The sequence below is a fragment of the Biomphalaria glabrata genome, chromosome 6, assembly GCF_947242115.1.
Source record: "Biomphalaria glabrata chromosome 6, xgBioGlab47.1, whole genome shotgun sequence".
NCBI lineage: Eukaryota > Metazoa > Mollusca > Gastropoda > Planorbidae > Biomphalaria > Biomphalaria glabrata.
Genome location: NC_074716.1, coordinates 4,337,905 through 4,482,083, shown reverse-complemented (window position 1 = coordinate 4,482,083; position 144,179 = coordinate 4,337,905). Strand labels below are relative to the sequence as shown.

Sequence of the window (144,179 nt, the reverse complement as noted above, 5' to 3'; positions counted from 1 at the left end):
AGCCCCTGTATTTTGCGTAATATTTACTGTACAAAAACACTAATTTGGGGGCCTGTGAGGATTTTCAAATTCTCCCCCTCCCTAGCTACGCCTCTGTAATCAAATCTGTATAGTGTACACCAAGTAGGTCATTGTATAGCTAAAACAAAAGTTAGTATTTTAGTTCTATTGTAAATACTTTTGGTAGATATTAGCTCTGGCCTTAATGATGTTTAGATGATTATATGTGGTCCAGCTTTCAAAACACTTAAGTATTCTATCAATGCTCAATTAATTAAACTGTGCATGCTTGTGAACTTGTAGTGGCAGGAAAGAAGCTTGTTTGAAATGTGAGGCCAAAATTGTAACTAGTATTAGATCCATTCAGGCATGTCATGTTTATTTGCCAGAGTTTGTTTTTTTTTTTTTTTTGAAAAGGTTTCAAAGTCATTGCTATTTAAAACAGCATTCCATTTATTGATTGAACTGAATGCTAGGAAACAGTTTAACACAAAGTAGACATTTACTTTTGTGGTTTTTTGATTCATTATGTGTGTGTTGGTTCCTACAAGGAAGTCAGTACTTCTCCCACAAACCCCAAGTCTTTGTTCCAGTATGTCTTACTTACACATTGTAGGTTGCCAGGACTGTGTTAGGCTTATTTGTGTATTTCAATATATTGTTCTGGATGAGTGAGTTCCTGGCAGAATACAAACTATTGATTACTTGAGCTAGATAATCCATTTATCTATTGTTTTTTTTATTCAGGGAAATGTTTGTTAGGAACAAAAATTGGCGTGGGAAGAGGTTAAGGGAGAGGGGTTAATATGACTATTATATACTATACATTAAGATGTTACATTTACGCATAATAAAAGGTTATTATTGAAGCATCCCTTAGTGGATTGCTGGCACGAAAGATTTGAACTAGACTTGCTAAATACACCTATTTGACAAATTATATGCATGTTGCTTTGTCTTAGTACTTGTTGCATTCTTTGCTAAGTTTATCAATGGTGTGGGGGTCTTTTATATTCTGGGTCCATTTGTAGCAGTCCAGTGAAAAGTAAACGCTTTTTATTATGAATGGTGCTCTACATTTGTGTGTTCTGGTCATATCAGGGTATGAAATAATTTCATGTGCACTGATGTTCTAACCTAAACCCAGACACATCATTTGCCTGTTCTATGGCTGTTTGCAGTTTTGATATGGAAAACTTTACAAGCTATGCATGATGCGATTTTGTTCAAGGCTTGTTTTGTTTTTTTAATCCATATTATGATTTGGTTATGTAATCTTGCTTAGAGCCTACATGTAATTAAATTGAAATACAGGTATCCTTGGCTTGGTCAAATTTGTTCTGTGATTTATATAGATGAAACACACTTCTCTATTTAGTCCTACATTTATATGTTTCACATGCTAACATCAGTGTAAGAGATAACTGTTTTAGGTAAAATATCCTCTTGGGAGGAGGGGGGGGGTGTGACACAGTTTTGTTATTACAGCAGGTCTACTTCTATTGGTCAAATGTTATACATGTTTCGAATGTACCTTCATTGTTGAAGATAATCTACTTCCTAGTCCAAACTTCCCGCAAGACGACGGGGGATGGCAGCAAGTAGGGGCCATCTAGACCAGGGGTCGGCAACCTTCTGAGTCGGAAGAGCCAAAATATACAATTTACAAAATTTCAAATTTTTAAAGAGCCACAAAAGTTGTTTCTCGCCTGCCAAATATAAATAGTACTCACACTATTTATTCTTCACTAACAAACGATGGAGCAAACAAATGCAATGTGAGAGATGGCTTTGCAAAGGTTTTAGAAAGTTTGGATAAATTTGGCTCATAGCATGTTTCTAGTTTGAAACACGACTTTAAATTTTCATTTATTAGTTGGCTTCATACTTTTCATTATATTCCTGCAAGAGAACCCTTGCTCGCACGAATATGTCAATCCAACGATAGTCAGCATTCCAAATGCCAACTTCTTCACCACACTTTATTGAAATCTGGAAGATTGTTCCATGCGTAGAATCAACTCGCAGCATTTCTTCTAAATCTGTCCATTTTTGTTGCGTTACAAACACACATTTCTGTACCTCCAACACTTCCAACTTGCTTTTTAACTCTGTAAATTTTCTACCCCACAAAGCTTTACTTTTTAAATCGAGCAATTGCATTTGATCCAGCATCAATTTTATATACATTTATGTAGATTTCGTGACTATGTGTGTTGAGATGGTGGACCAGGAATGCTAGAATGGTTTCGCTGGTTTGGAACTGCTCAAAGTTGTCAAGAAATTCATCATGGATTTTTTCTTATAACTGTGCTAAAGTAATTCGTGTCAGAAGTTTCACTGATTTTATAACGATACTGCTTTAGACATTGAAAATGAAGTAACTTACCGCTCTGAATATCTTCTGTAAAAAGAATTAATTTTTCTTCAAAACAAACCAATTCTTCTACCAAAACATAGGCTATGTTTCCCTTTCCTTGCAGTTTTAGATTCAGCTTATTTAACTTTTCTGTTTTATCCACCATAAAGTAAACTTTTTGCAACTATTTGTCGTTCTCTAATTCGGCACAAAGCAAAACGTTTCAACCTTTGGAAAGCGTTGCACTTTATTGTGAAGTAGGAGGTCTGAATACCGAGTCTCCATTTCCTTTAAGAGGACTTTAAACTGACGATGGTAGAATGCTTTTGACAAGATGCTGCTAACAATCTTGATTACCAAATTTATGACCCTAACTATTTTAGATTGAATTGTTTTGGACACAATGCGCTACTTTGTGTACTATGTAGTGAAATGTAAGAATCCCAAGGTTTAGTTTGCTTCGAAGAATCGTTGTTGTCCCTTTATTTTTCCTGTCATATTTCTGGCTCCATCAGTTGCTTTTGAAATGATTTTATTTAAATCGATCTTATTGTCTTCAATGTATTCTTGTACGGCATTCCCTTTAGCTTCCCCTTTAGTTTGTCATGAGAGCGGTAGGAATCCTAGAAGTTCTTCCTTTGGAACTTAGGAAGACATATTCCTGACAAAAGGGCAACATGTACCCTGTGTATATGTCGCATGACTCATCTACAGCAAGTGATAAGACAGAAGAAAGCTGAATATCATCCACTTGCAAATATGTTACATTTGAAGACATTTTAGCTATTCTATCTTGCACTGTTTTAGCGAATAGTGGCAAATCTTTCTTTTTTCAAGATTTATGGTGTGTTTTTGAAATCACGGAACATTTCTTCAGATGCACATAGGAAGCAGTCTTGATATACTCACCTGTAAATGGGTTGCCTTTTTGTCAATTTCTAGTGGTACCGCAAAGTCTACCAGATTAGCGTTACTCACAGATTGATTCTAACTTAGAGAATGTAATCGCTTCTAATTCATTTACTTAAAACACCACACTATACGTCACAGCCAAAGCGAGTGGTGAAAATGCCCATTTGTCTTACGTCGAAAGAGAATTAAAACCTACATAAAAACATCCGACGACTGAGTCATTCCAGAGCTTCCGACGGACTGACGACAGTGACGACGCGTGTCACGGGGAAGGGGTGTGATGAAAAGCGAGTACAAGTGGCTGAGAAATAGAATCGATGCGTAATGTTAGTTAAACATTTCAGAACTATTTAAAAAAATGTTTCGATAAAATAATTAATATATGCGTATGGAACTAAAGAGCCGCAGCTTCACAACCAAAGAGCCGCATGTGGCTCGCGAGCCGCAGGTTGCCGACCCCGGATCTAGACGATCGAACGACCAGGCGGTCTAAACCTCTGTGGCTTTGTTATAGATTTTCTTACAATTTTTTTTTTTTTTTTAACTGCTGCCTAGTCGTGTGGTATTCATTTTGGACTGTGGTCCCCATGGTTCGAACCTTGCCAGCTGCTATCCCAGGCCGTCCGTTGGAACTAGGATGTAATCATCTTTGGTTCAAAAGCAACATTCAAGACATGGACAAATAAGACGAAAAATATTTTTTAAGGACTTGGGTGAATTCAATAAGAAATGGTATTTAGGTAAGTATAGAGGAGAACGAGCCCATGTAACACCTTTTTTTTAATGTCAGGCCAACGTTGGAGGTTACGGTATCTTTTATTTCAAATACATTCTAATTTTTTTTAAAAGTGGGCTTGCCCAGTGTTTACATTTCACATTGTCCACAATGACAGCGCGAGGCGTGGTGAAGTGTTGACAAACTCTTGTGTTTAGCTCCTCTCTGTACAACTTGGACACGCGCTCATGTTAGGGAGACTGTGTTTGTCAAATCGTTTAGTGTATTGATTTGGTGAGGTGTCTCTGTTGCAGTATCTCCCCGTTTAGTTACTTGTCTTATCACTTTATTCAGGGGCGGACTGGATGTCAAAATCGTTCCGGGCATTTCTTGACCATCCGGCACATAATATATCATAAAATGGGCATCCAATTCTCTACCTTCTAAAAATCATTATGTTAAGTTTGATAAAGTAGCCCCTTTCGGACCTTGCGATCTAGGGTAATGTAAAGGTCATCTGTTTCTGCACAGGCCTTCTGTTTCTGCAAATGTCATCAATTTTTGTTTACGAGGGTGTCATATGGCTAGCACAACGACCAACCACCTTTACTTATCCCCAACTAATGTCAGGTAGGCTACCCGTTAGAGCTGGGTGGATTCCAAAATTAAAAATATCAGTCCTCAGAGTCCTCACCAGGATTTGAACACAGGACCCCTCCGTTTGTAAGCCAAGCTTTTCCACTCAGCCATCCCGCCTCTTGTCTATGGGTGTAGGCTCAGCGTTAGTTCGGAAAAAGTGTTCGATTAAATTAGTATTACACTGTAGAGTCTGTAAAAGATTTTTTATAACACGACGCTCAAAGGGTTACTTTCATTAGAGAATAGTCTAAAACCTTTAACAATTCAATACGTGCCTTAGTGGCGTCCATTTCGGTGCCCCTACCGGCCCACCGGGCATTTGCCCGAATGCCCATATAGCCAGTCCGCCCCTGGCTTTATTATTGGCTGAGTGTCAAAGTCTGCTGCTACACCGTACGATCGTTCTATCATTCACGCCAATGTTTTGTTACTCTCTCATTATAGGCCTACTGCCATGACTTTGAGATGGCTGGTTACGTCGTATGTGCGTTAGACTGAGACCAGTTGTCATAGAAGGCCTAAACACTGACTTGCGACGTCGCACTATGTGTGCAGTGGAGACCAATAGCTCATTGCCACGTCGCGTAGACCTGTGGCGTGACAACCAGAGCAACACTGCCCACAGATTGCGACGACGCGGGGCAGTGTTGAGGCCTTCTGTGACGAATGGCCTCGGTTAGACTGTCGTCACAATGGTACCGGTGCTTGACGTCATCCTGTGGAGTCCTGCTGGAGGTTTGGGACAGGACCTTATTATTTATTTCTGGAGGGACGTCTTGCAGTTGCCAGCCAAGACCAAACTTACGACAGTGCAAGTCTCTACAGCCGCGGGTCATATCCAGTTAGTTTACTTATATTATGAAGTGCATTTAGATAAAAACTTGAATTGGACTGTAGTATTTCACATGGCTACACATTCCCAACTGGGACCTACATATTTTGCCACATCCAGCACAGACATAACCGTTGTCCGCAAGTGGTCGATTTAGGTTCTTCTTTTGCCGTCTACGTCTGTCCTCGGCAGTGGATTTTCTCGTAATATTCTAAGTATTATTATTGGTCAACTCAACCCTGTTCCTGATATATGGCTATTAATACTAAGGCCCCTGACAGCTACGAGTGGAGAACCTTGGTTACGCTTTATCTCACAGCACTTCCCGCGCTGCAAGTAAAAGATGAACTCTCCGTTGTATCTAGATAATTTTTTATCTCAGGTTAAAAAAATAATTTTAGAGCCGTGCCAAAAGAGAGAAAAATGAAGTGTTTAAATAGGGCCTACAATCGATATGATGTCCTACATGTATTGGCGTGTGATTTCTGAAAGGTGACCGCATTTAACAAATTGTGGCTAAAAAAAACCTTTAGCATTATTAGGCTACTTGGCTAAGTGCCCAAGACGTTATCAAAACGAATGTGTTCACTTCAAGTGATGTTGGTTTAGGTTGTCTTTTCCTTTGAAGGTCACTTCTAGATATATCAATTATATAATATACCTAGTTATATGAGCAGACAGCCTACATCTCCATAGCGAGTATTGCATCACACTACCGGACTCGTTTATTGACAATATCTTCATCTAGATGGGGCGCGATGGCCGAGTGGTTAAGCGATTGGCTTCTGAACCTGGGGTCCTGGACTCGAATCTTGGTGAAGACTGGGATTTTGAATTTTTAGGGAGCCCCTGAGTCTACCCAAGTCTATTGGATTTAATTGGGGAAAGTAAAGGCGGTTAGTCATTGTGCTGGCCACATGACACCGTGCTTGTTAACCGTTGGCCAAATAAATAGATGACCTTAACATCAGCTACCCTATAGATCGCAAGGTCTGAAAGGGAAATTAACTTTACTGCTCGTGAGAGACACATTTTCATGACGTCATGTTAATCATTTCTCGGTGATAGAAGAGGCGCGACGACTTTACCATAAAATAAGAATGCCGGATATGCATGTGCAGTGACGCATACTCCACTGGCACAGATTATTGAATGGCTGTGTTCGAGTTTGTCAAGGTTGAAACACATGCCAAGTTACAATGGTTCATGCAGCTATTAATATAGGCCTACACATCTGTCATGTTGGTCAGAAGTAAACTAGATGTAGAGATATAAATGCTAGGTGTGAATATGGCGCCAGACAGCTAGTCCAACATTAACTGTTAAAGACGTAATAATCTCTAAATTTCCAACTTGAATAAAACATGAACAAATTACTTTTAAACGAACATGAACATACATTTTATTGACACATACACATTTTGATTCCAATGACGATGTTTGGAGGGAAAAAAAAAGTAAAGTTCCTCTTTCAGACTTTGCGATCTAAAGTAAAGATGATGTAAAGGTCATCTGGCCCACGGTTAACGAGCATGTCATGTGGCCAGCACAACGACCAACCGCATCTACTTTTCCCCAACTAATGTCAGGTAGGCTACCCATCAGAGTTGGGTGGACTCAGAGGCGCCCATTAGAGTTGGGTGGACTCAGAGGCGCCCATTAGAGTTGGGTGGGGGTGGACTCAGAGGCGTATAAAGATCAGGAAATAAAAAAAACAACAACAGTCTTTACTTGGATCCAAACCACTCAACCGCCGCTCCTGTATGTAGAAACACAAGTGAACTATGATCTTAACAATTTAAACAGAATACAAGTCACTTTACCATTTCTGTCACTGGTTTGCTGCTTTTCCTTTTCATCTCAACTTTCACATTTCTATTTATAACATCAACCACGACGGACTTCCTCGTGGAAACATCAGAATCTATTAGCCCAGGGGTGGGCAAACTTTTTCACAGATCTGTACGAAGTGGCAACGAGCTATTGTTCTAAACTGCGCAGGATGTAATGTTTTTTTTTTAAGTAACGTCTGTAATATATAAAATAAGATAAACTGCCCACAGGTTGTAACGTTTGCAGGCCAGTTTTGAGGCCTTCTATAAGGAATGCATGGTCTGGCTCCTCCCCCGCCGTCCTGCAGGAGATTTTGACTATAGGCCTAAAACAAATGACCACAATGGGAAAATAATAGTTTCGTGTTTTTTTTTGTAAATCTTATTCTTTTTTTTTTTTGGCTGCTTGGTCGTGTGGTATGCGCTCTGGACTGTCATCTCGGTGGTTCCGAGTTTGAGCCCTGTCAGCTGTCATCCTCCGCTGTCCTGAAAGAGAATGAAACTCATAAACATATAATTTTCTTTTATGTTATGTTATCTTATCTTATAAAACACAGGCGTTACTTCAAAAAAGAAGATGATTACGCCCAATGCGTGTTTCTAGGTCAATCTAGTCATGCATGTTAACCAATGACTTAAATTCTGCCGAGTCATTGGTTTTCGTGGCTGACTCAGACAACCCTTTCCATTCTCCAATAGCAACAGGGAAGTAGGAGCATTTGTATAATTTTGTACTAGCATATAGAACGAGGACTGTACCTTTATCTTTGTGTCTTTCAGAGTATTTTATAAGGTTTTGGTTTTGTACTTAAGATTATGGTTCAGTATTTTATGTATAACTAGCCTGACATTACCCGCGGCCTGCGGGTCTAAGTTTGTGTTTACTAATCTAGTGGATTGGATTTAGATGTATATTAAACTTAGCTAATGATCCTTTCACGTTATTTCTCTTTCGCTACGAAAATAAAATTAGGTTTGCGAAAATGGGTTAACCCGAAGCCGATACATTCATATCTATTAAAAACGAAAAGAGCGATAGCTTTGTTAAATGAATGGGATTATAAAGTGAACAATTAAACGAAATAATTTTTAGTACGCGATTCATGAATGAATATAGATCTAGGCCTATCTCAACTCAGCTTCGCAGCTTTCGTAAACGAATGTAGTCTTCTTAAAAATGCTTTAGAAAACCAAATTTGATAGTTTATTTGATCAAAATATGAAATGAATGGACTATAATTAGTATGTTCATGTGTTTAAGTATAAAACTATCTGTGCGAAGAGAAGTTTTATCATCTTAGAGTTGAATTAGAGTTTTAGATCTAGGGATGGGATTATAAAGTAAACAATTAAACGAATTAATTTTAAGTACGCGATTCATTACGGTATTGTCTAATGAAAGAATGTTCGCCAGGAAATCTGTAGTCACAGATATAACGAACTAATTAATGCAAAAAATGCTTTTGAAACACAAAATTGAAGGTTAATTTTATTATATAATGAAATCAATGGATCTTCTTTTGTATTTTCATGTGTCAAAGTAAAAAACTATCTGCGCAAAGTGTATTTCTTAAAATTAGATCTAGGTCTAAATCCTTTCGATCTTTTCTCATGTCAACATTGTAGACATGGCCTAGATCCATAAAATACTAGAGTAACTTACATCTATCGAACACCTTCGTTTTAAGGTACTTATCGAACACCCCATTGTATTTTTTAAAATTCTCCTTTATTTCGATGATTATAAAGAAACTAGTCCATTCTTATTGTGCATCGTCCATTTCTTGATAGTTAAGTTATAATTAGTTTCATTTTCACCCGAGGATCATTTTTTTACTTATATTCAAAGTGCATTGGTAATATTGGTATAAAAATTTCACATTTTTTGAACTCTTGGGAAGAGTGGAGTGAGTCTCGGGTTAAGGGTATTTTTTAATGCTAATGATGCTTCAGCTCAAAAAAACTATATAATACGCTTCTAATTAGGCTGAGAAATATTTACAACTATTTATTTGAAAGTGTCCTTTGTTACCTAAACATGAAAATTGAGGTTTAAAAAGGGGGTGTTCGATAATAGCAGTTTTTATATAAGCAATCTCAGCTTCGTAAGATATCGAACGCCATTTTAATGTTAAAAATAAACATCAAAGGGATATAACCCAAAGAAGACAAAATATTTAAATTATATATTTTTTAATTGTTATTTTTTAAAATAATGTAATGCAAAGTACAGATATAAATTAATCATATGTTACAATTTGTATCAGTTATTTGTGGTTTACCGTAAATGTGCTATATTTTTTTAAGTAAATAGATTTACATCGATATATGCACTAATTGTACCCATTTTAAAAGCTTGATTTTATGACACATATATTATAGCTAGATGCTAATAGTATCAATGCCACATTGCAGGGTGGAACACAGTGGAATGTATTCAGTTTTATACATCCTTTGTCTAGAACCCTTTCTAGAATCTATTAGGTCAGACCCATCTATCAAAGGAACAAAAATCCCGGGACCCATCCCAGTAGTCAAAGTTAAGGCTTATGCCGACGACACAACATTTTTTCCCTCCTCTGAAAATGATATTAATAACATAGTTAAAAAGTTTACAATTTTTGGCCATGCCAGTGGTTCTAAAATTAATATAAATAAATCCTCAATAATGGGTGTAGGGAAGTGGACATTTAAGGAAAAATATTCTTTTAAACTTGTAAATAAAATCAAAATATGTGGTATAGAATACAATAGTAACCCTTTTTTCTTCTGTGAAGATCAGTGGAAAAATATTATTATTAAGGCATCCAATATATTTAACATGTACAAGCACACAGGTTCTACTATTTTTGGTAGAGCCATCCTTATAAACAATTTGGTCATCCCAAAGATAGTCTATTTAGCCAATATTATAGAACCCCCTACAAAATACATATTTCAATTAAATAACATAATTAGAAGTTTCATCTTCAAAAACACACTTAGAAACATCAAACATACTACAATCATTCAAAACAAAGAGGATGGGGGGATCAATTTACAAGACATCAAAACTAAAATATGTGCACTCAGATTAAAATTCATAGGTCAAGTAGTTAAGAATCCAAATGATTTCCCCCTCACAATATACTATTATGGTTTGAGATTAAGCAATTTAATTCCAATACAAAACAACACTCCACACTATTTTGGCACAAACTTACATCCTTTTTATAGATCCATCTCAAGAACTCTTTCTGGCAATGAACCTTTAATACACAATAAATACAAAGAAATATACACAACATTAAAAAAACAGTTACAAGAAAACTTAGCTATTAGGATTAAATGGGGAAAAGATTTAAATATAACAGATTTTAAAGACACTTTTACTAACCTTCATAACAAACACATTGCAACAAAAGCTAAAGAAATATCTTACAGACTTATCTTTGGGATGACTCCATTTTCAAAGAAAAAACCTGGTGTAAATTATTGTAAATTTTGTCAATCTGTTAATGGTGACAATGAAAAGCATTTATATTTAGAATGTTCTTTATTTAGTAATGTTAGAAATACTGTAAGAGATTTATTAGAGGGAAATTGTGAAACCAATGTAAATATTAATTTATCTATTCTCTTAAATAAGCTACCTAAAACTAAACACAAGATGATACATAATTTTAACTTAATAATTATATCAGAATATAGAAACTTAGTATGGAACAGTAGACTTAAAGTTGTGTATCATAATGTCATTTTTAACCCTAATGATTTGGACATAATATATAGAAATATAGTTAACTTTAAAATTGAACTCTATAAAGGCTAACCCCAAATGTATTTTTACATTGACCCATTGTATGTACATATGTTATATATTAAATTAAGGAATTTATTTATTTATTTATTTATTATTTTTCTGTTCAAGGAATCCCATATTTTCTATCAATGAATTGGTAGATACCATTTGTATCATAAATTATCAATTTATAAAGTCTGTTTAAACAATGAGGAAAATAAGGTTGAATGTATGGGTGTGTGTGTTTGTATGAGTAATAACTATTAAAAACTTGCATGTGTATGTTTTTAATACACCATTTATTTGCTTTAAAATTATAATTACTAAAAACTACCTATAAACTATTTATTAATTTCTTTTCTCAACAAGAGAGACAATTAGGACTGGAAGATGCAAAGCGGAAATTTCTTTTGGTTACACCCCTTGACCAAATTAATAAATCTTCAAGACAACCCAAACAGGACAGGATTTCATGAAAATGGACCCAATGGACTAATAAATGGTTGAAAAATAAAACAGAAACGGAAAAGAAAAACACTATTACAATAAATTATAATAATAATAAATCTAATCTTAAAATGAGTTATATGCCAAAATGAAATAATTTTTTAAGCTCTTCACACACACACTTACTTTGTGCTCTGTACTTAAATAGAAACGAATTTGCTTCATTTATGTACATTTTTGTAACTCTAGCAGACCCTAGAGAATGTCCAATGATATAGGATGGAGGTCCTCTGTCTTGGTTTCTTAAGGGAAAAATTGTTGCAAAAATAAATATAAATATAAATAAAAATGAATGCTAATAACTCATAAGTCTTTAAAAAAAAAATAAAATAATAATATAGTTTGGCAATACTCATTTTAAGGAACACCTTCAAAATTTTTGTGAAGGTTTTTTTTTTTTTTTTTTTTATTTTTCACCAATTTCTGGACATTTGCTGTCAACATTTTATGGACCGTTGCTGTCACCTTTTTCTGGACCTTTGCTGTCATCATTTTATTGGAACTCTGCTGTCATCATTTTCTGGACCCATTACTGTGACCATTTTATGTATCTTTGCTGCATCCTACTCCGCGATCATACTCAAAATCCTGGAATATGACTTTGATAAAAATGTCTTTTTTTTTTTTTTTTATTTATTTATTTTTTAATTTGTTTATTTTTTGTTTTTTATGAAATTTTCCTTGTGTTAATTATTAATTTAGAATGATGTTTTTGTGTTTTTTATTTGAAAAAAAAAAAAAAAAAAAAAAAAAAAAGCCCAATAAAGAGGCCTATAGCCCAAAAAAGAGGCAACGCCCAAAAAAGAGGCAAAGAAAAGAGGCAAAAGCCCAAGGATTCCTAGGATGTACTAAGCTAGACAACTGAAGTCAAAAGCTAAAAAGCTGAGGTTTCCTAAAAAAAAAAAAAAAAAAGAAAAAAAAAAAAAAAAAAAAAAAAAAAAAAAGTATTCAGTTGTTGTTTCTTTTTCAGATGCCCCATTCTATTAACTTCTGAATTTGCCCCATTCTATTAACTTCTGAATTATGTGTTATAAACCAATACCTAGCGCATGTGCTTGATGTGAAGAGATATTAATAAAACGAAAGGGCAAAGGGGGAGGTATAGAATGCAGATATGGTATTTTGAAATAAAAATGTCTTGGGCAGGTAAAAAAAAAAGGTCGGGGTGGGGGAGAGAAACAGTCAAGACACTGTATCCAGAGATCATCAATAATTGATCGACCATTAGAATGTGACGTCAGCCTCAAATACATAGTCAGTTGTGCTTCTCGATCTAGACGTGTGGCGCCGGGTCTATAAAATTATTTATATATATAGTTATATATATATATTAATGCGCTACAAAGACACTCCTTTGAAACATCACAAATACACAAAAATAATAACAATAACGCATTTAACCACTCTCTTATTCTGCCTACACCCCCTTACCCGCGCTTCCACTCTCCAACATTCACACTTTTTCAGTGCAAAGTAACAACGTAAATTTCAAGACTCACTCCAAACGCAGCCACCAGACTAACACACAACAAAAAAAAAATGGTCAGTGATAGCGTAACACACAGGTGTAAACCAGGCCATCAACACAGCCCCAAAACATTGTTCAAGTTGTGGTAAGAACAATGTTGAGGGGAAAGGGGGAGGAGCCATCAGTCGAGTACCTACGGTCAAGCCGCTAATTAGGTCACAAACACTAGCCATGATAGATACGTAGTATATATAGTTATGTTGTTTGTGTGTGTGTGTGACAAATACTAAGCGTGCTCTAAAATACGTTGTTTGTTTTTTTTTGGTCAACCAGGTGGTTTAGGGAGGGCGGATTTATCTACATCTATAGGTAACACAGCTTGCAAGCTACCATAGCTTTTCAACACCCCCCCCCTCCCCGCCCAGATCGAAAAATATCTAGCACTGACTTTTAGGCTGTTACATACACTGAGCGTGCTAGATCGGCGGCTAGTTACGTAGGGCCGCGTACCGTATGTTTTGTTTTTAGGTCAACCAAGTAAACTGTTGTGTCCTGCAATGACTTGGGGAGGGCGGGAATATCTATTGGCTACCAAAGCTTATTAGGCTCTCCCTCAAATAAATAATATCTGGATTTAATTTATTAATGGCCTTATGTCTCAAAATAGCTTAGACCTAAATAAGTACTACGGTAATGCGTTACTGGGCTTAGCACCGTCAGTTTCTAAGCAGAGCTGATCAGTGAAAGATTCCTTCGATGTGGACCATTTGAAAATGACTAAAAATCTGTCTTTCTTGACATGGCGTAAATAGAAAATGATATAAATAAAAAAAAATATAGATTATAACACTTTTGAAACACCATACTTTTCACAAAATTTTAGGATTATAACACTTTTAAAACACCATACTTCTCGTGTGTTCGATAAGTTCTTCATATGTTCGATAAAGCTAAAAAAGTGTTCGATAATTTAATCTTTTGAAATCATCAACCTGACCCATTTTAACATCAAATATGAGTTTAACTATGAGTAGTAATAGAATAAAACATGTCTACTTTTTAAGAAAAATGGATGAGGAGTTCACAGATACAATCAGTTTTTTTCTAGGTCTAATTTTTACGGAGATACACAAATTCAAACATAAAAAATGTCGGCGAATGAGCTTAACTTGTTCGATAAACGTAAGTTACTGGTATAGCTGTAAATGAGTCGGACAACTTTATTTTTTTTTAGGGTCTTAAGTTTGTTTTAGGGCTACGATACATACACGAAGGTCTAAGTTGGTACCCAAGAAACATTCCTTCCAAGTTTTATCAAGATTGGTCAAGCGGTTTTGATGTCTATAAGTAACATACATACACCTCACATTCTACTTTATAGTATAGATTGCTACTTTACTTTAAAGTCTTGCATTAGCCATTAGCCATTTCAACATGCCGTTTGTAATAAAATTTTTTTCGAAAGAATCGTCTGCACCATCGCTGTACAATAAATAAAGTGTTAATGGAAGGGACGCAACTTAGTGAATTTGAGTATTTACATAGTTAGATCCCCTTTTATCGCGTGATAAATTGTAATTTAAAACTGTATTTCTATTTTTTTATGTTAAAAAAAAGAGATATTTCAAAACCTTTGTTCCATTCGATTTTAAGATATAAAAGCTTGCATTGTTTTATTCATCCTTATTAACCATACAGAATAAAGTAAAATGTCTTGATCAATTATACATATAATTCAGATGTTTCTTCAATGTTCTAGATCAGTGATGCCCAACCTAATTCGACCTGCGGGCCATTTTAATTTCTGACGCTCGTGTCGCGGGCCACATGAACGAAAATGTACACATACAAAAAAAAAAAAATTACCTGAATTTGAAACTATTAGATTAGAAAAACTGTGGAGCTAGTACTTACATTAAGGAATTGGATATCTGAAGTGATTTTTTTTCACGCGTCAGAAAATGGCCCTATTTCTGTACTGATAAAAAAAGAACAACATTGTAGCTAGCTTTGACGTCGACTCATTTTCTTGTCGCTTTTTGGTAAATATTTCCAACAATCCTCCAATCTCAAGCCGTAGTCTAACAATCTTTTTATTCACGGCTCAAACCAAGAATATCTGTTTCCTAATGACGTTTAGATGTTATTCTTTTTGGAAACAGCCACACTTTTTTTTATAGATGACATAAGTTGGCTTATTCTCATGATCCACACAAAAAAAAAGAGTTAAGATCCGTTCTCTTTTTCTGGTAGATTCTCATTTCCTAAACACACTAATGTTAAAGGTCATGGTACCAATCAATTAAAGAAAAATGAAGGGCCCTAACGTAGGTAAAGATACATAAGTCAGCTTTTTTTTTTTTTCGATGGGGTTGTCTACACTTTGTGCCGACATTTCGGCGGGCTGGATGGAACCACGTCGCGGGCCGCATCTGGCCCGCGGGCCGTATTTTGGGCATCACAGTTCTAGATAATTACATCCTACACCAGTGATGCCCAGCCTTTCGCGGCCTACGGGCCATTTTAATTTATCGCCAAAATCGTTTTTAAAAAAGGAAATAAACAGTTGACCAATTTTATTAGAACCCCGCGACTCCAGTACTTATAATACTAATGAATGATAAGTTTATCGGAAACCAACTTCTTCTCATCTGGCTTCATAACTGAGACACCAACCTAGAGCAGCCTTTGTGATGGTTTGAAACTTCTTTAAACAGGTCTTTATCAGTAGGGGCTTCTAGCTTCTATGATTTCAAAATTGCTATTTGTGCAGCGAATAAATGCCAAGAGTTGTTTTAGTATCAGATATGTCGGTGGACTCGTCAGAAAATATTTCAAAGTCTGCTCCCTGTCTCTTGACATTGAAATGGACATTTTCCTCCCTGTCATTCAATCGACTTGTCACGTGACAGCTTCAACTGCATTCTTTTCTTGACTTACTGCTAGCAAGCACTTTTTGTTTTACGCATTCGCAGTCTGAAGATTCATCTTCGTTTCTTTACTGATATTATGAGCATGTCTGAAGAGCAGTCTTACAACAGATTTGTTTGTGTTATGATGTTGAGTGTTAAGTGTTTAGAAAAGAAATACAATTTCACGTTTGCATAAAACAGACATGTTGACTTTTTACCAGTATCATAATCCAACAAAGAAATAATGAGAGCCCTAAAGTAGGAAAAGATTTTTAAATTTGTTGTTGTTGTTGTGTTGTGAGGACGTGATTTTCTACACCTTGTGCCGATGTTTCGGGGGGCCGGATGGAACCACTTCGCGGGCCGGATATGGCCCGCACTTTTGGCATCACTGTCCTACACTGAACCTCTCGCAGGACGACGGGGACTGAGAGCGGGACATCAATGTTTTTCTTCTTCTTCTTCTTCGTTCTCATTTGTTATGTTGGAGTGTTCAGATGACTAGACCAGTACATGAGATGAACTGCGCAGTGGTTTCCAAATCAGGGAGCTCTCCATATAGTATTCTTTCTATTGAGGTGTTTTGGGGCCAGTGTTTATACGAGCCTCTTGGTAAAGAGAGCAGTTTTGGAGGACGTGGTCAGCATTCTCTGGTGACACTCCACATGGGCAGATTTCACTGGTTCCAATTTTGAGCTTCCGGTACATGTGTTGTCGCATTCTGCTGCGTCCGGCCCTGAGTCGAAAGATTAGACGTTGGTCTTGTCGGGATAGCTTATAGTAAGCGTCATCTTTCTTGTGATCTGGATGAGAGCTCGTCTATTTCTCATTTATTTTATTTACAATTAATTTCTTCAATTCTTCTGGATAGAGCACACATGTTGATTACCAATTATCTAATTTAACGATTTTACTCATCTCTCCATTAACTATTAAGAGGATCATATTTTTTTTTTTTTACAAATCAAACAAATGGCACAACGCCAGATATATTTAGGCACCAGGAAACTGGGCTCATGCGGGCCGAGACCATTCATTATAAAAGACCTAAACACAGACCTGTAACGTCACAACCTGTTGGCAGCTTAGACCAATAGATCGTTGCCACGTCGTACAGACCTGTGACCTGACAACGAGCTATTGGTCTAAACTGCCCACAAATTGTGACGTTGCATGCAAGTGCTCAGGCCTTCTATAACGAATGGTCTTGTGCGGGCCCCTCCACCCTTCCCCCCACTGTAACAAAAACCTTCCAATACGTAGACAAGATGTTGGAAACGTCGCTGCAGTTAAAACGCCTATAGCTGCATTGCTGAAAGCCAATAAATGTTTTAACCTTTTTTTTTTCATCCGAAGGATTATCCGAATATACATCCACGTGCATAGCAGCAGCAGTAAAAAAAAATGTGAATGCGCCCCCCCCCCCCACCCACCCATTTTCTTTTGGGTCTCCGAATTAGAGTTCTATACCCCCCCCCCCACCCTCCCAAAAAAAACAACAAAAAAACAAACATTATTGTCCTAAAAAGTGCAAGTGCTTGGAGCATGGGCGTAGCCGGGGGGGGGTTTGGGGTTCAAACCCCCCCCCCGAAATGAAATCCCCCCCTCCCCGAAGGGGGGGAGTCGGAATTTAATGACTGATTTTTTTTGCTTTGATTTTGTTTATTTTAGGTGAGTTTTTAATACTAAACCATCACTTGCCCCAGCACAACCAAAGGGGTTTTGACTTTAAAACCCCCTACTAGGGGGGTTCGAGTTTAAAAACCCCTACCAGAGGGGTTCGAGTTTATAACCCCTACCAGAGGGGTTCGAGTTTAAAAACTCCTACCAGGGGTTTTGTGTTTAAAACCCCCTACCAGGGGTTTTGAGTTTTAAACCCTCTACCTGGGGTTTTTGCAGTTAACTCCCCCTCTTCTATAAAACAAAACAAAAAAAAAAATGCAAACGAAAATCTACTAATTCCAAGAGCACAGTTAAGGAAGATTTTGATTTTAAACCCCCCTCTAAAATTTACGATAAACCCCCTCTTCAATATAAAAAAAAGCTAATTACACACTCAAAATGTTATGAGCGTAGCTAAATGGGTTTTGACTCAGATATGAGTTTAAACCCCACTTCAGCGGGGTTTGAAGGTAAAAAATACCTCTTTAATAATAAAAACAAAGCAAATTATGCATTCAAAATGTTATGAGTGTAGTCAAAGGGGTTTTGAGTTTAAACTCCCCTCCAGTGGAGTTTGAAGCTAAAAAGTACCTCTTCAATATAAATAAAAGCAAATTACTCACTCTAAAATCTACGAGCGTAGCCAAAGGGGTTTTGAGTTTAAACCCCCCGCCAGGGGGGTTTGAGGATAAAATATACATCTTCAGTGAAAATACCTTATTAGTTCGAACCTTCACCTTACATTTCTTTATTACTGCTTGTAAGGATAATTTCAGAAAACAAAAAAATTAAACTATAGCAATTTGCTGGTACTACAGTCTTATCTTACAAAAAAAAAATACAAATAAAGGATAATTACATAGCAATTTCTAGACTATATACAATGACGAAATGTGTTTGTCATGGTGACAGGAATAAAGCGAATTTTTTTTTTCGCTCTTAGTTTGCTTCAACGCTATTTCAAATGCTAATGACTTAGAGAACAGGTCAGAGAATTTTCAAAATGGCTGATCATTTTATCTCGTCGATCGATAGTCTAGTCATTCTGATGAATATAATTGAAATAGATAGTTAGAAGATTCCTTTGATTTTGTTGAAGTAAGGGCAAGGGGTCAGCTTTTAGAACACCTTACGACACTAAGGGTTAAGTATGTATCGATTTGAGATCCTTTGCTAGGAATGAAATCCTACAGTATCTGATTGAACCATTATCACGTCAAAGTTGAAGACTAGATGATAATAATATAAATAATTAGGCGAATATTTCGCTGTAGGAAGATAAAAGAAGAGTTGTACGAGGCTAAGATGACCCAACTGTGACCTACATATGTTGACACATTTCAGACACAAAAGAAGTCGTTGTAATGAAATTTTAATGAATGACAAGCCAAAATCCAAAATTATTGTCACCCAATGTCATGTCACTTAGTCCAACAACCATGCACAACGCTAGGCCTATTGACACACTTGTCTTTGAAAAATGAATTTAACGCGGTACTTCATCGGACTGTGTGCTGGGCTATTTCCTCAATAGGTCCATGTCTGTTGCTACACCCGCTTCACATGGGCTTTCCCTGGTGTGCGCCATGAACTCTTTGCCTCTTGGCGAAGTTATTTTCACATTACATTATCATTATTGAAAGCATTTCAGTCAAATATTATGTAACATGGCCACGACATGGTGTCACAAACAGGGCCGGATTAAACACAGAGTAGTCTGTGCGGCCAACCATGCCTCACTTTAAAGAGGACCTCAACAAACTAAAAAAATATACATTTTTAATATACCTTTTTTATATACATTTTAATATAATTAAAAAAAATATTGTCATAGCTCTACAATGTGCAGATACCGGCAAGATAATAAAACTCATCTAAGGGAATATCACTTCCATATATCTCTTAATATATCTCAATAGTGCAGGAATATGCTCCATTGTTATATAAAAAATTTACCAATTAACACTAATTGATTAACTAATTGGTAATTTTTTTTTTATTGATTTATTCATTGTTACCAACAATGAATAATTAAGCAAATTTTCAACTTGATCCCGGAATGGGAAGTAGGAGAAAAAGCTTGTACAAAACGTAATAATGGGAATCACTCCATATAAACAGCCACGTGTCTCAATAAGTATGATTTATTTCTATTATTCGATACCAAAAATAATAATTAATTTCATTGTTATATGTCTTGTTAGGTACAATAAATAATTGTGTAAATAACGGAAGCTCAATGTGATTAAATTTATTAGTACGATCTGTTCATCCTTTAAAAATATACCCTACTTTTAGATCTGCTTATTAATAATATCAAAACAGGTCGAAGCCTCCATAAAATCATGCGCAGGGTTTCTCCTTACTTAAATCTGGCCCTGGTCACAAAGACACATGATTTTTACTGAATTTAAATTGTAGCCTAGTTGTCTTTACAACAGAAGCGGTGCTAAGGTTGGTGTCACCGGTTCCACGACTAATCGTTCACCGACAAATCTTTCACGACAATTGGTTCACCTGACGATTCGTTCTCCTTACAAATGGTTAACCAGATGCACCTAGGTGCCTTGTTCACATAAAATTGGTTAAATGGTTAATACGACAAATATCTGACTGACGATCGGTTCATGTAGCATGCATAATCGGTTTACATTAAAGATAAATACAGTGGATTGATAACTTTTGTTTCTACATGTTTAACTTCACAAATTGCAAGGTGAATGAATGGACCTCATTCACCAATCGTAAACAAACAACATTTAGCCACGTGATTCTCTATCTCTTCGATACAAATTACGTAATACTCACAGGCTGTCACGTGACAGTTTTTCCCCGTTGTTTTATCAATATTATCACGTGGCTAAATGTTGTTTGTTTACGATTGGGGAATGAGGTCCATTGTCGTGATACGTTTGTCGTGTTGCCGTTGTCACCTGGAGCGATTATCTTATGGTGTCCCACCCACTGTCACCCCTTTCCAAAAACAATTTTCACAATAAAATATGACGTTGGTGTATTTTTTTCCCCTTTATTTAACATTATACAAATGGCCATCCACCTAATCTACATTCAGAGATAATTCATTCATAATTGTAAAATATACCATTTTACTCTTGTTCCATTAATAATGTTCATCCAAACATAATCGCTTCGGAGTAACCGTCGGCGTTCGCACGCCTGGAAACTCCCTAGCGTCGCCACTGCTTTACTATTCAAAGTTCAAAGGTTCTGAGACAGACGATTGCGCCTCCTGGGAGAAGTATGCTTTACATGTTTCCCAATTTAAAGCTTATTAACGTTTGATTATGAAAGTGAGAGATTGAATCTTAACCCTTAAAGTGCTGAGCCCGTTTTACAATGAGTGCATACAAAATGAAATTTACAATTTTGATGGTTAGAGGCTAAACTACCACACGCATCTTTAGGGTTAAGAACGTAACTTTTGGAGAGTCTCACGATACGCTAAACAATGTCAAGAACGCTAAATGCTGCCAACTAAATATGAAAAAAAAATTGAGCTATAATTTTAACAATGGCTCTATTCCTGTCAGATGGACATTATTTTGTGCAAGTAACGGAAGTGCTTAGAAAATTTCTGAAGTGTTAAAACGTGAACACACATTATACTTAAAACAAAAATACCTAGCTTATCAACACTTACGTCATTTTGTACATCGGAAACACCAAAGTGCTAGCTACTTATATTTTTTTCAGCAATGTATAAAATTCTCCTGTACAAGCTCTACCTAATTAATAATCACTTCTTGAAGTTTATACATAGATCTATGAATTTTTTTTTTATTTTGGTCTTGGGCATGACTATTTTGAATGTGTAGGTTATACATTTTTTAAAACGAAAGTAGATACTAATTTTCAAAAAGTAAATCTTGACAAACGGAACGACGAAACAAAACATAATGAACAAATATTAGTTTTTAAAGAAGGTCGTGAGTCTCGAAAGTTTAAAACTCAAGACAACATGGGAACCATAGATCTAACAATATCCCCCCCCCCGGGAAAAAAAACCCCAACTTTTTTACTATATAAAAAAATCTTATATCGTATGATTTAATCGGTCAGATCAGTCATGTATTTACAGTCGTTGCTACCCTAGACTTAATAAATCTGTGCGATTAGAAATATGTTTACCAATTGTTTTTGTTTAGCTTTTAGATTTCTCAATGCTCTATGATCCTATCACTTGTGTGGACCAGATGTGAAAGGGGGAGGGAAGAAAGGGGGGGGTATCTTAGTGAATGTTTACATGATCGTTTTTTAAATGTATAAAAAAAGATTCACTCATAGCTCAAGAGTTCTCTAGGGGACTAATTAATGTCAAGTACGATTTCTTTCCCTTGTTCAAGAAATAATTGTACACCATTTCAGCTTAATCCGAGATTGGGTGTGGGAGAAATAACGTGTACTAACTTTTACCAGACAGACAGAGTTGATATAAGCTTTGTACAAAATATCAAGATAATTTTTATGATGAATTAAATTTCATAACACTGAATGAAAAAATTACTTTTTTATTTGCTGGGAACATTTTTAAAATTAACATTTTGAGGAAAAGCTACTCAAGTAAAATATTGTAACGTCTCTCCTACTATCCAGACTCTGTTCAAACTGCACCACACGACACAACAAACTTAAAGAACCTCACAACTCGGGGCTCCAAAGTAACAGTAACAGTTTAATTTAAAAAAAACATCACAATTGGCAACAACATTAACACTGACTGTACAAGAGCCTAGCCTTGCTCCGGACTGACTTCATATACACCGTGCTGGTTCTGACTTCGACTGCTACTGGTCACATTGCGAAGTAACGTGAAGTGTCTTGACTCTAACACACTCGCTCTTCTATAGGACCACCAGGTTTATAACAATATCATTTGGATGTGAGGACACCGAAAAAACACAAAAAAATCATGGTCACATTGTAAGTCTGGTTAATGAAACATTTATAACAAAGCTTATATTCACTCACTCTGTCCGTCTGTCTGTCTGGTCAAAAGTTTGTACACGTTATTTCTCCCACACCCAAGCTGAAATTTTGCACAATTATTTCTTTTACCTGACAACACAATAATCAATAAGATAAAAATTAGCCAATTAGTTACTTAACTATTGGTAATTATTTTGTTAGGTATCTCGAACAAGGGAAAGAAATTGTACTTGACTGAAATGTTGGTATAAGCTGAATTAGTCCCCTTTATAAGTCGCCGCTCTAAATTGAGACAAATAATATATAACTATACAATCTTATTTTAGTCACAAGTACCTCACTAGCAGAGAGGTCAGAGTGCACCCAGATACTGAGATACCCCTTTCTCCCCTCCCCCCAATGGGGTCCAGACAAGTGATAGGATCATAGCAAATTGAGAAAGCTAAAAGCATGAAATAGCGCTCAACAGAAACTATTGGTAATAATCATATTAATCGCACAGACTTATTTTTGTTGGTCTAGACCTATTACAAATTTATTACATGACTGCCAGGTCGTGTGGTTTGCGCGCTGGACTGTCGTTTAGACATATCGATGGTCCCGGGTTCAAACCCTGCCCGCTCCCATCCCCCGTCGTCCTGCGGGAGTTTTGGACTAGGAAGTAAACTATCTTCAACTCTGAAGGAACATCCGAAACATGTAAAACATTTTACAAACAAACATTTTACAAACTGATCCGAACTAATTGAGGCAATAATACTTCGAACAAATGTTGTTTTTTAAAAGTATTTTTAAAAAAAGTTTTTTTCATGTTTTAGTCAATATAAAAGGAATATATTTATTTTCCTTAATTTAATCTGTGTGCAGCCATTTTGATCAGGCCTAAACAACAGAATGTACGATCGGGGCATATCACTAAGTGATCAAGTCAACTTGGCAATCTGATCGTATTATACGGCATTTACAGTACTTCATAAAATACTAGGTTAGAGTTATCCGCCCATTACCATTTTGGTAAGCCTGCATATAGTCAAGTGATGACTACGATGTATAACACTATAGCGGGTCCTACTTGTGTGATAAATAATGGCATCCTATATGTCAAGCTAGACCAATTTACCAATCTGTGTTTCCTTAACAAAATGTTCCAGCTGATGTGTGATACATATGTGATAGCCATGAGACATACTCCGGACAATGTATTCTATTACTTTCTCCCAGCATTCTCTCACTTCCGGGATAAATTCCTCCCCAAGCTCCGCCTCCCAGACTTCAAGCAGGCACTTGCTGTAGAACCGGAAGTACTCTGGGTGAAAGCCTACAATGGCGGCATGACGAGCTCCCAGTGCGATTAGGTGTGGTTGTATCATTTCCGGTCGCTCTAGATTCTCCACGAGACTTTCTAGCACGTGCATAAACTTCTGCACATGCTCTCTGAAAATTTGATGACGCTCTAAAGTTTCCGCTTGGTCAATTCTAGAAATTGTGGAGAAAAAAAACAACAATTATTTTAGATATTGTAAAAACAATTCATTCATTTGAGAAAATCAATTACGACAGTATAGTATTCTTAAAGGCTAATTATTTAATACGGTTGAAAGAATGGTTGATAATTAGGTAATATAGGCCTGTGCTTTTACGGAATACCACAAGAGATGTTTGAGTTAGTTGAGAAAGCGTTTGTAACAGAAAAATTAGTAGATAACATGCTTTAAGCATCAATAAATAAACTTTCATTATCAGTGGCGTAGCTAGTGTGGTCGAAGGGGTGGTCCGAGTGCGAAGGGGACCACAAAACGAATGTCTTAAATGTTTTTTTTTTTAAATTAAATTTTAAATCCTACGCCACTGCCATGTAATCTTGCTATTCACGTGGAGTCAAATAATATACCACATTGCTCTACTTGATGTTAGAGATGTCCTTTGCTGCACAGAAAGCACGACGTGAGGCGATATGAATTGAGATTTGTCAATTGTGCATTATCTCGCCAATAAACAACGATAGCCTAGTGTTCATTAAGAGAGTCATGATGATTATTTTTTGCAAATGTTGCTTATATACTGTACAATTTGGAATTTAGACTAGAATTAAGTACAGTGTACACTATCTCATGTCATGATGTTGAATATTAAAATGCAGTAAGGTCTGTATTATATAAGATAAGATAAGGTCAAGCCTCCCAGGCCCCCTAATCCCTAGCTACGCCACTGCCCATTTTTTAACAAGTCATTATTTCACGTCTACTAGTAGAGTAGGGGCGTGTTGGACGAGTGATAAAGCGCTTGACATCCGAACCGAGAGATCACGCGTTTGAAACCCGTTAATTACTGGGATTTTGGGTCTTATGGATTTTTAGGGCGTACCTGACATGCGTTGGGGAAAGAAAAGATGTGTGGTCGTTGTTCTATCTACATGTAACCCTTGGTAAACATGATCGCAATGTCTGAACTGGACTACTACACTAGCACCAAATGAATGAGAGGCCAAAACCGCTTGGCTACGGTTTGGCCACCTAACAAGTGGACTTGAGTCACTGGCGGATCCAGGGGGGGGGGCGGTAGGGGCGATCGCCCCCCCCACTCGGCCGACCCCCCTCCCCCGAAGGGGGGGGGCGGACGAATTTTAGTATAGAATTCACACAATTTGTATACAAATTTATTACTTATGTTAATAATATACACTAATTATTTATATTTCAACCTATTTTTTTATTATTTCGCCCCCTCCTCTAGTATGTTGACCGATTTGGTGGGGTCGGGAGGGGGCAATGGTATCAATCCCGCCCCCCCCCCCCAATACACTTTCGAGTGGGGGGGGCGGTCCAATTTATTTGTAGAAATCACAGCTTGCTAACAGAATCAATTAAATATCTATATGATTAAAACTTGTTATTGATATTTTAACCGATCTTTATATTATGTCGTTCCCTGTTTACCGTTTGGGGGTGGGGGGGGGCGAATACCTCTACTGCCCTTCCCACCTAAACCATTTGAGTGGGGGGGGCGGTCCTACTTTTATGGAGAAATCATAGTTTGTGAACAAAATTAGTTGAATTAATCTATAAATTGTATATTATGTCGCTCCCTTTCTGGTATCTTGGTCGATTCGGTGGGGTTGGGGGGAGGGCGATTGCATGTACTGCCCTTCCCACTCTAGCCCTCTGAGAGGGGGGGGGCGGTCCTATTTTTATGGAGAATCATAGTTTGTGAACAAAATTAGTTGAATATCTATATAATATAAACTACGTATTGATATGTGAACCAATTGTATATTATGTCGTAAAATACTCTAATCTCAAATTTTATCATTAGTAAATTTAAATGAAAAAAGGTTGCACGAGGTGGGAAGGGCGATATATGCAATTACATTTCCCCCATCGGACAAACCAATACTTTTTCTTTTAGTATTATAGTTTAGAAATTACAAAATGTAAAAAATCTCCCACTAATATAATTTATATATACTATAAATTAAATTCTTATATCGAGTCGCCCTACTTTTTTTTTTAATTCTTTAATGCCAAATGCAATCTTTAGCAGAAATTATTAAAGGAGCGAGGATTAATCGTTTTCATTCTACCGCCCCTCCCATTTCCAGAGTTTATGTAATTTCACATGAAGTTATCATAATTATTTTAAGAAAGACTTTGCATTGGAAAAGTTAGAATTCAAACGAAATTTTTCAGTATAAGAATCATGATTGAGATGAGTTCTAAACCGAAAATGATATATTTATAGTCGCCTTTTCCAAACCTTTACTCAATCGGATATTTTTCTAGTTAAATAAATTTGGGACTATAACTCACAACTTATACTACAATGTTATTGAATATTATTTATCGAATAATTTTTTTTCGGCGGCGATCCTCAAAGCAAAAATCTAAATATGTGGGGTATCTTATCTTTTCAAGGAACAAATCGGTTTTATTTGCAATGTATTAAGGGCCTATAAATTCATATTAGAATATCTTTCAAGTACAATATTATTCAAATGGTCCTTTTTTTTAATAGTATGAATAATGAGCTTTAGGTCAGGAGAATGCGTTTCTGCAGTGAAAAATGCCAGAAAACGCTTTTGGCGTCGGGGCTTCGCCCCGATCTCCATTGATGAATAATGAGCTGTAGATGTCAGGAAAATGCGTTTCTGCAGTGAAGAATGTAAGAAAACGCTTTTGTCCTTTCGGGCTTCGCCCCGATCTCCATTGATGAATAATGAGCTGTAGATGTCAGGAAAATGCGTTTCTGCAGTGAAGAATGTAAGAAAACGCTTTTGTCCTTTCGGGCTTCGCCCCGAACTCCATTGATGAATAATGAGCTGTAGATGTCAGGAAAATGCGTTTCTGCAGTGAAGAATGCAAGAAAACGCTTTTGTCGTCGGGGCTTCGCCCCGAACTCCATTGATGAATAATAAGCGTAGATGTCAGGAGAATGCGTTTCTGCAGTAAAGAATACAAGAAAATGCTTTTAGCGTCGGGGCTTCGCCCCGAACTTCATTGATGAATAATAAGCTATAGATGTCAGGAGAATGCGTTTCTGTAGTGAAGAATAGAAGAAAATGCTTTTGTCGTCGGGGCTTCGCCCCGAACTTCATTAATGAATGATGAGCTGTGGATGTCAGGAGAATGCGTTTCTGTAGTGAAGAATGCAAGAAAACGCTTTTGTCTTCGTGGCTTCGCCCCGAACTCCATTGATGAATAATAAGCTTTAGATGTCATGTGAATACAAGAAAATGCTTTTGTCGTCGGGGCTTCGCCCCAAACCCCACTAGGGAACCTTTTAGCGTTGCCCCACTTTTTCGCCGAAGGTTAAGAAAGGCTGCTTTTTAAAATTCTCATATATATATATATATATATATATATATATATATATATATATATATATATATATATATATATATATATATATATATATGTGTGTGTGTGTGTGTGTGTGTGTGTGTGTTCTGTACACACGTTTATGCATAGGGTTAGGGTTTACTGGGCGTTAGGGTTAGGGTTTGGAAAAAAATCGCCCCCCCACTCCAAAGTTCTGGATCCGCTAGTGACTTGAGTTCGAATCCCGTCTCGAGCAGAGTTGTGTTTGCTGAGCGCCTAAAAGCAGCGCGGAAATCTTCTCCCAGATACCCCTCTCCCCAATGGTTCTCAAATGAGATTGGTCTATTGCGCACTAAGAATGTATAATCATGAAAGGTGCTCTACATAAAAGCAATTTTAAAAAATGTGATTAAAAGAACTATGTGGTACCATAGACATAAATAAATATAGACTGGAAGTAGGAAGTTATTTTTATTTGGGGGGAGTCAATATGTTTTATGTACTATATCTATGTGAAAAAAAATGGCGGCGATTGAGCTATAAATTCTAGGACTAACATTTCAGCCAATATATACCTTTGATCTTTAGTTTTGAAAAGTGCAAAACTGCCATATCCCCAATATTTTGTCTTTGTTTTATAATCATAGACATAGGCAAATATATATAGGTTTGTGATGTGGATCTACAAACTTATCTTTTTCCAAATATTTCCGATAATAATTTGTTCTTTATCGTCCAGTCTATATATATATGTCTATGTGTGGTACTTTATGTATGGGCAGATAATCTTTTGTCTTTGCAACTAAGGTTCTTAATTTAGCTAAGTCTATATGCAAAAAAAAATAAATTTTTTCTTAAAAACACCAGTGTACTGACAAAATTATTTGATATGGAAATAGATGCAATTAATATTTTTTCCATTATAAAACAAATGAGTCGAAAGGAAAATAAAAAAGTTGGATTCTGTTTTCGTTAGTCTCTATTAGTTTACATCAGTGGTTCCCAAACTTTTTTGTCTCGTAGACCCCTTGCCATGTTTTCTGGTTTTCCGTAGACCCCCTGCTTAAGTTATATTGAATTTTTGAAAATTCAATTTCAAATTACACATTTTGTTTAAAATAATATCTAACCTGTGACACGAGGAGGAAAAGTAATTTAAAACTACATTTTAAGTTGAATCTATTTTTTTAAATAAATTTATTAACAAAATTCAAATTTCAACCCATTATTTAATAGTTAACACGTATAGCATACAATCACTATATATATAATAAACACATTGGAAACATTTGTTTTTAAAGGCTTGCAAGCTCACCATCCGTTGCTACGGAGATTATTTTTCAGATACGGATTTGTTGTTTTATGAAGAAGTTCTTCAAAATATTAAAGATTAATGTGCCTTAAGTATCAACAGTAAAAGTTTTCACAAAGAGCAGTTTTTCATGTATTTCTTGAGCCATAAAAATTTGAATAAAAAAATCATTACCAGACAAGGTTGATTCAGTCAGCTTTATAGAGAAATATGTTGATTGCAGAAATATATCGTTTGCAAAGACTTACATAAGAAGAAAGAAATATTTGACTATATTCCAACATAGCTCAAGAATTTAGTGAACTCTTCTACAAATCCATTGCCCTAACAACCGATAAGTCATGGATGGTTCTCAGAAAGCCTCCACAAACGGAGGAGCTGGAATACTCATTTAACGGCCCAATGGAGAAAAAATAATTTAAAAATTAAGTTCATTGTAACTAATGAGCTCTGTGACAACCACAGAGAAGAAATAGGAGCACTGGATCTAATAACTACCATGATAGCGAATCAGCAAAATTCACCAAACAGTTAAATTTTTTCGTGACCAATATAAAAATAGTCCTTCAAAGCTTGACAAACTCTGATGCCTCCTAAATAAAACAACTCATGATGCCTGGACTGACGTTCGGTGGTCACCTTGCCTGCTCGCATCTCCCGTCGGGAGATTTGGGTTAGGATGTTATTATCCACATAATGTAAAGGAGCATCCAAAAGATTTTGTGTAAAACATATTGTGTGACCTTATAAAGCACAACAACAGCAAGATCACTATTCTCCAATGTTGAAATAGAAGGAAATAGAAGGCTGACTGACTTGCCAAATGTGAGAAAACAAATACACACTTGAACATAGCACTCTATCAGGAAGAAATGAAGAAACTAATAGTGAATTGTAAAAACGAGAAATGGACAAGCTCTTATTCGATATACAAGGAAGATGAAACCTATTATAAACTATTCAATAGAACCACCTATAACTGTTCACATCAGAACCGTACACATTATAATGAGAAAATATATGTTCCGGAACCTTAAAATTGGGACCGTTGTAATTTGCCATTTTGGAGTCTCACCAGAGAATGCCAACCATGTCTTCAAAATTGCATTCTTCATCAAGAGTCCCAAAACAAGACACCGGCCACAGAACCCAAACATGAAATTCTTTTAACGATATAAGTTTGTGTAAGAGTTTTTTACTATTTCTTCAACGGCTGGTAAAAATCAATATCGTGTGAGGTTTTCAGTATTTTACTATAATCATCATCTTCTCAATATCAGGTCAAAAAGATATTTTGTGGGTGTATTCTGAACTTTATCTTTGAGTGTTTGAAATTTTTGCAAACTTTTATCTTTTTATCAGGGTGGCATCATCTCAAATGATCCTACAGCTTAATTGGTTTCATAGCATCATAAAAAAAGGCACATTAACACCCCCTTGTTTGACTAGGAAGTAATGAAGTTCAATTTCAAATACTTAACACTGTACATTTCTTTTGGTTAAATTTATAACTAGACAAAACTACACTATTTCAATATAGTTATCAAATATCAATATTTCATTTAATCAGCAGGATAAAAATTTTAAGAATTTCCTAAGGTACAAATCATAAATGTGTGGATGAAAAAATTCCAATTGTCAAAATTAAAGTCACGACATGCTGAATTGCGATTCTTTATCGTAGACCCCCCGAGCACATCTCATAGACCCCCAATTCCCATTTTAACTTTCGTAGACCCCTTAGAAGTCTTCGTAGACCCCTGGGGGTCTATATAGACCACTTTGGGAATCAATGGTTTACATCTTTTCACAAAGCTTATATCAACTCTGTCGTCTGTATGGTACAAAATTGGATACCTTATTTCTCCCACTTCCCACTCTAGCGTAAAGTTAAAACTTTGCACAATTATTCATTGCTCCTAACAAAACATCAGTAAAAAAAAATCAACCAATTAGTAATGAAATTGTGGCAATTGTAACGGATGCATGTGTAAGTCGGATGTAGCTGAGGTATTTCTAAAGATGATTATTTAGACTAAGTGCGTGCGCACCTTGTTGAGTGTATTACGGCTGCGAGTTCGGGACATGAACATCACGTTACAAGATTGAACAGGTACTAAACAGGAACACAGACTCAATGATCAAGTTGACTCAAGGTGAACTTTAAACAAACGTTTATTACAGAATGGGCCACAGTCTAGTCTGTCACTATAGAACGATGTTATCCCCTCAAGAGTCTAGCAGTAACTGATTTCTAAATGCCAATCTTAACCTCTAACCCCAAAGTCTTTGTCGTCATTCTAAAATATCCGTTCACTGTCAGTACATTCAAGTGCGCCACCCAACTAACTAAACTAGCTATCTAACACAATTAATATACATTTTGTTTGATATCGTCGAAAAAGGAAATAAATGTTACATTATTGAGAAACATGACTGTAAATTTGGAGTGCTTTCTCGTGAATAAGCTTTGCGTTTTAGAAAGTATTTTTATATTATATGATAATAAGCTTTTTAAAGCTTACATAATACTTTGAGAATTAGCAGTGGAAATAGAACAGTTAACAACGTACCCAAAAGAATCGAACAGAACGCGCACTGTAGGGATCTCATTAAATATTCTCTTGAAGACTTCCAGCCCAACAGTGACGTAATCACGGGACAGTAGTGGCCAGGTGCTTCTAATGGTGTCTATCAATGTGTCGGAGAACTCTCCAGTGTCTTCTTCGTCTTCTTGGACCACCTGGACCACCCCATGTGACGTGCTGACCTCACATCCCATTGGTTGCTGCCAAAAGGTTTTGTTTTCAAATTTGTTTCTTATTGCTTCTTTGTAATTGAATCAGCCAATGATGAGTAGAGGCATTTTAATATTTGAAGAAAAAAGATCTTCTGGTGGTGTGTTGATTCTGCAAAATAAACAATAAAATCAATGAACAAATCAAATAAATGAATGCAATTTTTACATTTCCTCTTCTCAGCTTGCAAATTCTTCATTAAAAAAAAGGTAGGAATCTAAAAACCAAAACTGGATGGAAGCGGTTATCAAAAACAGCTCGAACGATTTTTCCAGAAATTTGAAAGTTTATGTATAACTTTGGGAAAAGAATTACTAGCTAAATTGCAACACAGGAAAAGCTCTGGTTTGACCGTAAAAATATTTTGAAGTTTAATAATCTAATAATTAAATTTGGCCTGGATGTCTAGACATTCTTTATCTTGAACATGCAAACGTCAAAGGGTATTCCCCAGTGGCGTAGCAAGGTACCCGTGGGCCCGGGTTCAAGAATATATTGGTGGGCCTCCTACCCCAATAAGATGAATGTAATGTGTGACAAAATCATCGAGTAATCTGAATGTATCGGTATATTTACCAAAAGACATTCCAATACAACTAGAGTAGAATAATCTTATTACGTTTGAAGCAGAACTCCGACACAATATTTGAACAGAATAAAACGAATTAATGGTGTTTGAAATGTATACAGAAATGTTTCATGAGATCTAGTTCCCATTCTACATTTTTAAATTCCTAAAAAACACTTCTAGGTGTCAAACTTTGAAACATTGATACAAATTAGTATCGAGTTCTACGTCCATTATTTAACTGTAAATAGATGGAATATTTATTGACTAACATTTTTCTGGCCTTTTAAGTAGCAAAGTAAGAAACCAGTGCGTCTATTTCTAAATGTGCGAGCGGCTTCTTTTGATGAAACAATGCCCAAAGGCCATTCTAGTATCCTGCATATTGGAAGCACCATCATAGCTTTAGCCTCGAAGTTTATTTAAGGATAAATGGGGATTTTTTAATTACTTGGAGCGTTTGTTCAGCCAATTTTGCAGACGTCTGGTTCTCACAAATAAGGTAACCTAGAAATGACAATCTAATTGACATTTCTTTGGATGTTCCGTTATCGGAGATCACTAAACAGTATATAAACAAAATAAAACTAATTTGATCAACTTTTTATTTGTCTGAGCGCTGTCACCAACGAAAGAGAAAAATGGTGCAGAATGGATGTCCTATAGTACTAGTAATAATTTTGCCAGAACTGCAATGCCCAACTAGCCCAACGGGTCTATTATTTCATTTTGAATCTGTGGGGCTTTGAGTTCCTGCCAAATGACAATATTCATAACAATTTTCTGAGGTTTTCGTATAAATATAGTTAACTTACTTTAGACTTTAGAGCTATGAACCAAGTTTAAACCAAATATCATGCATTGGTCAGTGAAAGACACTATTCCATTCATTTAGTCATCTCTCTATCATCTAGATCTTTGTTATAAACATTCGCCCCAAATCAGTTTCCTCATTAATTTCAATAGCACAAACACATTTAATTTTAACGATTCCTATGTAACACTCTGATGTTTCTCTGGCTTGATAAATATTTAATGTTATTTTTTTTTTTTTTGTTTAGATTGTACCCACCCCCTTTTTTATTCTGTTCTAATTGCCTTAATTTTTTTTACCCACTACAGAAGACAACAAAGCAAGGTGATGAAGACTTCCGCGGACACAGTCGTCCTTGATTGAATGTTCTACACTATTTAACAGTGTCAACTTTGTCGGATTTAATAGTAATAGAAACATAGCAATCGTGACAGTTCGGTGTCTACCGAACATTTTAGAAATACAGCTAAGATCTTACTTAAATTAAAGCCACATTTGTATATTTAAGAAAAATTCATTTCGCAATATTTAAATACAAAACAAAATTAAGAAAGATTAAGCTTTAAAAAAAATGAATAATTAGCAGCTGTATCAAAATTTTAATTCGTGACTCTCAGGACTATCCCTATAGACCTCATTGTTATTGTCGTCCCCCCCCTTCCCCCCCCCCCCTGTACAACACAGTAATATTTTCTTCACCAAACTCCCCTAATACCCTCTCCCCCCACCCCCGACGTGTAAATACTAACAATGGTTTTATGAACGTACAGGAAAAAAAAAAGAATGGGACAATATGGAAACGATTATCACTTCAAACGCACTATTAGGTCTAGCCACCATTACAATAAACCTGATGGAAAATGGTTCCTTACATTAGAGCTTAAAACACTACTTAATGTTTTATTGCAGTTCATATAAATTTTGGTACAACATTCAGAATATTTTGAGGGAGTTTTTTTTAATTCTGTTTATTATAGGTTTTTACTAAAGTGCATTTATTTTTTTCACTTAGGTGTCATCGCCAAGTTTTCATGGTGGTCCCATCTGTTCATGAGTCATGGACCCATGGGCTATGAGCCCCTTTGCGTCATTGTTACTACGCTTCAGGCTGTGGGCCCCTAATGGCCGTGGGCCCGGGTTCATTGAACCCCTTCGCGCCATGGATGCTACGCCACTGGTATTTCCGCATGTCTTAATTAAAGACAGGGGTCAGCGACTTCGCAGGCTTTACCAGGGTGTAGCACTGAGTGCTGTAACCGCCTAATGGTCACCGGCTCCTGATTTTTTCCTCAGGGTTGACCCCCGAAGTCTTCTCCATGATTGGGTATAACTGCAAGGCAGCAGAGATTTGAGTTTTCCTTCTCATAGGTGGGAAGCCAGTGCTATTAGAGCATGGAATGGGTTGCCTGAGCCAGCCAGGAAAACCAGTGACTTGACAGAATTTAAGTCATTGGTTAATATACATGACTAAATGCATGACGCTTAGGACGTAATCATCTTCTTTTTTGAAGTAATGTCTGTATTGTATAGGATAAGATGGCTAACGAGCCCCTCCTGTCAGAAGCTGATAGAGAGAGAGAGAGAGAGTTTAAACCTTGTGGTTTCATTTATCTCTGCCCTGTTTTAGATTTAATTTATAACGTAGAGACTGCATGCGTCTGTGTCTTCAGAGTCATTTAAAACCACAGATCAGAGATTTGTAAGCAAACTATACACTAAACCAAACACTCCCTGCTAAATGTTTGCCATTCTAATTGCTTCTGTTTTGAAACCAGTTGTAATGAATGCAATCCACAACTTTCTTTTAGCACTGCGCGAGATTTCTCTTTAAAATGCGGTGCACAAAACGCTAGCTCAGCGGTTCTCATCCTTTTATGCTCGGCGACCCCTTTTTACAATCCCCCACTCTGCCGCGACCCCCCACCCCACACACACATACAGCAATAGAAGAATAGACAATATCAATCCATATTTTCGATGGTCTAAGGCAACCCCTGGCAAATTGTCAATCGACCCCCCAAGGGAGTCGCGACCCACAGGCTGAGAACCCCTGCGCTTGGCGCATGAAAGAATCTAGCTTAACGAGGAGAGAGTCGATGTGTCACTGACCTACACACAGATACAAACTGATGCCCAGACTATAAATACACAAAGGTTACATGTGAGCTTACGAGAAAGGGAGAGGGGGTGGGTGGTGGTCTGGAATTCAATATTTGTAAATCCATTTTAGAAACAAATGCAGGTTAATAGGTTAGTCTGCCCCGACCTGGTGTAACATGTACTCGTGCCCGTGAATGATGCAGACATGTTAGATAATCTAATGCACTACGTCAGGTGTCCTCAACCTGTGGGTCGAGACCCCAGTGGGGGGTCGAATGACGATTTCGCAGGGGTCGCCTAAGACCAAAAAGAAACATGAAATTTTTAAAAGTGTAAAACTTGAAATGTTCACATTTTGCTGTTGTTCAAGGATAGCCCCAATAGCTGTTGTAGAGAAATGAATCAGAATTATTTCTAACATCTTTATTGTCATAGAATAAATAGTTTTACAGTTTTAATCGTAAATATTTCTAAAGTGAAATTCGCGCATGTCGTGAGGTAATTAAAAAGCATTTTCGTTTATATTTAATTCTTTCGCCATTGTTTTAAAGTCCATGTTATTGAAGATTATTATTTTCATTATGGAACAACTCTAAAAAAGGGATCTGGAAAAAAAAACGCTAATAAAAGAAATTTCTTTTTATTTTTTTAAATTTAATTATAAAGCAGAAAATATTTTTTAGTCAAAATATAACTTCCTATTATTTCGTAATTAAACATAAAGTTTGTGCAATGCTTATCAGATTTAACATTATGATTGCAGTTCTTATAACATTATCCAAAAGAGGAGTTACTTTAGAATATTATTTTACGGTTGGGGGTCGCCGCATGGTGGGGAATAGTAAAAGGGGTCGCCGAGCTAAAAAGGCTGAGAACCGCTGCACTACGTAGTCTTTTAGTGAATGGTGAATGAGATTTAGTGAAATTCAGGGCTATCATGACCAGGGCACAAACTGCGTACCCTCCGACTTGACAATTCTGAGACGCCGTTACAGGACAGATAAGAAGATTATTTGGGTGAGGGGGTGAGGTGGTCTTGTTTTTTCTACCGAGACCAATCGCCATAGAAGTCCTTAACACTGACATGCAACGTCGCTACCTGTAGGCAAAGGAGACGAATAGCTCGTTGCTACGTTATAGGTCTGTATAAGTTTGAGTTTAGGCACATTGGCACAATTTAGGCCATGTCGTGCATAGGTCTGTAACGAAGTAACGTCTGTATTATATAAGATAAGGTCGAATTATTTCCTTTTTTTAAAAATAATTATTATTATATTATAATTCGTAGGACGAGGTTAGGTTAGCAATACTAGATGGAAGGTATTGAAACAAATTGTTTAAAAAAAATTGTGGGCAAAAAAAAAAAATAAATGGCCAAGCTCTGAACTATTCAGCAACAACAGTTAATGGTAATACTAAGGCCAGTTAAGCGTGTTGTTTGCATGTAGATCTAGCTAGATGATGTCACATTGCCAGATACAACTGGAAAAAAGGTAAATTCTGTTATTCTGGTCACCAATGAATAACGGAGGTCGTAAGATACGAGCAAAAAAAAAAAAGTACGGTAGAGAACACAAGATTATAGAGACCTGCCTAGTGCACTCGTCAGGCCTCGTGGCCTAATGGATAAGGCGTCTGACTTCGGATCAGAAGATTGCGAGTTCGAGTCTCGTCGGGGTCGTTTCGATTTATTTTGTTAAATTTTAGTAAAATTTAATAGGGATTGGGATTTACTTATCGCATGAGAAACCCGACTAAACCCAATTGTTTCGAGTTGCCATCTTGTCTTTCTGCGGAGTACTGGGTTGTTGTGAAAATAGCCCCAAGCTCATAGGCCTACCAATGCCTACCAGAGGACCAGCCAGAGATCCAATAACCTGTAAGTTATTCAACATCTATATTGTTATTTCAAACTATGGTAGCCATGTTGATATTTGTTTACAGTGACCACACCATTTATTTAATTCATCCGGTGGTCAGGTTATTTGACATAAACATTCCTATCGATCTCAACAAGTTGAAGAGCTCCTAACCCAAGTATTCCAGCTAGATTACTCAAAGAACTAAGCAATGAGCTAGCACCAGTGTTCAAAATACTTTTTTAGGCATCTCTTAACCAGGGCAGAGAACCAAGGGACTGGAAAGAAGGTAATGTCACCCCTATTTAAAAAAGGAGAAAAATCAGACCCAGGAAACTACAGACCGGTATCACTTACCAGCATCACATGGTAAACAGAAGGAAAACCTATATAGAAAATTTAAAGAAACTAATGCAGAAAGAGTTTACAAAAATTATATAAAAATTAAACACTTAACCCAAAAAGTAAGCAGACAGCTGCAGAGTGAATACATAAACAATGTAATATCTAAAGATAACAACAAAAACCTATGGTCATACATTAAGTCTAAGAAAATGGAAACAACAGGCGTAGCGCCATTAAAAGATGAACATAACATAATACATAATGATAATGAAACTAAAGCAAACATCCTAAACAAATACTTTGCATCAGCATTCGTAGACAACATAGAAGATATAGTAGTACAAGAAAATGGAATTCAAAAACTATTAGCCAACACCAAACCAAATAAAGCTTCTGGACCTGATGGTATTCCAGCTAGATTACTCAAAGAACTAAGTAATGAGCTAGCCCCAGTGTTCAAAATACTCTTTCAGGCTTCACTTAACCAGGGCAGAGTACCAAAGGACTGGAAAGAAGCTAATGTCACCCCCCTATTTAAAAAAGGAGAAAAATCTGACCCAGGGAACTACAGACCAGTATCACTTACCAGCATCACATGTAAAATCCTAGAACACATAATATGTAGCAACATCATAAACCACTTAGACAAACATAATGTCCTCACACCATACCAACATGGCTTTAGGAAATATAGATCATGTGAAACACAACTAATAGGACTAATTGATGATTTTTCAAAAGGTTTAGATAATAGTGAACAAATAGATGCTATCTTACTAGATTTTTCTAAGGCTTTTGACAAAGTTCACCACCATAGCTTGCTTAAAAAATTAAAATAATTCTGCATTAATGGTCCACTGCATCAGTGGATTAAAGACTTTCTGATAGGGAGAGAACAAACTGTAATAATAAATGGCTCTAAATCAACACAGATAACAGTAAACTCAGGTGTACCTCAAGGTACAGTCTTGGGTCCACTACTATTTTTAATTTACATAAATGATTTACCAAATTGCATTAGTTCAGGAACAAAAGTCAGATTATTTGCAGACGATTGCATAATATATAGAACAATAAAAACAACACAAGACACAGATATTTTACAAAGAGAATTAGATGAATTACAGAAATGGGAATCAAATTGGAGCATGTCTTTCCACCCAGAAAAATGTCAGTTTTTAAGAGTAACAAAAAAAACTAAAACAAATTAATTCCACTTATCTTATTCATGGCAAACCAGTATCACAGACTAAAAACGCAAAATACCTAGGTGTTATAATAAATGAAAAACTATCATGGAATCCACATATTGATGAAACTACAAAAAAATCAAACAAAGCATTAGGATTTATTAAAAGAAATTTCTATAAATCAAATAAGAACATAAAACTAAAATGTTACTTAACCTTGGTTAGGCCAATAATAGAATATGCATCCTCCGTTTGGGACCCCTCAACTCAAGAAAACATTAAGAAACTGGAACAGACACAAAATAGAGCAGTGAGATTCATAACAAACGAATATTCACATTTGACTAGAGTAACACCTTTAGTAAAATCACTAAATTTAGAAAGCCTTCAGGACAGAAGGCTCAAAAGTAAAGTAGCAATCATACATAAAACACTGAACCATAATCTTCAAATACAAAAACAAAATTTAATAAAATACTCTGAAAGACACAAAGATAAAGGCACATTCCTCATCCCATATGCTAGGACAAATTTGTACAAACACTCCTTCTTCCCTAGTGCTATTAGATCATTGAATAGGTTGCCTGAGTTAGCCAGGAAAACCAGTGACTTGGCAGAATTTAAGTCATTGGTTAATATGCATGACTGAATGCAAGACGCGTAGGACGTAATCATCTTCTTTTTTGAAGTAACGTCTGTGCCTCCAATTTTCTAAAGCCGGCCCTGCCTTACGGTTCGGAAGCCAAGCGCTTTACGACACTGCCACCGCGCCTCTTATTCATAATTAGTTTTCTATAAAAACACCCACCCATATTTTTGTTAACAAGTTCCTACGCTCAAAGCATTTTACATTACGCATTTCTACAATTAGTTTAGTTAGGGCTGGCATTACGACTTACCGGGACATACTTTATTAGATCTTATTGACTTTTAAAAGGTCTTACTTAGTGACGTAGTAAGGTACCCGTAAGCCGGGTTCTAGGATATGGTGCGTGCGCCTATGCCTACCAGGGAAACCCGAACGTTGTGACCTAAAAAAAAAAGATGAATGAGTACATTGAGACCTACGCAAAGACATTTCAATGTACTTAAGCTACCACATGTTATAAATAACAGCCTCATGACACCTCTTTTTAAAAGTAATAAATGGACCCAGAGGGGCCCCTAATAGCCATCGGCCAGGGCAAACTGAACCCCCTTGGCGCCATGATTGATACGCCGCTGGCTCTATGCCTAAATAGTAATCTAAGTATACACATTTCTTACCGTAAACTGTAAATCCTTTAATTTCAGAACATATTTATAAAATTAAGCTTGAACTTTAATTTTCTTCGCAAACCAATTGATATCTAAATATTGAAATAGAGATAACATAGGCCTCATGTCTCATGTTAAGAAAGCGTTATTATCCTGTGATGGAATAAATTCACTGCGCGTGAAGTGTTTCTTTCCCTAGATGGCACTCATCTATGACGTCAGTAGCTTGCGAACAATTATTGGCTACCACTGACCAGTCTGTCAGTACAGAGTAATGTCACTTGAGTGAGTTACCGTTATTTCCTTGTTGTCATTCTCTTAGTCTACCGTACAGAATACCTGTCTAGAGTACAAATCGATGCTATAAATATATGTTTATGATGTACAATTTATACCGCACGATTTTTTTTATGTGGTTTATTCAGATTATACTTTCACTTACAGTAACAGACAAGACAAACAGGTTAACGCATCCACGTCCAGACCATATAATACTGTTGAACAGTCGAGGTTATTGAGAAATTGTATATAGTTCATGATCATTTACACTATTCATTGTAATATGTTAAGAAATTGTGCAAACTTGACGATCATTAGGTGGACTATTGTCTTTTATTGTAGACACAATCGAAGACCTTGATATTTGGGATTCTTTCGAAAGGAACTGTCTTTAGTTTCTATGGAAGCTCGACGTTTCCAAGAAACATTAATGTTTTTGACAAATGTTCAGAAATTGTTCATAGTTCTTGCTTTCATTTGCTTGTCCTTTTTTCCTGCCCTAGTCGCATGAAAGTCCGTATACATTTTAAGCCATACAATCCACATGGGCTTACATCTCACACGAAATGCCTGATCTCCGAAGTTTTGAAGATCAATGTCTTTATTTACTAGTAAAGTCCAACAGCTCTGGGACACATACACACAAAGACGTTTTTATGGATGGTGTGTTGTCATTCTGAAACTGTGGGGGAGGCCTGTGTATACAATATCCTATGGAAGCCCAAAAGTTCCAAGAAGTATTAATGTTTTTGTTGGAGCGATTGAATTCCTGAAACTGTTGTTATGTACCACAAAGCAGGCTATTCATCACAAAAATTGTTCGTGTACATCACTCAGTCATAAGTCCCACGCCATTGTATACAGGCTGAACTCTATTACTATGACCGCTTTCCCAAATCACTAGTAGAGAAACCTCCACAAGTTGACAGACCGGTACCAGTTTCCAGAGGTTAACTTGTCGTCAACCCAAGAATGAGGACACGCAGCATTGTGTTCTCAACTCAAACATACGTGAACATTCGAAATCTATAATAGTGGGATTTTATAAGATACGGTTAACTTTTTAAAATTTGCATAAATCTCAAAACTGTGTTTCTAACTTTCAAGATATGAATGCTATAAGAATGCGTGCGAACTGCGAAATATGCATTCAGAAAAAGCGCGGAATCATGAAGAATAATTGAACGCATGTATGAAGCTTTTGAAAAGTAGTTCCACATCAATGATGAAAGAACGCGCAAGGATAGCAAGCTAGCTGGCATTACAATGATGCTACACAAAAGTAAATAGTACAGGTCCTTCACCTTTAAACTTACTGGCCTATTAGGACAGATGACGTGAAGCTCATCCGTCTTTATTGTCGGCGGTCACTGAGGGTGTCATGTGGCCAGGACAACTCCTTTTACCTTCCTAGACTCAGCTTATTTAAAGATGGGGGGACTCAGGACACAGGGTCGCCCTAAAGTCACAATATTCAGAAACCTAGCCCTCAAAGGGATTCGAACTCTTGATTAACGTCTTGTAAAACAACGTAGGCCACTTTGTTAATTTTTATTCCAGAACGGTGTTTATAATGTAATTTAAAATATCGAGATATCCTCAATGTTAATCTCCTATCAAGACATCGCTATTTGAGCTCAATTTGATATCAAATCAATGAAAATCGAGTTAAACCCTAAAATTATATAGGCCTTAATCTCTTTCTTTCTTATCTCTCGACAAAAGGGATGCTTATAAACAGCGGTCATAGATCTCTATTTAATTTTTTCTGTACATGAAACACTTGACCCAAGTGAGTTCTTCTGACTTGTAAAAATGTTTTTGTAAAATGATTTACATGTTTCGGATGTTCCCTCAGAGTTGAAGATAGTTTACTTCCTAGTCCGAACCACCCGCAGGACGACGGGGGATGGGAGCGGGCAGGGTTTGAACCCTCGACCGTCGATAAATCTGAACGACAGTCCAGCGCGCAAACCGCACGACCAGGCAGCCGCATGACGATAAAACCAAACTAATATTACGCAACTCATAGAGACTCTACACACGTTCTCGTCAGGACAGAAGGAAAAGGGTTTTAAGCGCCCCCCCCCAGAGGACACCACAGTTTGAGAAACGTTGCTTCTAGCATAAAATATATTTTGGAGAGGCGCGTGGGCTAAGCGCTTGGCTTCTGAACCAGAGTCCCGGGTTCGAATCCTGGGATTTTCTAATACAGGGCGCCCCTGAGTCCCCCCAGCTCTAATGAGTGCCTGACATTAGTTGGAGAAAAGTAAAGGCAGTTGGTCGTTGTGCTGGTCACATGACACCCTCGTTAACCGTGGGCCTTAGAAACAAATGAACTTTACATCATCTGCCCTATACAGGGCCGGCCTTAGGCCACTGCAGCCTATGCGGTCGCAGTGGGCCCCGCGCTTTCATAGGCCCCGCGCTAGTTCTAAGTGTAATTATTAAATTAAACCATTATAAATTATATGTAATAACAGGGTTTTCAAGGGCCTCCAGGAAATCTCCTGAAAAGGCAAAATATACGAAAAAGTCCTGGAAATCTCCTGAAATTTTTTTAATCTCATGAAAAATGGCGTAGATTGTTATTTTTGGGTTGTCAATAAATAAAAATCAGCACTGTGAGCTTTCATTTAATAAAAATTTATTGCAAAGACGAAAGACTTTTCTAAGAAATACATCTTAATTTTGACATTGTGTTTATCCCTACCCAGACAAGGCCCCGCTCTATCCGTTTCGCATAGGGCCCCACAATGGCTAGGGTCGGCCCTGGCCCTATGGATCGCAAGGTCTGAAAGGGGAATTTGGCTTTACTGTATTAGCTGGAGGTCAATAAGTTCGTAGACGAAAAATAGACAGTATCTGAAATCCTACGAACTCGAAGATGGTTGAGGAGTCCAATGTTTACTTTGAAAAAATAATTCCCTTCATGTGTAGGTTGAGCCTACTGCAGATTTACCCGCCTTTGCGTGTGGTGTATTAGCCTCTAAACATCAGAATTGTACTTCCATTTGGTATGCACTCATTGTAAAACTTCTCAGCACTTTAAGGGTTAAAGTTTCGTTTGTGTGACATAAGGGGGAGATAAATATTACGACTAATTTATAATTGTAGGAGTGATTTCTCTTTAATAAGAAGCGTATTTAAGCTAGACTGTTCGTTATATGACGATTGGTCTCGATATTAGGCCATGTAAATTGTATACAGCTGCCAAATAACCAAGGTGACCACCAATAAACTTATATGTGTCTGCCACATTTGATAATATACACCATCTAGTCATAAACTGCATGTCTGACAAGCATTAAGTCCAGTTATTTATCAGGTAGAAACAAGTAAACGCCTACATGAATAAATGATCCAGTATTTATTAAAGTTAATTGGAAGTAAAGTAAAAAGTAAGTTGATTTCCTCGTTCAGACCTTGCGATCTATAGGACTGATGATGTTAAGGTTGATGTTTGTTTCTTTAGCAAGCAGTTAACGAGCAACTGCCTTGACTTTCCCCAACTATAAGTCAGGTACCCATTAGAGTTGGGGCGCACTAAAAATCTCGATTTTAAAATCCCTGTCTTCACTGAGATTCGAACCCAGGACTTCCAAGTTCTGACCTTTGAACTCGTCAAACTAATAGCTGTTTTTCGCTAGTCCCAAATTAGTATGTTGTACCCCCCCCCCTTCTTTTAGCACCAACCGCTAAAAATATTTGATGAATTGCTGTAACTGTAACTTAAGATGACATCACGTGATTCTGTAAGTCCGCATAACATCTTAATCTAAGTCATTTGGGGGGGGGGGGACGTCTAGGTCATTTAATATTCATCAGACTATAATGGCCAACGTATTTCGAAAGAAAGCTAGGGTTTAAAAAAAAAAAAACCCAGCTAAAACGAAAAAGGTCCACGTCATGGAAGACGGCTGTTACGAGACACATTTTCTGCACGTGAAACCATCACAGGAGATAACAGTCAAAAAAAAAATAAGATCGAATCGGAAACACAAATTCCAAGGAGATTTGCTGCGTGCCACAAGTAATGGTGGATCGATACCAATGACCTTGAAACCCCTAAGTGCTTCCTTCTTTTTTTTTTTTGCTTTCGTGTCGTTTGTAAACTCTCGAACTAAAATGTTTCAGCTGTTTATAAATACTTGAAGCAGAGAGTATGTAAACGACATCTTTGATGTTTTCAAGTGGTTAATAGTGTTTAGCCCCCCCCCCCACACACACACACTTTTCCACGCCAACCTGGAGAGAAAAGCTTCTGTTGACTTTGTGCTGTTAGTCCGGCTGTCACGTAAAGATGTAAAAAAAAAACAACCAGAAAATTTACAATTAAGATTTCACAATCGACTCTCTCGTGCTGGAAAGTCGTCTACTTTTAGTCTATTGAAATCGAGCTCCTCGCCTTACACACCATTTTAAAACTGTTTACTAATTAAAGTAGCCACTGGTGTGATTCTCTTTCTACTGTTTTGGTGAACCTCTGCCCCTCCCAGCAAATCGAATACTTTTTTTTTTTGAAGATGGAGTAATATTGAGTAGCTACAAAAAAAAAAAAAAAAAAAAAACACTTGTTAAAATTATTTGTCGAAGAGTTGTACCCAGAGGCGCCCGATGGATTTTTGCAGAGTGGTGCAAGTTGCCCCCTATGGCTCAAAGTCTTAACTTCTACATTTCTTGTTACGGTGAATATTAAAGAAATGAACTAGTGCCCCACACCGCGCATTCTTTCCAAAATGGACGCATGTCCCTTTAACATAAAGTCCGGAAGTTTTATCCTTTCATTTAGGGTCGTTGTCTTCAATGGGCATTTGAATCACATAGTGAATGTTTGTTTTTTGTTTGACATGTTTCGGATGTTTCTTCAGAGTTGACGATAGTTTACTTCCTAGTCCAAACCTCCCGCAGGACGACGGGGAATGGGAGCGGGCAGGGTTTGAACCCTCGACCGTCGATAAATCCGAACGACAGTCCAGCGCGCAAACCGCACGACCAGGCAGTGATTGACTCTGAGCTCCACTCTTCTCATGCAGAGTCCACACTTTAATTCACATTGAAGTAGTCACCCCGGAAACTCTGCCCCATTTAATGACCAACCTTTTTTTTTTTTTTTTTACTTCTGAGAACACGAGGGTCAGTTAAATAGGACTTTAGATGTGATTCAGAGTATATGTTGTTAGTTTTTAGAGGTTCCCAAAGGGGGAAAAGATGCTATTAGTTTTGTGTGGTTTGTCTGTCGGTCCGTCCCGTTTAGATCTCGTAAACTAGAAAAGATAGTGAAAATCCGACATCATAGTATTTTAGACCATAAAAGTTCTGATGCAACGGCTACTTTTTTCTTTTCTAAATCAATTATGCAAGAATTTTTTCATAAAAATACGCAATTTTTACAACTTTTCACTATTAATAGGAACAAACACTGGAGGCTATTTAGTAAGGAAGATGACATTTTACCATATTTTAAACAAAATTATGCAAACGGTTTTAGATTTTTTGTCAAACTTTTTTTTTTTTTTTTTACAATTGTACCGTATTACAAAGTTAAGTAAGTTCTGTCATACTTACTACTACATATACAAAATTTTTTTTTTACATTTTTTTAAAGAAAAAAATCTATTTAGTATGCATATAAATGGAACACAATTTAAAACAACAATTAGTAAGTATTTTTTCATATTATCGCGTAAACGGCAGAGGTGAACAGCAGCTATGTGACACTTTAACTAAAGGAATTTTTATTTTCTTGAGGCTTTGAATAAGTGATTAACCCTTTACAGAACAACTAGATAATCATTAAAAGACATCAGTTAGGCCATGTTCATATCTAACCTCACATTCACCTATCCCTTGGTCTGCTGAACCCTTGGGACAACACACAAGATCTGTCAACCTTCTTTCTCCATCCCTCTCTGTCATTTGCCTTTGATAGAATTTCATTCTTATTTTCTTTCTGAAAATATTGAAACCTGCCTTTTTACCTGCCTGGGTGGACAACTTCGGGGACCGATTTTGAGTTTGTGTTTCCACACAAACTCTCTTTGTTATCTTGTTTTTTGTTTTGTCTTCCGAAATCCACTATCACTCTACTTGAGAACGGACGAGAAACCCTTTTTTTGAGGGGTGGGGGGGATTTGAAATTCTAACTTCTCAATAACTACTAAGAAACTGACAAAATCATAGTTTATAAATAATTTCATTTTAATTAGCACTGTAAACACTATTTTTGTATATATTCCTCCATTTTTTGGTTCTTCTCTCTCTCTAACCCTTTCAACACGCATTCGCACCATTCCACATTCACGCAATGCTGCACATAACAGATGCCTTTGCTTTGATCTCTTTTTGTTCAACTGAGACCAGTCGTTATTGAGAGGCCGAACACTGACCCGCAACGTCACAAGCGAAAAAAAAAATTAGTTATTTAATTTATTTCAAGTTTTACAAGTTGGAATATATTACACCAACAGCGGTTTAGTTGTTTAGCAGCAGTTTGGTGCTACAAGTCAAGGGCCGTCAACAGCAATGTGTAATGACGTTGAACTCTTTGATTACTCTAGTATTTATTAAACATTCTTAGTCATAAAAACAGTTTATAAATCTTCAAATTCACGCCGATTTGTCAACTAGTAAACACACTCTGCATAAAAACTGGTTCATTATGAGTCGCCGAAATGTTATGTTACAACAGCAACTAAAGAAAGTGACTTTAAACAAATCTAAGCTCAAGCATGTCGTTTCTGTGAGATGTAAGCCCGTGTGGGAGGTATGAGGCAGTGGCGTAGAAAAGGATTTGGTGGCCCGGGGGCTTGGCCTCTTTAGGGGCCCCTGCATTTTGACATTCGACATATCATGATATGAGATAATGTACTAAAGCTAACATGGCGTTGGCTTAATATTTAATATAAAAACATTTAGGACACTTATTTGGTGGCCCCTCTCAAAGAAACCCCCCTCCCTACCATAGCTACGCCACTGGTATGCGGACTTTGTGCCTTAATCTTTGTGTCTTTTTGATTATTATATTAGGTTAGAACGTCGTCTCTCTTTATTTGCGCGCGTGTGGGTCGCAGAGGAAAACCATGACAACCAAATGAGCACACGAATAGACCTAAAATTTGAGACTATTAAAATCTCTTTTGTGGAGGTCCGTTTGTTGTGAAGGTCCAGGGCAGTAGCCCAGCCCTAAATCCGGCCCTGGGACGAAAGTTCATTAACGACAGTATAGCCAAGTGTGGGCCGTTGCCACGCTCATCTGAGAGGCCGTAATCTCCAGGGCACACGTCTATTTCGCCCTGACGTATTATATTGTTTTTGTTTGATATCTTATCTTATATATTACAAAAACAAAAACCGATACAACAATCCAGAGCGCATGCCATATGACCAGGCACCCATCCTGCCATATATAGCGTTTGAAGAGGGCGAGACACTTTTTACAGTCAGTTTTTAAGACATGTAATTTTTTTTAACGTAATGTAATAAAAAAAAAATTACTTGAGACTTAAAAGGGGGGAGGGCAGGTCTTGTCCTTTGCTTACAAGGACTGTACTCCACACATCCTTTGTTTAATGCGCCTCTCAATGTCGCAGACTTCATAAAACTCCACAACTTTTGAAGTTTTGAGTTTTTGGCACATCGGCACAATTTAGGCCATGTCGTGCCCGTAATCCTTCAAGGATTACTCTCCCTTCATATCACCAGAGCTAAATTCCATACAGTTAAATCATTAAAAGCAAGGTCTATTCAGTTAAAATAGTAAAGTTAGTAAAAATTTCATAATTTAGTAAGAATCTTTGTAAATATTACATGTTCATATTATCACAAATCAAATCTTCGTAGACTTTTGAAGTCCGGGACGATTATATTACACTTAGCCACTAATGACATAGAGGTACCTTGTAATTTTTATTCCTCATTCAATTTAAAAGTAACTTTTTTTTCATATCTTATCATCACTGCCCTGACATCAAGGCATACCTGGCAACTGTGACATCGACTAAAAGCAATTTTATTACGTACACGCACTAAGACTTGGTTTATTTAGATTTTTTCCCCCTGCAAAACTTGGTTGTTTGCATGTCATTTAGTAGGGCAGACGTAACCAATCGTTATTTTATGTGAGCCGAGAAGTAACTTGTGTCCAACAATTTAGCAAGGACGTGATCAAAGTCGTGATGGGCTTCGAATCTGATTCTAGAATAAATGTTGTTCAAGTTTTAGGCTTTTAATCGATACAGTTTGCATTGAGTCAGCCTGATAAACTGGACCAGATTGAAATTTGTATAGCCTCAACATTTAAAATGAAGATCAACTTTTCAACGTTGAGTCTAGTCCTTAGGCTTAAGTTATAGGAAAAGAAAATGGAAGAAAATGAATTAACAACTTTGACCTTTTGTTTAGGACCATTATCTGTCAATGTTTTGTTAAGAGATTATAACTAAACGACATAAATTTAAAATATTTTTGAATTGTATGTCTATTAAAAAACGAAATGTGACTTTATACCAATGAGATCTAGCCAAACTTAGATCTAGCCTATATATTGATTTTAAAAACTTTCAAGATGGAATCTTCTACCTAAGTGACCAGAAAATCGTTATCATCGCTCACTTAAGTCACAATTAATTAGATAGAAACCAATTGACTCTGCCATGGACAACATTAAGTCAAGACATTCAAAGCTTGTTTCCGGGAATCAGCGATGCGAATCGATGACGGATTGACTTGTGCATAAAGCAAGATTTTAAAAAATAACTGATGTCTGATGGGTAGTGGAAGGGCGGAGAAGGCGACCGCGTGGGAGACATCGTCTGCTGCATTAAGAAATTCTGAAAGCTATATTTAAACATGCGTGGGCCTATAGTGTAATGAATGTATTTACATGTAGTAGGCCTATAGTGTAATAATGTATTTACATGTAGTAGGCCTGTAGTGTAATGAATGTATTTACATGCAATAGGCCTGTAGTGTAATGAATGTGTTTACATGCAGTAGGCCTGTAGTGTAATGAATGTGTTTACATGCAGTAGGCCTGTAGTGTAATGAATGTGTTTACATGTTTGTAAAAATGTTTTACATATTTCGGATGTTCCTTCAGAGTTGAAGATAGTTTACTTCCTAGTCCAAACCTCCCGCAGGACGACGGGGAATGGGAGCGGGCAGGGTTTGAACCCTGACCATCGATAAATCCAAACGACAATCCAGCGCGCAAACCGCACGACCAGGCAGTGGGCCTATAGTGTAATGAATGTGTTTACATGCAGTAGGCCTGTAGTGTAATGAATGTGTTTACATGTAGTAGGCCTATAGTGTCATGAATGTGTTTACAGGCAGTAGGCCTGTAGTGTAATGAATGTGTTTACATGCAGTAGGCCTGTAGTGTAATGAATGTGTTTACATGCAGTAGGCCTATAGTGTAATGCATGTGTTTACATGCAGTAGACCTGTAGTGTAATGAATGTGTTTACATGTAGTAGGCCTATAGTGTCATGAATGTGTTTACAGGCAGTAGGCCTGTAGTGTAATGAATGTGTTTACATGCAGTAGGCCTGTAGTGTAATGAATGTGTTTACATGCAGTAGGCCTATACTGTAATGCATGTGTTTACATGCAGTAGGCCTGTAGTGTAATGAATGTGTTTACATGTAGTAGGCCTATAGTCAAGGGCACACTGGTAAGCCCGTGCAAGGCATGCACGTGGGTGGAACATGAAAAGGAAATGGAGAACATTTCAGAAGTCATGGGATCACACGGAAGCTGCTTTACGCAAATAAAATGTTAAAATCAATGCCACTGGTCCCCAAATATTTTTATTAGATCTCTGTTTCAAGGCATGAAATTCCGCCTCCAGGGTCGGCGTCTAACATTTTTAAACCACCCATTCACATTTCCCTTAATCTCAAACAAATGTATGCACACCCTGAAAGACATTTTTACAGGCAGAGGAAATTTTAAGTAGACTGCTTTATGTACGACGTGTCAACGAGCTATTGGTCTATACTGCCCACAGGTTGTGACGTTGCAGGTCAGTGCTCAGGCCTTCTGTAACGAATGGTCTATGTAGTTGTAAGTTGTGCTTCAGTGTTTTATGTATTACAGTTACTTTACAGTCTTTTGTATTGAAGAGCCTCTAATTTTAGCAATTTTTCTAATGATAACCCTATATAAATCTCCCGGCCATTGTTTGCGCCTGTTTTAGTTTATTTCGGTTTTCTAGAGTTGAGGGGTCCCAAACACAGGGTGCATTTTGTAATATTGGTCTTAAAAAGGTTGGTTGCAGAAGTGTCAGGAGCAAAAACTCTCATCATTTTTTTTTTAGTTTCATTTACGTGCTTCTTTATTAAAATCGTACCAATTGACAGTTTCTTGACCTACATGCTTCTGCTGCTGAAGCATTTCCAGTACCGGTAGCGTAATAGTCAGTTTAAAAAAATGCCTATCACTTCAGCCACTGGTTAATAGATTTTTTTTGTTTTAAAAGCTAAAACTACCAACGTCTTTGAACAGGTTAACTTAAAAACATGAACTAATTAATGTTTGCAGACGACAATCTGATCGATATAACCTAATCAAGAGACACATTGATTTGTTTCGTAATGACGTGGAGTAACCTGGAGAAGGAAAGTGCAAGACATTCTGGACCCCCGATGGAGGGGGAAGAAGTAAAACGTTAAAAATCATTGCTACACAGCTACAGGACTATTACATTGAGGATAAGTTACTGGATCAGGGAAATCTAGAATTTAAAACCAGCCGCATGGGAGATTATTGAGCGTGAAGATACCTACAAAGACTTATAAAAACAGTTCCCATTTCTTAACTTTACCTTTACATATTCATTAGTTTGTTGGACCGTTGGGGCACAATGCAAGATTCGTCGACCGTATTTCTCCATTCCTCTCTGTCCTTTGCCTTAGCTTCCTTCAATGTCAAGCCCGTCCTTTTTATGTTGTCCTCCCATCGCTTTCTCTGTCTGCCTCTTCTTCTTTTCCCTGGACTGTTCCCTGAAGGAAGGTCTTTGCGAACCCCGAAGATCTTGTTATATGGCCATAGATTTTTAGCTTGCGTTGTTGTTTTTTTTACGATAGTTAGCAGGGGTCCAATCGCTGAATTAATTTATAACCCTGTCTCTACTCTTCTTAAATAAGGAAACGCAAACAAAAATACGCTACGCCCCCAATAGAGTTTGTAAACAAATAGTGAGTTTAACATTTTTTTCTACAATATGTCCTATAGTCTAAAGCACATAAATTGTCTTTAGAACCAAATCTTAAAAAGTTGTGTAGTTTTTATTGGCTTTATTGAATGAGTTCAAGTTGAAGAGTTTAAATAGGCTATAGGCCCCCTATAGGGCAGTGCTGCAGAACTGCACAAGGCTAAATAAAACAAGCTGGATAGTTCTATAAAGCTGTTTGTGCCAAGCTGTGACCTCTGTTTTATCTTGGACTGAGCTCTTGACAGAGTGTTTTATCTTGGACTGAGCTCTTGACAGAGTGTTTTATCTTGGACTGAGCTCTTGACAGAGTGCTTTATCTTGGACTGAGCTCTTGACAGAGTGCTTTATCTTGGACTGAGCTCTTGACAGAGTGTTTTATCTTGGACTGAGCTCTTGACAGAGTGTTTTATCTTGGACTGAGCTCTTGACAGTGTTTTATCTTGGACTGAGCTCTTGACAGAGTGTTTTATCTTGGACTGAGCTCTTGACAGAGTGCTTTATCTTGGACTGAGCTCTTGACAGAGTGTTTTATCTTGGACTGAGCTCTTGACAGAGTGCTTTATCTTGGACTGAGCTCTTGACAGAGTGCTTTATCTTGGACTGAGCTCTTGACAGAGTATTTTATCTTGCACTGAGCTCTTGGCAGAGTGTTTTATCTTGCACTGAGCTCTTGGCAGAGTATTTTATCTTGCACTGAGCTCTTGGCAGAGTATTTTATCTTGCACTGAGCTCTTGGCAGAGTGTTTTATCTGGACTGAGCTCTTGACAGAGTGTTTTATCTTGCACTGAGCTCTTGACAGCATGTTAAGTTCTATTTTTTAGATCTACACCTTTCTAGAATAAAATCTTTCTTCCATACATAGATGTCACAAACTTTAAAAATATGAATGCAACTAATGATTTAAACTATCTTATATTTGCTCTATGTAACATATTTAACTCTTTCTCTCCGTAATTATTTACCACATTCTGGTGGAATCAACGTTGGTATCCTCAGTTAGGAGAGAAAGAGTTAAAAGTATCCTATATTTGTTATATGTAAAATATCAAACTTTTTGCTATGAGTAAGTAACATAATTCAAACAATCTTATATTTTCTATAGGTAAGCAAAATAATTCAAATATGTTATATTTGTTATGTGTAACACACTTCAAACTATCACAGATGTGTTATATAAAACATAATTCAAAATATTTTATGCTATATGAAAATATAATTCAAACTGATATATATATATATATATATAATATATATACATATATATTGAAGATAATTAACTTCCTAGTCCAAACCTTCTGAAGGACGATAGGGAATCGCAGCAATCAGGGACCATAGAGATGACCAAACAAAAGTCAAGCGACCTGGCAGCCATCCATTTAGGCTTAGTATTTTACTTTTTTTTTTTACTATAAAACTGAACTGCAAATTTATGTGAGTTGAGAAGTGATACAATTGTTGTTTTTTTTTAAATGCAGCAAACTAAGGTCAAACTGCTGAACACAAATACAAGTTTCAAGAGCAAGTTAAAAAAGTCTCAACAACTCTAAGTACTTGTCAAGAAGTTTTTAATGTCTGCAGGACATACTCTTGTAGAATGACATTATTCAGAGAAAACAGAAAAAAAAAGGTCGAGATATTTTTCTTAGTGACATGCAGGGACAAGAATGTGATGTATGAAACTTGATATAGGGCAGTGCAGTTTTGTTTAATGATGTAACACTCCAAGTTGCAGAGCTGAAATGTGTTCAGAGCTTGTAGACAATAAGATAAAGGCAAGCAATATTCATTAGTTACTAAAAGTTGGGATTGTTTCATAATTTTAAAGCCACTTCCGAATTTCACAGTTTTGTTCTTTTTTTAGAAAGAATTTTAAAGTTTCAACATTTTCACGCACAAAGGCCATATTAAAGCAATCTGTAAATGAGTTGCAGAGCAAGTGGATTTAGATCAATAAACAAGATCTTGAACTGTTCATAATCCAAACATCAGGTCTTGGAGTTTTTAGAGCCGATTTCTGAGCTTAGAGAATGAACATTTGGGTTGACAAAATGAAGTGCATAATTGAGTGACTGAGATGCAGAGCTGACATATTGATCAACTGATTGTGTGGCAGAGCTGATATAGTGAGACAGAGTCTGTGAACCAGACTTGACAAACTGAGGTGTAGAGTTTATGATTTCAACAGATTGAATCTCACTCTCTATTTTGTCTTGTGGGTTACTACGACTGTTGTAGCCAGACACAGAAGCACTCCTTTGGGTTGGCTTCAAAAGTCGAATGGCGCTGCGCCCTGCTCGTTGCGGCAAGGTACTAGTGTGAGGTACGTCCGGTTTAGGTTCTTTCGGTTCGGTCATAGTTGAAACAGCCGGAATGTTGTCATGGTGAACTAAGTAGTTTTCAAAAGTGTCCCAGCCGCCTCCAACCCGCACCATCAGGTGCCTTCCTTTGAGAAGCTGTAGAAAGAAAGACATTTAAGCCCTTTCTACTTAAAACTTATAGTAACTCTGTGCTCTAACACAATAGAAAGAAAATAATTTTTTTTCCCACATTACTAGTATAAAAAAAAAGGTTTAGACCCCACAGCTGTAGGGAGAAGGGGGAAAACTGTTGCTTGGGAGACAATGTTCCGATCATAGCTAATGCCGAGCATTTAATTTATCAGCACCAGCTTCCAAATATATATGTCATGTTTGGTTTTTCATGTTTCAGATGTTCCTTAAGAATTGAAGATTACCATATTAGCCAAAAATCTTACCCAGGAGGGCAGCAAGCAGGGTGTGAAACCAAGACCATCCAAACAACAGTACAGAGTGCATACCACATGAGTCCACCAAGCCATTCAGGCTAAATTTGTTTTCATTGACACACATGGAGGCATATTTTGGACTTTAAGAGAACCGGCAGTTAAACAGTATGCTTAATGATCAGAAATATTAAGTATGTAACAGAATGAAAGGTCTATTGGGTGTCATGACACCCTTAGATCTCAAAACTTGTAAAGACCTTGTGTCATGAAATGGTTCAAAAAAATAAGAAGAGAAAGAAGCAAAATAAAGTCTTTAAGTAAGCATTGGCTTGACTAATGAGGACAGAAAACAAATATATGATGGGAGTGTCTGCAGAATGCTTATGGCGCCTAATAGGCAAACAAATGTAGAGACAAACATGAGCTTCAACTACAACTTGCATTATCTCAATGCATTTTGGGTAAAAAAAAAACCCAACTATTTTCCATTTGTAGTATATCAATCTTTCGGAGGTAAATTTAACATGCAGCACATAACTTACTGACTACATTTAACTTACTCGTAAAAAAACTTGTTTTCCAAATACCAAGTAGACACCTGTGCTAATCTTTCTGACATACTTTTGACGATTATACTTGGCTGCTATCTTTGCAACCTGGAAAGAAAAAAAAAGAATGAGAGAGCATCACTTTTAACCAGGAAAAAAAGTTTTTGTTTTACAAGTTTCCAACGTTCCTTTAGATTTGGAGCTTTTTACATCCGAGCCCAAACCTCCCGCAGGACGACAGGTGATGGGAGTGGGCAGGGCTTGAACCACCAAGTTCACAGCACATACTACACAACCAGGCAGACATCAATAAACAATATTGTGATTCTACCTTGAAATACGATTGGCATAAACAAAGATGTGTATGAAAGGTAAGGCGAACTTGTGTACACATTGTGACTATAGATGTTTTAACAGTTTACTAGGATCTGAAGAAACCAAAACAAATGCTTTTATAATAGTTAAGTGAGATCGTAAAAAAAAACAATCAAATGCTTTTATAATAGTTTAGTGAGATCTGAAACGAAAGCCAAAACACATGCCTACATCTGCAGAACTGAAATACTTTAGAAACACCACTTTAGAGTACTAAGAACTTGGCCAATGAAAAGATGACGCAGGAATATAAAAAGGTAAAACTTACAGCGCTTTCACCAAGAACAGCGTAGAGAGTAGTATGAGCATCCAGAAGGACTCGGGAGGCTCATCTGTTTCTATAGGAACAATATTGGAATATGTTTCCTCCTGAAACACACCAGGAAGGAAATCAGTTTGGAAAAGGAATTTCTCCAAGATGAAGAGAGGGTAATGACTAAAGTAATAAAGGTAAACATTAGGCCCTTGTCCCCACCATGATAGGACATAGTTTGGCTACACTTTGTTTTCTACCTTGAACAAATCATTAGTCTAGACATAGCAGTAGAAAAAAAGTAGATATTTTCTTAAAAGTTTTTTTTTAAAAGCACATAAACAAGTTAACAATGCAGGAATTCTAAAACTAGTAATAAACTAAAACAAATTACTAAAAAAGAGTTTATTATTAGTTGCTTAAAAAGATTTATAAAAAAAAAATGCATGTAAACATATTTCTTCCAATGTAGCTACTAGGGTTCTGATTTTAAAAATTTAAAACGTAATGACAAGGGTTAATCCCAAAGAGCCGACAGAAGCCATGGCTCAAAATCAGTCTAGAGAAGGGAATCTACACACACACACACAGAGAAGAAAATAAACATGAGTAGCATCAAACATTAGGAAATGAAATATTAAGAAAGAAAACAGCAGGCTTAGCAATCAAAACAAGCTGTTAGGAAGTAGTGAGACAAGGGAGACTACAAATGTTTCCAAAACGACAGGAAGACTACAGCGAGGAATAGACAGGCTTTACCTTGGATGAAATCTTATATCTTATATAATACAGACGTTACTTCAAAAAAGAAGATGATTACGTCCTACCTTAATGGAAGAAGAGAACATAAAGAGAAAGGATAGAGCTAGTACTTGATCAGGAGGCAAACAATCAAAAGTAAAGAAAACTTATCGTTTATCGAGACTCAAAGAAAAGCTACCACCTAAGATAAACACAGACGACGAAAAGGGAATTTAAATAGAACATTGTGAGATAACATTTGATGTAATAAAATATGCAGGTCACAACTAGCTCCGCATAGTTGCATGATTCTTCCTTAATCTTTGGACTCAAAGAGAATTTTTTTGTAGTTGTTTGTTTAAATTTTACTTAAAAAATGGATAAGTTAATTTATAAAAGACTGACTGCTTCATCTAAGGAAGCATGCGTTTCCTGCTCCACCTCCACAGGTACAGTATCAGACTTGTTCATGGAATTCATTCTACTGAAGATGTACACAGGCTCTGGACTGGTTGAAGCACTGTAAGAGAGAAGAGGGGGAATGTTGGCCACAGTGCTATCGCTGTCTATCTCCTCTTCCATAGAGATCAAGGTAGGAGGTTCTAGGCCAAAACGAGCCCCAAGTCTTGCAAGTTCCATCAAGCAGTAGATCACTTGCATTTCTTTATGATGTGTAACTGAAATTCACAACAAAAAGTTATTTTTTTATAATGCTTAAAAGGAGAAAAATAATTATGATACATAACTGTAGAAAACAAAAGTAATTTCTTGACAATAAGTTCAATTAAAAGTGAAATAAAGTTACTCCTTCTTCCCTAGTGCTATTAGAGCATGGAATGGGTTGCCTGAGCTAGCCAGGAAAACCAGTGACTTGGCAGAATTTAAGTCATTGGATAATATTTTGCATGACTGAATGCATGACGCGTAGGACGTAATCATCTTCTTTTTTGAAGTAACTATGTGACAGATGATGTAAACTATAGGGCAGATGATGTAATGGGTCATTCTGTTACTATGGCTGATGGTTAATAAGGATGTTATGTGGCCAACACAATGACTAAACACCTTTTCTTTCCAACCCAATGTCAGGTACCCATTAGAGTTGGGTGGATTCAAAAGTCTTCCTTAAAATCCAGACACAATCCCAGTCTTCATTGAGATTTGAACTTGTCACCTCAATTCAGAAACTAAAAGCTTGACCACCCAACTACCATGCCCCTTGCAAAAAAATACATAAAAAGAAACATCTTTGTTTGCTAACGTCACACAGTTTAAAGCTATAATTTATACAGACACTTTTCTATGCACAATTGAAGCCTAAACTGTTTATACCTAAATCTTCAGAATCAAATAAGTTTTCATCTTTGAGTCCATAAGCTTTGCACCATTTTAGGAAATTTGCTGTGTTGTCCCTGGCTAACCAAGTTCCTGATTTGGCATTTTTGTTGCAGTGTATCTTGTAAGTTGGTAAAGGCTACAAGTAGACATATGATTGTTAACATTGCCTGTGTCAACCAAAAAGAACATAGAAGACATCCATCTGTACATTGAAACCTTAAAATTATTTCTACAATGTTATCTAGTCTAAAATTATCTGCAATTAATAATAACAAATTTATAACTTGTAATCAGGTGCTACAGTAACAATGGAATTGAAAGGTTAATATGACCTAGTATTTTCAGAAATGATATCTGATGACTCAAGTACCAATTTTTTTTTATAACTGCAAGGCATCTAGTATTGTGCTAAATAAGTTTCTTGTACTATGAAGTAAAGTAAAATTGGTTTCTTATTGGTCATTCATGTTTGCTTAAAAATACAACTCAGTAATTCATGACTTTGCTGATGAGGTAATATGTAAGTAATATGTAAGTATAACAAACCATAAAGAGCCTTCTAGTTATTACATTGAAATATATATTTACAGAACATTTATGAGCTATTGATGCAGTGGGCAAGCAAAAATTATAATGTGCAGTCAAGAGTGGACAAATCAATTTTTTTAAAAAGTCTATTACATCTATATTTTGGTTCTGAAAGACTTACTGCGTTGTATAGTCTATTATGTCTGTATTGTGGTTCTGAAAGACTTACTGCTTTGTAAAGTCTATTACATCTATATTGTGGTTCTGAAAGACTTACTGCTTTGTATTTCCCCATCTCGGCATACCTCTTTGCCTTCTGCTCAATGATCAAACTTAACTGACACAGTATGACTCCATTGTCTAATGCTTGTATAAAGTTCTCAGTCGAAATGTTTGTTGGTCCTAAAATACATCCAGAGATTACTTAAAAAAGTGACCATCAATACAAAAGATACAATTTTAGATTCAAATATATTGTTTGAATTGTCTCCACTTTGATCTCTGGTAAAAATGATCCAATCTTGATCTTCTGCTGTTATTGCAGGAGGTTTGGGTCATGGATTGTACCAACAAAAAGGGTGTGGTGGCTGATAAATAAGGTGTTTTGTTTCTAAACTAAAAGGTCTAGGATTCGAATCTCAGTGAAGACTGGGATTTTAAATTTTGGGATTTTCAAGAAGCCTTTCAGTCAAGCAAACTGTAATGGGTAGCAGATATTAATTGGAGAAAGTAAAGGCGATTGGTCGTTGTGTTTGAAATGTGTTTTCCACCTAACAGCGTTATTTACCATCAGCCATAGAAACAAATGAGCTTTGTATCATTTATATAGCTCCTCCTTTATGATCAAAGATGAGCACATTTCTTTTTTCCTATGAACTCGTAGATGACATTAAGTCCAATCCTCCCTTTAAAACCTGGCCACATATATGGCATGGGTAAGTTGGATCTACTGCAGATAAGTCTGCTTCTTCTCTCAGCCTTTTATACCTCTGCGTTCTTTCATGCTGGCTGCTCTTCTTGCCTTGTATTTTGAGGCTCTGACACTCACGCTTCACCTCATAAGAAGCGATAGAGAGCTAGTGTTTCCCCAGCCATGATTGTCAACATCACACTACTTGGCGAAGCTCTTATGGGTGTCTTTGCAACACCTGTGTTAACCCCGCTGCTTTCATGCACATAGCTCCGCATAAAGAAGTCGTTTGGCAAGGGGATTGTCTGGCATACTGACTGCGTGTGACACCCATCGAAACTGGGACCTTTTTGCTGCGGCGTGGATACTGTTCATATTGAAACATGTCCTATAGGTCCCAAGGTCTGAAAGGGGGTACTTTGTTCTGTACAAATACAATCGGCTTAAAGAATCTGAAGCTGAAAAGATTTAAAATTTCAATTACCTTAACTATTATTTTAAATAGATTTTTTAAATGTCCATTTATTGTACTAGTTTTGAAATGCATTTCTTTTCAATTTCTCCAATCTGCTTCTTTGCTCTCATTTTTATGTTGGAGCTTTCAGATGGCTAGACCAATACATGAGATGAACTGCCAGTGGTTTCCAAAACAGGGAGCTCTCCTTATAGTTTTTTTTTCTATTTGAAGTGTTTTGTATGGGCCTCTTGGTAAATAGAGCAGTTTTGGAGGACATGGACAGCATTCTCTGGTGACACTCCACATGGGCAGATTTCACTGGTTCCAATTTTGAGTTTCCAGTACATATGTTGTCTCATACTGTTGTGTTCGGTCCTGAGTCGAAAGATTAGACGTTGATCTTGTCGGGATAGCTTATAATAAGCATCATCTTTCTTGTGATTTGGATAAGAGCTTGTCCATTTCTCATTTATTTTATTTACTATTAGTTTCTTCATTTCTTCTGGATAGAGTGCAATATTTAATTGTGAGTTTGAATTCCTCCAATGATTAATGATTATTTGTAAGTTCATGTTAATAGCTTGTCAAGTATTTGTTCTGTGCTTTGTAATCTAGCACTCTAAAGTGTTTGGGAACTAATGGTGTTCATCTGGTTATCTATAAGTAGTCAATGGTGGTATAGGCTACTAATAGTCAGTTCTACTATCATCTTTTTGAAGGAACAGTGGTAATTTATAAGAAAAGATTAACCTTACTGGGTTTTTTATTTTCTAAAATACTGTCTTTATTAATGGAAAAGACAAATTAATAAGAACAAATAAGAACAAGTAAAGAACTAAATTGTATCCCTAGTTATGCTTACAATTTGAAATAAAACATAATAACACAAGCAACAAAAAAAACTAAAAACAAAAAAAAAAATTATCTCCTCTCCCCCCCAACCATAAGAAAGTAAGTTTGACAAACAATTGAAGCGGAATGATTTTGTTGTGATTGAATCATTACCTAAAGTTTTAATAATCCATTCGGAAAGGTCATCTTTCAGTGACAGAATGAGCTCCTGTTGAAGCTTGCAGCGTCTTTGTGAAATATAGTCGGACTGATCATCTGCAGGATTAAAAGGTCAACAAAAAAAAATTTCTGGTCATCATTTATTTCTTAGAAATGTTTTTTTTTTTAAGCTTTGCTTTATCTATGCTCAATGTCAAATTACCAGATGCTAAGTTCCATGATTGTGAATGTTTGTTCAAAATAACTTTCTTTAGAACAAAATAAATTGTTTGGAAACAAGAACACACACATTTCTGACTGCTCTAACAACTGGAATGAGAGTTTACATTAAATTTAATAAGTTAACAATAAAAAAAACATAAATTTAAAAAGTTTGATTTTGAAAGCTAGCAAAGGACAAATGAAATTCACAGATTTTTTTTTGTTACTATTTGTGAGCATTTGTTCAAAGAAGGGTGGCTGCCTGGTCATGCGATATGCACCCTGGACTGTTGTTCTGTCATCTAGATGGTCCCAGGTTCATTCCCTGCCCACTGCCATCCCCTGGAGTCCTGTTTGAAGTTTGGGCTAGGATGTAGATTATCTTCAACTTGGAAGAAACCACCAAAACATGTAAAACATTGTACAAATCAAAAGGTAAAAGGTTAAATTGATTTGAAATTGTGGAATAAATAATTTTGAAGCACATTTTTGAACAATTAAATATCAATAAAGACTAACCATCGGATGTTTGAATTTCTTTACTTGATCTGAATGACTTCTTGTCAGTAATTGTTACTGGGTCAGTCCCATGAGAATTATCGTTCAAGGTAAGATCACTCTCAGATTTCTGCCCAATCATCTTTCTCAGCAAAAGTAACATTCTGACAAAGAAAAAGATTATATTCTAAATCTTTAAACAAAATTATACCATATACATCTGATCCTTTATACTCCAATGGTACAAGACTGGGGTGGTGTCAGATTATTGAGATAACTAAAGGTGGGCTGTACTTCAAAGAATTTAGCCATGTTATACCTCTAAATATTTTATATTTACATTTGCCAACTTTGCTTGCCATCATATAAGATGTGACAAAAACTTCAACTATAAAAATAGTACTAATAGTAATTACAGAAGACATGAATGTATCACCACACTTTTGCAGCTGAAGCATACATTGTGGTTCTGAGTCAGTGCTGTGTCAGATTACTGTGTTGGATAAAAAAGTGTACTCAAAGGTGAACTGTGTTAATAATATAACTTAATAGAACAAGTTGGCTTATCAGCAAAGAGAAAGGATTAGATTAATAAAAAGAACATTGTTACAGATTACATATTATTATATTTATATATCACAGAGTCTAGATCTTGTAATATAATAATAATAAAATAATTTAGATCTAGATCTAGTAATAATCTGATTAGTGATTAGTCACAGTGAAAATCGATAGACGAATAGTAGAATATCTAGATGTATAATTAGTATGACTAGATCTATGACTAATCTTGAGTAGTATCAAGTATGAGTGAGTCAGAGACTCAGTGTACTCAACTGTCTACACTGCATCCTTATGATACAACACTACGACTACAGTACAGCTGTACAGTGACAGTCTACTAACTAACTAGGATATAAAATCTAGATCTAGAATTGTCAATAGAGAGTCAAGTGACAGAGTGACAGTCAGAGTGACTCAGAGTCGACACTGACTGAGTCTGTCTAGTCTATCTCTAGAGATCTATATGGTGATTATGGGTAATTTCAGTTTATCTGCTCTCTAGATTAGGACAATCTTTCAGAATTTACCAAACAGATCTATCTGTGAAGGCGGCAGTGCTTTAAGCAATATAGTCTTGAGTGTATAAAAGTAATCCGGACTTTACTACTAGATTTAAGCCTGCCATTGCCGATAGTGGGTTGTTAAATTAAAACTTCTGCCCGGCAACAGTATCGGTAGCATGCATCTTTTATTACATTCGCAATTTATATATATTAAGATCTACTTACCATAAAAATTACTAAAAAAAAAAAAAAGATTATTAAGATTGCTTCTCTCTATCTTAAAGTCGATACATGTCGGCAAAGGTATCTGCGTATCTAAACTATTACCATATATATATATATATATATATATATATATATAGTTCGTCCATCGTGGTTCGATGATGACCACTTTGTCATCCAGGGGGCTGAGGGCTTTGCACTGGGGTTTTATGCCTCCTCATGTGGCTGGTGAGACCTATGTGAGCCCGGAATGTTCGGCCGCACACTGAGCAGGTTTTCATTGCTTTTCTGGCGTTTTTCTTCTGCCAGTGTTGTTCTTTTTTCCTCAGCAACCTGTGCGCCAGTTTTTACATCGCGACGCCATGATGCTCTGTCATGTGCCTCTGTCTCCCAGGTGCCTGTGTCTATGCTGAACGCCTTCAGAGAAGCTTTGAGTTTGTCCCTGAAGCGCTTTCTTTGCCCACCTTGCGAGCGCTTTCCTTCGCTTAGTTGGCCATACAAGAGTCGTTTAGGGATGCGATGGTCTTCCATTCTGTAGACCTGCCCTGCCCATCGCAGCTGGGACTGCATCAGGATTGTGTGGATGCTTTGCAGACACGCTCTTCGAAGTACTTCAGTATCTGGTATTTTGTCTTGCCATTTGACATTTAGTATTTTTCTCAGACATGTCATGTTGAAGTGGTTCAGTTTCTTTGCATGTTTACTGTACACTGTCCATGTTTCTGAGGCATAGAGCAATGTAGGGAAGATAACGCTCTATAGACCCCTAGCTGTGTGTTTGTGGTGATACCACGCCTGTTCCAGACATTTTTAGACAGTCTGCCATAGGATGCACTGGCCTTGGCGATACGCAGGTCGATTTCACTATCGATTTTTCCGTTTCTATATATATACAGGAATAGGACAGTTGGGGAGATTCGCCTAGAACCGAACCGAGACGCATGGAGGAGCTGGGTAGTGCAGTGGCGTTGCAACCATGACGCGAAGGAGTACGCTACGCTCAAGCCCTCGACAAATAGGGGTCCAAACGGGCTTTTGTAAAGGTTAAAAGGAGTTACGGTAAGAATTGAAATGCTTCTATTTCTTGCACAATGGTACTTAAAACAATTGTAGATTTAGTGATATATAATTGCATTTTCGGTACATATGTAGGCCTATAGGGAAACCGGACTTTACTGGAGTAGGGCTAATTGAGGACATGCTCTCCTTTATGGAAGCACATTTGCTTTTCAACTTTCGGGGGTCAAGAGAGACTTTTTATTGACTCAATAAGAAGCATCTTGACCACAAAGTGCAAATTTGAAGAAAATATATTATTAGCTCCAATGTTGAACTGCATCTGGAATACATCGAAGAAATATTGTACTAATATTGACCCTTCGTTTTGCAGCCTCTGGGCATGCATCAGGTGAGAGAGAGAGGAAGAGAGAGAGAGAGAGAGAGAGTAGGGCCTATATGTAATGAATCTAAGACAGACAGCTGCAGAGTGAATACATAAACAATGTAATTTCTAAAGATAACAACAAAAACCTATGGTCATACATTAAGTCTAAGAAAATGGAAACAACAGGCGTAGCGCCATTAAAAGATGAACATAACATAATACATAATGATAATGAAACTAAAGCAAACATTCTAAACAAATACTTTGCATCAGCATTCTCAGCCCCAGGAGACAAAAAAAATATTACTGAATTTGAACCAAGTAGACAACATAGAAGATATAGTAGTACAAGAAAATGGAATTCAAAAACTATTAGCCAACACCAAACCAAATAAAGCTTCTGGACCTGATGGTATTCCAGCTAGATTACTCAAAGAACTAAGTAATGAGCTAGCCCCAGGCTTCACTTAACCAGGGCAGAGTACCAAAGGACTGGAAAGAAGCTAATGTCACCCCCCTATTTAAAAAAGGAGAAAAATCTGACCCAGGAAACTACAGACCAGTATCACTTACCAGCATCACATGTAAAATCCTAGAACACATAATATGTAGCAACATCATAAACCACTTAGACAAACATAATGTCCTCACACTATACCAACATGGCTTTAGGAAATATAGATCATGTGAAACACAACTAATAGGACTAATTGATGATTTTTCAAAAGGTTTAGATAATAGTGAACAAATAGATGCTATCTTACTAGATTTTTCTAAGGCTTTTGACAAAGTTCACCACCATAGCTTGCTTAAAAAATTAAAATATTTCGGCATTAATGGTCCACTGCATCAGTGGATTAAAGATTTTCTGATAGGGAGAGAACAAACTGTAATAATAAATGGCTCTAAATCAACGCCGATAACAGTAAACTCAGGTGTACCTCAAGGAACAGTCTTGGGTCCACTACTATTTTTAATTTACATAAATGATTTACCAAATTGCATTAGTTCAGGAACAAAAGTCAGATTATTTGCAGACGATTGCATAATATATAGAACAATAAAAACAACACAAGACACAGATATTTTACAAAGAGAATTAGATGAATTACAGAAATGGGAATCAAATTGGAGCATGTCTTTCCACCCAGAAAAATGTCAGTTGTTAAGAGTAACAAAAAAACTAAAACAAATTAATTCCACTTATCTTATTCATGGCAAACCAGTAACACAGACTAAAAACGCAAAATACCTAGGTGTTATAATAAATGAAAAACTGTCATGGAATCCACATATTGATGAAACTATAAAAAAATCAAACAAATCATTAGGATTTATTAAAAGAAATTTCTATAAATCAAATAAGAACATAAAACTAAAATGTTATTTAACCTTGGTTAGGCCAATAATAGAATATGCATCCTCTGTTTGGGACCCCTCAACTCAAGAAAACATTAAGAAACTAGAACAGACACAAAATAGAGCAGCGCGATTCATAACAAACGAATATTCACATTTGACTAGAATAACACCTTTAGTAAAATCACTAAATTTAGAAAGCCTTCAGGACAGAAGACTCAAAAGTAAAGTAGCAATAATACATAAAACACTGAACCATAATCTTCAAATACAAAAACAAAATTTAATAAAATACTCTGAAAGACACAAAGATAAAGGCACATTCCTCGTCCCATATGCTAGGACAAATTTGTACAAATACTCCTTCTTCCCTAGTGCTATTAGAGCATGGAATGGGTTGCCTGAGCTAGCCAGGAAAACCAGTGACTTGGCAGAATTTAAGTCATTGGTTAATATGCATGACTAAATGCATGACGCGGAGGACGTAATCATCTTCTTTTTTGAAGTAACGTCTGTATTATATATGATATAAGGGAGACAAACTCAACGAGGATTAATCTTCAACGATCATATGTTTATTAACATTGACAAAACACAAGCAGTGACTACAGCCCATGGGCGCCCGCAGGATTTTTTGCAAAGGGGGGGGGGGGTGCAAGCTGCCACCCATGGCTCAAAATCGTATCCTCCAACTTTCTTGTTATATTCGGGCCCTCATACCTAATCGATATTAAATGCATATTTTTTTTTTCATGAAATAAAAAAAAAATACGAAACTAAACACGTGAACAAAGTATTTACTGTACACAATGTTAACTTTATCCGTGAGGCCCGTGCTTCCCTACGTTCGATCAAACAAAAACTGCAAATGTTGACTATGGTTGAAGAAACTGTCAATAACTTTACTTATGAATTGCTTTTCGTCGCGATGGACAAGCTGGCGGTGAACGCTTATCGTGCAATTCTGATATTCTTCTTTGCATTGCAGCTTTTGCATCGTTTTATGTTGAAGACAAAAAACAAGTTGAACTGACCATTATTATTGCTCGAAAAGCGAGACGTAATGAAGAAACTTAAGAATTAAGATATGTAATGTAAAGCTGTGTTCTGTAATAACTCACAAAATCCAAACATGTGTTTTTTTCTTACTGTGTCTGTTAGACTGCGAATTCTCGTCAGCAGAAACTCAATATCCGTATCAAGTTTTTGTGCCAGCAGTCTCTCCTTCCTCAAGATGACACCTCTGACGTGTTCCTCAGGATGGTCAATTTGGTTTTTGATTATGCCATTAATATAACTGCTGATGTGCTGTTAAGTGGACACTGTGTTAAGTTGGAAAGACTGAAACACCATGGAAGCTGGTTCAAGAACAGATGAATAATTGACGACAATGAAAAGACTAATCAGAAACACAAGAGGATGAGACATTTTCTACACGTGTGCAGTTTGTCTGGTTTCACTTGCAGACGTTATTATAAGATCCGCCAAAAAGGCAAAGATCTCTAAGTTGAGACTTAAACCTCGAATGGATTCGTATTTTTCAGTTCATTATGTCTCACACAAAAGAGGTAAATTTAGCACCAATGCTATTGCTAAGGACAGTTACGGAAAAAAGAATGCTAGCCATCACGGGGCAGCCTTGGTTGAGTAGTTTGTCCATGTCTAGACTGTACAATGGCGTTCGAATCTCCTGCCTTCTGTTAAATCACCATAGTTAATTAACTAATTAATTTAAAAAAAAAAGTGATTCTTGTGTTGTCAGGTAAAAGAAATTATTGTGAGAAATTTCAGCTTGATCCGAAATTAGGCGTGGGAGAAATAACATGTACAAACTTTTTACCAGACAGACAGAGTGAGTTGATATCAGCTTTGTAAAAATAGAACATTTTATAGTCTGTTGTCGGTTTTAAACATTTAGCGAACATCCTTATTCTCTACATCAGGGTTGTCTTCGCTGAGAGTATAGCATTTTCTCTATAAAAACGAAATTAAAAGAGTCACGTGTTGTCCTGGAGCATGAGCTAGTATACAAAAATTCGATGACAATATTGGAGGGGTCCAAAAATCGATTGCGAAAATCCAAACAATATACAAGAAAGATAATAGTAATAATGCTTTTCTTTGAGTCCGAAGAATAATGAGGAGTATAGCTGCAACCTATATATTATGCCACATCCAGCGCAGACATACGGTGGTAGTCGACTTGGGTTCTCTTTTGGCCACCTACGTCTGCATTCGGCAGTGGATTTTCTTTACATCGTCTGATCTCAAATGTGTATCCCTACACATTCAGTAATAAGTAGATCTTTATTAAAACTTTTGAAAGAGTGTAGGGGCCTCCACATATTTAAATCCGGCCTAGCTTTTATCGCAAGGTTCTTCCCCTTCGGCACCGTTTGATCTCAAATGTGTATCCCGCGGCCTTTGTAAGAAACTTTAAGCTGTCTTGTTATGAAATTGCCTGCTTCAAGGTGCACTCTTCGATGTCACTTAAACTGACAAGAAAGATACAGAGTGAATTAATATCATCATCTTTGCCAGTGGTCCCGTTTGGGACATGAGCCACCATCCCAGTGGCGTAGCTAGGGTATATGATGCCCGGTGCGGCAGCTCCTCATGATGCCTTCCAAAATGAAAAAAGAGCTGCAAAAACACTTTTCCCCCCAAAAATAAAGTGTTTTGATTGTCAGAGAAGTGCTAATACACAAACAAGAAATTAGACAAAAATTATATTCCAAATAAAATCTTACTCGCTTGCAAAAGTATCAATAATTTTTATTGAAATCTATTTTTTTCCGTCAGTTCTTGTTCATCAATAATTTGTGAGCCAGATCCAATTGTAATACCAGGGCTGATTCTGACCCTCAGTCGGCCACTGTAGTTAACCCTTTTATCCAGGGCTAGATATAAGGGATAGCAGGTGTGGCTACTACCCAGGGGTATCCACAAGAAAGGCCCCCCCCCCCCAACAATAGAGAAAAAAAAATCCATATTTATTGAAGTCTGCAAATATATATATATATATTTTTGTTTTCATTTGTACTGAAAATACTTTAAATCCTTACAGTTGGCAACACTGTCATGGTTAAAAAAATGTCTCTTTCTAGTTTGTATAATACTCCAGATTAGCAACATTGCATAAACCCTAAAGATGTAATTTTTTCTTTACTAAAATATGTGTATTAGAAAATTGCATTTTTTTTTAAATGAAGGAAATTAATTTTAAAATAGGTAATGTTTTTAGATATTAGTATTTTTTTTAGTAATAAGTAGATCTTTATTAAAACTTTTGAAAAGAGTGTAGGGGCCTCCACATATTTAAATCCGGCCCAGCTTTTATCTCAAAGTTCTTTCCCTATTCACTTCCTAGGGATGTTGTTATGGAGTGTGTGTGTGTTTCTATGGTGATCGCAGGAAGAGGTTTGAGATTGGTTGTGAATGATGTAAGATAAATAGGTAGGACAGACCACTCCATATTGACAGACTGAAAAGACTTGTAATTGTAGTGAGTTAGATATTGTTCAGAATACCATTCTATATTATTATTTAAGTCTACTACATTGATTTCTTTTCAAGTGAAATTTTTTTATGTTGTGCTAAAAGATATTTTAGGTTTTGTTCACAAAAGAATTTTTATTTAATTTATTTCCTACTAATACAAGTTAAGATTTAATAAGCCTACTGCAGTTTAGTTATCTACCACCACTTTGGTGCTACAAGTCCACGGCCATCCACAACAGACAGACAGACAGACGTGCTAGATAGAAGATGTAGCTACCCCAATATAATGGAAGTATACAATTTTTATTTTTATCGCTTTTTCATTAGAAATATTTTTTTTTTGACTTTTTCTCCATAAGTCTTGTTTAGAACTAAAAAAAAAAAACAAACACAATAATTTCAGTTGAAATTTTCAGTTGTATTCAAACTGCAGAAACAATGTCACATAAAAGTTTTAAAGTGATTTAAAATGTGAACTGTCAACAATATAGTAACAAACAATATCATCTAAAACCTTTTAGATATTCACAATTATTTACAATGACTCTGTATTATCAGGTTATAAACCCATATTGTAAGTCCTAGAGTCTTACATGAAAAACAAAGTATAAAACTAACCTTTTAAATTGCTATGGAACAATTATTTCATTGAAATACAAGGGATCTTAAGAAGATAAGATTGTAGAACTCTTGTTGAAGTCCTGCAGACAATCTAGAGTAAATGAAAGTGGCCCACACTGTTTGTTCAATGCTACAATATAATTTTTTGTAAAATTCTGGACTGCTTTGCCATAATGCAGTTTCTTTTTATCTTAAAACATATCACTTTTCACTGTAACAATTATTTTAAAAAGCTCTAAATCTAAAAAATATTTCATTCAGATGTATAACAAATCAACAGTGTTAAAATTATGAAATTTTGGTTTAGATACAAGATTCAAAAACAATGTTAAATTGAATGGTTAAAAAAAACCCACCCCACTGAATAACAAACTACCAAGATAGACCCAAATGACATCAAAATAATTTGTAAAAAATCCCCTTTGCATAGCACATGAATAATCATGCTTATAGCACGCTCAGTGCATTATGATCCTATTTCTTTTGTGGACCAGTGAGATGTTTCCATGCCATCTTTAGGTGCTGAGATAACAGAACTCAGCTTGAATTGGGTTTTGAACTCAAGCCCCATTCACAGTTAGCAATGAGGTTTATACTTCTCAGCCATGCAAATACTGCCATAATCTGGCTTTACAACCAGCATGATTAAAAAAAAAACATTGCCTTACAGCCTAGAAATGTAAAACAGACTTGGAAGTTAACATTAATAAAAAACAAATACAACAACTGTCAATGATTCAAATATCACTTTTTGTTCTAGATTCAATTGGCTTTGAAATATTGACTGTGGCAAAGAAAACAAAATAATCCATTTGTCAAGTTTTCCATTATCCGTTGGTGCAAGGATGATTCAGAATTTGCCAGTCTGTGAAGAAAGGCCCAGAATGTTCAGAAGAAGAGAAATGATGATTTCATTTCTGACGACTTGATGTTGCAATATTGGCAGCTAACTTTTAAGTTGGGGGGTCTCTTGGGAGAAGTCCCATCTCCTGCAAGCACACTGTGGCACACTGAGCTTTGGCCGTCTTCTTGTTTAGACTGGCTGAAGCCGGTTGATACTCGACATTGTTGATCTTAACCTGACAACATTTACATTGAAAAGAAACAAGTGCACATTATTTTAAGTACATTCACATATACATCTTCTTTTTAGAATGCTATGACTCTTAGGACAAATGAACATTTTCTTTAAATACCATCTAGTAAATAATTTTCTGGACAAATGTCCTGGATCAGTAAATATTGGGTGAGGGGTATGGTGGCACAGCAGTAAATCAGAAATGATGGGCTGCAAGTCCTAGTGAAGATTGAATTTTAAATTTTGGGATTTTTTGGGATGTCCCTGAATCTATCTAATGGGTGCTGGGACAAGTCCCAAAAATCCCGTGGAGTCTGGGAGCACATGAGGCGCCCTGACCGCACTTCCCTGTGGTGGAGGCTGTCTAGGCCTGAGCAAGCTATTATTGCACAGTGCAGGACAGGCCATTGTCCTGTTGGCTCATATTTCTCACGGCTATGGCCAAATTTCGATTCACGGTGCCCCCGCTGCGGGGAGGAAGAGGAAACCGTGCCTCATATTCTGTTTGACTGCCCCAGACTTGCTGATCTCCGTCTCGACAGGTCTGGGAAACAAAACATTTCCTGACCTGTATGGTGACATTTATGCACTACGCAAGACAGCAGGGTTTCTGCCAGGGCTTTTGCAAGAGAGGCTTTGAGCCTCTCAAGCCCTCACTCAAATGGAGTTTGATGATGATGATGATGGTCTAATGGATACCTAAGACACTGGTAAAGCCCACTCATTTTGCTGTGCTCACAATGACACCCCTGTTCACCATGGTTATAGAGACAGATGACTTTACATTAATTACTCATGGATCCCAAGTCTAAAAATAGGACTTTATTTAAGCTCCCAAAAAGACTAAAAGTGCTAGATCTACATTACACATACCTTAAATAGAAATGTTTTTTTATGATCTGGACCACTCTCCTCTACAACAGTAAATATTGGTGGCCCCCAACGTCTTCTGTTGCACAATTCCATTAAAGCAGAAACTGGATGTTTATCTAGTCGAAACACACAAAATGGATGATGCTGAACAAAATTTGTTTGGACTAGGACAAAATATTTAACTATGATGTTGTGACATAATGGGGAACTAACTATTTTTGATTACTTGTAAAGTTAGGAGTGATTCCCCTTATGTAGTTTATAAAAAGCCTTGCAAACTGTGCCACTTGCTCCTGAGTTACCAGCTTGACCACTTTTGACCACTGGGTTACAAACTTCCGGCTTACACAGCCAACTGAAGGTCACAGGCCTCAGGTCAAAACACGACCACTTTTGGCTACTCTAGGGTTACAAACTTCCTATAAATGTTGACTTTTAGCCAAGTTAGTCAAACAAGTGTTGTGTCACCTCTAAGGGAATGACAGAGGCATTGCCACTTCTGGGCCATAGCACAAAGAGTACCGGTAATAGAAATAATAATAATAAGACTTGTGTTCAAGTCAAAGATAAAGAAGTGCAGCATTTCAAGTGTGTCATGTAACATATAGTAGTTGTTTGTTCTTTCACTAGTTTATTTTTAGATTGACTATTTGCATCATCTTATCTTATCTTATATAATACAGACGTTACTTCAAAAAAGAAGATGATTACGTCCTACGCGTCATGCATTTAGTCATGCATATTAACCAATGACTTAAATTCTGCCAAGTCACTGGTTTTCCTGGCTAGCTCAGGCAACCCATTCCATGCTCTAATAGCGCTAGGGAAGAAGGAGTATTTGTACAAATTTGTCCTAGCATATGGGACGAGGAATGTGCCTTTATCTTTGTGTCTTTCAGAGTATTTTATTAAATTTTGTTTTTGTATTTGAAGATTATGGTTCAGTGTTTTATGTATGATTGCTACTTTACTTTTGAGCCTTCTGTCCTGAAGGCTTTCTAAATTTAGTGATTTTACTAAAGGTGTTACTCTAGTCAAATGTGAATATTCGTTTGTTATGAATCTCACTGCTCTATTTTGTGTCTGTTCCAGTTTCTTAATGTTTTCTTGAGTTGAGGGGTCCCAAACGGAGGATGCATATTCTATTATTGGCCTAACCAAGGTTAAGTAACATTTTAGTTTTATGTTCTTATTTGATTTATAGAAATTTCTTTTAATAAATCCTAATGCTTTGTTTGATTTTTTTGTAGTTTCATCAATATGTGGATTCCATGATAGTTTTTCATTTATTATAACACCTAGGTATTTTGCGTTTTTAGTCTGTGATACTGGTTTGCCATGAATAAGATAAGTGGAATTAATTTGTTTTAGTTTTTTTGTTACTCTTAACAACTGACATTTTTCTGGGTGGAAAGACATGCTCCAATTTGATTCCCATTTCTGTAATTCATCTAATTCTCTTTGTAAAATATCTGTGTCTTGTGTTGTTTTTATTGTTCTATATATTATGCAATCGTCTGCAAATAATCTGACTTTTGTTCCTGAACTAATGCAATTTGGTAAATCATTTATGTAAATTAAAAATAGTAGTGGACCCAAGACTGTACCTTGAGGTACACCTGAGTTTACTGTTATCGGTGTTGATTTAGAGCCATTTATTATTACAGTTTGTTCTCTCCCTATCAGAAAGTCTTTAATCCACTGATGCAGTGGACCATTAATGCCGAAATATTTTAATTTTTTAAGCAAACTATGGTGGTGAACTTTGTCAAAAGCCTTAGAAAAATCTAGTAAGATAGCATCTATTTGTTCACTATTATCTAAACCTTTTGAAAAATCATCAATTAGTCCTATTAGTTGTGTTTCACATGATCTATATTTCCTAAAGCCATGTTGGTATGGTGTGAGGACATTATGTTTGTCTAAGTGGTTTATGATGTTGCTACATATTATGTGTTCTAGGATTTTACATGTGATGCTGGTAAGTGATACTGGTCTGTAGTTCCCTGGGTCAGATTTTTCTCCTTTTTTAAATAGGGGGGTGACATTAGCTTCTTTCCAGTCCTTTGGTACTCTGCCCTGGTTAAGTGAAGCCTGAAAGAGTATTTTGAACACTGGGGCTAGCTCATTACTTAGTTCTTTGAGTAATCTAGCTGGAATACCATCAGGTCCAGAAGCTTTATTTGGTTTGGTGTTGGCTAATAGTTTTTGAATTCCATTTTCTTGTACTACTATATCTTCTATGTTGTCTACTTGGTTCAAATTCAGTAATATGTCTTTGTCTCCTGGGGCTGAGAATGCTGATGCAAAGTATTTGTTTAGAATGTTTGCTTTAGTTTCATTATCATTATGTATTATGTTATGTTCATCTTTTAATGGCGCTACGCCTGTTGTTTCCATTTTCTTAGACTTAATGTATGTGTCGTGCGCATCTGGTAGGGTATTTTTGTTTGAGCACCATAAGGTCTTATTAGTTCTGTTTCTAAGGATGCGCTATATTGGTGTCATTGTTCTCTTGTTGTGCCTTGAGATGAGTCTCTTTGTGTTCTCTTGGTGTGCCTTGAGATTGAGTTATCTGTGTGGTGTTATTCCCCAGTATTGGGTAAGTTAGTTTATTTTACTATCTTCTACATGTCAGAGCTTTACAATCGTTCTTTAATAATCGTGAGAATGGCGGTATCAAAGGAGTGTGTATTTTTCTTATATAGGGACGCAGGCTTGGGACTCTGCTGGAGTCAAGTCTGAGTTGTAGGCTTTGTAGTTGACTATTGCCCGTGGCGTTGGGTTGGCGTTGTGAGGCCTGGTTGACTATGGCACTGAGATTAAGGTGTGCTATAGCCCTTTGAATGTAATCTGTAATTGCCATTGATATTTATTCATAATGTATGCCTCATAATATCATATATATCATTAACTCATTAAACCTTTGTTGTTATATGCAATATTGTTATTCACTAGTATACGTTATGTTAATATTTGGTTTATTCGTTCCTAGATATTTATTGCATAAATTGATTACTAGACTGTTAGGGGTGCCCAGGCAGACGAGCCAAGGCTAAATTATAACCCCGGCATAAAGCTAATAAACACTGCTCAGGTGGGGAGCCCGGCGGAGTACATCATACCCTAGATGAGCGCGAGGACAAAACCCACCTGACAGAAATGGGGGCTCTGGGAAACAATATGTAAATGTCAACTTTGTGACCTCTGTGTCCTTGATTTGACCGCTAGGGCCAGTATAAAATGCAGATACATAATGGATATGTTTTGTATATTTTAAAGTGATCAGTAAATACAGTTATGATGTTAAAGCGGTCTGCTGTTGTGCAGCACTAAATAGATTAGACGAGCATTCGTTGTATTTTGCGTAATGGGAATAGTTCACAATATGTATCGAGAAACTTAGAGTGTGTAGTTACTCTTTGAAACTATTGTAACCTGTTCTTTTATTTATTGTCACCAACGCCTGAATCCTCTGACTCTGAGCGGCAACGTGTGAGTGGATCGAGTGCCTGTCGACGGGATCGACCTGAAACTGTGTGTCTTGCTGGCTGGTGTACCGGAACCGTCCTGAAGTTAGAACCGTTGGTCTGCTCCAGTGGCTTTGGTTGTCTGTGGCTTTTCTCTTCTGCGGAGCCTGGAGTGAGGCGAGTTTCTTCCGACGCGGGATACTGAGCAGATAAGTCCTTGGCCCTGTTTTTGTCGATGCGCCCGTGATTTCAGTTAGCCCGTTGTAATTAAGAAATAATATATATATATTTTTCCTTTTTATCTCTATGATCTAACTTTGGTTTTTGTTAGCGCTAGTTAGCCTGTAATTAGAATTAAATAATCTGTGTGATGGAGACAAGGTTGACTCTAACCGCCCAGTTCATCAGTGACGGCCGTGCTCTCGGGTATGATGGTGAGAGGTTGGAGAGGTATGTGACAGAGCAGAAGGCTGACTATGAGAGAGCTAAGAAGGAGGAGTTTGAGCGAGAGGAGAGATTAAGGAAAGAGGCGCAGGCTGAGGAGAAAGCCAGACTTGAGCATGAAGAGAGGTTGAGAAAAGAGACGAAGGCGGAGGAAGACAGGTTGAGAAGAGAGGCGAAGGCGGATGAAGCCGCTAGACATGAACGGGAGGAGAAGGCCAGGCGTGAGGAACACGAGAGGTGGAAGGAGAGAGATGCTAGAGAGGAGCTCAAGAGAAAAGATGAACTGGAGTTGGCACGGCTTAAAGAGAAGTCGGCGCCAGAGGCAGGTGCAGTGGTAGGTCAGGCAGTTGAGGTGCGACAAAAGAATGTCTTGGACAGGCTAGACAAGAACTTCCAAGGCATGAAGGAAGAGGACGATCTTCTGGCGTACCTGACGCACTTCGAGGCCGTAGCAGCAAGGTGTAAGATTGAGAGTAAAGAGTGGGCCCTACTGTTGTCCTACAAGCTGACGACATCGCTCAAAAACTTTATGTTGAGGGACAGTCTGTTCCTTAGCGACAAGTATGAGGATGTCAAAACGGCACTTCTACGCCATGCAGACATCAATGCAGAGACATGCCGCAAAAGGTTCCACCGGGTCAAACCACGGCAGAATGACTTCCGTGGGTATGTGACTGAGCGGAGGACCGCGCTGGACAACTGGTGCAAAATGGCCGAGGTAGGAAAGACGGTAGATGAAATCAAGGATCTTTTGATTAAAGACGGGATACTTGAAAGTGTATCAAGTGAAGTGTACAGGCAGCTTGTCTTAAACAAACAGAGTACGGTAGAGAACATGCTGGAGGTAATCGAAGGTTTTAAGGTAGCTGATTCGAATGTATCAATTAGAAAAGAAGAAACTGTGTATGTGGCAGCAGCATGTTGTGAGCCTGTGATTAAGCAGAGTCCAGTGGTTAAAAGGAAGGTAATTGTTTGTTTTCGGTGTGGCGAGCAAGGTCATAAATCAGCTGAGTGCCCTAATGAATTTGTTGCCCAAAATAATGAGACTGGTGTTGAGGATGTAAATCCCAATGATATTGTAAAGGACCAAGACCAGCGATCTAGACATAGATGACTAGAGGGTCGTCGCGATTCGGAAGGTCGCCGTGGGTATAAGCTGATGCCGGATCGCTATACTGTAACTGTCAGAAATTTGCCATTTAATATTAATTGGCAAAAGCTTAAGGATAGGTTTAGGGAATTTGGTTTGTTTGGTTTTGTGGAGGTTTTAGAGGCGAGTGGGAAGTCCATGGGTGTTGGACATGTAAGGTTTAAGAACTTAGCAGACGTTGCTAAGGCGGTTAGATATTTGGACAGGTCGAAATTTGGTAGTAGAAGTATTGTGGTAGTCCCTCATCGTGTGAGCGCAAGAGGTTGACGTGATGGTTAAGTTGGTACTCTGGTCGCATCGGTAAATGTTGCGGGCGTGTGTTGTTAGGCTAGCACACACATGAAAGTATTGCGTTACTAGTTGGTTGAGTAATTGGTAGTAGAGTAAAATGTATATGATGAAGCTCAGGTAATAGAGCATATACTAGCATAAAAGTACAATCTTATCCTATTTGAATTTAGCAATTGGATCTGGGTTACGAATCTAGTTGCATTTTCTGTCGTATAGGATGAAGATAACTAATGACATGCAGAATTGTACCGCGGGTGGTATAATACTAGCATTATCTTGTTCAACTGTTTTTCTTTTTAAAGATATCTAGGTTAAACGAATGTTTAAGGCTTAAAGTGGTCTAGAGGGTTGAAAAAAATTAATACATATAATTATTAATTGCGTGGCGGTTTTGTACAGTAGGTTCGCCAGGGTACGCGGAGTTGTTTCATGCTACTGATCTATCTTGTCGGGGTCGGTCTGTTAAGGTGCACTGGAATCATGAGTGCGCGGAGGCTTTGAGCAGGGTGCAGGCGTATCTGTGTAGGTACCCCATTCTTCGTTTGCCTGATCCTTCATTGCCATTTTTTCTTCAGACCGATGCTTCGGACAAAGGAATCTCCGGTATACTGAGTCAGTGCGTGAAAGGTGTTCTGCATCCCGTCAAGTATGTGAGTCGCAAGTTGTTGCCTCGGGAGCAGAGGTATTCCATCATCGAGAGAGAAGGCTTGGCTATTGTATTTGCCATTAGAAAACTGGACAGATACCTTAGGGGAACGACGTTTCACCTTCAGACAGACCACAAGGCCTTGGCTTACCTCCGGAGCACGAACTTTACGAACCACCGTGTTACGAGGTGGGCGCTGATGCTCCAGGACTACAATTTCGACGTGTGTCACATAAAAGGAGAGGACAATATACTTGCAGACTTGTGCTCAAGACTGGTGTGATTCGCACAAAAAGACTATTTTATTATAGCTATTGCTTGATATATATGAATATGTATGTAATATGTATTGCTTGTTTTATTATGCAATGTAATGTTATAATGTTTTATGATGGATGTTGTTCTTTGCGACATCATCTCTGTGAATAATTCTGTGATTCTTCGGCTTCAATGTTGGGCAATGTGTCCTAATTTCTTTTGCTGTCTCTATACTTCAGTTTTCAATTTTTTTTTGAAGACTGGACTTGTTTTCGCAAGATCCAGTTAGAGGGAGAGGGGGGATGTCGTGCGCATCTGGTAGGGTATTTTTGTTTGAGCACCATAAGGTCTTATTAGTTCTGTTTCTAAGGATGCGCTATATTGGTGTCATTGTTCTCTTGTTGTGCCTTGAGATGAGTCTCTTTGTGTTCTCTTGGTGTGCCTTGAGATTGAGTTATCTGTGTGGTGTTATTCCCCAGTATTGGGTAAGTTAGTTTATTTTACTATCTTCTACATGTCGTAGCTTTACAATCGTTCTTTAATAATCGTGAGAATGGCGGTATCAAAGGAGTGTGTATTTTTCTTATCTAGGGACGCAGGCTTGGGACTCTGCTGGAGTCAAGTCTGAGTTGTAGGCTTTGTAGTTGACTATTGCCCGTGGCGTTGGGTTGGCGTTGTGAGGCCTGGTTGACTATGGCACTGAGATTAAGGTGTGCTATAGCCCTTTGAATGTAATCTGTAATTGCCATTGATATTTATTCATAATGTATGCCTCATAATATCATATATATCATTAACTCATTAAACCTTTGTTGTTATATGCAATATTGTTATTTACTAGTATACGTTACGTTAATATTTGGTTTATTCGTTCCTAGATATTTATTGCATAAATTGATTACTAGACTGTTAAGGGTGCCCAGGCAGACGAGCCAAGGCTAAATTATAACCCCGGCATAAAGCTAATAAACACTGCTCAGGTGGGGAGCCCAGCGGAGTACATCATACCCTAGATGAGCGCGAGGACAAAACCCACCTGACAGTATGACCATAGGTTTTTGTTGTTATCTTTAGATATTACATTGTTTATGTATTCACTCTGCAGCTGTCTGCTTACTTTTTGGGTTAAGTGTTTAATTTTTATATACTTTTTGTAAACTCTTTCTGCATTAGTTTCTTTAAATTTTCTATAGAGGTTTACCTTCTGTTTACAAAGCTTCTTTAGTCTATTATTAAACCAGCATTTATTTATTTTGTTTGATGTGTATTTAGTTGGTATATGATTTTCTATAATGCTTTTAAGATGGTTTTTAATGAAATTCCAGAGGTCATCATAAGGTCAAGGCTGTATGTTGTTGACAAGTTTATTTAAAACGATGACAGAATTTCCATAAGCATTAAGAATAGCATGGAAGGTTCAAGAAAATCTCAATAACATAAATTGGAGAGCATTTTAAAGAGACACAGCAGCTTTGGGAGACATCAGCGACTGTAGTAAACATATTCAAATTACATTGTATTGTACATTTATGAAGTGTTTATATCATCAGCATGATTCCAAGTTCTAGAAGAAATATATTGTATTTATTTGAAAAATATTTCCTTTTTGAGTTTATACTTTAAAGTAGTATCTCTGGTATCACAATATTGTTTGAGTGTTTAGAAACGGTTTGAAAGAGAGAATCCGGTATAAGTTTGATACATCAGTGTACAGTTTATACACAGTATGGTTATTCATGATGAAGCATTTGTACAGTACTGGCTGCAAATTCATCAGACATTAAAGGATTACGTCATTTAGAGCCTGAGTTGTCAAGCTCTACAAGTTGGTTGTGTCCTGTTGTGTAGTGTTGGCAGAAATAAAACACCATTATTATTCTCTGATTTATGAGTAAATGATAGCTTTAAAAATAATGACAAAGGCTTTCATCCCAGAAAATGAAACATGAATACTTACTAGACAGATCCTTAGCTCTAGCTGCATGGGACATCTGTACTTTCTGCTGCTTGGGATTTTCAGCTGCTGCAGTTAGGCCTTGATAAAAGAAAGTGTAACATCAGGTAACTATTAGCTTAAATAATGATAATGTCCAAGGAACATTTATGCCAAGTTTTATCAAAATTGGTCTAAAGGTTTTGATTTTATTCGGATGACCTTTTAATTTTGAAAGTACCTCTTCTGAAAAAGGCAATATTATTACAGCTGGAGCTATAAGAATGAGTTATGTTAAGAAAAAGATCAGGATTTGATGAGATTTTCAATCAAAATTACCTTACACTGAGAACATTGTTGATTTCCTAAATGCATCGATACATTCTCTTTAAAACTACCTTGTGTATAGAATTAGTCCTTGATGTAATTATAAAGCAGGTTTTACTATTGGATCCTGTGTGCTTACAGACAATAGCTGGAGGTCCATAAATAAAAGTTGGAAAAACAAGGTACATATTTTTTTTTTTAGAATATTCCCAGTTTTTCTTAGGTTCTTGTAACATATAGATAAAATTAGTTTAAAAACAAAATATTTTTTTGCTCACCTTTTCTGTCTATCTTAATGTCCAGAAGAAGTGGCTCCTTATTGCCTTCGTTGTTCTTACCCAGGCCCTCCCCTTGTTTCCAGCCCATCTTCTGTAAGAGGAACATTCCAATGCCTCCAGTGACAGGAGCAGCATGCATCAGCTGAGTCTGCCATTGTATACGAAGTGACACTTGAGTATAATCCATAACAACCAATGTTTAGACTGACATAAATACAAACCCAGATATGATTCTTAAATACTAATTACCGTTTGAAAAAAAAAATCAACTGATTAAACCCTTGAATCTTAAAAATGGCTCTAAGAGGACAAATTATTTAATAAAATTCAAATATAGATGTTTTATAGTTATGAAATTCAAAATCAATTAAAACAACACATAAAAACTAGTAAACAGATTCAATGGAGATTGAACTACAAACTAAATGTCCCCACCATGCAAACACTCAGCTGATGGAAACAATTTGAAAGGAACAGAGTTTAGAAAGGTTGATGTGGGCTTAGAAAGATAAAGCTACTTTGTAAACATTTATTATAATTTAACTAACATAACAGACCGCTAATAAAAATATATATCCTGCAAAAAAATATAAAACAATTTTTGGCTGTATTTCAAATAGTATTCACTTAAAAATGGTCATATTTTGGCAGTTGACAAAAAAACAACTGTAGCTGAGTGTTTTTGACAAGGTGGGTACTCACCCTTACATAAGTCACTGAACCATACAATGGGCACATCGAGCCCTTTGTGGCACATCACTCTTATAGAGCCAAATTACCTGCAACCAACTTTTTTTTCCACTAATATTTAATACCGTCAGGTGCTAAATGGCAATGTCATTACACTTTTCCAACCAAATGTTATCTACCCATTATTCTTTCAATTCCCACATTTTGAGGCTATACAGATACTCTTCATTCTATACAGTTATACTAAATAACTGAAGCCATTTAAATAACAATTACTATATAGTTACTAGTGCCAAACTATGTTACCCTAACCCCCTCATAGAGAGTTTAAATGAGATTGAATTTAGTTTTTGTGATATAGATCAAAGGGCATCTTCAACTTTACTCTTTCTCTATAGGTATACAAGTCTAAGGGGAAGTTGTGCCTGGGTGATAAAACACTTGGCTTCTGAACCGAAGGCAGAAAAAGGGGGGGGGGGCTCAATTTTGAATCCCAGTGAAGACGGCAATTATGAGTTTCAGGATTTTAAGGCTGTCCCAGAGTCCACCCAGCTCTAATAGGTAGTTGAAAATAGTTAAGACAGTTATCACAATGACACTGTTTTAAACCTTTGGCCATAGAAAAAGATTAAGTCTGCCCTATAATTCGCAAGGTCTGAAAGGGATACTGTATAAAAGTCTAAACTAAAACCTCATTCTTAAAGTAGATTCTTTTAGAAACTATATATATATATCTGAAAAGTAAATTATTTTTAAAAATAAAGAGCTCCTCATACCAACGCACTAGCTCATAACACCATGACTCATAAATCGACTAAACTGGATCAATCTAGGTTGGACAGCTAGAGGCCATATGAGATGAGCTAGTGCGATGCTATGGGGTCAAGCTCTGTATAGATGCTCCATGTGGAAATAGACAGCCTGTAAAAAAAAACAAGGAAAGCGAATAGCTTAAAAACTGCTGGATATGTTTCTCATCAAAGTTTCCCTTATGGAAAAGATCAATGAGAAACAATCTGTTGAATGTTAAAACACAGCATTTATGATACCGTATCTAAAAATGAATATTCATCAAAAATAAATTAGCAACACATGTTTAAGTCTTATTATGAAATGGCTGTAAAACAGTATGCAGGAAAAAAGGAAATATGAAATATTTTAGATCTATACTGTATCACAATATAGGCTATATTGAAGTAAAATTAAATGCATTATCAAAAATCAAAGTGTATGTGGAAAATAAAGTTAAAATCATAAAATAATTTTTTAAAAAGTCAAACTGATTTTAAAAAAAAATTACGACTAAAAGAGGATTTAACATATTTTTTTAAAAATCCTAAGTGCTAGCTATCATACCAACACAGAGTATTGTCTCTAGTCATTACATTTTTCAAATTTACCTTTCTGGCCCAAGCCTGGCGTTTCTTGTCCCCAATAAGTTCCTCTTGTGAAAGTACATGTGCACCCGTGCTGCCCATAAATTGGCCTGGCAGGTGTTTGGATATTGCCCACTTGCTAGCCTGACACAATATAAAATAAACTTTCAAATCATTTTATGGACAGGACATCTGCACAACATAATCAAAGCTATTAATTAGGTAACAAGAAAAAAAAAGTATTTTTCAATCTACCTGTTCTTGGACCTTGTGCATTTTGTTGAGGGCCTGCACATCATAAGGATTTTCTTGTAGTTTCCTTACCGCTTGCAGTCTTTCCGTTATAATAGTACTGATGTCAAGTTTCTTAAAGAAGACGACAAATTAATTATAAGCATTCAAGAAGTCTAGAAACCGAAGGTATAAAACTAGAATGTTTTAAAAGTCCTTTAGGAATTTTAAAATTTTTCTAAAAATGAAACCCTATTTACAAAGAAAAAAAGGGTTAATATTAACCTGTCCTTCAGATACATCTGGGAAAATGCTTTCAGATTTCTTTGGGTTAACTGCCGGAGGTTCTACACTAGCAACCTGGAAAATAAAATTTAAGGTAGCGAACAATTTTACACTATGAATTTTTCAATTAACTTATCACAGCTGTTGAGCTCCATGTAGTAAGTCCCCCAAGAAGTATAAACAAAAACATGTCCATGATTTAATCAATAAATATTACAGCTCTTTTGAATATAATAGAATTGAAACTATGTAGACTAGATTTCAAGGTCTTATGGGCTTGCAATGACCTTACTTCAGTGAACAGTACCAGGAAAAAGAAGATGAAGCAGACAGAGATGGGAAGACAACATAAAAATAAAAGAATGGATGGCCTGCCATTGAAAAAGGTTCCATCTAAGGCGAAAGACAGAGAGGAATGGAGAAAGATGGCCAACAAATCTTGCATGGTGCCCCAACGGTCCAGAAATAGGTGAAGGTGAAGAAAACTATATTTCTCACCAATAGCGTTTGGGTCCTGCTGTTGACTTGAATAAATCTAAATAAAGCACCAAAGAACTCAATAACATACAAACTTTATTCTCTATCCATGCCATCCAGCATTATCGAATTTCCCTATCTCTAATCTGTTACACACTTCCAGTCATTCTATCATTCAATCCAACTAGCCTCTACAAGTAAAGAAGTTAGATTAAACATTCCTACATATTTTCACTTGTGACACTAATTAGCTACAGTCAGAAATGTGGCGATGCATTATGTCTCACAAGCAGCACGTCACAAACCTGTGGCTGAACTGGATTTCTGACGGCAACAGGAGGTGGGGGTTTCTCAACGGGCACCCACTCTGACTCACTAGCCCGATGATGGGAACCGCTTGAGACAGGAAATGTTAATCTCAAAGATGCCTGCTGGGCTTGCTTTTCTGAGGGCGTCAGCACAGGAAGTTGCTTTGCATTCTGTCAAGGAATAATCATTATAAAAGGTGTTAGCAATTAAACACAAGCTCATTGGCAGACCCTGAACACCATGATAATAATAGTAATAATGATAATAATTTGAACACCATAATAGCATTGTATGAACATTTTAAATTCGCTAACAACTTTTTTTTTTCTAATACCTTTTTCAACTACAATAGCAGTTTATACATATGTGCATACTTATTTATTAATGAAAAAGGCATGGCCTTATGAAATACCTTAGACTTAGCAACTTTAAGTGTGACAAAGATAATGGTGCTATGAAAATTTTTTATAATGTTTTTTTTTTCAAGATATGATGAAAGTAACAGACAAATCAAATAAAAAAGAGACTTATATGAACAAATGGAAAATTAATTTAGACAAGTTGATTTTTATTTTCAAAAGAAAGATGTGACAGCCATCAGTTCAATAACATCATAAAGCAGTCGGTCATGTTGCTTAAATTATGTCAAGTACATACAGGTTTTGTTTTGAAACTACTGTTCAGTTCAAACCACAAGCAGGATTGCAGTAGATGGTGGTATGCGAAGTTGTAACTCAGGACAAAACCAACACTTGTCCAAAGAGCTTCAAACAAAGTCACCATTTCTTTGTCACCAGAGGCCTAGGAACTATTATCCCCTAACTTTGGTTGAAGACAAATTACATTTAATGCTATCTTATTAAACTAGTCTATTCATTTTCTCATATATACAAATTATCTTTAAAATATCCTTTGTCCAAGCAAGTCAGCCCAATCATGTATAAAGTTGAGTAAATTGAGATTTTTTTTTCATCATCCTTTTTGTCAGCATTCAATTTTTTATTGTACATAATTTTGTTTGAAGCTAAAAGCTCATATCTAGCTCCAGTCCTAAAAGAATTATGTTTATGACAATCCATGTTTTCACTGTTATTTCTTAGATAATTTTTAATAGGCCAATGATGTTACTTCTCTGAAGAACATGTTTCTTGACTAAATCCTACTATAAACATGTGCTAGTTCAGAGCTTGGTATAAAATTGGGTTCAGTGAGTTAACAGTTCAAAGTATACATTACATGGCCAGGACTTAATGTACACCTAAAGCAGTTGTATTAAAACAACATCTCAGGAGGCAATGGGAAGCAAAGATTCAATTTACCTAAAATGTTTTTGTTTTTTCCTGTCAAAAAAAAATTATCCAAGAAACAGAGTTGGAAAAGTTTAAAATTTGAATTCAAATCTAGAGGCTTCAGAAGGACTTTCTGACTAATAAATACACCAACCAATAGAAAAGTAAAAAACTGCAAACATTTCTAATCCCAGATGTGATAAGTTACCTACCCTTATGTTCATGATGATATTATTAGAAGCTGGCTCTCGGACTTTAAAAGGATGGTGTATAAGCCTGTCTTCATCATCACTTAACTTTGCCTCGTTTAGGTCACTAAGATCATCTGAATCACTTTCTTCTTTGTCTTTACTTTTGGAGGAAATTTTTTTACAGAACTCTGTTAAATTAGTTAATTAATTAAATTAGACAAAAAGAATAATGCATCATATACATTGAAATACATCATTTAAATAGGTTTTAAATATTTAACTTGCAGCATGCATAGAAGTTATGAAGTATTGACATACAGCACACTCCTAGAAGTATTGATACTCTATAGAAGTTATGAGAATGCTGTGTGTCAATACTTCATAACTTCTGTCTGCTGTGTACCAGCATCCAGAGAAGTTATGAAGTATTGACACACAGCATTCACAGAAGTTATGAAGTATTGACACACAGCATTCAGAGAAGTTATGAAGTATTGACACACAGCATACACAGAAGTTATGAAGTATTGACACACAGCATTCAGAGAAGTTATGAAGTATTGACACACAGCATTCACAGAAGTTATGAAGTATTGACACACAGCATTCACAGAAGTTATGAAGTATTGACACACAGCATACATAGAAGTTATGAAGTATTGACATACAGCATTAATAGATGGCAGCAGGCCATGTTTGAACTTAAACCAGTCTGAAGAGCCTATCACATGACCAGACAGTGTTTATACAAGCTACAAAGTATTTCAATTGCTAATATTAAAGCAGACAATGAAAATTTTTATTTTCAGTTTTCATTTACGCTTTGAAAATATGAACAAATTCAGCATAGAAAAGAAAAGACTAATCACCAAAGCAAAATTTTGTTACAATAAGATACAGGTTTAAAATTTTTTTTTTTTTTTTTATAGCTTCTATCACCAAGCATATAATCTAAAGGTCATCTGCACTATAGATCACAAGGTCTAAAAGGGGAACTTTACTTTCTTTTTTTTAAAAAAAGACTTATAACTTAAAATTTATTATAAAGTAACAAATATGCAAATTATATTTGACCTGTTAACTCCTCCACTGATTTCCCACCACTCTTCACTAATGTAAGGTCAACTCGGGGTCCTTGTCCACTTTTCATATTTTGTAGTGCATTGGCTCTGAAAGATAGAAAAAATATTCTAACATCAAATTAAATAGAACACTGAATTCACTCAATGGATTAGAAAAACATGGAATATAACTAGTTTCCCTTCCAGACATTAAGAAAAATTTGAGAAAAAGTATGGTAAAAAACAATAATTTATTAATTTTTCAACTGATAATTGATAATACAATTTAATGTTTTGAACCTATTTCAACAATACCAAAATAAGAAAAAAAATAGTTGCGTGCATACATGGCTATTCTTCTAAGTTTGGCTTTATCTATCTGAAGACGTTGCTCTCTCTCGGCTGATTTACTACGATCTCTAGACCTTTTATGTCTTTCAGAAGAGGGTTCATTCAATCTGGCATGAAGATTGGAGGTCTCACTGTAGTTTCTGGCATCCCATTCACTATACAGGTATCTAGTTGATAAATAGATCACAGGTTAGTTCATTTAATAAGAAATTATTTTGAGTTTTTTTTTTTAAAAGTAATAGTTAAACAAACACACACTCACACAATGCTAGCAGAAAAAGAACAACAACAAAATACTAAAATGTATTTAACTGCGGCATTGTCAAATAATATCTGAATAATAACACTTTTAAATATGTTTGACACTTTAAAAAAAATTATGCGCCATGTTAGAAATACTTAAATTTTAATCGATTTTGTAAAGTGAATGGATATTATTTAACAGGTTTAATTAACTGATGAAACTTGTTTACAGAGACAAGACAGTGTCTAATTTTTTTTGGCCTCAGAACCTGACACAACAGAACGAAACAGCACATGTTGTGGAGGCTAAAAATTTGAAATAGTGTGATTTGACCTTATCATAAATGCTGACTATGTCCTTTAAAACTGCATTTTCCATCAAGAGGCCAGAACAAGATGCTATGCCCAAAACAAACAATAACTATACTGCCCAGTTCATCTCAGATATTGGACTAATCATCTGAACCCTCCAACAGACTCCAACTTTCAAATGAGACTGCAGAAGAAGTTTACAGAGAGATATTTAAACCTGTTGAAACTGGTTTATTGAGGGATAGTAATTTTAAACTTATAAAACCAGTTTACTGACTGAATTTCTTGATTATGGTTGATTACACTTGTAAAGAGATTTTGTTGATTCAATAGCTTTTAATTCTTGAAATAGTCAGAGTTAAACTCCATTAGTATTGTGTGCTACCAAGCGAAAAATGTTAGCAATAGTCTTCATCTTCATCTCTATACATGGATGTTTCCCAAAGCAGTCTACATGTTCATGGCCACTATTGCAATGTATGGGGAAGCAAAAATATATTGCTTGAAGAGAGGCTGAAATCAGGGCAGAAATCTCTATTAAAAAGTTATCTTTACTTGTAAGAGCTATACAGTTTTTCTATAGGTTTAAACTCTTGTGACCAGAATAGATTTGAGTTTATCTTGGCTTTGTTTATTGTTATTGAGATGAGACAGTAGTGTTTGTCAGTGTGGATGGTCATTTGATTTTATGACCCGTTACTGTCCCACTAGTTTGGATTCTCATTCTTCTCTTTTGTTCGCCTATGAGCATAAAGCCTTCATTGATATATTTATCTGTCATTTTTCTTTGTAAATTAACTCCTATATAATTTAGCTGCGACTTTGTTAAGTCCATTATTTGTATGTCTCACTAAGTAGCCTAGGTAATATAATCCATGACCACCAAGTACCTCTGGACTAATTTGCCAGTTTAGGGGTCACTGTCTTATGGCCTAATCTTGGTACAAGGTCACACATACCTTTCAGAATCTGTGCTATCTTTTCTTTTACTGGGGGATCTTGACCTAGAATGTGACCTTGATTTTCTGTGTTTCTTCGGTGTCCTTGATCTAAAATACATTCAAATGTTATCTTACTTGAGTAGCTTTTCCTTTAAATGTTAATTTTAAAAATGCTACTAATAAATAAAAAAGTATTTTTTTCATTCAGTGTTCTGAAATTTAATTCAGCATAAAACATTATCCTGATATTTTTAACATTTCTCTATTCAGCAAACTGGAACCTGGGTGGACACAGATCTCAAAAATGGCTCTAACCATTTTCCTAGAAATTTGAAATTTTAAGTATATCTTTGAGAAAAAAATTACTAGCTAATTAGCCACACAGGGAAAACACAGGGCTTAACTGTTGTGATTTTTCAGAATAATGTGAAAATTAAATTTGGTCTGGAGTTCAAGACATTCTACATCTTGAGCACACATACAACAGAGAGTATTTCAGCCTGTATTCATGATCAAGGAGTTACATAAACACACATTCATTTTGCACACCATCTTCTAATTCTGGGTCTATAGGCCTATCATTTGAATTTTATATACTTTTGAGTAGATCTATAAAGGATTTTCTTAGGGAAGGGGGGGGGGGAATAGTTTAAAAAAAAGCTACATTAAAAAAAAAATCTATCATTCATTAAGAGCAAAATAATGGCACATCTGAAGGTTGGCCAGCTGTATAAAGGAGGCATTGTCTTTTAAAAAAAACTTTTTTTTGTTACTTGTTCAGTACTTAAGTATCCAATTCTCCCAAAGTGTTTATAAAAGTATCTGACCATCAGATGCTTACATAAGAAAAAGGTTGAAAGAATTAAGGTACAAGAAGCTATAGTTAAGGGATAAAAAGGCAATTATATAGTTCAGTGCCAATACATTTGGAACTTTTGAATGAACAGAATATTCCAATGTTCTATTCTTATCAACGACCATGGACTAATATACAGATGAAATTTTGGCAAATTCACAATGAGATTAGTGACAGAGGAGTGGTTATAGATAAAATACACCAAGGAAATAAAAAAGATGAGTAGAAATTAGCTGAAAATGAAGCCCATAGAATATGATGGTCTACAGATTGGTATGTTAGGCAAAGTTGTTTTCTGTGTATTTATCTAAAAAAATAGGAGAAGAGATTGTTGGTTGTTATTGAGTGTTTGATATGAAAAATATCTATTAAAATTGCAAAAACCAAACATTGTTTTTAGAAATAACTTTTTAAAATGTGTATTTTATGAAAGTATTTGTGAGAGTTTGACAAAACAAATCCTTTGGTGAAATTTAGATTTTGTTTTTCTTTAAAGAGACTAGAGAATAAATGTTAAATTTTAATCATTTTTGTTTTAATATCTCAATCAATGACTTTAAAAAAAGTTTAGAAACAATGTTGATTAATCAATTTTTCAAAAGAAATATTTTTAACCAAGTAACTAGTTTGGTCAAAGAAGATTATATTTATTAACAAAGGAACACATTTTTTTCTTCAGAATCTTTTACAGGCCTAACTGAAAGAGTGCCTATTTTGATAAATTGTAGATTTATTTTCACCATTTTAATAATTGAAACTTATTCTAGAAAATATGCACAACACAAAATCTTAGTTGAGCTTCAGCATCATATGGTATACATCATCACAAAGGACAATTAATTGAATGGGATCAAATCTAAAGTTCACTTACCTGGAATGAGATTTCTTCCTCTTCCTGTATTTTTCCCCGCTCTTTCTCCTCTTCAAGTCTTCTCTCTCTGATGAAATCTCCCGTGAATGTTTTCGCTCTCTGTACATTGTTGAGTCTTCTGCCTCTGGATCTCTGGACCTACTGCTGTGTTCTCTGAAAGAACTGCTATGTTCTTTACCCTTGTCTTTGGACTTTTTCTTCTTCTTCTTGTGTTTGTGTTTCCGTTTCTTCTTATGTTTTGAGCCATGAGATTCAGAATGAGCCCCACTAGAGGCAATGGAGCCAGTCTCAGATGGTGCATCTTTGGAATCATCATCGGAGATGTCTTGATCAGATTTATCACTGTGGGAGGAACAAACCTCACCTTCCAAAAGATACAAAGCATTCATGTTATATTATGAGGTTAAACAAATCTAAATACTTCACCCTCTTATTGTTTTTAAAGATATACAGATAAGTTTCACACTGATTACTAATAAGAAAAAAAATTATCATCACTCTTTGATATATTAAGTTTATAAGCATTTGTCTAACAATGTTGATTTTTAAAGTTGGCTTTTATTAAAATGTTACAGAATCTGAGCTGCTTCGGATGCTAAAATATCCTTCTTCCTTTTCAACTACTTTGGAAAAAAGATAAACTTTCTCTCAGTGTTACTGTAGTACAGAGGACTTTTAAACCTATGATTCTGACATGACTTAAATTCATATAATTTAACTATCCATAATATTATTATTATTGATAATCTTAAAGTCTTTATCTAAAATGTTAAGAGAAATTAATAGAAATTAAAAGAAAGAAATATAAATTCTTGCGTATACAATATGCATTCATTCTGCACAAAATTGCAGAGGACAAGGAAACAGACTTGGCAGAATAAAAGTGTCAGAATAAAATTATGACAATGGAAACATGCTCCTGCTGAAAAGGTTGCCCTGTGTGCAGCCCACCATCCTGGGCTCACATGAGAAGGAACAAAACTACTATGCAAAGCCCTGATTTTTCAGGATAACAAAGTGGTTATCGTATCATAATTGACAAATTAATTAAATATCTATACTATAAATGCAATAAAAAACATGTATTTGTACCTCTTCACCCACACATTACATAACAAAATTTAATAATGGTTTCAAAACATAATGGTTCTAAAGTAACAAAATGTCTGTTTACCTTCCTCCCACAATTGATCCCCTTTATCCACATGGTCAGTAGATTTAATAAGAGAAAGGCTCTCAGAACTGAGTTTCATTTTTAACAGCTTGGGGGCACCGAGTTTTTTGGCTACAGCCAATGGCAGCATGTTACTATAAAGTGGGAGAGATGCATCAGTACCCTTCTTATCGGTTTGATTAGCTTCTGGTTTAGAGTCAACAGAGTCACTGGTCTCTGGCTCTGAATGGCATGCCAGTGAAGTAGTGGGTAAGTCGTCTTTACCAACGCTGGCAGATTTAACTGTATACGTTGACCCACTTTGTTTTGTGCTGCTTTCTTTTAACAATGACTGCTCCCCTTCTTGTCCAATTTTGTCTTTTTTACTAGTGATTGTGGACTTCACAGAATCACTTAACATTCTCAGTTTCTCATTAGCTCCTGTTTCGTCTAAAGTCAATGTCTTTGATTTAATAGAACTGATTTCCATGTCTAGGATTTGACTGATTTTGTCATCCACAGAGGATGTTTTTGATACCCTGCCGCTTGTGTCGTTGTCTTTTGAGGCACCACCAAATTTTTGTGATATAAAGTCTTTAAAAAGCTCGTCTACAATGCTTTGCGATGAGACTGTTGGCTGCTGTGATGTGTTGGCAAAATTACCGCCTAGTGCAGTTATTGATTTACCCAAATGTTCTTTAGAGCTAGCAGAGGAAAGCTTGTGATCTTTAAGAGCTTCTTGTAGCATTTCTTTAGCTGTCTTTTTATGAGACTTTATTAACTCATCCTTTAAAGGGGACTTGCTTTTAGCCTTGTGCTCCATAGGGGGTAGAGGTATTTCCTGTAGGTTAGGATTGGCCATTTCTTTCAAATCTGCTCTTCATATGTTACTGTATTGACTTTTTAGAGCATTGACAATTACGTAAACCTGGTCTACATATTTTACTGAATGGATTTCATTAGAACTTTCTCATCTGTAACATCTGTATAAAAAAAAAAGACATTACTTGTGAGTATTTAAATCAAACCGCTACAAAATATGCCTAAAAATCAACTAACAGCATACTGGTATTTTTTTTTTCTTACATGTTATGAAACTGTTAGTCTAATTTTATCAATAGAATCAGGTCATTTCTCCAATCGAGACAATGAAACACAACAACAAAAGCATTAAAATTAATCTTGTTTCTTTATATGGGGACTAGAGCATGGAAAGCGCCAAGTGTCAATGTCAAAAAGAAAGAATGACGAGTATTGATGTAGAATATATATATTAGATTCCATTAACCTAGGAAGTTAATTTTGGTTCATTTAAGCAACTAGATTTCTGTCATTGTAATATGATTTGATTGAGTGAACAAACAATGTCCAAACAAATCAAAGTTTTCTGCGTGCCGAAGAATTTGTTTGTTTTGTACTGCCCTTTTTGTTAATTGAACAGGTGGATATTCAAGTGTAGACCAAAAATGTATATAAAGCCTTGATTTCGGGATATTTAGTTAGTTAGAATTTGTAGGGAGAGAGAGAATCTGGAGAGTTAGAGGCTTACGAGGGAACTGTGTTGTAAAAATGTATTTGTATAAAAAAAACATTGAAACTGCTACAAAATTAGACTTGTCTTTAAGTTGCTGCCATTCAAGAATAAAATAAAATAGTAAATCAAAGAACTTGCTACATAACACTCTAGTTATTAACAAGTCTCTATACTCCCCCTTATTAGTCATTGTAAAGATAAATGCTCAAACAAATCAGAAATAGGCAGCAAGCATGCTTTAATTGTATTTTATAAAGTTCCGTTTTATACATGAATTTTACCATCTCTCAGCATTCCAAGTCTGGGCTACATACAGTTGTTGTTACTGATCTAACCCTGGATAATGGAGAAATGTAATTTAAATGTTGAAAAAAATTTTGCAAATGACATTTATTGACTAGCTGATTCCTGGCTGAAAATATATATATGAAAAGCCAGCTGTGTGCAAATTTATATCTTGATATATTTAATTTACATTTTTTAAAAGTTTTTCAAGTTATATGGTGATTAACTTTAAATAGATCAAGAGTGTTTAAAGCTTTAAATATTACTGAACAAAGCTGCAGGGTGAACAATAGCTACAGTTAAAAGCAATCATGTCACATAACATTTTTTTTGAAAATTTCACCAGCAAATTTACATTTTTTAAAAGTTTTTCAAGTTATATGGTGATTAACTTTAAATAGATCAAGAGTGTTTAAAGCTTTAAATATTACTGAACAAAGCTGCAGGGTGAACAATAGCTACAGTTAAAAGCAATCATGTCACATAACATTTTTTTTGAAAATTTCACCAGCAAATTCGGTGTTTACTGTAGCCTAATAGTACTAGTAAGGCATGAACAATAGAAAGTTATTGTTTTATTTATAAAAATGCCTACTATAGAGTTAATACAAGATCTACTAACTCAACTATGAGCATGACCTATATTCTAAGTCCCCATTTAGTGATTTTATTCTATACATCTATGAAATATTCTAAAATTCATCAGGCTAGTTTTAAGAGAACATTCAGCTACTTATAACAAATTGCAACAAAACTCAAAAGCCCCTAGAGCAACATATTAAGAAAATTCTTAAAAGACTTATTTATTCATTATTTTATCATGATCCCAAATTATATTTTTCATCATGGTATCTATAGAAATGATAGGAAAAGTATATCGACTTCTATTGGCACTTCGATGTATTCATTTTTCCCCCCCAATACTGTATTTGGGCTGTCAGCAGCCAGAAAACTTGTAGTGAATTTTTTCCATTTATATTTTTTTGATAAGTGGGGGAGTGGGACCTGCAAAAGTCAAGGGACCACTGCACCTGTCATTAATAATAATTTAATTTTTAAAGCCCTGCTAACTCTTTCTCTCCATAATTATTTACCACATTCTGGTGGAATCAACGTTGGTATCGGGTCAGTTAGGAGAGAAAGAGTTAACAAACAATATGTAGACTCAAGGTGCTGTGAGAACATAAAAAAAAAAAATTATTTTATAAACACAACTGATCTAAAATCTAAAAAAGTTTTGTTATAATAAATTTCATTTGAATCATTTTTTGTTTGGTTATGTAACAAATCTTCTACCCCCCCCCCCTTCCTTTTTAACAAATTTTTATACTCCTCCTACTTGCCTTAAAAGAAAAAATGAACCCCTTTCAGACCTTGTGGTCTATAGGGCAGATGATGCAAAGGTCATCTGTTTCTGCGACCTACGGTTAACGAGGGTGTCATGTGGCCAGCACAACGACCAACCACCTTTTTACTTTCCCCAACTAATGTCAGGTACCCATTAAAGCTGGGTTGACTCAGAGGCATTCACCAGGATTTGAACCCAGGACCCCTGGTTTGGAAGCACTTTACCGCTCAGCCACCGCGTCTCTTTCCTTTATAGTCATAAAAATAATAATGATATAGATTATAAATAAAATAGAATATATTAATAATAATTATAATTAATATTATAAATATTAAATATATAATTAATTACTACTAAGAATAATGATACTAATAGCTACTTATAAATTATTTAAGTCATGTAGATTTACTCATTTTATCTAGATCTGGAGTCTATTTAATAGTATAATAATATATTACCTTATATTTAATAAATGCCTTATAGTGGCTTATATAGAGTCTAGACCTAGAGATATTTTATCAAATTTATCATATCTTACTATTAAAAACAGAATTTAATAAAATACTCTGAAAGACACAAAGATAAAGGCACATTCCTCGTCCCATATGCTAGGACAAATTTGTACAAATACTCCTTCTTCCCTAGTGCTATTAGAGCATGGAATGGGTTGCCTGAGCTAGCCAGGAAAACCAGTGACTTGGCTGAATTTAAGTCATTGGTTAATATGCATGACTAAATGCATGACGCGTAGGACGTAATCATCTTCTTTTTTGAAATAACGTCTGTATTATATAAGATAAGATAAGACTGCTTTAGGGAACATCCATGTATAGAGATGATTGGTTAATATGCATGACTAAATGCATAGGACGTAATCATCTTCTTTTTTGAAGTAACGTCTGTATTATATAAGATAAGATATTAGTAGAATGCGTGTATTGTTAGTTATCATTACTTCAAAGATGACTATAACTATAATGTGTCCAAAGTCAGGCTAAGTCCTATAAATGATTATGAGTAGATCTCTAGATGATATTTATATAATAATAATTATTGTTTATATCTAGATACCTATATTTTATAAATTCTAGATCTAGATCTAGCAATACTCAAGTCAATACTGAGTCTTTATAATCATTATCATATCCTAGATCTAGAATTCTAGATCTACTCGACTAATTAATGTAATTTGTAATATTATTATTTAATAAACATATAATTATTTAAAATATAAACACTGCGACTGTAGTCTGTACTCAGTAACTTTCGGTTAGTAACATAATGTCAACATCATAACGACTACCCTAATAACCTACTTAGAATCTAGTACTAGTACTTACTAGTAGTAATATTATATATAGATTTTAAAATCATTATTTATTATAGATCTATAGATCTAATATAAAAATATATATATACTAATTACTAATCTATAGTTAACAGCAGTATGAGTATAGCGGCGGTATAACCTATGCCTATACTTATATTCTCATAGCCATAGCCATAGGCTTGTTATAGCCAGTATATTATATTATATGTACTATAGCCGCTACTATACTTCTATTATAATTATTATATAATTATACAGTATTATACTATAGTCAACTATAGTCATAGTAAATAGTAACTAGACTAGTCGGTCGGTCACTAGTCTAGAGTAGATCTAGATCAATAATTATCGTCTTGCCTACCAAAAAAAAATGGCAAGAGACACTACACTACTACAGACTACACACTAAAAACACAGTCACTACAGTCAATAACACTAACAGTAACACTACTAGATCTACTACTTACTTACACTTACAGTGAGTGAGTGACTGAGACTCTGAGTCCTGAGACTGAGTGTCTAATGAAGTCTTAGTCTAATGATAGTTGATACTATTGATAGTCTAATTAGTCTAATCTAAATTAAATTATTCTAAACTATAATAGAATAGTTATAGTATAATTTAGTATAAACTATAATAATAATTTACTTAAAAATTTAATCTAGAATCTAGTAAAAGGCTATATTCAATAGACTATCTAGATCTAGGTCTATTTGGTAATTTCATATAGACTATGATTTCTAGATCTAGAATAAAAGCTTTGATTCAATGTAGTGTTGTATAAAAAACGTATTAAGATGCAGACATATTAATTTATTATACAGAATAATACAGATTTATTTATCAATTTATGTAGACCAGATCTTCAATGTATGAAAACAGTCATAGTATTACAGTTTTGATTAAACAAAAATAGTTAAGGAAAGTAAAAACCTAGATCTATAACGAAACAAAACAGTGACCAAAAAAACATTTTCATATATACTATTATATCGATATATCTATTATATACAGTGGCGTAGCATCCATGGCGCGAAGGGGTTCAATGAACCCGGGCCCACAAGCGATAGGGGCCCACAGTTGTGGTGTAGCAACCATGGCGCGAAGGAGCTCATTACGCTTGGGCCCATGCCTCAAGGCCAGTTGGAGCCCACATTAGAACTTAGGGACTTAGGAAGAACATTTGTTTGTTCATTTGAAACACTTTTAAGTAGTTTAACTCTGTTAAGAACTTGTAAAAACATTGACTTTTAAGACACTATTACTTATATGCAGTCCTAACTGAATCAAACGTTATGACATAATTACTTTTTTAAAGAAAAAGGTACGATCTTGGAATGTCTTTACATTTAGTTACTTGTGTAGCAGGCAGTGGTTACGTCCTATATAGTCCTCGCAGTACTGGTGTGATATTTACTTGTGTAGCAGGCAGTGGTTACGTCCTATAGTCCTCGCAGTAATGGAGTGATATTTACTTGTGTAGCAGGCAGTGGTTACGTCCTATAGTCCTCGCAGTAGGCCTACTGGTGTGATATTTACTTGTGTAGCAGGCAGTGGTTACGTCGTATACATCTACAGTCTCTGGCCATCACCTAAATTAAAATTTAACTTAACACTAATAGTCCAAAATTTAAACTACATGCTTGCATATTACTTCCTAAAGTGTATTAAAACGAATAGATATTAATTAATAATATCGTTTTAACCCGTGATTTTAAGAATGTGCGCTTATAATACTGTCTCTAATTCAGTCACAAGAAGCACTGGCACTTGATTTCCAACATCAATTCGGTCCAACACCAAGCCGTGTTTATGCCATCTCCCATTTAGCTCGAGCCTTCACACAAGTCCTGGGTTGGATCCCCATACTAAATGAAATATAGATGTTAAATGTTTTCTTGGAGGTTCAGCGAGTGCCTATTCAAATTATTCCGATAGCCGTTTCCAGCGATGGTTGATTTTGAAACCAATACGATGCCAATGCTCCTACATTCTCATCGTATGACCTCAAAACCATCCATTCGAAGTTTGTTTCTTTGTTTTCTTGCGGTGGTTGATTTTGAAACCAATACGATGCCAATGCCCATACATTCTCATCTTATGACCTCAAAACCATCCATTCGAAGTTTGTTTGTTTGTTAGTTTTTTTCTTTTCTAGCGGTGGTTGATTTTAAAACCAATAGGATGCAATGCCCACTCATTCACATCGTATGACCTTAAATCCATCCATTCGAATAACTTATTGTTGGGTGTTTCTTCGTATAGATCTAGGTTTAGTCAGTTGGAGTCATTTAGTAATTTAGTTGAAAGTTGGTTTGGTTAATTGTTAGTTTTTGTAATAGCATAGTATAGTTCAATTAGGGTTGGATTAGTATTGGTTATTTGGGTTTTAGTGCACATATATTTTATGATTGATTTATTTTTCCCTGATGTAAATAAAGTATTGTTTTGTTCTATTTATTTTTAAATTAAGTTTCGTTCTTGCTTTCTTGTAGCTAGTTTAGTTAGTTTAATTTAGTCTAGTTGTCTGGTTGCTTAGATGACTCTAGCCCTTGGTCACAGACTGAGGTGTCACAGATTGGACCCACCCAGTAGCGTCACTATCTGGCTACTGGTAAAATAAATTGTGTTTAGCAGCGCAAAGCATAGACCTGACATAGTTTGGATTAGTATTAGTTGTTTGGGTTTTAGTGCGCTACTGGTAAAAAAATTCTGTTTAACAGCGCAAGGCCTAGACCTGACCTAGAGCCATCCTTGACCACCTGCTTACATTTCTTTTCTTTTTTTTTTATATTTAAAATATATTTAAAATACGTTTATTTTCATCAGAACAAAAGATGACTCTCCTATAGCCTACTATTACACTTGTGACAATTAATTTGTTATTGATAAACAGTGTTAACAATCATGAACTATTTTTATTGATAACCTTGACTGGTCATCAGTGTTATAGGCCTATGTTAACTTGTTTGCCTTTTGTTTTAATGTAAGTTAAAATAAAATCCAAATTAAAAAAAAAAGAGTCTTGGTTGTTTTTATCATAAACACCTGCATGAGATTTGGCTGTTTTTATCATAAACACCTGCATGAGATTTGGCTGTTTTTATCGTAAACACCTGCATAAGATTTGGCTGTTTTTATCATAAACACCTGCATGAGATTTGGCTGTTTTTATCGTAGACAACTATAGTTTATTATAAAGGTTTTCATTTTCATTCAGTGAGAAGCGGCCAAAAGTTTAGAAATAGATGCACAGGTTACTGACTTAGCTGCTTTGAAATGCCAGAAAAATGTTCGATCTGTTAAATGTTGGAAGTAAAATTTAATTATAGTTTGTATCAATATTTAAAAGTTTTCACCTAGAAGTGTTTTAATCCCGTGTAAATGTGTTGAATGTAGAACTCATAAAACATTTCTTTATTTAATGTGAAACATCTTTATGTCGTTTAATTCTGTAAGAAATTGTACAAACATTGACACTTGCTTATCTGAGTCCTATCTAAATCAAACGTAATGACATAATTACTTATTAAAAAAGGTACACTACTTGCATTGGAATGCCTTTTTGGTAAATGTACCGATACATTTAAATTACTCAATTGTTTTGTCTTCAATCTACATCTTATTGGGGAGTTCCGGTAAGCGAAAGGCCTAGCTGTCTGATTCATGACTAATTAATTCGACTCAATTTGTTTTAGTCATTTTTTGTTTTCATTTCTTTATATTAATTCATTTAATTTATTTATATAGCCTATCATTTATACAGGTTTCACAACAGCACTTGGCTGAGTATCTTGAGGAAGATTACAGCATTCTCCCACAATCCTTAGCATTCTCCCACAATCCTTAGCATTCTCCCACAATCCTTAGCTTGCCGAGGAGGACGCGAACGTCTTTCGACTTGAAAATGGTTGAAAAAAACTGCTGTAGGGCCTAGTAGTTGTGCAGCATGTGATTTATTGACTATACACCATTTAAATGTGAATCTACTTTTAATGCTTATGTATCCTGCTTTTGTTTCCTACTTTGCAAGGCTTTGGCCTCCTATCTTTCATCCTCTGGTCGTCAAGGTGTCTGGTAGGCCCAAACCTTCCCAGACTACCCTCATTAATTACGTGCTTTGGAAACGTGCACAATTTGTAAGTTACTTGTGAGAATTTGAGTACAGTTGGTGTCAGTGCGTAGGTTACCAATGTGTATTAAGTGCACAATTTTTGAACGCACTTTCTTTTTGTTGCCTTGCTTGTGGGCTGGTGGAGTGTTTTTGTTATTATGCTGGTGAAACGTTTTCTTTGAGATTCTTCTGTGTTCCCCTGTTTAGGGTGAGTATCTAAGGCATGACTGCATTTCGCAGTTGTTTTCGATGCCATAGTATACTAGACTGGTTCTTTTAGTTTGTCTTTATTTATGTCTCTACAGGGAGTTAGTATGGGATTGGAGTTCTACACTAAATACTAGATTCAGCAGTGTGTTTTGGTGTGATTGCGAGCATTTATGTGACACGTTGTCGGACAGCAAGGTGTAAAATTACTGTTTAATTAATATATCCACAATATTAGAATGTTTCAAATTCAATGTCATTACTCCATCAGTTTTTCATCATAACCTATATTCATATCATTAAACAATTACATTGTCAACAGTTGAGTCACTTATTTATTTGTAAGCACGAAGGTGCCTGTTGAATGTCATGGGCCCGGGTAAACGAGCTAAGGCCTTAACACAACCCTGACAGTTGGGTGTAGGTTGCGGTGTTTGCTAATGGCCTAACATGGCTGTATAGAAACTTGAAGTTTAAAACGGAGGAGTTGGCAACTGTCATTTGCTTTAGTTTTTCCTCAGGCTATTTATTGCTTTTATTAATGAAGCCAGGTGAATCGTAGGAAGACGGATCTATATGCAAGTCATGATGTCGGACTGGCTTTTAACACAGGTGGTCCCAACCTCACGATGAGCTGCTAACTATTAATACAAAAAAAGAATAAATAAAACTCTAGGGCTTCTAAAGACATTCCTACAGGGAAAAGTACCAGGAAAAAGAGGCTGACAGAGGAAGCGATGCGAAAACATTTTAAAAGAATGGTTGGGTCTGAAGTTGAAAGGAGTTCTATCCAAGGCAAAAGACAGAGAGGAATGGAGAAAGACGGTCAGAAAATCTTTTGTGGTGTCCCAACAAACTAAGAGATAGGTGAAGGGGAAGATGCTGCCTTTGTAAAGATGTGGTCGAGAATAGGGCTCTACAACAACAAGAAGAAGTAATCCATGAGAAGAACCATAGTTGGAACGATGTCGCCCACACAACAGTTCCCCCCTCTCCACGCTGCTGATGTGCCGGTGCCGAAACAGTTTAGGATCAGCAGCGTTGAAGGTTCTGCTAGGGTCAGACACTGGTCTACAAGCTGCCCTAAGGTCATCGACTTCTAATTGTTCCTGAGGGCTGATTTTCGAAGCCTTTTTCATATTTGGATATATCCGAAAGGCAGCAGAGGATTGGATTAAGAGTTATCCTTATCCAATGTGGTTAGCCAGCTAAGGCTAACGATCTCTCCTGTCCGAAGTATATCAGGCTTCTGTTATATACTAGTTATAGGCTACGCTTGAGCTCTTAAAGAGTTTGTAACCCCCCAAAACACATCAAATTTTAAAATAACATGTACACATAAAGCTACAACAAAACGCAAACGAGAGTTAAACATTTAAACATGTGACTTTTCAATTTATTTCTTCATACTATGTTGATTTGTTATATTTGACAAACACGGCAAAATATTCAGCATGGTCTGTCTTAGCCTCGTTCCAGTTTATCATAATATTACCAGTTGAGTATTTGAACATTGGAAATTTGGGCGTCTGCTCCCACATACAGTCGCCAAGTATGTTGTCAACGGCAACAAACCAGCCCTGGTCGTTAGGGCATGTCCCGTAATTATGGTTCATAAAAAAAGTTCTCCGCATTGCATTTTCTTGATGCCCGAATATGCCGAAATAGTTGGCAGAATTGTTATATATGTCTACCCAGCTGGTGCTCTCGATCTTATTCTTATCCATCCAGGTCATGTAGGTCGAGCTTGATCCGTTAAATATCACGTGATGCACTGGAGTGCTGTTTTTGTATATGACCAGAGCTACTTCAGATATATTTTTCCAGTTGTCTAAGACTGTGTTGTTTCTGAAGTGATTGGAACATGGCAAGTTCTGCCCAACCTACAACACACATAATGCTAATAGTTAAATACAATTTAAGAATTTATTAGGTTTTTATTTTAGTCAATTTTTTAACAAAGTTTTGAGAAATGTATTAATATCAAGAGATGTCTGGATAGATTAAAACAAGTAGCCTATAATCACGTAGACCAGGGGGTGGGCAAATTACGGGCGGGCCACATGTAGCCAGCCGGAGTGTGTTTTTTTTTTGCGGCTCGCGGACACCTACAGAAATCAGGTGTGACCATACTATATACATGTAAAAATGAAATATATTAAAAATAATTCTAAATATCTGTATATAAAAGAAATATATTAAAAATAATTCTAAATATCTGTATATAAAAGAAATATATTAAAAATAATTCTAAATATCTGTATAAAAATGAAATATATTAAAAATAATTCTAAATATCTGTATAAAAATGAAATATATTAAAAATAATTCTAAATATCTGTATACAAATGAAATGTATTAAAAATAATTCTAAATATCTGTATAAAAATGAAATATATTAAAAATAATTCTAAATATCTGTATAAAAATGAAATATATTAAAAATAATTCTAAATATCTGTATATAAAAGAAATATATTAAAAATAATTCTAAATATCTGTATAAAAATGAAATATATTAAAAATAATTCTAAATATCTGTATAAAAAAGAAATATATTAAAAATAATTCTAAATATCTGTATAAAAATGAAATATATTAAAAATAATTCTAAATATCTGTATAAAAATGAAATATATTAAAAATAATTCTAAATATCTGTATAAAAATGAAATGTATTAAAAATAATTCTAAATATCTGTATAAAAATGAAATATATTAAAAATAATTCTAAATATCTGTATAAAAATGAAATATATTAAAAATAATTCTAAATATCTGTATACAAATGAAATGTATTAAAAATAATTCTAAATATCTGTATAAAAATGAAATATATTAAAAATAATTCTAAATATCTGTATAAAAATGAAATATATTAAAAATAATTCTAAATATCTGTATATAAAAGAAATATATTAAAAATAATTCTAAATATCTGTATAAAAATGAAATATATTAAAAATAATTCTAAATATCTGTATAAAAAAGAAATATATTAAAAATAATTCTAAATATCTGTATAAAAATGAAATATATTAAAAATAATTCTAAATATCTGTATAAAAATGAAATATATTAAAAATAATTCTAAATATCTGTATAAAAATGAAATGTATTAAAAATAATTCTAAATATCTGTATAAAAATGAAATATATTAAAAATAATTCTAAATATCTGTATAAAAATGAAATATATTAAAAATAATTCTAAATATCTGTATAAATGATTGAAACTGTGTCATTATAAAAAGTTTCAATTAAACGATGATTGTCCTTCTAGGCTCTACTTCAATACACTCAGACACAATCTCAGGCCAGTATTTATTCAATGCTATGAAGAACTGTGTTGAGTGTTTGTTATGCTTTGAACAAGATGGAGCTGTGTTCTCAGGAGCTGAATCAGCTTCTGCGCTAAATGGTGAGCTTGTGGTATTGAAAACTGGTTGTCTTAAAATGATAGAGCTAGATCTTTGACTAAGATTTTTTTTTTTTTTAGAATATTCCAACCATAAACTCTAAATAGGAAAGTTTGCGCAAAGCTGCATAAAATATTTTCTTGACCGATTAAATATGAAACTTATCAAAGCTAGGGGCTTTAACCACAGCCAGTTTCGAAAAGTACTTTAAGATTTAGAAACAGAATATTCCGATGAATCCGCAGGCTTAGCATTGGCAAGGTACTGAGAAGAATATAAAATCTTAAGAAAGAAATTGTGTTCCTTGAAGAAAATTGACTGTGACTTTGTTACTAATATTTCTAATGAAGAGTGGAAGACTAAATTTCATGTTTTTCATGACTTTTGCAATGAGTTGTTTGACTATGATATGTAAGTGCAAGTTAAATCTTTTCAAACAAGGCTTTTCAGTTTCTCCAGGCAAGCAAGTGCAAACAGGCTTTGTCTTTTACCTTTGCTGAAAGGTGAAACTTTTTGTAGTGAAATGGTTAATAGTACAAGACTTATTTAGATTCCCAAAGTGTGGCATTTATAAAAGCAAATTTTAAGACGTCAAGAACCAGTTTTCAATACCACCAGCTCACCATTTAGCGCAGTAGTTGATTCAGCTCCAGAGAACATAGCTCCATTCACATTATGACATGAAAGAGAAGCTCCAGTCAATACCTTCGTTGTTATTTGACAGCAGTCACAAGGATGACCAATAGTAAACTAGTTCCGGAACATGATGAACAAGCGTAAAAAAGTTAAATGCTTCACATTAAGTAGAACTGTACATTTGTGGTGAGAACTGTACATTTGTGGTGAGAACTGTACATTTGTGGTGAGAACTGTACATTTGTGGTGAGAACTGTACATTTGTGGTGAGAACTATACATTTGTGGTGAGAACTGTACATTTGTGGTGAGAACTATACATTTGTGGTGAGAACTGTACATTTGTGGTGAAATGTGACGTAAAAAGACAATAGAATTTTTTTAAAATCGTAAAATTGGTTTTAGAAATGGCTAACTCTTGTTGTAATTCCTCAATTGGGAGTGTGAAAAAATAAAAAGTGAATGTACTGTATAAATATGAATTAAAAGACATACAGTCAGCTAGTGTATTTTTCAAGTTGTAAGTACATATACATGAATACATATGCGGCCCACCTTTTCCCAAATTGTTTTAATGCGGTCCTCGATACAAAAAGCTTGCCACCACTCCTGACGTAGGCAAAAGTCCGTTACTCTCTGGAGAGACGAGAGGAGAGAAAGAGAGACAAAGAGAGAAGAGCTTTTCCAAGAAAGCTTCACGATTCCATTGCCTTTCGAGACAAAAGGAGCCATATACATCAGATCTGAAAGAAGTGGTCGTCTCCTTTCCATTAGGACTAAAACTGAAAGATTTAAAAACTCCTTTATCCCACTTTCGGTCAGAGTGTTACAAGATCAACTGTCGTCATCGAGAAGTTCATAGAAGTCAAATTCATAAAGCGCTGGTTTTGAATGTGTATGTGTTTCGTGTCAAATTCATAAAGCGCTGGTTGTGAATGTGTATGTGTTTCGTGTCAAATTCATAAAGCGCTGGTTGTGAATGTGTATGTGTTTCGTGTCAAATTCATAAAGCGCTGGTTGTGAATGTGTATGTGTTTCGTGTCAAATTCATAAAGCGCTGGTTGTGAATGTGTATGTGTTTCGTGTCAAATTCATAAAGCGCTGGTTGTGAATGTGTATGTGTTTCGTGTCAAATTCATAAAGCGCTGGTTGTGAATGTGTATGTGTTTCGTGTCAAATTCATAAAGCGCTGGTTGTGAATGTGTATGTGTTTCGTGTCAAATTCATAAAGCGCTGGTTGTGAATGTGTATGTGTTTCGTGTCAAATTCATAAAGCGCTGGTTGTGAGTGTGTATGTGTTTCTTGTCAAATTCATAAAGCGCTGGTTGTGAGTGTGTATGTGTTTCGTGTCTAATTCATAAAGCGCTGGTTGTGAGTGTGTATGTGTTTCGTGTCTAATTCATAAAGCGTTGGTTGTGAATGTGTATGTGTTTCGTGTCAAATTCATAAAGCGCTGGTTGTGAATGTGTATGTGTTTCGTGTCAAATTCATAAAGCGCTGGTTGTGAGTGTGTATGTGTTTCGTGTCAAATTCATAAAGCGCTGGTTGTGAGTGTGTATGTGTTTCGTGTCAAATTCATAAAGCGCTGGTTGTGAGTGTGTAAGTGTTTCGTGTCAAATTCATAAAGCGCTGGTTGTGAGTGTGTATGTGTTTCGTGTCAAATTCATAAAGCGCTGGTTGTGAGTGTGTATATGTTTCGTGTCAAATTCATAAAGCGCTGGTTGTGAATGTGTATGTGTTTCGTGTCCAATTCATAAAGCGCTGGTTGTGAATGTGTATGTGTTTCGTGTCAAATTCATAAAGCGCTGGTTGTGAATGTGTATGTGTTTCGTGTCCAATTCATAAAGCGCTGGTTGTGAATGTGTATGTGTTTCGTGTCCAATTCATAAAGCGCTGGTTGTGAATGTGTATGTGTTTCGTGTCAAATTCATAAAGCGCTGGTTGTGAATGTGTATGTGTTTCGTGTCCAATTTATAAAGCGCTGGTTGTGAATGTGTATGTGTTTCGTGTCAAATTCATAAAGCGCTGGTTGTGAATGTGTATGTGTTTCGTGTCAAACTCATAAAGCGCTGGTTGTGAATGTGTATGCGTTTCGTGTGTGAATGTTGTTCGAATTTTTAATCAATATTGTTTTTGTACAGTAGTTTCGCTGAGCTTGTCAATTGTAGTCAAACTGAATTTCCATTAGATTGGATCAATAAAAATTATCTTATCTTATCTTATCTCATCTATTCCTAAGGCCAATTGTTACCAAATCTCAAAACTAAATTCATTTATAACAACGATATAGACCTAAAGATAAACAAAACCTTAAGCATAAACTAAATTGAATTGTCAGAAACAGAATCATATTTAAAGAAAAAAAAACTGACCTGCATACATCCTTTCTGAATTCTCTTCGGTAATCCAGTTCCATCCACGTACGCGGGGTAGACAGGTTTCCCAATGGCTGCTGTACCTCGAAATGCCAGAATCCACGAGGAGTTGCTATTCATATCAGGGAAGCAGCTTTTATCCCCCTGAAAGCATAAAGGTTATTGCACTTGGGATTAACTCTTTCTCTCCGTAATTCTTTTTCCACGTTCCGATGGAATTACTCATTTTGCTCATTTGTGTTTCACTAACCCTGCTAGGATTAAATTTCAATAACATTTTTGTTTGTTATCAGAAAATGTTATAGTTGGTATTGAATAGTAGGAGAAAGTGTGATCTTTGTATATAACACGAATTAAAGTTTATAAATTAAAAAATTAATTTAATTTAATGGGGTCAAATCAAAGTTGGCATCGTCAGTTAGGAGAGAAAGAGTTAAAAGAAAGGGGTCGCTGTGTAAAAAAAAAGACCTTGTGGTCTGTAGGGCAGATAGGTCATCTGTTTCTGTGGCCTACGTTCAGCGAGGGTGTATTTGGGCCCTCTCTTGAGTCCACCCAGCTCTAGTAAACGAATAACCGCCTTTACTTTTCCCCAAATAGAGCTGGGTGGATTCAGAGGGCGCCCAAAGATCCCGAAATTAAAAATCTCAGTCTTCACCAGGATTCGAACCCGGGACCCAAGATACGGAAGCCTTGCGCTTTACCTCTCAGCCACCGCGCCTCCCCTTTGCAATGTTGATGAGGGAAAAATCAACGTAATAACAACCATAAACTCTCGCACTGTTAGTTACCGATGGTATTTTATTCTGATCTCTTTCATTTTTTAAAGTCGCTTTAAAAAAAACATTTTTTCTAAAGTTTCCCTTGAAGGTTTTAAAGTGAAGGGAACGGTGTTAATGTCAGAGCTGAAACATTTCTTGACATTTAACTCTTTCTCTCCTAACTGACGATACCAGCGTTGATTCCACCAGAATGTGGTAAATAATTACGGAGAGAAAAGAGTTAAACAGGGGAAGAGAAAGGGCGAGAGACCAAAAGCGAACATCAGTAGAATAAGAAGCAAAGGAAGGCAAGATAGACTTGGACCCGAGGTGAATGTCAAGGTCATTGCTGAGTTCAAATTTATGTCACAAATGACGTTTTAGACTCCGCTAGGAACAAGTTAAATATCTCTCATTATTCCCTGGCTTATCTCCAGTTAGCTAAGTATAATTTCCCCCCAATAGGGATATTAGAGTAGATATATTCTTCTTATATCCAGCTTTTTTTGTTGCTGAGCTGTGAGCTCTTTTGCAGACTGTGCCAAGGAAAAAAATGTGTACTGTTCTCTTCAGTTGTTCAGCACTGCCGTACAGGGTGTTGGTCATGTTGGGCCGTAGTGGAAGTAGGGTCTGGATTAGGAAGGGGCATTCAAAGAGGAAATGGATTAAAGTTTCATAAGGGTGGGCGCAGTGTCTACAGAGGCGTTCGTGTGTGTGAATACTTTTTGTTAATATGACAAAGGTATATTATTATATTATTAGTTGAAATGTTTCATAGACGATTATCAGGGCCCGTCCTAGCAATTGCGGGGACCTATGCAAAATGGATTGCGCGGGGCCTAGTCTGGGTAGGGATAAGCATTATGTCAAAATTAAGATTATTTTAGTTAGAAAATACTTTCGTCTTTGCAATAAATTTTTAATAAATGAAAGCCGGCAATGCTGTTTTTATTTATTGGCACCCCAAAAATGACATTATCGTCCATTTTCAGGAGATTTTAATACTTTCAGGAGATTTCAAGGAGTTTTTCGTATATTTTGCCTTTTCAGGAGATTTCCTAAAAAGCCGTGGAAACCCTGTTATTATATACAAGTTATAATGATTTAATTTAATAATTTACACTTACAATTAGCGCGGGGCCTATGAAAGAGCGGGGCCCACTGCGACCGCATAGGTTGCAGTGGGCTAAGACCGGCCCTGACGATTATTTACCTGACATTTTGTTACAGCTCCGTTGATGTCATTGACCAGTCTTGTAACTACCCGTCCAGACGTGCTACTTGCTTGAATCAAAACTGGAATCAATGCAAGACACATGTTACTGCATCCTCATCAGATTGTTATAATGAACATGATTTTATTGCTACCATATATGGACCTTAAAATATATGCACTTAATAATCTAAATTTCAAAGTAGGCCTACTAACCATAAACATAGAAATATATATAGGTCTGTGGTACTAACCTAAAAACCCCAACGCAAGCGACTGTAATGTCTTAGTCAACATTTCCCCAGCTTCATATAAAAGTTAAAATCTTGATGTCCTAAAATGGATCAAAATTTTGTATTTCATATTAGTCTATGTAAAGCTGTAACAAAAATTCTAATAGTAATAGTAATTGCTTAATATTTTGTGGGTTGTTTAGCAGTAAAATAAATGCCCGATTGTTCTTATATATTGAAACGAATCTCTCTATCCAGGTTCTCTGTAAGCTGCACCACACACCACCAACTGAAAGAACTTGACAACTCAGAGCTGCAAACAACGTAATAGTTTAATGTCAATAAATAACAGCCAATACTGTACAATTGGCAGCACGTAACACAAGACTGTACAAATATCTCTCCGTTAATTAACAACCGTACTCTTGCACTGGCCTCTCCGTCTCGTCCCGGACTTGTACTGAGCCGTCGTACTGAACCGTAGATCGGGAAGTTGTGACTGACTCGACTCTTGATACCTTCGCTCTTTATATAGGGTCCCAAATGGCCTTCTAGAATCGGACGGAACATCGCTCGACCCTCCTGGGTGGTCACTCGACTATTTTTGACGTGACTGGTCTGATTAGGCTACTATTCACTTTATATACTTCTTGAAACTTCGCCAGAAACGCAGGTGACGGTCTCAGCTCGTCATGGTTGACCGCGCATCTAGCGCTGGCCTGGGGCGATTTACTTATCAGGACAGACGTATGCAGCGAAAAGAGAACCTAAGCCGACCACCGGCAGACAAGGGGGGGGATCCTGTTTAGTGAAACCTTACTGTAATAATAATAATATAATCACGACAATATGATAATAATCACGAACAGTCGCATTTGGACAAACAAGAATAGTGCTCTCGGATCGCACTCATAGAAGTAAGATCCTCGCCAAAAAAAGGTTCCAATGTATACAAATATAGTTACGTCCGCATAACAGCGATGTCAAACATATCCAATATACTAAGTCCTCATGAACAGGTGTATATATAACTTTACTATAAAGTTACGTCCGCATAACAGCGGTGTCAAATATATCAAATATACTAAGTCCTCATGAACAGGTGTATATATAACTTTACTATAAAGTTACGTCCGCATAACAGCGGTGTCAAATATATCCAATATACTAAGTCCCCATGAACAGGTGTATATATAACTTTACTATAAAATTACGTCCGCATCACAGCGGGTAACAATAAACTTTAATAATATGTATCCAGCTCAAAGTAGGCCTACCGAAAATAACAATCAAAAGACGTGTACTGTCTCAAGTCCCATAAACGACTCTTTTAAATAACTACTTCACTCAACTTACTTAAGGTTACTACTGTCTTCAACTGCCCCAAAGATACTACTGACCAGAAGTCAATTTAGTCATTCTTACTTCCTCTTTCTATCTCAGAGGTTTCACGTGGCTTTCACCCTCATGACCCGAGGTGAAGATATAGCAGGCAATGTCAACAGAGCGTGTGACAAAAGGGAAAAAAAAATTGCGTCACCTCCGCTTTCAAACACAAGAAACATAAACCGCCTTTTAAAAAAAAAACAAAGATACATAGAAGAGAGAAAAAAAAGTTCAATGTGATTCAAGATACAATAATCAATTCGAATTCATTGACAAACATGTAACTTACACAGACTTGCTCTGGCGTAGAGTAGTGTCGACAATCCCAATTCTCTTAATGTAGCTCTCTGCAATATGATGTAGGTAGTAAATAAATAAATTTAAAGCTTTTATATAGCTCTTCTTTCTTATAGCAAGGTCAGAGCGCTATGGTCCAATCTCATTTGTGGACCGGTGGGGGAGGGGGTATATGGGAGAAGGTTTTCCGTGCTGCCTTTAGGCGCTCAGTAAACACAACTCTGCTCGAGTCGGGTGTCGAACCTCGAACCCCCTTCATAGATAGCCAAGCCAAGTTCAAGTGTACTTAGCCTTTCGACCACCATACAATCCAAAGAGATAACAGATATACAAATAATCCAATCAGTACAAAGCGCGACGATGTGGCAAGGTGCGATAATAATCCAAGGAGATGATCGGTATACAGATAATCCAACCAGTTCAAAGCAAAACGATATAGTAATCGAATAGGCTAGATGCAGTGATACAGGCACATGCTATTTCCTTGCTGTACAATGATGATTAGGAGGTCGCCAAGTTCAGTATAGTCCAACTTCAAGGTAACAAAGATAACAAATGATCCAAAAGTACTTGGATGGCTGCCTGGTCGTGCGGTTTGCACGATTTATCGATGGTCCCGGGTTCAAACCCTGCCCGCTCCCATCCCCCGTCGTCCTGCGGGAGGTTTGGACTAGGAAGTAATTATCTTCAACTCTGAAGGAACAGCCGAAACATTTTACAAACATTTTTACTTGAGTTTCATTTCAAATGATCCATTTGTAGATGCCTCCCCATACTGACCACCAAAATGTAACGTTTATGTGTATGTCTTGGTCACCAAAATGTAGATAATGTGTGTTGCTATCAATGAGTAGAATGCTGGGTTCGTGCATCCTGGAGCTACACTTAACGCGTAACAAACATAAATAGTACAGATTGAATTGTATCCAACTTTAGCAGACAAGTAACATTTATTAAATGATAGGAATATCCTGCTACTTCATAGTAGTTACACAAAAATAATCCAATGTATTGAAATATAATATATCCGCATCCCAGCGGGCACAAAATATCGATGTCCTCTAGAATACAATTTCACTACTAAAATACGTCCGCATCACAGCGGGTAACAAAAAGCTTCAATAACCAACAGCTCTAAGTACAGAAAGCAACTACTAAAAACATGTGTACTGTGTATAGTCCCAAAGATGACTGCTACTAAAAATATGTGTACAGTCATATTCATACTCCATATCTTCAATTGTACAATTATTTGTTCAGTAAACAATTCTATGACTTCTCTCTGATAACTTCATTCTCTTGACATCTACATATGACATTTATCTCTCTTTGCTTCTATCTACGTCATTTCCTGGTTAACTTATTTCTATTATAGCTACTAGCTTGATTCTGTCTATATGGCTACTAGCTTGACTCTGTATGGCTACTAGCGTGACTCTTCTTATCTTATATAATACAGACGTTACTTCAAAAAAAGAAGATGATTACGTCCTACGCGTCTTGCATTTAGTCATACATATTTAACCAATGACCTAAATTCTGCCAAGTCACTGGTTTTCCTGGCTAGCTCAGGCAACCCATTCCATGCTCTAATAGCACTAGGGAAGAAGGAGTATTTGTACAAATTTGTCCTAGCATGTGGGACGAGGAATGTGCCCTTATCTTTGTGTCTTTCTGAATATTTTATTAAAGTTTGTCTTTGTATTTGAAGCTTATGGTTCAGTGTTTTATGTATAATTGCTACTCGTAGTGTAACTGAGTTATTTATTTTCTGCGTGTGTCCAGCGTGTCGAAAGGTCATGTCCAGTGTGTGTGTGTGTGTGTTTATAGTACTTCATCAGTGTTAATGTGAGACGTGCTGGTTTCATTCACCTGTTAACTGTAGTCTAATCTTGTTAAATAAAGTTTCAATAAAGCCATGTTATTGGTATTATAGTATTTGTTGTTATATTACACTACTTTACCTTTGAGTCTTCTATTCTGAAAGCTTTCTAAATTTAGAGATTTTACTAAAGGTCAGATGGGAATATTCGTTTGTTATGAATCTCACTGCTCTATTTTGTGTCTGTTCAAGTTTCGTAATGTCTTCTTGAGTTGAGGGGTCCCATGCATTTTCTATTATTAGCCAAACCAAGGTTAAATAACATTTTAGTTTAATGTTTTAATTTGATTTATATAAATTTCTTTTAATAAACCCTAAGTTTCATCAATACGGGGATTCCATGACAGTTTTTAATTTATTATAACACCTACGTATTTTGCATTTTTAGAAATCCATGGTTTACATTGAATAAGATAAGTAGAATTAATTAGTTTTAAGTTTTTCTTACTCTTATTAACTGACATTCTTCTGGGTGGAAAGACATGCTTCAATTTGATTCCCATTTCTGTAATTAATCTAATTTTCTTAGTAAAATTTCTGTATCTTATGTTGTTTTTATTGTTCTATATATTATGCAATCATCTGCAAATAATCTGACTTTTGTTCCTGAATTAATGCAATTTGGTAAATCATTTAAGTAAATTAAAAATAATAGTGGACCTAAGACAGTTCCTTGAGGTACACCTGAGTTTACTGTTATTGGTGTTGATTTAGAGCAGAGGTGAGCAAATTACGGCCCGCGGGCCACATGCGGCCCGCCGGAATGTTTTATGCGGCCCGCCGACACCTACAGAAATCAGGTGTGCCCACAGTATATACTTATAAAAATGCAAATATATTAAAAATAATATAAATGTAATTTACTGAAACTGTCATTATAAAAAGTTTCAAGTAAACGAAGACTATGCTTATTGGCTATACTATACATCAATACACTCAATTGAAGACATAATCACTGATCAGTATTTATTCAATGTTATGAAGAATTATGTTGAATGTTGGGTATGCTTGGAACAAGATGGCAAGGGTGACAACTGGTGGAGCTCGATCTTTGACTGAGTAAAATAGTTGTTTTTCTTTTTAATACCCCAACCATAAACTTTAAACAGGAAAGTTTGCACAAAGCTGCATAAAATTTCTACTTAATAAATGCCAGAATAGCATAAATATAGTAATCAAAGTTATCAAATCTATGGATATCAACCAAAGTTAGTTCCGATTATGAACAAAATAATGCAATATAACCGTCATCCTAGCATGGTCAAGGTAAACGAGAAGAATATAAAATCTCCAGGAAGAAATTGTTCTGTTACTTGAAGGACATTGACTGTGATTTTGTTACCAATATTTCTAATGAAGAGTGGAAGACAGATTTCATGTTTCATAATCACCGCTACAAAGAGTTTTTTGCATATTAAATGTAAATGGATGTTAAATCTTTTCAAACAAGGCTTTCCCATTTCTACAAGCAAGCAAAAGAAAACAGGTGAAACTATTTCTAGTGAAATGATTAAAAGTACAACACATATTTAGATTCCTTAATTTTACAATTTATAAAAGCAAATTTTAAGAAGTCAAGAACCAGTTTTCAATACCATCAGCTCACTATTTAGCGCAGAAGCTGATTCAGCTCCAGAGGACATAACTCCAAGTAAAGAAGCTCTATGTCAATACTTCAAAAAATATGCTGCTGTTCACACTATTTGTGTACACATACATCTGTTCTTCTTCTTCTTTGTTCTCATTTTACATGTTGGAGGGTTCAGATCAGTAATCCTATATCTAAGATGAACCGCGCAATGTCTTCCAGATCAGGCAGTTCTCCGAATAGCTTTGGTTCTATTGGAGGGCTTTGGGACCAGAGTCCTGTTCGGGTCTCTGATTTAGTATTCACCATTGAAGGACATGGTCAGCATTCTCTGGTGATGTTCCACAAGGGCAGGTTTTGCTCCTCCCAACATTCAACTTCCGGAACATATATTGTCTCATCCAGTGACCGAGCATTTTTTTTTGTGGGGGGGGGGGGGGGGGGGAAAGAAACTAAACAATTATAATTAATGGTCGATTTTGACTGACCGTAATTTGACAGCAGACACAAGGGTAACAACTAGTAAGCTAGTTCCACAGTTCCGGAACATTATGCACGAGTGTAAAAAGTAAAATACTGCATATTAAGTACAACTGTATATTTGTGGGGTTATTGTAATATAAAAGAACACAGCAAATAAAAAACATTCTTAATTTGGTTTAAAAACTCTTGTTGTAATTCCTTAACGTGGAGTGTGGAAAAAAAACGTGAATATAATACAGTGTAAATATGAATTAAAAGCCATTTTTACACAGCTAGAGTATCTTTCTAAGTTGTATATACATATGCGGCCCGCCATTCCCAAATTTAGACAAATGCGGCCCTCGATACAAAAAGGTTGCCCACCCCTGATTTAGAGCCATTTATTATTACAGTTTGTTCTCTCCCTATCAAAAAATCCTTAATCCACAGATGCAATGGACCATCAATGCCAAAATATTTTACTTTTTTAAGCAAACTAAGGTGTTGAACTTTGTTAAAAGCCTTGGGAAAATCTGATAAGATAACATCTATTTGCTCACTATTATCCATAGACTATGTCTATATGGCCGCTAGGCTGACCGAGTACAATCTCCGACCGATTCTCCGGTAGATTAGATAGTAACTCTAATTCAAATCCCCTTGACACTTGTTCACATACATCCGGTCATGTGATAACATTGTGTTTCTATGTGCTTACTTTCACCCTCTATATTTAACAAAATGACATTTCATTTTTACCAGCAGAACAAATGCCACTATTTTATACATTATACATTAAAAAGCAACAACATTATAACGATAAATGAAATATATCAGAAAAAGTTGATATTAAAACAAGGTTACAAAAGACAGTTTGTGTGGAAACACAAACTCAAAATCGGTCCCCGAAGTGGTCCACCCAGGTAGGTAAAAAAGCAGGTTTCAATATTTTCAGAAAAAAATAGAATGAAATTCTATCAAAGGCAAATTACAGAGAAGAAAGGGGAAAGAAGATTGACAGATCTTGTGTGGTGCCCCAGCGGTCTAGCAGACCAAAGGATAGGTGAAAGTGAAGGTGAAGTTAGATGTGAACTTGGCCTGATTGATTTCATATAATGATTATCTTATTGATCTAATTGTTTTTGTATAGAGTCAATCTCTTATTCAAAGTCTCAAAAACAAAAAAACAACACAAAACATTTCGTTTAAAAAAAAATCCTTAGTTAAGTGTCTTGCGGATGTAGCACTACCCTGCAGTTCACGCGATAATATGAAACACTACTTATAAATTGTTGTTTTAAAGTATGTTCCACTTATATGCTTATTAAATAGATTTTATCTCTTTGTAAAAAAAAGTGACAATTTTTTGTAAATGTAGTATTTAGTATGACAGAACTTACATAACTTAGCAATGCATTTGTAACAAAAAATAATTTCTTTTTACAAAAACTCTAAAACCGTTTGCATAAATCTACTGAAAATATGGTAGATCTTTATTTTTTTTCATACTAAATAGCATCCTGTGTTTGTTACTATTAATTGTGAATAGTTGTAAAAATTGTGTATTTATATGAAAAAAAAAACCCTGCTTGCATAGTTGATTTTAAAAATTTAATGTTTCACTTTCAGAAAAGAAAAAAAGTAGCCGTTGCATCAGAACTTTGAAAGGTCATGATGTCGGATTTTCAATATCTTTTCTAGTTTACGAGATCGAAACGAGACGGACGGACGGACAGACAGACATTCCACACAAAACTAATAGCGTTTTTTCCCCTTTCGAGGGCCGCTAAAAATGATTTGTGCCTATTATTTAAAAAAAATTATCTTGTATCTTCTCTGTGTCATTGGATTTCTTAGCTTTGCTTTGAATAGTCATAAGACTCTCTTCTTATCTTATCTTATATAATACAGACGTTAATTCAAAAAAGAAGATGATTACGTCCTACGCGTCATGCATTTAGTCATGCATATAAACCAATGACTTAAATTCAGCCAAGTCACTGGTTTTCCTGGCTAGCTCAGGCAACCCATTCCATGCTCTAATAGCACTAGGGAAGAAGGAGTGTTTGTACAAATTTGTCCTAGCATATGGTACGAGGAATGTGCCTTTATCTTTGTGTCTTTCAGAGTATTTGTGTCTTTCAGAGTAATCTCAAGAGTGAATGATTGGGTCAGTTCATTTGTATGCCTCTTGTTACAAGTTTAGGAATGCTAGTCTGGGATCGAGTTGCATTTCATTCCCAACATTTTAGCACTGAGCTGAAAGAACACAGGTAATGAGATTGTCACAAAAAGTAATGATATTGTCTCAAAGGTGATGAGATTGTCTCAAAGGTGATGAGATTGTCACAAAGGTGATGAGATTGTCTCAAAGGTGATGACATTGTCACAAAGGTAATGAGATTGTCACAAAAAGTAATGAGATTGTCTCAAAGGTGATGAGATTGTCACAAAGGTGATGAGATTGCCTCAAAGGTAATGAGATTGTCTCAAAGGTGATGAGATTGTCACAAAGGTACTGAGATTGTCTCAAAGGTGATGACATTGTCACAAAGGTAATGAGATTGTCACAAAAAGTAATGAGATTGTCTCAAAGGTGATGAGATTGTCACAAAGGTGATGAGATTGCCTCAAAGGTAATGAGATTGTCTCAAAGGTGATGAGATTGTCACAAAGGTACTGAGATTGTCTCAAAGGTGATGAGATTGTCTCAAAGGTGATAAGATTGTCGCAAAGGTAATGAGATTGTCTCAAAGGTGATGGGATTGTCACAAAGGTACTGAGATTGTCTCAAAGGTGATGAGATTGTCTCAAAGGTGATGAGATTGTCACAAAGGCAATGAGATTGTCATAAAGGTGATGAGATTGTCACAAAGGCAATGAGATTGTCACAAAGGTGATGAGATTGCCACAAAGGTGATGAGATTGTCACAAAGGCAATGAGATTGTCACAAAGGTGACGAGATTGTCACAAAGGCAATGAGATTGTCTCAAAGGTGATGAGATTGCCTCAAAGGCGATGAGATTGCCACAAAGGCGATGACATTGTCACAAAGGTGATGAGATTGTCGCAAAGGTAATGAGATTGTCACAAAGGTGATGAGATTGCCTCAAAGGTGATGAGATTGCCACAAAGGTGATGACATTGTCACAAAGGTGACGAGATTGTCACAAAGGCAATGAGATTGTCACAAAGGTGATGAGATTGCCTCAAAGGTGATGAGATTGCCACAAAGGTGATGACATTGTCACAAAGGTGATGAGATTGTCGCAAAGGTAATGAGATTGTCTCAAAGGCAATGAGATTGTCACAAAGGTGATGAGATTGTCTCAAAGGTGATGAGATTGTCTCAAAGGTGATGACATTGTCACAAAGGTGATGAGATTGTCTCAAAGTGATGAGATTGTCACAAATGTAACGAGATTGTCACAAAGGTAACGAGATTGTCACAAAGGTAATGGGATTGTCTCAAAGGTGATGAGATTGTCACAAAGGTGATGGGATAGTCACAAAGGTAATGAAATTGTCATTGTCACAAAGGCAATCTCCTCCAACTATTTCACAAATATGGCGATGTAATCAGCCACGCCTACACCAGCGGTGTTCCAGTTAACTCTTTGATCCCCAGCGGCGTATTTGAACGCGGGGAACCCATCATTTTTTTCCCACTCACAGCCACCTTGGTTAGCGTCCAGAGCAACAAACCAGCCCACGTCTACTGCGCACGTGCTGTAGTAATGGTTCATAAAGAATGTCCGCTTCAGCCCGCCATCCTGATGCCCCACGATGCGGAAGTAATTGGCGGTCGCAGATTTCAGGTCTGACCACGACGAGTCCAGAACTCGCCCTTTCTCGTACCAGCTCATGTAGTTTGATCCTACTGCGTTGAAAACGACCTGTTTGACCTTGACATTGTCCTTGTAGATGGCCAAGGTGACATTGGAGATGCCTTTCCAGTTGTTCAATATTTCATTGTTTCTGTAGTGGCTGGAACAGTTCATTGATTTGCCAACCTTTGGACGACAAAGCAATAAAAACATAAGGGCATTAACATTGTCAATTCTCATTATATCATAAACTAATTCATATCAATCTTAACCAATAAAGGATCGTATCATAGACTTATATATTATCTCTAGACTTGAAACCGGAAATACATCTCACTCGCGACTGATCGAATAACAGGCGTATCTATATATAGATTTTTATGTACGTAAACCCTTTTTTACGGGCTCTAGGGGGAGTCGCCCCAATCAATCTATTTTGTCTTATAAAAGTAATGATCTTTAGTTTTCAAAGTTTAGAAATAATGCAAAATCATTTCTCGGATATTCACGCAAATATATGAAACAAAGCCATTTCCTGTTTGTTTTCATTGAGATAATATTTCAAATATCCTAAATGGAAATAATTTACGTTGATTTAAATCATCTTATGTACATTTCAATAGATTGATTACCTTGATCTTTCCAGATTATGTATCTAAAAATTGTAAAATAATAATTATGAGACGAGAGTACTCTTATTTTTGATGTTCATTTACTAGATCTAGATTTAAAAATTCAATTATATGTTACATAGGTTAGGGTTGAAAAAAATAGCCTTTACTTCTTTGAACTACTTTACAAAACAACGCCTTGATCCAACTTTGTAAAAAATTTTCACGACATTTTTGGTAGTGTTTAAAAGTCTCCATGTCCAGTCTAGATATAGTATATATATATATATAAGTCTATGGTCTAGATATAGTATATATATATGTCTATGGTTTTGATATAGTATATATATAAGTCTATGGTCTAGATATAGTATATATATATGTCTATGGTCTTGATATAGTATATATATATAAGTCTATGGTCTAGATATAGTATATATATATATGTCTATGGTCTTGATATAGTATATATATAAGTCTATGGTCTAGATATAGTATATATATAAGTCTATGGTCTAGATATAGTATATATAAGTCTATGGTCTAGATATAGTATATATATAAGTCTATGGTCTAGATATAGTATATATATAAGTCTATGGTCTAGATATAGTATATATATAAGTCTATGGTCTAGATATAGTATATATATAAGTCTATGGTCTAGATATAGTATATATATAAGTCTATGGTCTAGATATAGTATATATATAAGTCTATGGTCTAGATATAGTATATATATAAGTCTATGGTCTAGATATAGTATATATATAAGTCTATGGTCTAGATATAGTATATATATAAGTCTATGGTCTAGATATAGTATATATATAAGTCTATGGATCGTATATAATTTGTCTAACCTGTTTACATCCGTCATCTACAGTTTCCGGTACGCCTGCGCCAGATCTATACGCCTCGTACACAGAAGATTTCACGGACTTAGTTCCACGAAAAACCAGTTTTCCTTCAGGGTAGGTAACTTCAGTCGAACATAAATTTTGTGACTTGGCAAACTGGGGAAGAAAGAATAGTATGCATTAATGATAACAGCAGAATATTGTTCAATCACTTTGGAAAATTTCTTCTTTAAGAACTTCAAACACCGAGTAGTTTTACCACCCGGACTTAACGTCTTTTTTAGAAAGAGATGTGGGTGAGAGAGAAGAAAGTAAAAAAATCTAGAAAGAGAAATAGAGAGAGAAAAGAGAGACAGAGAGCTAAGAAGAGAGCTAAGAAGAGAGACAGAGAGCTAAGAAGAGAGACAGAGAGCTAAGAAGAGAGAGCTAAGAAGAGAGAGCTAAGAAGATAGACAGAGCTAAGAAGAGAGACAGAGAGCTAAAAAAGAGACAGAGAGCTAAGTAGAAAGACAGAGAGCTAAGTAGAGACACAGCTCAGAAGAGAGAAAAGAGAAACAAGGAGGTAAGAAGAGAGAAAGGAAAGCGCGCCTATTAAACAAAGTGAAAGAGAAAGGATCAGAAAGAGATAAAAAAGAGACTAAAACAGACCGAAAAAAAAAAAGAGAAAAGAGAAAAAAGAGAAACTTCAAATAATCTCTTAGTTTTTCTTTTTATTTACTTTTAAAGAAAATTTCGTCAGTGGGCAGCACCTCACATTTTTTGTTTGTTTTCACATGTTTCATCCCAAAATAAAAATAAAAAAATTACCTGAGTTAGATTAGCGAGTTGATTCTGTAATGCTTCTAATGTCGATGTCACCTCGCTCACAGCTTCACACAGACCGTCCACTGAAGGAAGACGGACATTGGCTCGCACGATGACGACATCCGTCAGTTTCTCTAACTGGTCATTGACGTAGGTCACCTCACACATAAACTCGCCCTCGTTACAGATAGCCGCCCCTCGGACTCCCACCACCACGCTGGCGCCCGACCTTGAAAAGGACTGCCTGATCGAGGAAACGCTTTGATGCTTGCCTTTGTCGCAATTTTCACCTTCGACAATGGCTAGCCTTGATGATCCGCCTTGGGCGACATTGTAGAGGCGTATCTCTTGGACGTAGAGGTTCCCTTGTTGTAAAGTGTGCTCACAGGTGACCAGCCCACACGAGTTGTTGTTAGCCAGCGTTGGTGTCACGCTAACAAATTTTAGGACCGCTCCTAAAACAGGGATACAAATATCTTTGTAAATAACTAATCAATAAAGATAAACTTGAGGACTATTGTCTAGCCAAGTCCACACGTAATGGCCACAATACAATGAAATTGCACATAGATCGGTACGTATTGGGGTATATACAGTGCAGCGTTGTTCTTAAAGAGTTGAAATATCCGTACCATTTAATTTCATGCTGTCTGTCAAAAGAATGGACGGACCTGCCATTATAAGAGATTCTATTCAAGGCAAAAGACAGAGAGGAGAAAGACGGTCGACAGATCTTGTGTGGCGCCCCAACGGTCCAACAGACTAAGGGATAGGTGAAGGTAAAGGTGTCTGCCAATGTAAAGCGGTCCTAAGTGGGATCCTCAAATAATACACTGAAGCGATACGATGTCGATGTTACTGGTAAACTACGAAATCCTGCATTCCAGAGAATACCTGAAGATTTCAGGCGAAGTTTTACATGATTCTATAGAATACCTGAAGATTTCAGGCGAAGTTTTACATGATTCTATAGAATACCTGAAGATTTCAGGCGAAGTTTTACATGATTCTACAGAATATCTGAAGATTTCAGGCGAAGTTTTACATGATTCTACAGAATACCTGAAGATTTCAGGCGAAGTTGTAAATGATTCTATAGAATACTTGAAGATTTAAGACAAAGTAGAAAGTGATTCTATAGAATACCTGAAGATTTCAGGCGAAGTAGTAAATGATTTTATAGAATACATGAAGATTTTAGGCGAAGTATTATTAAATGATTCTATAGAATACCTGAAGATTTCGGACAAAGTAGTAAATGATTCTATCGAATACCTGAAGATTTAAGACAAAGCAGAAAGTGATTCTATAGAATACCTGAAGATTTCAGGCGAAGTTGTAAATGATTTTATAGAATATCTGAAGATTTTAGTCGAAGTATTATTAAATGATTCTATAGGATATCTGAAGATTAATTGACTGTTACATCATTGCTACATAGTTGCTATATTAATGTTGAATGACATGTACATAAGTGCTATATTATTTCTACAATACTGCTGATTAACTGCTGCATTACTGCCGAATGACTGCTACATTAATGTTGAATGAAATTACTGCTACCTTTTAGTCGTATCGCAACATTGCTTACCTTTTGTTGATAAATAACAGAGCGATATCGTCAAAAGCCAAATAAGTAAATGCATGTTGAGTTAGTTAAGACTCTTCCCTCACGAGACACTGTTATAAAACGGATACACGATCCCGAGCTATTTATACCAGCTAGACAACCGGATGTACCCCTGTAACGACGTGCTGTTCACAGGCCTGTATAGAGCACTGGCGGATCCAGGGGGGGGCGGTAGGGGCGATCGCCCCCCCCCACTCGGCCGACCCCCCCCCAAAGGGGGGGGGCGGACGAACTTTAGTATAGGATTCACACAATTTGTATACGAATTTATTACTTATGTTAAAAATATATACTAATTATTTATATTTCAACCTATTTTTAGATTATTTCGCCCCCCCTCTAGTATGTTGGCCGATTTGGTGGGGTCGGGAGGGGGCGATGGTATCAATCCCGCCCCCCCCCCCTTAACTTTCGAGTGGGGGGCGGTCCAATTTATTGGTAGAAATCACAGCCTGCTAACAAAATCAATTAAATATCTATATCCTTGTAACTTGTTATTGATATTTTAACCGATCTTTATATTATGTCGTTCCCTGTTTGCCGATTGGTGGGGGGAGGGGACGAATATCTCTTCTGCCCTTCCCACCTAAACCCTTTGAGTGGGGGGGGCGGTCCGTTTTTATTGAGAAATCATAGTTTGTGAACAAAATTAGTTGAATTAATATATAAATTTTATATTATGTCGCTCCCTTTCTGGTATTTTGGCCGATTCGGTGGGGTAAGGGGGGGGGCGATTGCAAATACTGCCCTCCCCACTCTAGCCCTCTGAGTGCTGGGGGGGCGGTCCTATTTTTGTGGAGAATCATAGTTTGTGAATAAAATTAGTTGAATATCTATATAATATAAACTACGTATTGATATGTGACCCATTGTAAATATGTCGTACCACACTCTAATCTCAAATTGTATCATTAGAAAATTTAAATGAAAAAGGGTTGTACCAGGTGGGAGGGGCGATACATGCAATCGCATTTCCCCCATCGGACAAATCAATACTTTTTCTTTTTGTATTATAGTTAAGAAATTACAAAATTAAAAAAATCTGTCACTAATATAATTTATATATACTATAAATTAAATTCTTATATCGAGTCACCCCATACCTATTCTTTAATGCCAAATGCAATCTTTAGCAGAAATTAGTAAAGGAGCGAGGATTAATCGTTTTCACTCTACCGCCATTCCCATTTCCAGACAGAGTTTTTGTAATTTCACATGAAGTTATCATAAGTATTTTAAGAAAGACTTTGCATTTGAAAAGTTAGAATTCAAACGAAATTTTTCAGTATAAGAGTCATGATTGAGATGAGTTCTAGACTCAAATAACATTTTCATAGTCGCCTTTTCCCAACCTTTACTCAATCTGATATTTTTCTAGCTAAATAAATTTGGGACTATAACTCACAATTTATGCTAGAGTTTTCTTGAATACTATTTATCGAATAAGTTTTTTTTCAGCGGCGATCCTCAAAGCAAAAATCTAAATACGTGGGGTATCCTATCTTTTCAAGGAACAAATCGGTTTTATTTGCAATGTATTATGGGTCTATAAATTCAAATTAGAATATTTTTCAAGTACAACATTATTCGAAAGGTCGTTTTTTAATAGTATGAATAATGAGCTTCAGGTCAGGAGAATGCGTTTCTGCAGTGAAGAATGCAAGAAAACGCTTTTGGCGTCGGGGCTTCGCCCCGAACTCCATTTATGAGTAATGAGTTGTAGATGTCAGGAGAATACGTTTCTGCAGAGAAGAATGCAAGAAAACGCTTTTGGCGTCGGGGCTTCGCCCCGAACTCCATTTATGAATAATGAGCTGTACTTGTCAGGAGAATGCGTTTCTGCAGTGAAAAAAGCAAGAAAACGCTTATGGCGTCGGGGCTTCGCCCCGAACTAGATTGTGAAGAATGAGCTGTACTTGTCAGGAGAATGCGTATCTGCAGTCAAAAAAGCAAGAAAACGCTAATGGCGTCGGGGCTTCGCCCCGAACTACATTGTGAAGAATGAGCTGTACTTGTCAGGAAAATGCGTTTCTGCAGTGAAAAAAGCAAGAAAACGCTTTTGGCGTCGGGGCTTCGCCCCGAACTACATTGTGAAGAATGAGCTGTACGTGTCAGGAGAATGCGTATCTGCAGTCAAAAAAGCAAGAAAACGCTTATGGCGTCGGGGCTTCGCCCCGAACTTCACCAGAGAACCTTATAGCGCTGCCCCAGTTGTTTTGGTTTTCGCCGAAGGTTGAGAAATGCTGCTTTTTTTATTCTCATATTTTATATATATATATATATATATATATATATATATATATATATATATATACATATATATGTGTGTGCGTGTGTGTGTGTGCGCGCGCGCGCTGTATGCACGTTTATGCGTAGGGTTAGGGTTTACTGGGCGTTAGGGTTAGGGTTTGGAAAAAAATCGCCCCCCCCCACTCCAAAGTTCTGGATCCGCTAGTGGTATAGAGTATATTACGGATAATGTTTTCTCTTATACAGGAGCGGGGAGAGGATGCAACGTATCGCGCAGATTGACCAAAACACAAACATGTCTAACGTAACATCTACTGTGACTGTGTTTACAAATGTGGCTGATACGACTGTTTTGTGGTTGGGTATTTATCAGATCCTTGCTTGTGTTTTGTTTCATTAGCTGGAAAGGGAAATAACTATTAATTTTAGAAAAAACAATTTGAGAACATTGGCAACAGTTTAGTTCTCACTCCAGAACCTTCAGATTCGTATGGCAACTGTTTAGCTCTGTCTCCAGAACCTTCAGATTCGTATGGCAACTGTTTAGCTCTGTCTCCAGAACCTTCAGATTCGTATGGCAACTGTTTAGCTCTGTCTCCAGAACCTTCAGATTCGTATGGCAACTGTTTAGCTCTTTCTCCAGAACCTTCAGATTCGTATGGCAACTGTTTAGCTCTTTCTCCAGAACCTTCAGATTCGTATGGCAACTGTTTAGCTCTCACTCCAGAACCTTCAGATACTTTCACAGGTTCAATTAATGATTATTAATTAACCAATTTTCTTTTACCATTCTTCACTGTAGAATCAAATTGAAAGCTTTTTTCCCTTGAGGAACAAATTAATTGTTATTATTTAGCTGATATAATGTCAATACGATGTCCTCGGCGACATTTTTTTTTAAGTTTGTCTATGTATTCCAAAATATCTCCTGGTCTTCCTACTTAATTTTTTTAAAAATGTTTTTCTTGAGGTTCCATTATACGACCACCACATTTGATCATATCGTTTAGTCTTCTTTTTCAATTTAGTGAATTTTATTTCTTGAAGTACTTAAACGGGATATTAGGCCTACAATTCAAAGTGTAAACAAGCGGCAGATTGCTTTTAGTGTAAAAATTTCTAATAAAAAAAAAAAAAAGAAACACATTTGACCCTATTGCAAGCAGACGTCAAGTTTGACCCTTGTTACGCCGTGACCTCGTTTTCAAGTCAAATTAATTGTATTGGGTTGATAAGATAACGTAGAACCCTTCCCTGGTGTGACATGCGCATTAGGCAAAAGAAAACAAAACACATGGAAGAACTGGATCCCATATCCTATTACGATTTTCCATTGGGTGCGGGGACATTATCCGGTTGTGGATAAGTCGGTAGTGGTGACCTCCCCCTTTCCACTTCTAAGATTTTTTTTAGGTGAGAAAAACAGAAACACAGGACGAATCAAAAATGTTATACTTGACTATCTGAGACCAGGGGCGTAGCTAGGAATTTTCCATCATTTTTGGGGGCCCAGGAGGCTTGACATCTTTAGGAGCCCTGCATTTTCCATAGCATTTAATTTTTAATGTAAAAAACACTCATTTGGGGACCGCTCTCAAGTGGGGGCCCGGGGGGGATTTTCAAATTCTCCCCCCCCCATCCTAGCTACGCCACTGTCTGAGATCAATATTTGTAAGATGTTTTCGCCTAATCCAGTACATAAAATATTATTGTGACTATTATCTTATATAACCCTTCTCTCTATAAATCTCTACGTATCGGTATTAAAGATTTAACAAATTTATATTTACATTGATCCCTCCAAAACAGTGTTTCCCAAACTGTGTTCCGTGACACCTGAATAGGTGTTCCAAGATCTACTGGAATAATTAACTAGTTGGCCACCACGTGACTTTATCTCTCTAAAAAAAAAACTAAGCAAAGTTGTCTTCTATATACTCCCAATGTGTGCGAAGTGTTCCGTTAAGGGAAAAGGCTTGGGAATCACTGCATACTCCAAATGCGCGAAGTGTTCCGTTAAGGGAAAAGGCTTGGGAATCACTGCATACTCCCAATGTGCTTAGTGTTCCGTTAAGGAAAAGGCTTGGGAATCACTGCATACTCCAAATGTGCGAAGTGTTGGGTTAAGGAAAAGGCTTGGGAATCACTGCATACTCCCAATGTGCGAAGTGTTCCGTTAAGGGAAAAGGCTTGGGAATCACTGCATACTCCCAATGTGCGAAGTGTTGGGTTAAGGGAAAAGGCTTGGGAATCACTGCATACTCCCAATGTGCGAAGTGTTAGGTTAAGGGAAAAGGCTTGGGAATCACTGCATACTCCCAATGTGCGAAGTGTTCCGTTAAGGGAAAAGGCTTGGGAATCACTGCATACTCCCAATGTGCGAAGTGTTGGGTTAAGGGAAAAGGCTTGGGAATCACTGCATACTCCAAATGTGCGAAGTGTTCCGTTAAGGGAAAAGGCTTGGGAATCACTGCATACTCCCAATGTGCGAAGTGTTCCGTTAAGGGAAAAGGCTTGGGAATCACTGCATACTCCCAATGTGCGAAGTGTTCCGTTAAGGAAAAGGCTTGGGAATCACTGCATACTCCCAATGTGCGAAGTGTTAGGTTAAGGGAAAAGGCTTGGGAATCACTGCATACTCCAAATGTGCGAAGTGTTAGGTTAAGGGAAAAGGCTTGGGAATCACTGCATACTCCCAATGCGCGAAGTGTTTGGTTAAGTAAAAGGCTTGGGAATCACTGCTCTAAGGCATGGCATTTATTCAGACAGGCGGTTGGAAGCGAGATTCCATGGACCTGGTGTCCCAAGAATCTTCAACCCAACTTTTTACCACCAAAGAAACCAATAAAAACTCAACTTATTAATGAATGTGTGTGTGTGTGTGTGTCTCTTTCTGTGTACATGCGATTGGAAAAGGTGTGTGTGGGGGGGGGGGGGGAGGGATGCTATGATACTTAGTAACTTTAGAGCCTTCATTACGAATTTTGATATTGTAAAGCATAAAAAATGTTTTTCAAAAACGTAAACTCAATATCCTATAGGCCTACTCTTAAGCAAGCAATTCTTTTGTGTGCGTGTGTGTGTGTATATTTATTTATTTATCTATATATTTATTTATTTAGAAAACGGCTCTAACGACTTTCTTTAAAATTTCGAGGTATATGTATATAAATGAAAATAAAAATCTTAGCTTATTGGCCACATCACGAGACCTTTAGGTCGACTGTTAAATAGGTTTCCAAATGTGTCATTAATTGTAAACTTAAATTTGGTCTTGAATACTTTTTTTTCTTTTTGAACTTTTACGGGAATTCCCACTCTGGTCCCTATAAATAGACACTCACACGAACTTTCCCGAAATTAGCCGAGGCCATTCGTTATAACGGTTGGTCTCGAATGAGCACTAGTAACAAATCATTTTACCGAGCGAGGCTTGGTTACCTGGTAATGTATTATAGGCTACCCCCAAGTAGGCCTATTAGATAATTGTTTGAAGAACCGTACGTGGGGCGCCTGGGGTGCCTTGTCACACGAGTGACTAATTTCTAACAAGATAGACTATGACCCACATATTTCGACTCAGTTTCTAAAAATAAAAAAACGCAGTCAGTCTACTATTGACCCCTCTACCTCACAGAACCAACGAAATAGGCCAAAGTACTCACTTCCTTGCGCATTCAGCCGTGGCACTAGTATGCTGACCTACCTGTACTGGCAGCCGTGACTCAAGCGTGATTCATGTAACACATTACGTGAAAATAGCCACGGTTCGTATGACTTCATATAAAACTTGAAATCTTTGCACGGAACACCAGTCACCATTTCTTTCTAGATTTGTATTTTTTTGGCCTCTACGGTAAGTAGATATAATAGACACTTTAATACTTGCAGTAAAACTTCAATCATAAAACTGACAATCTGTGTATTTAGGTTTAGAGTGTAGTTGTTGATAATTATCTTACCTTGTCCAAAATGATAAGCACATTTAAGCAGATAAACTACGGGTTATATGTACCGATTAACAGTTTCTCAATATTAGATTAGTTTTGACGGAATTTTTTTTTTAAATAAACGTAATTGTTTCTATAGAAAATGAATGAAATACAGACTAAAACAGTCTTTTCTTACTATAAAAAATGGATGAAATAGTGAACTCTAAAAGCAGACCGAGTCCGAATACTTTGGTAATATATAATTTATGACTATTTACTTAGTGACTTCGTTCTGAATAGACAAGCCTGTGTCTTGCTAGCGATTGAGATAGCCTGTGTCTTGCTAGTGATTGAGATAGCCTGTGTCTTGCTAGTGATTGAAATTAGATAGTCTGGATTTAGCTGGGGATTAAAAGTAGCTGGGTATGTTTTTAAAATTACTTTCGAATGTTTAAAGTATGCCCAGTGCGTTCTTTTGTAGACCTGTGTGTGTGTGTGTGTGTGTGTAAAAGGGGAGTGTGTGGGAGAAGGTTTCCGTGCTGTCTTTAGGCACTCATCAAACTTAGCTCGAATCGGGATTGGAGCTCGAACCCCCTTGCTAGGTGGCCAATGGGTTAATGCCCCTCAGCCACAGAAAGCCTATATTTTATATATATATATATATATATATATATATATATATATATATATATAAATGTTAGTATAAACTTTGTTGGAATGTGCATTAAATGTACAATCTAGTCACTGTTTAGCATTACCCAGTGATTCTGGTTGAAATAAAGTGCTATAGGTGCTTGGCACATCGTACTAATCATAGTCTTCATAGGGAATGAAGTTTTAAAAAAATTTATAAGTTATTGCATATATTTCAATACCTGCTTATTTTATTTTCCCTAAACATCCATCCATCCTTCCATCCATCCATCCCAGTGGCACTGCAGCCCAAGGGGGGCTCTGACTTGCTCAGCACATCCCTCCATTCAGATCTCTCCTGAGCCTTTCGTCTCCACGCCCGAGCTGTTTTAGATCTGCCTCCACATCAGGACGTCATCATCTTCTTTTTTGAAGTAACGTCTGTATTATATAAGATAAGATAAGATGAATCCATCTTATTTGTGGCACAATGCGTTATTTTCCGGAAACACAAATGATTTTTTTGCTCACATTTATTTTTATTTGTTAATAAATATGTCATCTAGTAGCACTGGATAGAACCACATGGAGAAAGCGAGCATAAAAGAAGGGTCTCGGATTGCAGATGTCATACACAACAGAAGCAGAAAGAAGGGTGAAAATGCAACGGCGCCTGGTGATTATATATGCCCAACCTGCGATCGCAGCTGTGTATCAAGTATTGGCCTCTTTAGTCACACAAGAAGTTGCAAAGATAAAAGATCGTCTCTCGAGACGTAAAATGCCACACAAAAAAAAAAATATGTCATATACAATTCTTTTTTCTCAGATTCTGTTTTTTTTTAAATAAATAAATATAACGACAAAATCCAAATTTTGGCTTTCAGGTCGCTATGAAAGAATGGAATCCTTTAAAGTCTCAAGCAGGATTCTGAAGAAGACCTTAACAAGAGCCTTGTCCACTACACCAGACTTCCAGCCCAAACCATTTGAAGCCATTCCGGGTCCTAAAGGATGCTACCAGTGGCCAGTCGTTGGAACTCTTCTTTTGTTCAAACCTTTCTGTAAGAAAACATCGCTTATATCAACTCACTTCATCTGTCTGTATGTGATTGTGAAGTCTCTAGTTCTGTCTGTCAATCTTGTGCACGTTTGTAAAATGTTTTGTAAAATGTTTTACATTTCGGATGTTCCTTCAGAGTTGAAGATAGTTTACTTCCTAGTCCAAACCTCCCGCAGGACGACGGGGAATGGGAGCGGGCAGGGTTTGAACCCTCGACCGTCGATAAATCCGAACGACAGTCCAGCGCGCAAACCGCACGACCAGGCAGCCATACATATATTTCTCCCACTTCCCATTCTTGGATCCAATTAAAACTTTGCATAATTGTCAATGACCACGCATACATCAAACACACAATTAACCAATTAGTTAATCCATAAATTAAATAAAATTAATTACATGACGACGGACTCCAAATAATTGATGCAATTTCACTCAAAGTGAGCGAAATTTTTATAGATGTATTTATTATTATTTTTTTAATAAATTCCTTGTCACATTTAACCCACTAGTTGCTGCAAGTGTGGGGTGGTGGTGGTGGTGAGGGGGGAGGGGAGAGACTACATGGGGAACACGAAAACGGGGGTGGCCAACCTTTTGCTACCGTGCCATATTTTATTTCACTTTAAATAGGCCACACAAACGTGTACCTCCATTTAGTCCTTTAAAGTAATTTGGTCATATTTGACAGTTAATTACCTCCCCCCTTTATAATCCTTTACAAGCTAGTGTGGCGTAATGATGCAGTTGTAGAGGAAATGATTTTCCACAAAAACAAAATAAACTTTTTACTTACATTATGGATAATTCTGAAGGTGGTCATTTAAAATAATGATTTCAAAATTCTAATAACATGAACATTGTTACCTGTTTTAAAATGTAAAAAATTCACATACAGGCAAGATAAAATCAAATCTTTTAGATAAGAAATAAAATTTTGTACACATTAAATCGGGAATATTGGAAATTAATGTCATAACTCAGCGGTTTTCAGCCTTTGAGGCTCGGCGACCCCTTTTTACACCCCCCCACTCTGCCACGACCCCCTCCCCCGCACATACATACAGCAACAGAAGAATAGACAATATCAATCCATTTTTCGATGGTCTTCCGCGACCCCTGGCTAATCGTCAGTCGCGACCCACAGGTTGAGAACCCCTGTCATAACTGAAAGCCTTATCCAGTCTCTTAAGACTTGTTCCCGAAAGTTTAATAAAACCACAGAGACTCGGTTCCAATAGACTAGATCAGAGGTTCTCAACCTGTGGGTCGCGATCCCCTTGGGGGTTGATTGACGATTTGCCAGGGGTCGACTAAGACCGTCGATAAATGGATTGTTTTTGTCAATTCTTCAATTGCTGTGTAAGTGTGGATGTGTGGGGGTTGCGGAAGAGTGGGGGTTGTAAAGAGCGGTCGCCGAGCTTAAAAGGTTGAGAACCGCTTGACTAGATGGTATAGCCTGGCGGCGACGTGCCCCATGACATCCATGTAGGGCATTGTATAGAGTCCCTAGGCCTGAAAGTGCTGGGTACCGCTGCTCGAGAGCATCACTGTTTCTCAGGTTCCACCGATCGGAGCATAGGACGGCAACCTCCACAGCCTCTTTCGAACTGGTGCCAATGATTTTAGTTCTTCTAGAAAAGTGTGACGCCAAGTTATACGTTGACGGCCTTGCTGTTGCTGTCCTCTTTTTCAGCTTCCATGTTATGGCTGACCTGTGGTCAACAGGTTTCGTCTTGTCTAAGGAAGTGTCCCGCGAATCTCATACGAGGTTCAGTCACCATTTCACTATGTGGTTGAGTGCCTGTGCAAGAAAGGATTTCTCTATTGGTGACATGATCTGCATGTTTATTCCCTCGATCCTTCAGAAGTCATTGCTGTTGAGCCCCGTTTAAACTTCAACCTTTATGGATTGCGTCACGTTTCGAGAAGTCGATGATGGTACTGAGGAGGTGAATGTTGGATAACTAGTAAAGAAAAGTTCCCCTTTCAGACCTTGATCCTGACCTATAGGGCAGATGATGTAAAGGTCATCTGTTTCTGTGGCCTTCGGTTAACGAGGGTGTCACATAGCCTGCACAATGACCAACCGCCTTTACTTTTCCCCAGCTAATGTCAGGTACCCATTAGATTAGGGTGGACTCAAAGGCGCCCCAAAGATCCGGAAATTAAAAGTCCCAGTCTTCACCAAGATTCAAACCCGGGACCCCCGGTTTGGAAGCCAAGTGCTTTACCACTCAGCCACCGCGCATCCACGCTGGTTAAGTAACACTCTTATAATTGAATACTTTATAAAGTTTAGTCCAAATATGCTATACACTGTACATGACGCAGAGTATGCTTTTAAAAATACATAATTGTTTATGCTTCAATTCAGCGAATTACACACCAGAGACATTCCACAAACTACTGGACGACATGTTTGATAAGTATGGCCCAATCATCAAACTGCGCCTGGGGGCCCCGCACGTGATCGTCTCAGACCCCGAAGATTTCCAGACGGTCTTCAGGAATGAAGGGAAGTTTCCAGTGCGCACTCCCATCTCTCTGATCACAGCCCTCAGCAAGAGAACTGGACTCAAAGACTCCATGCCGAATTTGTGAGTAGATTATGTTAGTATGTTGAGGCTGGACATTAACTAGAATCATGATAGAATGTACTTACAGTGAGTATCACTAGAGAAATAGTCCCGAAAAGTTGGCAATGAGGAAATCTCAGCCTCGCTCTGGCAAAAACGCAACCTTTATGGGGTTTCCGGTGTGCCGTTAAAGTTTTTTTTTTTTTTTACGTAATATGAATGTTTGGGCCATTTTTCAGCACTACCAGAATATATAGCCTATTTTTTTTTTAGCTCTTTGTAGCTTTTATTTAGTTGGCGGCAGTGAAGCGTCCTTGACCTTGTTTAGTTTATCATGACAATCTCCAATACAGATTAATGCTTTCCAAAAGTTTTTTTTTTTTACGTAATATGAATGTTTGGGCATTTTTCAGCACTACCAGAATATATAGCCTATTTTTTTTTTAGCTCTTTGTAGCTTTTATTTAGTTGGCGGCAGTGAAGCGTCCTTGACCTTGTTTAGTTTATCATGACAATCTCCAATACAGATTAATGCTTTCCAAAAGTTTTTTTTTTTTACGTAATATGAATGTTTGGGCATTTTTCAGCACTACCAGAATATATAGCCTTTTTTTTTTTAGCTCTTTGTAGCTTTTATTTAGTTGGCGGCAGTGAAGCGTCCTTGACCTTGTTTAGTTTATCATGACAATCTCCAATACAGATTAATGCTTTCCAAAAGTTGTTTTTTTTTTACGTAATATGAATGTTTGGGCATTTTTCAGCACTACCAGAATATATAGCCTTTTTTTTTTAGCTCTTTGTAGCTTTTATTTAGTTGGCGGCAGTGAAGCGTCCTTGACCTTGTTTAGTTTATCGTGAAAATCTCCAATTCAGAATAATGCTTTCCAAACGTCTTTTTTTAGTTCTTTCTTATCAGGAGAAATATGGACGCTCTATATCAGCGATTCTCAACCTTTTATGCTCAGAGACCCCCTTTTTACAATCCCCCACTCTGCCGCGACCCGGCCCCCCACACACACATATACTGCAATAGAGGAATAGACAATAACAATCCATATTTTTGATGGTCTTAGGCGACCCCTGGAAATCGTCAATCGACCCCCTAGGGGGTCACGACCCACAGGTTGAGAACCCCTGCTCTATATGCATTTAAGATATTCATCTTTGTGTGATATAGGCTGCCTCTATGTCTTCCTAAGGTGGCACTTTTACTATGTTTTAAACCCCTCTCCGGAAAACATGGCAGTTTCGGATACTATTATTAATTATAGCCGTAGCCTACACTAGGCCGAGTTTCTGGACTTCACTGGTTCGCACTGGTCGAGAGGCTAAGTACGCTTGAACTTGGCTTGTCTTGGCTACATAGAAGGGGGCTCGAGGTTCGACACCCGACTCGGGCAGAGTTGTGTTTACTGAGCGCCTAAAGGCAGCACAGAAAACATACTCCTAGATAACCCCTCCCCCTACTGGTCCACAAATGAGATTGGACCAAAAGCGCTCTGAGCATGCTATAAGCGACGAAAATATCGCTATATAAAAGCTATAATAATAATAATAATAATAATTATAACACAATAAACTTGTTTAAAGTATGAACATTGCGCTAAGCAAAAGCAACTTATAAAAATATTTCCAAATCGCACACATTTACTATCGTTAAACTAGATCTAGCAAAAATTAATTAATGATTGATTCAAAATAATCAATTCAATTACATTTAAAATGTTTTTTTTTTAAATTTAACTTGTTGATACATGTTTGAAACTCTTAGAAGAAACAAATTTTTTTTTAAATAGGATAACGTACTATATGACTTCCTGATCCTGATTATGTTGTTTGTTTTTTATAAAATATCTGGTATGATTTATTAGCTTTAGATCTTGATCTACCTAGGACTTTGTGAAATCAAATCATTGATTAAAATAAAGGAGTTGTGTGAAATCAAATCATTGATTAAAATAAAGGAGTTGGCAAATACTTTGGCTTCGCTACGCTTCATTTCTCTGAACAGCATTGAGTTGAAGGCGGGCCTGATGATTCCTTTGGATTTGAATTGGAGTTTTCTACATTGAATGTCACGCCAAAACGACAATTTTGTCTATTTTTCTGGAGATTTTCATGACTTTTCAGGAGAATTAGAATTAGCGCGTGGCCTACTAAAGTGCAGTGGCCTAAGGCCGGCCCTGCGCACAGGGCATCGTTGCCCCCCCCCTCACCCCGTTTCTACGCCTCTGCTCTTGTTTCATGAGTACAATAGTTTAAACTCATATTAACATTCTCAGGAAAGGTCAGGAATGGCACACGCTTCGATCACCTCTCAATCGACATCTTCTGAAGGCGGACTCAGCACTGCACTACTTAGAACAACAGAACCAAGTGGCGGAGGAGTTTGCTAAGATTTTGGCGGAGCAAAACATGAATCCTGAGGATTTGGCGGAACTATTTTTTCGTTTCGCAGCAGAAAGTAAGTGCAACTTTTCGTAACGTGCATGCGTCCAAGTGCGTGCTGAGGGCGTGTTTGTACGTGTGCAAGTATGCAGGCAAGACCTGTGACCTATTTTTGTAGTTTACTTATGTGATTTGAACGTAGGCCTTTTGTAAGTAAAGTTCCCTTTTCAGGCCTTGCGATTTTTAGGGCAGATAATATAAAGGACATATAGAAATAAGAGAGATAATAAATAACAGAAATGAAGTTTAGGATGTATGACTGGAAGGCATACACCGCTAGGCTACCTATCAAGAGGGCACGTATTCACGTCTCAATCTGAATTGTTTTTTCTAAACGCCAAAAGGTCCTCAAAAAAGATTGGATCACATCGTTATTAAGCAATAAAAATGCGCTATATAATTATAAAGCAATTCCAAATTAAAATTACCCTAAAATTTAAAGTTTAAACAAGTTTTCAAGTGAGATAAAAGACCACTATATAGATCCAGTCAGGCAGGAAACACTAATAAATCAGTCAATTTAACTATTAGGTAACAGCTGGCCTCCTTCAGTCGTAGAGCGACCATGGTTCACCTCGAACAACCCCCCCCCCCATGAGGCTGTGGAGAGACACTCCCTTCCACAAATATCGCAGGTTAAGGTGGCTTTCGCTTTTTGTGGTCTGATTGTAGCGAGGTTAGCCTTTTAAAACTTAAGATAATTCTTCAAATATCCAAAGTCACCAACTAACTATTCTAAAAACTCTTTAGGTATCGCTTTGGTCACATTCAACAGGAGGCTAGGCTTCTTCAGTCTGGATATTGACGATGAATCCAAACAGTTCCTCCAGGCCAGTCGAGACGGTATCAAACTGATTTACTATTCACAAAGTGGCAAGTCTATCGCTCACACATGGTACAGAAACCAAACCTACAGAGAGTATGAAAAGGTAGCTCTTATAACAAGGAGGTGAGAAAACATTAGACAGCTTTATACTTTTCTAACAGAAAAAAATTCTGAGGTTTATCTTATAAGGTAAATTACTGAAATATTTTATTTTTTTTTACATCCGGTATTGCTCTACTCTTCCAAAAGTCTCTAGATCTAGTTTTCCTTTGTTCAAACAAGACCATACGTAATAGAAGGCCTCAACACTGATCTGCAACGTCACAACCTGTGGGCAGTTTAGACCAATACATCGTTGCAACGCCGTACGGACCTGTGACCTGGCAACGAGCTGTTGTTCTAAACTGCCCACAGGTTGTGACGTTGCAGATCAGTGTTGAGGCCTTCTATTACGAATGGCCTCGGTTCAACCCCATGCCCGATAACCTCGTATTTTCACTAACTCAGGCACCCTCCGATCCACATTAAGGAGTTTTCATGACTCTACTGCTCTTTTCAATACAACACCTCTGTATTTGTATGCCTGGGTGGCTGCCTGTTCGTGCGGTTTGCGCGCTGGACTGTCGTTCAGATTTATCGATGGTCCAGGGGTTCAAACCCTGCCCGCTCCTATCCCCCGTCGTCCTTCGGGAGGTTTGGACTAGGAAGTAAATTATCTTCAACTCTGAAGGAACATCCGAAAGATGTAAAACATTTTACAAACAAACAAACATTGCCTAGTTAAACATCTTCTTTATATATTTTTTTCCCTTGAAGTCAGTCACATTATGCTGCTCTGACGTCGAACTGACCTTATCACTTACTTAAATGAAATAATTACTTGCAACTAATTTTTAAAATTCCTCTATTCATCACTTCATGTCGCACATTTGGAATGGGTCGATGGGGAAAAAACTTCTGGGTGGGTGGGCACGGTTCTCGAAAACAGCTCTATTGTCCTAGAAATTCTACGGTTGATATATATCGTTAAGAAAAAGAATTACTAGCTCGTTGGTCACACTGGGGAAACTCCAGTTTGACCTATATAATTTTACAGAGTATAAAAAGTTAACTTAAATTTGGTTAGAGGACTCGAAAATATATATCTTGAACAGTCTTCGGGTATTTCCGCATGAAGGCCTTATTAATTACAGAGTTTTAAAAAATAATTTTTCAGGAACATTATACGGGGGGGGGGGGGAGAGAACGGGGCTGGGTAACATTTTTAATATAACATTCTTAGTTATGAAGAGCAAAATAATCGATCTATAAGTAGTGTAAAGGACAATGATGTATCGTCTTTTTTTTAGAGAATTTTTTAAAATTGTATTTTTCTTGTTCATACCAAAAAGTATTCGACGTATACCCAACGATTTCATTTAAACATTTTACTCCTGCAGCTATGGCTCGTATTTGTTTTGTAAATGTATAACATAGCATTTCAAATGTGACTGTATTTCTCAAGATTTGCCTGGAAACATCTGGAGATTGCCAGAGAGGAAAACAGAAGGAGAGAAAAAGAAGGGACTTTAAACACAGAGGAACCGAACCTCCTCCTGTCGTTAACCAAGGAGAGTTCGCTATCTGATGACGACATTAGCAACATAATGTCCAGCCTGTACAGTGCCGCCACGGACTCTGTAAGTTGAATCCGTACACAATATGAGAGTTTATGAAACGTGTACACGATAAGAGAATTTATGAAACATGTACACAATAAGAGAATTTATGAAACATGTACACAATAAGAGAATTTATGAAACATGTACACAATAAGAGAATTTATGAAACATGTACACAATAAGAGAATTTATGGGACTTGTACACAGTATGAGAGTTTATGAAACATGCACACGAAAAATGTACACAATATGAGAGTTGAGGAAACGTGTACACAATATTTAATTTATTACTCATTACTACCAAACGCGTAGCTAGTGTGGGGTAGAGGAGGGGGTCCAAATTTGAAAATCCATCTGGGCCCCCACTGAGGTCAACCCTCCCCCCCGATCCAAATCCCTATTTACGCCCCTGATTATTACTCTTTATTAATAACTTAAAGCTTACAAATTCATTGCTTTAGGCATCTGACTTCTTTACTTGCTTTTTAATCAACATTTTGCCTGGGGCTAGTCTTCAGGTCAGTGTTTCTCAAACTATGTGGTACTGTTGTGTAGGTAGAAATTCTCTGAATGCTCTTTAAAATTTCAGACGGCGAAAAATCTTCAAGTTTTATTTTACAACTTGGCCAAAAACCCGGACAAGCAGGAAGCGTTAAGAAAGGAGATACACTCTGTGCTCGGAGCTAGTGGTCCACTGACAGCTGCAGCACTTTCACAGATGTCCTATTTGAAAGCTTGTGTTAAAGAGTCTTTTAGGTAGGCAGGCAAGCTCTAGCTCAGCGGTTCTCAACCTTTTAAGCTCGGCGACCCCTTTTTACAATCTCCCACTCTGCCGCAAACCCCCCCCCCCCCAAGCACACACAACAATAGAAGAATAGACAATAACAATCCTTATTTTTGATGGTCTTAGGCGACCCCTGATAAATCGTCAATCGACCCTCCAAGGGGGGGTCGCGATCCACAGGTTGAGAACCCCTGCTCTAGCTAGTCAAAATTTCCCCACTTCCATTGTTTTTCAACTAGCTAACCTTTAACCTATAACCTGAGAGTCTGAGACCAAAGACAAAAGTTAACTACAATTGAAAAAAAAAGCTACCCGGTAAGGTCATTTTTGAGCTATCATTGTTGATTTTTCACGATTAACTCAACAATGTCAAGGACGCTTAACTGAAATTCAAAATGTAAATATCTATGTTTGGTTAACCTTGATTCCCCAAGCACTTTTACTTTGGGTAGTGGTTGGGCTATGGTCTTTGTGGTGAGTATTATGGTCCACACGCATCATTTTTCAAACTAGTTCATTCATTGCCTACTGAGGATGATGTTTAATAGGAATTATATTTTTGCATTTATGTATTACCTTTTATCAGCTACGACCTAATAGTACCTGATGTATTATTTTTGGTTATTTTATTGAGGTTATATTATTAGTTGGAGGCGCGGTGGTTGAGTGGTAAAGTGCTTGGCTTCTGAACCGGGGACCCCGGGTTCGAATCCTGATGAAGACTGGGATTTGTAATTTCGGTATCTTTGGACGCCCCTGAGTCCACCTAGCTCTAATGGGTACCTGATATAAGTTGGGGAAAAGTAAAGGCGGTTGGTCGTTGTGCTGGCCACATGACACCCTTGTTAACCGTAGGCCTCAGAATCAGATGACCTTTACATCAAATGCCCTTATAGACCAGAAGATCTGAAAGAGAAACTTTATTGTTTTAAATTTGTATCATTAGTTCCGGAATGGTCATGAAAATGGTACAATAAAGGTTTAGTAAATGTCTGACTGTAGATTGGAAAACTTTCAAAGTGCTGTTTTAGTTAAAGAAAAGTTCTTTCGTTACAGACTTAACTATCCAGTCGTGAGCGGACCAATGAGAATTTTATCCACGGATGTTATTTTAAGTAACTATACTGTCCCTGCAGGGGTAAGTATAAATGTATTCTCCATTTCAATTGCACAGATGTCTATTTACCTCCCTTTTCCATTTCTGGTGTACGCTATTGTCATTGGAAATTTTATTTTCATAAATTAATTTCTGGTGAGTTATCGAATATCCTAATTAGGGTAAAATGTATGCATTGTTTCCCCTTGCCCACACAGGTTGGAAGATACACGAAATAATAATTCATTCAAACCTTCCAGAAATACCGCTGCACCGGAGTGTTACGGTCGACTCTTCTATTGACCATTGTTTATTATTCGACTGGTGAGGCATCTGGCTTGTCACTAGTGGTTTTATCTGAAGATACTTGACGACATAGATCCAATACAAACACAGGGGCTTATCACTAGTGGTTTTATCTGAAGATACTTGACGATATAGATTCAATACAAACACAGGGGGTTATCACTAGTGGTTTTATCTGAAGATACTTGACGATATAGATTCAATACAAACACAGGGGGTTATCACTAGTGGTTTTATCTGAAGATACTTGACGATATAGATTCAATACAAACACAGGCGCTTATCACTCGTGGTTTTATCTGAAGATACTTGACGATATAGATTCAATACAAACACAGGGGCTTATCACTAGTGGTTTTATCTGAAGATACTTGACGATATAGATTCAATACAAACACAGGGGCTTATCACTAGTGGTTTTATCTGAAGATACTTGACGATATAGATTCAATACAAACACAAGGGCTTATCACTAGTGGTTTTATCTGAAGATACGTGACGATATAGATTCAATACAAACACATGAGTTTGACAATGAAATGCACATGTATTCCTAATGAAAATCACTCAAAACATAAACATGCTGATGTTAGTTTTACAGTGCGTCGTTGGACAAGGTATTCTAGCCCAAGAAAGTTTTTGTTCCAACTAAATTAATTGGATCTCAAAATTCGAACGTATAACATATAACTATAAGAAACCAAAGTGTACATTCACACCAGACTCAATCATAATTTACATGTGACAAAGTTTATATCAGATTGTTCTTATTTAATGATTTGATTGCCAGCGGAACAAAGAGTGTTCGTGTCTGTCTGTCTTTGCTATCGGTGTCTTGTATCTTTTGCGATGATACAATCACAAAGTCCTGACACAAAGGGTGATTCTTTTTTTCGAGGATCTTATTAGCTTTTTTATAGATGTTTGTCTCAAACAACTGCCCAAATGGGGCTTGAGATTTATAACAAACATCCCACTTCTGGACCTACTTTTTTATAACGGGACCTAAACGGGGAAGGACCTAAGAATTTTTACCTTTACCTATCCCTTAGTCTGTTGGACCGTTGGGGCACCATGCAAGATCCGTCAAATACAGCTATCCATAGGCTGACCTCCCCTTGACGTCTTCTCCCCCCCCCCCCCCCACCCTGTCAGTCTCTATTGTATGGGCTAACAGTTGTCTCCCCACTGCCCCCCTTGTACAGATAAATTACTTTTGCTACCTGGGATGTTTCTAACCGCTAACAAGGGCAGTAACACGGAGAGATGAAAGTAAAGAACATAGTCTCGCAAATATTAAATATCAAATCTTAAAATAGAATTGTTGAACGGTTTCAAAATTAATGAAACATTCTTTCCGAAATTGTTTACTTGATCAAGAAGTTTTGAACATTGTATACACACACACACTAAAGCTTTTATATAGCGCTACTTTCATGCTTATAGCATGCTCAGAGCGCTTTGGTCCAATCTCATTTGTGGACCAGTGGGGGGGAGGGGGTATCTAGGAATTGGTTTTCCGTGCTGCCTTTAGGCGCTCAGTAAACACAACTCTGCCCGAGCCGGGTATCGAACCTCGAGCCCCCTTCTAGGTAGCCAAGCCAAGCTAAGTTAGCCGCACTTAGCCTCTCGACCACGCTTCCCACATATATATAAAAAGAAAAGATTATTGAAAATACTTAGTATTACCTTCTAATATGAAAGACAGCAAGGCATCAGGGGCTGGAAGTGGGCAGGGTTCAAACCATAGTCACGACAGCCCGAACAGCCAAAGCAGACAACCGTTAACTTGATGCTTACATCTACCCCTGAAAGCTTATTCTCGTTTATGTGGCTACTCCCTAGACAACCATCATGATGGCCAACTCTCGAGCCGTCAAGACTCACTTCGAAGAGACGGACCAATTCATGCCTGAAAGATGGCTCAGGACCAGTGAATCGAGGAAACATGACGTCACAAGTCACTTTGTCGCTCTCCCCTTCGGTCACGGGCCAAGAAATTGTATAGGGCGACGTTTTGCTGAGCAGGAAATTTATCTGGCAGCTTCTAAGGTAACATATGATACAATTAATGACAATACTAATAATAATTATTATTATTATCTTATCTTATATAATAATAACAGTGGGAACTATAAAAGGAACTACGATGAATGTTGTTTCTCTTTGACAAAACACGACCCTGTAACGCCAGTTTACGCCAGAGAATGAATACTCGTTCGGTTCTAACATAACAATAATAACAATGATTATAATAATAAAAATAATAATAATAAAATATGGGAACCTAGGCTTGGAGATTAAGCGTTTATGGAAGTTTTATCTAAAATAACAATATACTCCATTGTCATATCAACCGAGGGAATAATAACAGCCACCATAGAAGTTAACTAAAATAACAGAATACTTTTTGCGGATCGTGATTCTTCTAGCCAGCTTTATTGCTGCTGAGCTGTGAGCTCTTTTGCAGACTGTGCCAAGGAAAAAATGTGTGCTGTTTTCTTCAGTTGTTCAGCGCTGCCGTACAGGGTGTTGGTTATGTTGGGCTGTAGTGGAAGTAGGGTCTGCCTAAGGTGGATTAGGAAGGGGCATTCAAAGAGGATATGGTTTACGGTTTCATAAGGGTGGGCGCAGTGTCTGCGAAGGGGGAGTTTGTGTGGAGTTTATTTTGTTCGGATGGTAATTTAATAGAGGTGTGTGTCCTGTTCTTAGTTGGAAAATTGTAGATTGTTCTTTGCGGGGGAGGAAGTTAATACTGTCCAGTTTGTTAGGTATATTCATTTCTTTGTACATGGCTCTGCCTGTGTTTCCTGATGCCCATCGGTTGAGCCACTCCTCTTTGTGATTGTTGACTAGCATTGAGCTTAGGGTGAGGTAGTTAACAGGTCTATCTGGTTGTTCCATAGATGAACCTGCCTTTGATAGCATATCTGCCTTTTCATTTCCCATGATGCCAATGTGTCAAGGAATCTACTGTAGTGTGATATTGATATTTAATTTTGATATCATCTGATGGATTATCACAATTAGTGTTGCCAATTCTCTTGGGCTGTTTGAGGTGTTGCTGTTAAGTGCTTGCAGAGTGGATTGGGAGTCTGTAAAGACAACAATATCTGATGGAGATTGCACTCCTTCATATAATTTGTTTACCACTGTATGCAGTGTTATGGTAGCGGATCGCGATAGAATTGACTCTGGAGGAAATACGAAAATCGCTTTTAAACGCACTTTTAGTTGGATTGCTTTATATGTGAATGTCTGAGTTCGAATCCTGATTTAGACTCTAAAAGTAAAGTAAAGTAAAGTTCCCCTTTCAGACCTTGCGATCTATAGGGCAGATGATGTTGAGGTCATCTGTTTCTTTGGCCAACGGTTAACGAGCAGGGTGTCATGTGGCCAACACAGATGGGAGGACTCAAGACGCCACAAAAATCCCGAAATATAAAATCCCAGTCTTCACCGAGATTCGAACCCAGGTTCGTAAGCCAAGCACCTAACCACTCAGCCACCGCGATCCGACTCCGATATAAAGAACACACAAAAATCTCGTATAGTTACTTTTTTGAAGTCTCACCAACGGCATCTATCCATGATAATATGAAGCAATAAAAACATCAAATAATTAAACAAATAAATTGTTGATGCATTCATAGATAGAATCTTGAAGTTCTCGGACATTCACACTAGATATCTAATTTACATAACTTTTTAAAAAAAATTATATATAAACTTTGAGTTTAATCTTCATATATTGATTTGTATTTCTCTCAAAGGTAATTCAAAATCTGAAGATCGATCTTGATAAAGAATCCTGGGACACCAGCTTTATTTATAAACTCTTTATTGAACCTGAGAAACCTCTGAGATTCAGGTTCACAAAGATCAACTCAAGCTAGTCCACAACCTACGTCCACTCAAAAAAAAAAAAGAAAGGTTACATATGAAAATGTAATGAGCAAAACAAATAGTGGATCTGTGAATATCTCTAGAAATCCCTCTTGAAAAGCCAAAATGTACAAACAAAAATCCAGATGTTATAGAGACAGAAACTGGGAAGCGCAGATATTTTACAATATGCCAACAAAAATTCAGGTTTCTTTTATCTGAAAGTTACATTTGAATTGCCGCGGAGTTTCTCGATTTCACTATTTTGGAACATTCTAGGCCATAGTTATCTCTTGTTTTAATTCTATTTTGATTCTTTTTTGTTTGTATAGATTTCGTTTTTTTTTCTTTTAGAATGTTTATTTTCTCCTAAACAATGTTTCTTTTATGAAATTAGTAAAATATATTTTAAAGCCTAAGTCATTATTTATTTTTTGTTCTGTTATTTTTACTTTTTTTTTGGGGGGGGAGGGGGGGGGGGGGCGGGAGGGGGGGACTGCGGTGTATAGGGAGGATGTTGGCCCTCCCATGCATTCGTTAGTTCAATCTATAACATTTATGAAATGTTGGTGTTAGCTCTTTTTATAACATTTTTTTTTTAAATATGTTCTTTTTGGTGTTGTTGGTCTAGTTTTGCTGATATTTTGTTCTTCAGTTTGTTATTTACTGCCTGTAGTGTTCAGCAAGGCTGGTTTTGTATTCTAATAATTCTAATCCTTGGATCGAGCAGAGTTGTGTCTACTGCGCCTAAAGGCAGATAACCCCTCCCCCCCCACACACACACCAACCGGCCCACAAATCAGATAGCGCTCGATAGCGACCATTGCTGACTGTCTCGATGGTTCATACCCTGTCAGCGGGGCCGGTCTTAGGCTACTGCAAGCTATGCGGCCGCAGTGGGCCCCGCACTTTCATAGGCCCCGCGCGATGCGAATTCTAGATGTAAATTATTAAATTAAACCATTTAACTTATTATTAAAGGGTTCCTGGAATTCTCCTAAAATTAAAAAAAAATATTAGAAAAGTCATGAAAATCTCCTGAAATTATTAAAATCTTCTGAAAACAGATGCAGATCTCCTTAAAACAGACAAAATTGTCATTTCGGGGTGTCATTTAATATGGAAAAGCCAATCCTACTCACTAGTCGATTTTAAATCTAAAATGCAAATCTGAATGTTTATCTTCTTTTTGTTGGAAAACTACTATATACTGTAGATGGCTCGTAAAGTTAATTTGACACTGATTTTGTACTTAGTAAAGTATAAATAAAATGCAAACACGAATTTATTTTCTAATACAAAATCTTATTTTTCCCTTATTATCATTATCACAACCCAAATTAGGCCCCGCGCAATCCGTTTCGCATAGGGCCCCACAACCTGTAGGACCGGCCCTGCCTGTCAGCTGCCCCCCCCCCCCCCCGTCCTTCGCGACGTTAGGACAAGGAAGTAAAGGTAAATTATCTTCAACTCTGAAGGAACATCCGAAACATGTTCAGCATGAGCCCCCCTTTGATAGGTAGCCGAGTCAAGTTCGGCGTTCACGAATCCCACTATTGTTCAGACATTTCGTATATATTCCCAATAAATCAACACTACGAGACTTTGAAAATATAACAAATTTAAATAATGGCCAGTGGACAAAGTTATA

At 36.6% G+C, this 144,179-nt stretch overlaps 7 protein-coding genes and 1 non-coding gene across 15 annotated transcripts; 3 read left to right on the top strand and 5 right to left on the bottom strand.

Annotated features, from left to right (window-relative positions):
• Positions 1–22,291: 22,291 nt before the first annotated feature.
• LOC129926576 (cytoglobin-2-like) lies at positions 22,292–39,906 on the bottom strand. The gene is made up of 3 exons (XM_056031448.1): positions 39,633–39,906; positions 31,266–31,601; positions 22,292–24,042 (listed from the first exon to the last, which is right to left on the bottom strand). The coding sequence occupies exons 2-3, from the start codon at positions 31,472–31,474 to the stop codon at positions 23,673–23,675; spliced, it is 579 nt and encodes a 192-aa protein (XP_055887423.1). The 5' UTR covers positions 31,475–31,601; positions 39,633–39,906; the 3' UTR covers positions 22,292–23,672.
• Trnar-ucg (transfer RNA arginine (anticodon UCG)) lies at positions 36,581–36,653 on the top strand. Its single transcript has one exon. It is a non-coding gene; the product is annotated as a tRNA-Arg (tRNA).
• A 12,762-nt stretch (positions 39,907–52,668) lies between the features above and the next one.
• Positions 52,669–61,964, bottom strand: LOC106079816 (growth arrest-specific protein 2-like). 2 transcript variants are annotated; one of them, XR_008778683.1, is made up of 9 exons: positions 61,819–61,964; positions 60,749–60,891; positions 60,023–60,124; positions 57,928–58,052; positions 57,117–57,258; positions 56,190–56,461; positions 55,059–55,159; positions 54,428–54,523; positions 53,435–53,574 (listed from the first exon to the last, which is right to left on the bottom strand). XR_008778683.1 is itself a non-coding variant. In XM_056033919.1 (8 exons), the coding sequence occupies exons 2-8, from the start codon at positions 60,888–60,890 to the stop codon at positions 53,107–53,109; spliced, it is 1,347 nt and encodes a 448-aa protein (XP_055889894.1). In that variant the 5' UTR covers position 60,891; positions 61,819–61,964; the 3' UTR covers positions 52,669–53,106. The 2 variants fall into 2 exon arrangements, 1 of the variants encoding a protein (XP_055889894.1); XM_056033919.1 differs by lacking the exon at positions 55,059–55,159 and having other exon boundaries at positions 52,669–53,574.
• Positions 61,965–68,657: 6,693 nt separating this feature from the next.
• Positions 68,658–95,630, bottom strand: LOC106063996 (protein SON-like). Of its 4 annotated transcripts, none has more exons than XM_056032956.1 (15): positions 95,236–95,629; positions 90,287–91,248; positions 89,113–89,476; positions 87,404–87,493; positions 85,886–86,056; positions 85,552–85,646; positions 84,499–84,665; positions 82,994–83,167; positions 82,212–82,286; positions 81,951–82,061; positions 81,720–81,839; positions 79,630–79,777; positions 79,049–79,126; positions 70,833–70,948; positions 68,658–69,960 (listed from the first exon to the last, which is right to left on the bottom strand). In XM_056032956.1, the coding sequence occupies exons 2-15, from the start codon at positions 91,125–91,127 to the stop codon at positions 69,835–69,837; spliced, it is 2,676 nt and encodes an 891-aa protein (XP_055888931.1). In that variant the 5' UTR covers positions 91,128–91,248; positions 95,236–95,629; the 3' UTR covers positions 68,658–69,834. The 4 variants fall into 4 exon arrangements, 3 of the variants coding, with proteins under 3 accessions (XP_055888931.1, XP_055888930.1, XP_055888932.1); XM_056032955.1 differs by having other exon boundaries at positions 95,240–95,629; XM_056032957.1 differs by lacking the exon at positions 95,236–95,629 and adding an exon at positions 92,081–92,112.
• On the top strand, positions 73,807–77,911 carry LOC129926802 (trichohyalin-like). 2 transcript variants are annotated; one of them, XM_056032959.1, is made up of 2 exons: positions 73,807–74,872; positions 74,906–77,911. In XM_056032959.1, the coding sequence occupies exons 1-2, from the start codon at positions 74,673–74,675 to the stop codon at positions 75,858–75,860; spliced, it is 1,155 nt and encodes a 384-aa protein (XP_055888934.1). In that variant the 5' UTR covers positions 73,807–74,672; the 3' UTR covers positions 75,861–77,911. The 2 variants fall into 2 exon arrangements, with proteins under 2 accessions (XP_055888934.1, XP_055888933.1); XM_056032958.1 differs by having other exon boundaries at positions 73,807–77,576; positions 77,683–77,911.
• Positions 95,631–100,451: 4,821 nt separating the features above from the next.
• Positions 100,452–109,649, bottom strand: LOC106064000 (uncharacterized). 3 transcript variants are annotated; one of them, XM_056034231.1, is made up of 5 exons: positions 109,393–109,649; positions 107,739–107,818; positions 107,485–107,567; positions 105,511–105,657; positions 100,452–100,967 (listed from the first exon to the last, which is right to left on the bottom strand). In XM_056034231.1, exons 2-5 carry the CDS (start codon positions 107,779–107,781, stop codon positions 100,494–100,496), a joined length of 747 nt encoding a protein of 248 aa, XP_055890206.1. In that variant the 5' UTR covers positions 107,782–107,818; positions 109,393–109,649; the 3' UTR covers positions 100,452–100,493. The 3 variants fall into 3 exon arrangements, with proteins under 3 accessions (XP_055890206.1, XP_055890207.1, XP_055890208.1); XM_056034232.1 differs by lacking the exon at positions 109,393–109,649 and adding an exon at positions 109,074–109,243; XM_056034233.1 differs by lacking the exon at positions 109,393–109,649 and adding an exon at positions 108,995–109,013.
• Positions 109,650–113,516: 3,867 nt separating this feature from the next.
• LOC106063995 (uncharacterized) lies at positions 113,517–121,176 on the bottom strand. Its single transcript, XM_056033245.1, has 4 exons — positions 121,027–121,176; positions 119,439–119,890; positions 118,635–118,787; positions 113,517–117,346 (listed from the first exon to the last, which is right to left on the bottom strand). Exons 1-4 carry the CDS (start codon positions 121,079–121,081, stop codon positions 116,888–116,890), a joined length of 1,119 nt encoding a protein of 372 aa, XP_055889220.1. The 5' UTR covers positions 121,082–121,176; the 3' UTR covers positions 113,517–116,887.
• A 5,555-nt stretch (positions 121,177–126,731) lies between these two features.
• Positions 126,732–142,954, top strand: LOC106057863 (cytochrome P450 CYP12A2-like). Its single transcript, XM_056033244.1, has 10 exons — positions 126,732–127,171; positions 128,768–128,944; positions 131,321–131,543; positions 133,805–133,986; positions 134,721–134,919; positions 136,301–136,475; positions 137,047–137,213; positions 138,298–138,379; positions 140,489–140,695; positions 142,417–142,954. The coding sequence occupies exons 2-10, from the start codon at positions 128,782–128,784 to the stop codon at positions 142,537–142,539; spliced, it is 1,521 nt and encodes a 506-aa protein (XP_055889219.1). The 5' UTR covers positions 126,732–127,171; positions 128,768–128,781; the 3' UTR covers positions 142,540–142,954.
• Positions 142,955–144,179: the final 1,225 nt, after the last annotated feature.

Excerpts from the sequence above, each read along its gene's own strand:
- LOC129926802 (XM_056032958.1), top strand. The coding sequence starts at position 74,673 with ATGGAGACAAGGTTGACTCTAACCGCCCAGTTCATCAGTGACGGCCGT.
- LOC106063996 (XM_056032956.1), bottom strand. The coding sequence starts at position 91,127 with ATGGCCAATCCTAACCTACAGGAAATACCTCTACCCCCTATGGAGCAC. Across the intron at positions 79,778-81,719 it reads GCCAGGCTTGGGCCAGAAAG|ACTCAGCTGATGCATGCTGC; the intron begins GTAAATTTGAAA and ends ATACAATGGCAG. Across the intron at positions 70,949-79,048 it reads TAGAGCTAAGGATCTGTCTA|ATAAACATCCAGTTTCTGCT; the intron begins GTAAGTATTCAT and ends TGTTTCGACTAG.
- LOC106079816 (XM_056033919.1), bottom strand. The coding sequence starts at position 60,890 with ATGTTACTTTTGCTGAGAAAGATGATTGGGCAGAAATCTGAGAGTGAT. Across the intron at positions 54,524-56,189 it reads ATGCTTCCTTAGATGAAGCA|GTTGCAAAGATAGCAGCCAA; the intron begins GTCAGTCTTTTA and ends TTTTCTTTCCAG. Across the intron at positions 53,575-54,427 it reads GAAAACAAGTTTTTTTACGA|CTTCTCAAAGGAAGGCACCT; the intron begins GTAAGTTAAATG and ends TTCTTTCTACAG.
- LOC106063995 (XM_056033245.1), bottom strand. The coding sequence starts at position 121,081 with ATGCATTTACTTATTTGGCTTTTGACGATATCGCTCTGTTATTTATCA. Across the intron at positions 119,891-121,026 it reads CTGTTATTTATCAACAAAAG|GAGCGGTCCTAAAATTTGTT; the intron begins GTAAGCAATGTT and ends TCCCTGTTTTAG. Across the intron at positions 117,347-118,634 it reads TAGATGACGGATGTAAACAG|GTTGGCAAATCAATGAACTG; the intron begins GTTAGACAAATT and ends TGTCGTCCAAAG.
- LOC106057863 (XM_056033244.1), top strand. The coding sequence starts at position 128,782 with ATGGAATCCTTTAAAGTCTCAAGCAGGATTCTGAAGAAGACCTTAACA. Across the intron at positions 128,945-131,320 it reads TCTTTTGTTCAAACCTTTCT|CGAATTACACACCAGAGACA; the intron begins GTAAGAAAACAT and ends GCTTCAATTCAG. Across the intron at positions 134,920-136,300 it reads GTAGCTCTTATAACAAGGAG|ATTTGCCTGGAAACATCTGG; the intron begins GTGAGAAAACAT and ends GTATTTCTCAAG.
- LOC129926576 (XM_056031448.1), bottom strand. The coding sequence starts at position 31,474 with ATGGGATGTGAGGTCAGCACGTCACATGGGGTGGTCCAGGTGGTCCAA. Across the intron at positions 24,043-31,265 it reads GTTCTGTTCGATTCTTTTGG|AATTGACCAAGCGGAAACTT; the intron begins GTACGTTGTTAA and ends CACAATTTCTAG.
- LOC106064000 (XM_056034231.1), bottom strand. The coding sequence starts at position 107,781 with ATGTTGACTAAGACATTACAGTCGCTTGCGTTGGGGTTTTTAG. Across the intron at positions 107,568-107,738 it reads GCTTGCGTTGGGGTTTTTAG|TTTTGATTCAAGCAAGTAGC; the intron begins GTTAGTACCACA and ends CATTGATTCCAG. Across the intron at positions 100,968-105,510 it reads TTCAGAAAGGATGTATGCAG|GTTGGGCAGAACTTGCCATG; the intron begins GTCAGTTTTTTT and ends TGTGTGTTGTAG.